Source organism: Rhodamnia argentea, chromosome 2 (genome assembly GCF_020921035.1).
Source record: "Rhodamnia argentea isolate NSW1041297 chromosome 2, ASM2092103v1, whole genome shotgun sequence".
Classification (NCBI taxonomy): Eukaryota; Viridiplantae; Streptophyta; class Magnoliopsida; order Myrtales; family Myrtaceae; genus Rhodamnia; species Rhodamnia argentea.
In genome coordinates, this window is record NC_063151.1 from 17,411,597 (window position 1) to 17,536,429 (window position 124,833).

At 40.2% G+C, this 124,833-nt stretch overlaps 3 protein-coding genes, 4 long non-coding RNA genes and 4 pseudogenes across 8 annotated transcripts; 4 read left to right on the forward strand and 7 right to left on the reverse strand.

The window, feature by feature from the left end:
• Nucleotides 1-379: 379 nt before the first annotated feature.
• LOC115727471 (lysine histidine transporter-like 8) lies at nucleotides 380-4,268 on the reverse strand. Its single transcript, XM_030657685.2, has 5 exons — nucleotides 3,724-4,268; nucleotides 2,444-2,577; nucleotides 1,647-2,074; nucleotides 1,394-1,525; nucleotides 380-1,124 (listed from the first exon to the last, which is right to left on the reverse strand). The coding sequence occupies exons 1-5, from the start codon at nucleotides 4,110-4,112 to the stop codon at nucleotides 639-641; spliced, it is 1,569 nt and encodes a 522-aa protein (XP_030513545.1). The 5' UTR covers nucleotides 4,113-4,268; the 3' UTR covers nucleotides 380-638.
• Nucleotides 4,269-23,482: 19,214 nt separating this feature from the next.
• On the forward strand, nucleotides 23,483-31,530 carry LOC125313806. The gene is made up of 3 exons (XR_007197442.1): nucleotides 23,483-23,526; nucleotides 29,085-29,088; nucleotides 31,412-31,530. It is a non-coding gene; the product is annotated as an uncharacterized LOC125313806 (long non-coding RNA).
• LOC115727475 lies at nucleotides 23,936-33,990 on the reverse strand. Its single transcript, XR_004013688.2, has 3 exons — nucleotides 33,827-33,990; nucleotides 32,737-32,961; nucleotides 23,936-24,917 (listed from the first exon to the last, which is right to left on the reverse strand). It is a non-coding gene; the product is annotated as an uncharacterized LOC115727475 (long non-coding RNA).
• Nucleotides 33,991-35,590: 1,600 nt separating this feature from the next.
• LOC115727468 lies at nucleotides 35,591-36,134 on the reverse strand (annotated as a pseudogene).
• A 17,311-nt stretch (nucleotides 36,135-53,445) lies between these two features.
• On the reverse strand, nucleotides 53,446-55,332 carry LOC115729924 (annotated as a pseudogene).
• A 3,469-nt stretch (nucleotides 55,333-58,801) lies between these two features.
• Nucleotides 58,802-59,435, reverse strand: LOC115727470 (annotated as a pseudogene).
• A 2,713-nt stretch (nucleotides 59,436-62,148) lies between these two features.
• On the forward strand, nucleotides 62,149-65,706 carry LOC115729925 (annotated as a pseudogene).
• Nucleotides 65,707-68,407: 2,701 nt separating this feature from the next.
• On the reverse strand, nucleotides 68,408-77,238 carry LOC125313717. 2 transcript variants are annotated; one of them, XR_007197308.1, is made up of 3 exons: nucleotides 77,225-77,238; nucleotides 74,323-74,481; nucleotides 68,408-68,419 (listed from the first exon to the last, which is right to left on the reverse strand). It is a non-coding gene; the product is annotated as an uncharacterized LOC125313717 (long non-coding RNA). The 2 variants fall into 2 exon arrangements; XR_007197309.1 differs by lacking the exon at nucleotides 68,408-68,419 and adding an exon at nucleotides 72,211-72,221.
• Nucleotides 74,541-77,160, forward strand: LOC115727474 (thylakoidal processing peptidase 1, chloroplastic-like). The gene is made up of 6 exons (XM_030657688.2): nucleotides 74,541-75,033; nucleotides 75,682-75,750; nucleotides 75,858-75,926; nucleotides 76,104-76,190; nucleotides 76,319-76,386; nucleotides 76,626-77,160. Exons 1-6 carry the CDS (start codon nucleotides 74,794-74,796, stop codon nucleotides 76,744-76,746), a joined length of 654 nt encoding a protein of 217 aa, XP_030513548.1. The 5' UTR covers nucleotides 74,541-74,793; the 3' UTR covers nucleotides 76,747-77,160.
• Nucleotides 77,239-79,651: 2,413 nt separating the features above from the next.
• Nucleotides 79,652-101,366, reverse strand: LOC125313716. The gene is made up of 3 exons (XR_007197307.1): nucleotides 101,356-101,366; nucleotides 88,245-88,253; nucleotides 79,652-79,946 (listed from the first exon to the last, which is right to left on the reverse strand). It is a non-coding gene; the product is annotated as an uncharacterized LOC125313716 (long non-coding RNA).
• Nucleotides 101,367-111,813: 10,447 nt separating this feature from the next.
• LOC115747855 lies at nucleotides 111,814-120,172 on the forward strand. Its single transcript, XM_048273459.1, has 9 exons — nucleotides 111,814-112,676; nucleotides 113,305-113,373; nucleotides 113,481-113,549; nucleotides 113,727-113,813; nucleotides 113,938-114,005; nucleotides 114,246-114,362; nucleotides 116,193-116,352; nucleotides 116,442-116,756; nucleotides 119,232-120,172. The coding sequence occupies exons 1-9, from the start codon at nucleotides 112,053-112,055 to the stop codon at nucleotides 119,967-119,969; spliced, it is 2,247 nt and encodes a 748-aa protein (XP_048129416.1). The 5' UTR covers nucleotides 111,814-112,052; the 3' UTR covers nucleotides 119,970-120,172.
• The last annotated feature ends 4,661 nt before the right edge of the window (nucleotides 120,173-124,833 follow it).

The following is a 124,833-nucleotide window of genomic DNA, read 5'->3' on the forward strand; positions in this document are numbered from 1 at the left end:
AGATAGCACATCCAAAGTATTTTTCAACAAAATTAGACGAATCTGACTCACATTGACGCCCCCTTACATAGAGATAAGAGCTGCTCAGAGATTGTACCCCAAAAATGAAAAAAAGCAGAGTTCTCACCATCCAAAAATGCCAGAACAAGCAGGCACACAATCATATATGTGCAGATTTAAGTCGTGTGCTGCTTCCCGACCAAAAAAAAGTCGCGTCCTGCCTAGGATGTTTGATCTTTTCCAACATCTGATGAACAAGGTTAGAAATACAATTGTCCATCCAAGATTTACCGCTCAAGAAAGAGTAGCATGTGGACATTATAAGTCATCTTGGGCTCATTCTAACGTGCTCTTCCATTTCCTGAATAAGCACTCTATGCTATAAAACTTGCATAGTTCACAAAAACAAAGATAACATCCTATTCATACACTTGTAATTTGAACATAGAGGAAAAAGGTCCAATGCGGCTGAAACCAGAGCAATCATGGTATTTGCATCACCGTACTCGATAAGACAGATACACACACATGCAGTACATCTCCCACAAAACACCAAAACCTGCCGTGGCATATGGATTCATACAGATTGTCTCGCAGTAGTTTAAGAGGCAGCATCAGTTAAAAACTCAATCTTGGTCTCAATTGGGCTTGAAGAACTTCAGCTTCAGCCCACTATTCACCATGCTCCAGATGCCACCAATCGAGAAAGCCAAGCTGAAAGCAATTCCCAACCAACCAAGAATCCAGTTGAAATACCAATTGAAGCTGTATTTGGTTGGTTTTTTTATCAGGACCCACATGAAGCACGGGTAAGCAAATGTAACCGGAAGAGTGAGCCCACCAAGCAATCCCGCAAGGCTTGAAAGGAATGGAAGGGCTACGCCTATAAAGAAGTTTACAAACCCATAGAAAACTCGGAAACCACAACGGACCCAGATTGAGCATGGACGGTTCGTACGGCTTGTGTAGCTGGCCTCAAAACTGTCGAATACGGGCATGGAGTAAATCTGGAAACTGCTGAGGCAGTTGAAGACAACTAGAAGGAAAGTCATCGCAAGAAGTCCTCTCGGAATATCGTGGCTGTGGAATCCATACAAGGCATTTAGGATTCCTCCTTGAGGCATCTGCAAAAGGGAACGAACAAATAATTTTTAGTAAGTAAATATCCTCAGTAAATTACTCTAGGCTGTTGTCAAAGCTGTAGTAATTCCCTAACCATTGTTAGTCATGATCTCCATGGGCACTCCTCATTGCCACAACCATGTTAATGGGAGATGTTGTCACAAATTTATATGACTATTATGTCCAGTTTGAAAGTTGTTGCCAGTGTGATCTTTTGATGTTCATGCTTTCTTCATAATCTTAGGGGAGAAAGTGAGAGAAAAATACTTACTTGATTTCCATATGCCCAAAAGCCTCCAATCGCAACAGGGAACAAACACATGGCAATGAAGATATAAGCAACTTTGGCTCCTTTCCACATTGGTACATGAGCCGGATGCTTGAAAGTCGAAGGCATTGTTGCCTAAACAAAGCCCAAAATTTTTTTTTTGGTAAAGAACAAAGCCCAAAATTTTCGTTAGCTAATAATCCAGAATTTTTATTAAAGCACCAATTTTCAGGCAACAAAGCATCATAACTCTTACCTGTATCTCCAGAACCAAATTGTGACCTCGGAATGCAAAGGCAACAATCCCAAGCGCATTCATGACCGAAAATACAGAAGCCTTAAAGGAAGAGAGTGAAAGAGGCTCGTACGAAATGGTGGGAGGTCTTTCTTGGCTCACTGAGAGCACCCACACCATGGTGCAGTAAGTGATTGCTGTTACGGCCCCCACGAGTGAGAGTCCAGCAATTGAATTAAGGTTTGGCAGTTGAGAGAGCACAATACATAGAGACGTGAAGACAAGATACCACTCTACGGTTGTCAGGGGATTCGAAGAACATAGGGGACCACAAACTATTTGAAAGAATAGTTTCATCGTCTCCCCTCCGATGAGAATCAAAGCCGTGGCAGTTCCCGCTGATAAATAAACTGTTGGGAAGACAGCAAGCCATAGTCCTAACTTTTCCCCTGTAGACAAATAGTTTGAAAGTATTCAATTAATGCACACTAATCATTTCGAGAAAGACTACTCATGATGAATGTATGCCGTGCTAATTTGGTAAAATTCTTAAACAGTTGGAGATTGGTCAATCCAAAAAAGAAGGAAATATATACCAGGATTGGCAAGATTTAAAGAAAGAAAAACCTACTGGAGAGTTACACTTGAGCGTACAAGCAAGCCAATACAATGAGAAAGGATGTATGTAACACTTTAGAAAGTGCCAATAGATCGAAGTGACATGTATCAATTCCATCCCGGCATGAAAGCAGATTACACGGCATGTCGCATATCGATGCGCATATCACTTGTGAAGTCCGCATTCCATGCTTGCTTACCAAATGCTGCTTGCGCGAGCTCAACATATCTGTTGTATCTCTTGCCTGGGACTGCTTCATGGAGCTGAACTAGGATCCACAGGGTGTAAAGTTGCCAACAATACGCAATTGTCAACGACAGTATTCCCCAACTCCTGCGCAGTTAATCATGAATACTTAAATTGACATAACTCGTAAAGAAGATGTAAAAGTATAAAAAATGCTGATTACCATGAAGTTTAATGATCAGCTTCTTTGTTCTTACTAGACAAACTGAATGTGTCAGCTCGGATTGCGACGACAGATGACTAAACAAGGCCTTTGTATCGTGGTACAAACATGCATTGTTGAATTAAGAAAAGAAAAACAGAAATGGGACTACTCTGCTGTTCAAGTACATGATTGCGAAGTTATGTAGATAGGGACTCAAAGACAGCCAAAGTGCACACTGTTAATATGTTGTTATATACTATTAAAAGCAGCATCCTTTCACATTTCCTTTTTCTTCTTTTCATGCATCCGATGAAAAGAAAAGGACAACATATGTAACAATCAAGCATATACAGTCTCAAAAGGCCAAGACAACAGAATCTTTAGTGGCCCGAGAAAGCGACATTTCTCTTGAATGTGAACGAAAGCATTCCAAACGAAAAGCAAAAGATTAAAACAGAAACGACGTGACTTGCGTCAAGGATGCTTCTAAATCCACCTAAATCAAATCTATCCACAAATCTCATAAAGGCTCAACAGATCACCCAGCCGCAAGACCCACAAGCCAAAAACTTTAGTCAAAGCTGGTAAAAATTTCGCATGTGGGAGCGAATTGAAGGAGGACAGCGACAGGTCTGGAGTGGTCAAAGATATGTAAGGACCTTAAGAGATTGAATTGGTACCCGAAACCTGTCGCGTAAAAGCAATGGAACAAGGATGCCGAAGAAGGAAAAAAAAAGAAAAATTCTATGAATTTAAAGTTTTCTCCTATGCGAGTTCCAATTGAATAGATCAAGAGAGCGAAATTGTGAAGAAAGAAGATCAAAAATCAAGAACAACAATGCATGCAATGCACGCCAGATTGGCCGCAAGAGTTCAAACTTGAAACGAATTAGAAAAACACTTCACAAAAGAGAAAAAAAAATCCCCATTAAATGCTGAAAGTGGAAAAAAAACTAGGTAGCAATGAATGCTTTTACTCTCTTCTCAGCTCATCAAGAAGCACTCAAAACAGAAAAACCCAAGAAACATTTCATCGGACACTGAAAAAAAACAAACGAACGAACGAACGAACATCGTCAAATTCTCACCAGCCCAGAAAAGCGAAGGCGACGGGCAAGAGCAGGGCCTGGAAGCCGACGCCGGCGTTGAGGTTGTGGAAGGCGGCGTAATGGGCGTTGCCGTTGCGGGACTCGGTGATGGGGAGCCAGGCGTCCTGCGGGTTGAGCTTCGTCAGGTGGCCCACCTCCTCCAGGTAGCTCTTCATGTTCACCAGCACCCTCTTCATCGGCGTCCCGATGGGGCTCAGGAACCTCGGGGATATGAACGACGTCGGCGTCCACGCCGCCGAGGGGGCCTTCCCCCCGGCAGACGCCGCGGGCCTCGGCGACCTCTGGCCCGAAGGAGTCAGGGCCTCCGGCGTGGAGGCGCGTGGGGTGGCGGGGATGGAGATGAGCTCCGTCTCTGGTCTCTCCTCCATGGGTGGGAGAAGTGGGAGGCCGAATGTGGTTTTTCTGGGCGAGTCTCCGTTCACCGTTCGTGCCGCGTCTCAGTGGAGTGAGTGGGAGTGGGAGTGGGAGTGGGAGTGTCGGTCTTCTTAAGGGAGTGAGGTGAGCGTGGAGAGGGAGAGAAATGATGGAGTGTTGGCTTTGTTTGTTTTTGTTTTGTCAACTTTTTTGGTTTTGCAAATCGAGTACAGTGCACGACTCCACGAGATTTTCGTCAAGGACAAGGAAAATGAAAGACTCGGCTAAAAGTACTAGCAAAAATTCCAATTGAAGACATCAAAAACACTCAATTTTTTTCTAAATAATTGACCATATCAATCTAAATAAGGATCTAAAGTAATCACGGCATTGATCTAACACACGATGGCTAAATATTTAGGCCAGATAAGGATATTTGTGTCCAAGATAATCTTAATTCCAATTATTTTCATTTTTTGTTTCTTTTATTTTTATTTTTTTAGTGCTTTTTTTCCTTTGGTGCAGCCATCGTGGGCCTAGCAACCGTCGCCCCCCGCCGGCCGGCTGGCAAGGGTCGTGGCCCTCACCCAAGGCTCAACTATGGACGGTGAGGGTGGCCTTTGTGAGATCAGGTGACGGCAACCCTCACCTAGCCCTCTCCTAATATCGTTAGACCTACCATCGGTGAAAACAAAAGAAAATGTAAAAAAATTAAAAAAATTAAAAAAAATATATAAGTCAAAAGTGCCTTGATCAGCTTGAAAGTTAGACTCTTCTTTAAGACCGACATAGCTACTTTGGTTCTTTATTTGAAATAACGTTCATTTCATATCCTCGTTTGAAAAAAATGAAAATACTTTAGGTCTCATCCGAAATTTTCTCAAGGTCTTATTTTCAATGGAAAAACAATTCCATTTGTATTTTCATGGCCATATTTCTTTTTCTTTTTTCATTTGGAGAAAATTTCCTGAAACATTTTCCTGCGTAGTATAAATAACTTAAATGTCTTTTTATGCTATCAAAATCTCAAACTTGAACCGATGTTTCAAAAATACATTGTAGCACAATTTCGCCCATATTGATTGACTGAAATCCTTTGAGATATGTTGTCCACCCACCCTGCCACGTCGGATTCTAACAACTATTATGGCTGCCTTTTGATTATTATCAACAGATAATAAATTTAATTAATGAGAATAGAGTTTGATCATTTATGAATAAAATATCGATAACTTAAAAAGAATTAACAGCTCGTTAGTGAAGTCATCAACGACACATGGCATGAAGTTATCGACGAGAACGCTGAAGTTAATCAACCATGTCATCAATATTGATAACAAGCAATTACAAAAGGCTAATCACTTGTTGGTTATTTTAGGATGGTTGTAACTTCTCAATTTCTCATAACCACTAGGAAGTGATCTTGTTCAATAAATGTTTTGAAACCTCTTTTGCTAATTGTCAGTTGTAAGCTTTAAATAGCCATATCATACTATTTGGAGGGCCCCCACACACGAACAAATGAATTTGTTATCTTTTAGTAATCTTTCTGTTTTTGCATATTTTTAAATTTCAGACTTGCATCATCGATTAAATTCTGCGTGTTTTTCAACTACAATTTTCAAGCCCGCGTTGTCGATTAAATTCTAGTATGTATCTTAGCTGTAGTTTTCGGATCCGCATCATCAATTAAATACATGCGGGGTGTTGCGTCATCCATTAAAATTCCAACATATTTTATGCATGTGCGCTTAAGTTAAAGTTGTTGTATTTCCCATGCTTTGTCGTAGATTAAATTTTGGCATGGTTTGTGTACATAAAATTTTGCTTGAAGTGAAGTTATCATCGTTTCTTATGTACTTGTGATATTTTCTGTCTAGAATCGCCACAAAATCTGTCCTCTAATAAAATTGAAGAATAACTTTTGATGAAAGGTATTTCGTCGCAAAAATCCATTTAACATAGAACAAGTTCAAATTTGGATATATATTAGGCAAAAAAAAATAATTAATAAGTGTCGTGTCCACGGGAAAAAAAGTTTAGAATTATTTATGCAAATTCGCCCCCATTCTCAATTGCCAACCCACTTTTTTTTTTTTCCCAGTCGAGGCAAAAGCCCATAAAATATGTTAAATTAAGCGAACCCAACAAAAAAAAAAAATACTTGATCTCCTATTAATAAACCTATCAAATGAGTGAGTCGAGTCATATTAGATTGGATCATAAATGATCCGATCTAAATTGACCCATTAACCCATTTATACGTAATGTAATTTTTTTGACTCATATCCATCGTGACTCATATCCAACACATATCCGACCCGTCCGATATTGCTAATACACTTTTATATTTATCCTAATTTAAGGAAACTTGTTTCGTATGATTTCACAAATATATATATATATATATGGTGCTAAATTTCCATGTAATACAAATATGGTGGACAACTTCTATAATTTTTCTTTTAAAAGATTGAATTTACCCTAGCCGGTCATGAAGCGAGGGCAGCCACCATCGTCGGTAGTAGGCGAGGCCATTTGGGTGAGGGTCAACCCACGACCCTTGCCAAACTTCGTCAAAAAAAAAGAGAAAAGAAAAAGCAAAGGAAGAAAAAAAATAAATGAAATTTTATGGAGAAATTCAAAAAATTAAAAAAAGAATAATTATAAAAATGTTGTTAATTGTTGGGCCTCTTAAATAAGCTGTCTTAACTTAAGTAGATTGTAAATAGCTTCATAATTAGCACATTTATAACCCACTCATATTGACATCTTTATCTAGACTCGTTTAAATGTTTACGGATTATTAAATCGACTTTAGACTTATTTTGATAGAGTACCCATCAACAAAGGAACCGGAACCGGAACCGAAGGGGTCATGGCATTAACACATGCATAACGTAAGGCAAATTCGCTAGGCAATCCTCATATGTGTTGCCTTCCTTACAAACGTGTTTTTGAATAAAGTACTCGCACTGCTCAATCAGCTGGTGAATGAGAGAAAGGACGACTTCAGAATCACCTTCCAATACTTTCTTGAAGAATTATGAGATTCAAACCCATGTAGACTAGGGTTTCGAGTTTTGGACCAATGACACATGCTCCTTCGCCACAAGGCCTGTGATGATAGTCCGCCGAGAATCCCGACAGACGCCCGCCACTAATCCTTCTCGCTCGCCTTCAATCCAGGAGCAATTGACATGAAAGCTGACCCTTTTTTCTTGCTGATGCTTCACCTGTGGGAGCCATTGATTGAAGTTGCTGCTTAACAGAATGGCTTCGTCGACAATTGGCTCCGGTCTGGGCCGGTGCTGCCGATATAGAAAGCCGTTCCGCTCTTTCCATATAAGCTACATGACATTCGCCATCAACTCTTGAGGGAGGGAGCTCGAACTATGAGAAATACTGAACACCCATTTGTTGATACTCTGAATGTTCACGGGAGATACTACTAAGTGAAGTCTCGCGTCTGCCCATATGTTTTTGGTCCAATCACAGAGTAGGAAGATGTGTTCCACTCTCTCTGGGGTTTTCCAGCACAATGCATAAAGTGGATCAGGTAACATCTTTCTTTTATATAAATTTTCTATCGAGGGTAGACTCGTAAAAAAGTTTAATACTAAATTGATATAATTGAAAAATTTATGATTAAATTGACACAAATTCAATAAATTTATAATTTTTTTAGACTCCCTACTATTTGCATTGCATCTAGGAATCTCCCCTCCCCCGCGGGAAATGGATGCAGGGAGGATAGGGTGAAGATTTGCAATTTTAAATAGAAATCCTCAACTTTTGTTATAAATAAGGTTAATATCACGAAAAATTCGAAATTGATACACCTATAATAAATTTAGCCCAAACTATTTTTTTTATCACCAAAAATCTCAAACTAGTACATTTATGATAAATTTATCCAAACTAATTTTTTTACCAACAACAATTCCGAGTTGGTACATTTAGGACAAATTTATCCCAAACTAACTTTTTCACAATAAAAAACCCCAAATTGACATATTTGTGACTAATTTACCCTCCGTTAGTTGTCGTTAAATTGGATTAATACCACGAAAAAAATTTCAAACCGATATATTTGTGATAAACAAAGGGCAAAAATCTTAAAGTGGTACACTCGTCAACCGCCACGTACCATATAACTCATTAATTTAACGGTAAAATTTAACGAAAACTACCATTCAGTAAATTTATCGCAAATGTACGGGTTTGGAGCTTTTGGTGATCAAAACATAATTTGGGATAAGTCATAGTCATAGATTTATCAATTTAGAGTTTTTGGATGTAAAAAAAAATGATTTATGGTAAACTTATAACAGATTTATTAATTTGAGATTTTTGTACTAGTTTGGATTTATTTTTTTTTTGTGTTAACTCTTATAAATACGTACGGTCCTACAAAATCTACTCATTTCCGTATGATAGCTTATCTCTAACTCAATTCATTTTTTTTTTTTTTTGGTGATAAATCTCTAACTCAACCGAGCAGATTGATTTGATTCGATAAGCAGAATTGCACGCTAAATACCATTTACAAATTGAAATTATTTTTCATGATACGTGTGAAAATAAATGTTCAACGTTCGTTTATTTCGCAAATAAATAATTATCAAATATATTTTTCTAAAATCAATTGCTTATATATCCTGCAAATAGGAATGAACAAAAAATTATTTTTGTCAATCCAAAAATATTTAAATATAAATTGAAACAACAAAAATATAGATTAGTTGTTTGAAGCGATTAATTTAAAAAGATATATTATAAATTATTTGTTTTTTTGTGAAATAATTGTACCCTAAATAATTGCATTTCGGTCCAGCGTTGATTTTCGACACTGTTGATTTCGGTGGGGGCCCGCGGACTGTCCAGTGAGTGACGCGAAAGCGAAGACTGGAGAGCTTCGCACGCAAATTTCATTTTCTCCGACGCCAAATGATGGTGCCAACTGTGCCTGTTCGTCTGCTGTTGTTGCTTTCGGTTGTCCGAAGGAGCAAAAGCGAGAAAGGCGACAAAAGCAACGCAAAAGCGTGGAGGTTTCCGCACCCGCGCGATCTCCACCGTCGGGTTGACCCCGTACGAGGAACGGACGGACACGATCTCGGGGTTGCCTTTTCCGGCACGTCGACTTCTTTCGGGGAGTCAGATCCGACGTGGCATTTCCTGATGGTGATTGATTGGTTGGTGGTGGGGCCACTGACTTTGCGTACAAGGTTTTGCATCGGACGGTGAAGAGGGGGTCAGCCGGAAGAGGGAATGGGTTAAATCAACGGGGTCACTACCAGTCCATCAATCGACGCGATGTGCAACAGTGCTTTGATTGAGTGTCGACGATACGGACACAGGAACGTCGCTTTGCCATGTTTGGGGAACGAGAGTTGCGACGGAGTGAAATCAAAGTCTTGCGTAAAAAGAATTGGAGAAAATATTATATCTTTATGCAAAAAAGAAAAAAAAGGGAAAAATATCATGAAGGGTTTTGATAATTTTCTCTTCAAATCAGTTTTCTTGCCCCGTACAAACATAGTGATAGGCTGATAGCGTACGTTTCTTTTCGTAAGGTTGCAAGTTTGACGAATTTCATTTGGGATTCTACTAAAAACAAATTGGCCAATTTTGACCATGGAATATTATGATTATCATTATTATTTAGGAGTGAACCGTTTCCGATCCCACCCAAGAACTGGAAATTGAAAATGGGCTAGAAGGGCTAGTTCTAAGTTTCTTAGATTGGGAACCGGATCGAATAGTTCTGTGACCGATCATAAATTTCATACGGTCCGATGAAACTGATGAATTCACAATAATTTATGTTCTTCAAATGTGTTAAACACGTTGAATTCCACAACAATTAGCCATCAGACCTTTGTGAAGCAAGAAAACCAGATCCTGGTACGGGCACCTGAAAAAAGCATCTCCCTAAGAACAACTTTCGCAATCCAACGTTAGGAGGGTAAAGAACTCATCTAGGCACGTGAGTTAGATGTCCAACAACTACATCAACGGCCGAACACACATAAGTAGAACAGAGATTGACGAACTCGATCAACAGCTTGGCCGAAGGGAAAAAAAGAACATAGAATGAAGAACCTCGAGCTCGTGAGAGAATCTTTTGCGGCAGCGAAAGTTTCATATTATGCGTTGGAGCTCCTTGAATCGGACCTTGTTGCCCCTTTTGAGTTGTCGGGCACAAGAGTGACGCTCCGCCCACAGTTTTCGAGAGGACTAACCTGAATCAAGCAAACAAAAAGCAGCGATAAATGTATTAACGTGTAATTATATGTATATTGGTGTATTTCTGTAATTGTATTTATTTATATCCTTATTGTAATTAGTTACTCGTGGGACAAATCTTTCCGAATAGAGGATGTCTAGATCGATTTATAGATAAATTTCTCTCTAAACATCAACATGGTATCGGAACAAGAAAACACATCACGTTTTTCAGCATCTTTGCACCAAATCAACACTTCCTTTGCTCCAATTAGTGCCGCAACAATGTTCATTTGCTAATTTTTCTTCTTCCCTACCATCTCTTTGGCCATCACCTTCTCTTTATGTTAATCCCGATTTCCCATCACCTCTAAATAATATATCGCCCACTTTCACCTCTTCTTCTCTTCTATCTACTGCTCCAATCTCTACTATTGCTCAAATTACTATTGTGCAATCGGTCTCGCCATCTCTTGTTCTTCCCAAAATCACTAATCTCTTCTTCATCAAACTTGATGCGGACAATTATCTTTTGTGGAAATATCGGTTTGAACCTATTTTAATCTATAACGATCCGTTGGAATATGTGGATGGATCTTTTTCGTGTCCCTTGTGGCTTATTAATGATCAAAATGGTACTGTAGTGGCCAATACCTCTTATTCTATCTAGGTCAAGATGGATCAATGTGTTCGCAGTTTAATTAACTCAACCCTCACGGTTGAGATTTTACGTGAAGTTCATGATCTTCGGACATCTCGGGAGATTTATCTCGCTCTAGAGCGACGCTTCACTAATTGATGGGCGCCCAAGGAAATTGGATTACGGCTTGATTTTCGAATCTTTGTTAAGAAACCCGATTAGTCAATGTCTGATTATCTTCAGCATTTAAAGTCAATTGCGGACTCTCTCACCGCAATCAATTGCTCCATCTTTGATAAGGACTTGGTGATTCAAGCCCTCGATAGGCTCATATCAGAATATGATCCATTTGTCACAATGATTACCAATTATCCTACTATTCTTTCCTTCGGTGATTTGCAGTCACACCTCCTTATACAAGAAAAACGATTTCTCTAAAAATCGAATGCCTCATCTTCGTATGACATTCATCATGCTTTAATTGGACATGTCATTTCATCCAATCCACTGCTTTCGAGGGAGTCGTGGTGGACGCAAGTTTAGGGGCCGAAAATCCGGTCAAGGACAAGGTGGACGATTCTCGCGTAATCAACTAATTTGGAAAGCCTCCAATGATCGATATAATTTACAATCATTCTTTGTCCCCTATGCTGATCAACCCCCTCTTTCTCTAGTCAATCTCGTTGTGGTTCGAGACCCTATATTCCTCCATTTACCCAGGGGAACACTCTTGGATCTAGGCCTCATCTTTCTTATTAGATCCGTAATGAAGCCGGGCACACTCCGCTACCATGTCGGCAAAGATTTAACCGTGCCTTCAATATCACCGATCTATCGAACTCTTTCTCAACTTTCTCAGTTGGTAAAACCTTTGATTCAATGTGGTATCTTAATAGCGGAGCATTGGCACACATGATAAGTGACACCGGTAAAATTCCAAATCCTAGACCCGTTTATTCATAAAAGTTTTAGTTGGTGATGGTTGTTTATTACCTATTAAGCAAGTCGATAAAGCCTTTTTACATACTAATTCTCAATCTTTCTTGTTATCATTTGTCTATCATATCCCTCATCTTACTCGTGATCTTCACTCGGTCACTCAATTTTGCTGTAAAAATTCTTATACTATTGATTTTAATGGTTCATCCTTTTCTTTGAAGGACCAACAAACGTGGAAAGTTCTCCTCCGAGCTTATTCTTTTCATGATCTTTATCCCATTGTCAATTCCTTTGTGTTGTCTCACTTGCATCCTACTGTGGCTCTTCTACTTCACTCATTCGCTAGCATGCTCATCTTGGTCATTCCAAATAAACAAGTTTTGAGTCGTGTTTGCAATTCTAGTTCTAGGTTTGTATCATGTGAATCATATCTTGTGGGCAAATCTCCTAGATTGCCTTTTGAGCCTGTTAGTCATTGTGCTTGTTTTCCTTTAGTTGTAATTCATTCTGATGTATGGATGAGTCTCATTCTATCCAATTCTGGTTTTAAGTATTTTGTGTTATTTGTTGATGACTACTCTCGGTTCATTTGGACTTTTCCGATGAAAAATAAAACTGAAGTGCCTATTCACTTTCACCGCTTCCGTTATTTTATCGAAATCCGTGCAATGCCAAAACTAAATTCCTACAAACTAATAGGGGAGGTGAATATATCAATAATTTGTTTCAAACGTATTTATGTGAAAATGGTATTATTCAACGCTTTTTTTGTTCAAACATCCCATCTCAAAATGATCTATTAGAACGTAAAATCATATAATTAGTCGAAATGGCTTGAACCTTATTAATCCATGCTCATATGCCTCCTTCATATTGGGTCGATGCTCTTCTCGTTGCTATTTACATTATTAATCGGCTTCCCACTCCTGTCTTATCCGATATTTTTCCTTTTCATTGTTTATTTGGGTTTCAATTTGATTATTCGTTCTTTCGAATTTTTGGCTGTGCTTGTTATCCTTTTCTTCCGTCTCGTGTCTCCCATAAACTTGTACCTCATTCTATGCCATGTGCATTTCTTGGGTATGCATCGAGTCACAAATGTTATCGTTGCCTTGATCCGTCAAGTAGTCGTGTTTTTATCGGTCGTCATGTTCGGTTTGATGAGGAGAATTTTCCATTTTCACAAAGTTCAACTCTTAAGTCCATAAATATTTCTTCCAATTAATCTATTCTTCCTTCTACCTCCTTTGAGCATCAAGCTCCTCCTCCACCTCTCTCGACTTCTCTAGCCCAACCTTTTAATATACCTCTCTCCTTCTCTCGACCTGCCCAATCTGGTTCCAATTCTTTTTCACCTCCACTGCCCCTCTTTTCAAACCCACTCGCTGTGTCCCAACCTAACTCTCATTCTGATCAAATTTCTCCTACATTAGATTCACAAATCATCTCTAAATCTCTACCTAGCTCTTCCACTTTTGCATTTTCTCTTCCCACTCATCCTATGCAAACTCGTGCGAAATCTGGAATTTCTAAACTCAATTTTTTTTTTTAATCTCTCTAATTCTTTTCATGAAGAGACACCGACTTGCTATTCTAAGGCCATTCTTGACCCACGTTGGAAAGCGACTATGGCATATGAATTTAATGCCTTGGTCACTAATTACACGTGGGATCTTGTACCACTTGACCCTTCTAAGAATTTAGTCGGTTCTAAATAGGTTTTTAAAATTAAAGAAAAATCCGATGGAACTATCGAGCGCTTCAAAACTTGTCTAGTTATACAAGGATTTAAGCAACATGCGGGATTGGATTATGATGAGACTTTTAGCCCAATTGTTAAACGTGCTACAATTCAAGTTGTTCCCTCTATTGCTATTTCATCGGGATGGGCCATACGTCGACTTGATATTAAGAATGCATTCTTGCATGACATCCTTTGTGAGGAAGTTTACATGCGCTAACCTCCTAGTTTTTCTAATACTGAATACCCAAATCACGTGCACCGTCTCCGGAAAGTTATTTAGGGTTTAAAGCAAGCTTCACGTGCATGGTTTCTTCGCTTCAGCAATTTTTTATTATCATTGGGTTTCGTGGCAAGTAAGGTTGATCTCTCATTATTTGTCTATGCTTCTTCTCAAGGTCGTTTATATCTTCTGCTCTATGTTGATGATATCCTTATCACCGGTGATACTCCTCATTTATTACGGTATTTGATTACTCGACTCTCGCAAGAATTTGCTATGAAGGATCTTGGACCACTTCACTATTTTCTTGGCATTGAGGCTCATCACCCATATGACAAGACGATTTTATCTCAAGCTAAGTATATAGATATCCTTTTGCGAAAGTTTGACCTCGATAAGATAAAGCATGTATCTACTCCCTTGGCATTAAAGACTCTGTCGTCTGTTGATGATGGTGAGCTTCTCGCTTCTCCAATGCTATCTCGATAGATGGTTGGTGCTTTACGGTATGCGTCCATGATTAGATCTGATAGTAGTTTTGCTATGAACTTGGTTAGCCAATTCATGCATCAACCCAAATTACCTCATCTGCAAGCCATCAAGCGTATATATAGGTATTTAGCTGGCACATCCACCCATGGATTACTCATTGAGCGGTGTTCTCCCACTTCATTGACAGCTTATGTGGATGCGAGATGGGCTAGATGCTCCGATACTCGACACTTTACATAAGGTTTTGCGTATTTCTAAGCACCAATCTTTTTTCATGGAGTGCCAAGAAGCAACCTCTTGTGGCTCGTTCTAGTACAGAGGATGAGCATCGTCTTGTCGCTCATTGTGTTGTTGAGATCATTTGGATTCGACATTTATTTCGTGAGCTTGAAGTCCCACTTTCTACTCCTCTCACTATTTATCGTGACAACATCTATGCCACATATCTTGCTCTTAATCTCGTTTTTCATGCTCGCACCAAACACATTGAGTTGGACTTTCACTTTGCTCGAGAGCGGATTGCTTCCAATGATCTACTTGTTCGCTACGTGTCTACTGTAGAGCTGTTAGCGGACATATTCACAAAGGGGTTACCTAGTTTGCGTCATGCGCTATTGCGATTCAATCTCTAAGTTATTACACCTACTTCGGATTGAGGGGGAGTATTAATATGTAATTATATGTATATTGGGGTATTTCTGTAATTGTGTTTATTTATACCCTTATTATAATTAGTCACTTATATAAATAATATACGACCCTAGTTAGGGTTGAGCCACCATAAATACTCTGTCGTTATTTCTATCCGACTCTAAACATCAACAAAATGAACCCAAGTCGAACATTCAAGCTCGCTGTAAACACGAAAAAAACCAATTAGCCAAGGTTACATATACGCCTTCAAAGCGAGAGTGATGCATCGAGCTCCAGCGAGAGGGAAGAGTGAGGCATGAGAGCCTAGAGGGAAAGAGTGTCGAGCGAGGCTTGAGAGACGATTAGGGTTTGCCAATTAGAGAAGACGGGAGAGGGAAAAAGGAGGCGAGCTCATGAGGAGGCAAATAGGGAAAGAGCAGGCATGAGACTTGAGCGATCTACTATTACATTTACATTTGAGAAATAATAAAAAATTGATCCGGATAGGTTCTCCCCGGAACCGAGAATCAGAGCGAAAATCACTAGTTTCACTTTTAAGGAATTGGGAACCGGACCGGTGCTCCTGGGAATCGCTTGGAATCCGCCGGTTCGGTATGGTCTTGGCGGTTCCCAATTTGAGTGGACTGTATTGCTCACCCCTATTATTATTGGTGGTGATGTTCATATGTACTTAATACATTCCATAAACGGAGTGCGTAAAATTTCATGTGATGTGTATAGGATATGTATGTGCGTGAAAAAATATTTATATTAGAGTTATATTAGCCATAAATATCGAATAAAATACATAATTATCGTTGAGTTGTTTTTATTAGCAAAAGAGCATACGAATATATGTGTGATCATAGTAAAGCTGTTAAATGAGCAAAGGGAGGGAGTGCTTGAAGACATAACTTACATTAGCAAATGAATTAGAATTTTGCGTCGATAGGGCAAATAAAGGAAAGATGAAATTTCTCCAACGCAAGAAAGTCAATATCCGCGATCCTGAGATCCAATAATTGCCGGATCTTTAAAAAAATAATGGGATGTTGATGTTTTGGCTTTTAATCAATGCGATTTCATCTCATTCCCTCACATATCACTAAGTTAGAGCAGTTATAGTTACAAAGCCAATGTTGAATTGCCTTAGCGAAAAGAACGTTCTCCTGTGCTTACCTTTTTGGCGTGTCTGAATGCATTCAATAATTCAAATATAGACAAGAACCCAAAATATCGTTTAAACTAGGGTGGTTATGTACAATAATGGTGTTGGAAGATGTAGAGAAGAATGATTGGCGACAAATGGAATCAAATTATGAGGCGTAATAACGCTATTTTTAAAGAATTATTTGCCCAACAATGATGCTAATGGTTCTTGGCAAATATCCTCTAAGATACAATAGAGTTTTGGAATAAGAATATCGGGTAGCAATTCTGATATTTCTCCAAAAATTCTCTGGAGAAACAATCGAAAACAGTAGCTATATATCTTATTTAGGAACGAAAATGGAAGTTAAAGTAAATATATTGAACAGAATCGCTCAATGTATAATAGCACAAAAGAAGACAACTTTCATGTTATTCGGAACGAAGAACAACTTTTCGTGTCTAATAAAACGTAACTTTCCATGTATTAAAAAATTGTAATTCAGACACAATTCTTCATGTTCAAAAATCATTAATTCGGACACAACTATTCATGTCCAAAATTGTCATATCTGAAAAGTTGCAAACATTAGACATGAATTAATTAAATTTATTAAAAATAACCGTAACTTCTAAGTGAACAGTCACATTATTTCGTTACAACTCAATAGTTTATTTATTATTATAATTTCAAAAAATAAAAATAAAATGATTGTTGATTAGTGCCAATTATTATCCACGATCGTGCAAGCGTTCTAAGTGCGCCAAATAATCGCGCACTCGTACAGCCCGCTTGTTCATTTTTTTTTTTTTAAATTTTAAAGAGCTCTTTCTTACATGGGACAAGAAAAATGCACTTTTATTTGTTTTACAGATAAACATCAACTAATCTAAATTCAATGTCCATTCGATTTACAAACTATAATAACGCTAAAACCAAATTGTATGAATACAATCATAGTTCTCAATTACAATTTTTTTTTTATTTTTCGGGTTAGGGCAATTAACAATTCCAGTGACTTTGTAAGATGGACTTTCTGTCATTACTCGAGCTTGATGTCGAATTCTTATCGGGTCAAATTCAATGTTAATCAAATCTTCAAGACACTGTGTATAAAAAATACTTCCCCAAGAGCGGGGCCCAATCTAGGCTCCGGTTTTTGCGGTCCATCCCGCCGCAGCGAACGCGTGGTGGTGACGCGCGTCGTGGGTTTTGCTGCATCGGCATCGTACAACCGCCACCACGTTCGACGAGCAGCTTTTTGTAATCGTGGTTTTGCTCTTTTTCTTCTCCGCTTTGACCGTTTGACCGCCACTTATTTTTTCAAGATTATCGATATCACGAGTCTCATATGGTTATATACGAAAGGCCTTGATACCTTAAAAAAAAAAAACTCTAATTTTAACATATATTTCAATTATATTCAATTTTTTTATCTCATAAAAAATCTCAAATTCTTATTTTTGTCCCAATTCTACCTTCTGATACAAAAAAAAAAAAATCTTAAATTTAGCACATATCTCAATTATACCCAAATTTTTTTGTGTAATAAAAAATCATCAACTTTTATTTTTATCCCAATCATATAATTATCAGTCTTTCGTCCATAATCATTGTTAATTAAACCTATGTGGCTCAAATTTTCTCCCAGGGCTTACTAATGAATTTTTAAAAATTCATCAAAATAATCAGATCTCCACGTCTATCCATTCTTTGGACTGCTGAGTGCTGATGACAATCCAAAAAGCGTTGTCTTGGGTGGTTCTATATCTCTATGCAATGTATAGGGGAAGTAGATAATAAAAGAGAAATTAGGGGTTTTTTTTCATTTAACTTGGCTAAGGTGTAATTTATTAACGATATGAAAATGCCACGTATAATTAATTAATGGTGATTATAAACGGAAGGCTAAGCGTGGTAGAATCTGATGGAGCTTTTTTTACTAGAAAAAGAAATAATTTTGGATATAATTAGGACATATGCTAAAGTTGAATTTTTTTGGGTATTAGGCCGGTAGAATCGAGACAAAAGTAAAAGTTGTAATTTTTTTTGTATTAAGCCGATAAAATTGGGACAAAAGTAAAGACAAAAACTATACGAAAGTTAGAATATTGATGAACACGCGTGTGCTGATAATGAACCTCTAATTGACCCCGACATCGATAATTTTGGAGAAAATAGTGAAAAATTTTTGCGCCTCACAAATTTGAAACTAAAATAAAAATTGGGGATTTTTTGCAATTCGAGATGGAATTAAAATTACATTTAAAGTGAGATTTTTTAGGGAATTAAGTAAGTTTCATTGGTAAAATTCTTAATTATTGCTAGTTGAAGATGGATTTTTTTTTTTTTTTTTGATGAACTCATTTGGCTTCTCAATGGGCAGCGCGTTTGAGGGAAACTGATCCCACACTATCGATCGTCGCGTGGCGGTAACATTGTCTGAGACGAGCGAGAGAGTACGATGTCAGATTTCTTCCGACACCACCACGTGCCACTCACCACCACCACCGCGTGAGCTCCCGCTGCCACCTTGTCATATTCTCACTCTCTCTCTCTCTGACAAGTAACAAGACATTTTTCACATCATCCCATATAAACCCACGACACAAAACCTGTTGTTAAGACTAATAATACGATTCGGCCCTCCACCCCCCTAAAAAAAAAAAAAAAAACTTAACACTTCCAAATTTAACGGTGCTGAATAGCACGGATGAGTGTAATCCCTACATTTACGGGACGTTCTTATATATCATGTAGGGAAAAGAGAATGTGGGTTCGTTTGTTTGAAACTAAGCTACTTTTTGTTGCATTTAAATCTTGCCGTATTTTGATTTTATTTAATCCCGACTTAAATCATTGAAAACTACCGTGAAATACAAAGACGAACACGTAGATTTACATTTATTTTTTTTCTTCTTATTTTTGGACGATGTTTTAAATTTTGACAATAAAAAGTGAAAAGATGCTTTTTACTTGCATCTGATGTTGACAAAAAAAATTTAAATAATGGCCCGAAGTACCCTTATTATTTCATAAAAGAGCTTCACCAATGTCATTTTCATAATTTATATTTTTAAATTTTTTTCCTTTTTTGTGCCCTTCCTTTTAGCCGGTGGCCGAGGGTTGGGCGAGGCCATCCTCGTGGGCCGTAGGTGAGGGTTGCGGCGAGCCAAGGGTTGCCTAAGCCAGCCTCGCGTGTGTCCCGCCATAGCTTGAGACTAGCCACCGGAGAGAAAGAAGGGGAAAAAAGGAAAACAAGAAAGGAAAAAAGGAAAAAAAAAGGAAAAAAATACCCTTGGTCGGGCCATTCTTTAAAAAAATGATGGCACTTGAGTCATTTATTTAAAATAAGATTCACTTCATACCCTTATTTGAGAAAATGAGGACACTTCACACCTTTATATGAGAAAATGAGGACCATCACCTAAGACCAAGCAAGGGGGAAAAAAGAAAAGAAAAAGTAAAAGAAGAAAGAAAAACGAAAAAAGCAAATGATGAAAATACCCTTAGTCGGGTCATTTATAAAATAAAAATGGCATTTCACACTCTTATTTGAAGTAAGGCCGGATTCTTATTTAGAATTTTCCACCTCACTTTGCATGGCTAAGTTTTGACTTTTAGCAATAAGAAATAAATTTGGTTGAATTCTTTAAGCGGATGATCAATCAAGGCGAGTAAATGTTGTGGGATGTAAAGTTAGATTCGTCTCCAATGTTGATTAATTAAGGTAAGCAAATTATTTGATAAATGATTTTCAATAAATAATCGTTTGAATAATGTGAAATAATTAGTCAATGAAAAATGTTTCCATTTTTTACAATTATTTATGTCTAAACATCTTCATGAGCGACGAAAATATTTTTCGTTCACACATTTTTACAAATGAGAAAAGTAATCATTCTTAAAAAAAAAATATTTGCCAAATAATCAATTTTTCGCGAAACAAACGCATGATTAGATTCCTTCCACAAGTCCAACCGATTGCTATGGACTTGTGAAAGGAATTTGTGGTCGACAAGTGTCCGTTATTCCAATAGATAACGGAGACCGTTCGCACAACAAATTATTAATTGCTTCACTCCTGCAATCGGGCCGGTCCCTTGTGCCGTAAATCGTCATCTTTGATTCGAGAACGGGGCGTGCTTCGGACCGCTCCATGTCTTTTCGCGTGAGGCATGCGATTTGGTAATGGAGGAGGAGGTCATGATGATGTTCGAGCGATCCGCAAATGATTCCTGCGATTGTTTGTTTATTCTCCTAGCAAGCAGAGAAAGGGGAGAGGGTGGACCGGAAAACGCTCGGGTCTTTTTTGTGTGGAGGGTTTTCTTTCTCCCTTGACGCCGAAAGTGGGGAGCCAATTTGCACTCCCGCCGTTGGCCCCTTTCGTTTCACCTCCATTGCGTTATTCCCGCGAGATCGAATCGGGTTGGTAGGTCGAGTTTTCAAATGCATTGGCCGTCGGGACCCCATGGAGCGAAAGAGTGGAGTGGTGACCCATGAGGGACCGACCCCGATACAGAAAGAGGGTCGATATGGGATGGTGGTTTATGGCGCTTTTGTGGTTTATTCGGTGAAGAACATGAATCGGATTTTCCTACATGGTCGATGACAAAGCTTTGGATAGAAGCAGCCTGTTTTACAAACAAATTATGATGTTTAAACAAGAATGGAATGGTCTCTTGAATTGAAAGCAAAGTTGCGCCAACAAGGTATCAGTATCGGTATCGGTTTAAATGGCTAGAAAATTTGCCCGTCTCCTTGTGATTGTCGATGGAAGCACTTTGGGAGGAAAGTCCTAAATGCACCAAGCCGAGGAGCATGAGAGAGAGAGAGAGATTGAATTAAAAATTAGGGTTTTGAAAACATAAAATTTAATATAGGAATTGGGAACAGGGAACCATCCCGGTGCTCATCGATTCCAATTTATTGAAATAGGGAAACGCCCAGAACCGGCCGGTTCGGGCTGTTTTCAGTCTGGTCATCAGGTTGTTTTGCACATCCCTTCCCCTTATCCCGGTCAGTTTCATGCTACTAAAAGCTTGGGATTTGAAGCATAGCACTTTGTAAACAGGAATGGCATGCAAAAATTTGCAGACACAGGGAATCAAAATATAGTGCAAATTACGAGGATGCCACGAGGACAATCATATGATGGAGCTTCGGATACCGAAAGAAGCGTCCTTGGATTCTTTGGATGTCTCTTTCACCGGACGAATGCGGACTCTTATGTTATCTGATTTAAGGGCAATTTGACTGAAGACCAAAAGGGCTGTGGAGCAGAAAAGGAGATACAGTTTGTGATATGATTACGAGAGGAGTGTTCTTTGGTCCCCTGCTTTGATAAAGCAAAGGCAAGTTGATTCATTGTGCTTCCACCGAGTGCTTGTTTAATGACAGCAAGATTCTCCTCAAGCAACAGTTCCTCCTTAATTTAACTTATTTTTCTCAGTCGGGGAGTGGCAGCCGGCGAACGATGGCAGAGACGAGAGAGAAAGAGAGAAAGACCAGACACGAGAGAGAGATAGACGAGCGGTAAAATGGAATTTTTAATTTGGATTCTGTTTGAGAAAAAGAAAAGTAGAAAATTTCTACTTTTTATTTTTGTTTCAAATCTATTATGGGCCAAAAATTTGCCCCAAAAATAGAAAAAATAAAAGTACAACACCAAATAGATTTGCGTTCCAAATATATTCTCCGAAACAGAAAAATAGAAAAACAGGAAAATAGAACTGCCTATGGACATGCTGAGTCCAACACAACAATTCCAGAAAAGAGTCGAAAGTATTTTGATAACCTAATTGGCGATGAGACATGATCATCGCATCCGTAAGTACAAACATCTTGCCCTGGATAAATTCCAGCATCGAGAACTCGTGATGTAAGTGTTATGATGTGGATGAGCCAATTTTGTGCTGCTGGTGAGGGGCTTAAATGTAAGCATTAGACATGCCAACCAAGCCACAACAAGAGAACTACTTTATTGCATAAGTTGATACATCCTAAACTTTTCAATGACAGAGTCGATCGAACCTAAAGATGACCGATGCAATGAGATTTAAAAGATTGTAAGTGTCCAATGTATGTCCAAATTTGAATGGAAAGCCTTCATCGTTCCTTTCTCCTACAGGGAATCGCTTTACATTGGACACTTACAATCTTTTCCAGCACATTGTAAGGCATGGGCCATTTCTGAGCCTGGATTGTCTTCAAGCACGAGTTCCGGATCCGATTTAGCAGTGTTATGGGCCTAGCAAGGACATATGTTTCCGTTCTTCAGAACACATCTTGGGCCCATGATAATCCCTCTTCTTGCGCTGATCTATGGAGTCATAATCCCACGAACTGGCCAGCCAGATGAAAATTCTTTGGCACAACAATGTACAGTGCAACCTCTTTTCCCACAACCCTTTTGCACTTTGTTTATGACAGACCATCGCGAAGTCGGAAAAAAATCGTAACGTTTTGTTCTTTTTTTTTGTCAGAATATCGTAACGTTTTACAATGTGACAGACGCAGTACTTTTGCAAAGAAGGCATTAGTCTCTGGTGCCTTGTCTTGTGCTCTGGACGAGTTGACCAACAAACATTGTTGACTTTTTGCTGTAGAAGAGAGAGCCAACAGAATGCCAAGCATGGTATAAGAGACAGAGATTGCTGCCTTCGACCCTTTTCATTGCTTGTTTCCATCACAAAAATTAAGCGATATCAGCTGATCTTCTTGCCAGCCGCAGCTGAGAAAGAGAGAGAGAGAGACGTGACAGTCAAGATCAATTATACTCTTATGACAAAAAATGAGGGTCAATTATACTCGTAAGCATATTGCACTATAGTGTATTTTGCAATCAAAGCCCCGGAACTTTACTTTAATAACCGGATGTGTTAAACTTCCATAATTTTTTGGTAACTGATGCACTTTGACAGGAATTTGACTAATAATCTGGCAATACGCTGAAGTGACGGATGCCAGACTTGACCAATCGTCCAGATGGCACACCATTGTCACGCGTCCACAACATTTGCATTTCCTCGTGATATTGGCCAGATTGCATTCAAAATGAATGAAGTATCAATAAATAAATACTTATTAGTACTGCACAATTAAATTGAAGTTCAGCAATGCCATCACAAAAATCGATTATGGGGGTACATTCCATGGTCTCAAGATGCACTATGCCTTCACAATCTTTTAACGTTGGATTAAAATGCAATAGATCCCAATGTTCTCAGGGACCTTGAGGGCCATAGACTCACCCTTATGTTGAACAAAATCAATTACAACACATAAATTGTGGGAATTTTTTTTTTTTCCTAGTGGGAGCCAATGTGAATCTCACTGTTTAGTTTAAATGTGATAGACATAATCTACTAGATCAAAACTACGTAGTGCCTTGTCATCACTGGATTAGCATACAGACCCCATGTAGACTAGACATCGCGTGAACAGACGAAACCTAAGTTGACGTAATACCAAATCTATAATGCTCGAATATCAGGTTGCGTTTTACTTGATTAATGAGGTTGATGAGTTTTTTCACGAGTTTGTGATTCACCTACTTAGGCCAACTTTCTTGCTTAAAAGAGGCGCATAACTTTGACTTTCAAGGGTGCTCATTCATGTTTAAATTTGCAGACTATGAAATTAATTGATGCTGGTCTCCTAGAAAAGGTGGAAGCGATACAAAAGGGTACACTACTAGAAAACAAGAAGAAACATCATACTTTTCTGTACTCGGGTCCAAAGGGATGGTCATCGCATCTATTTCCTCCTTTTATGGACACGGGTCCAAAGGGATGTTCATCGCATCTGTTTCCTCCTTTTAAGAACCAGAATCACAACTGAGTATTAACTAAATCTAAGAAACAGAGTATAAAATCAACCTGAGGTTGTAATGTAGATAGTAGCATACCTCAAAAAGCAAACTTACTGAAAAGAGGAGGAAGAGGTGAGGGTTGATGGACTGTGAATGATTTGTTCCAACTTCAAGGCGTTTATATTTGGGAAGCCCTGTTTGAAATTGCAATACCTTTCATCACCAGGGAAGCAAACTTCTTCTGCCCAACATACATCTAAATAGAGAGAATGGGGAAGCTGAAATCATTGTTGAATATGGAGTATCAGGATGAAAGTTCAGAACGAAGGTCTCACCAATGGATTATGGGCGATGGGAGGTATAGGGAAGACAACTTTAGCTAAAACCCTTTACACCTCTATTTTAAGAAATTTTAAAGGTTCCGCTTTTCGTGGTGGCATCAAAGGAAACTTCGAGAGATTCCTGAAACTTCATTTGTTTGCAAGGACAACACAGATACTTTGCTGAAGCTTTGGTAAGAGAAATTGATCACATCGAGGGATTTGACGCTCATGAACTCTTTAAGAGTATGCTTCTGGAACAGAAACATAGAAATAAGGAGAGATCTTGCTGATAGAGCTCAGAAATACACTCAACACCTTTCTTTAGCACTGGGTTCTAACTTATGTGTTAGTGAGCTGAAAAAATTCAACATAAGCTCTTGCCAAACCATAAAATAATCTATGATGGTTGGATGACGAGAAAATTTTTATCCACATTGCTTGTTTTTTCGGCGGGTGGAGTAGAAAGTAAGTACTGCTGACGGTTGTGATCTATGTGCAGCTAGTGGAGTATATGATCTAAGGATGAGAATGGGACTCGCAAAGTGCATGACTTGAGTTGATGGGAAAGTACATGGTTGAGTGGATAGCAATTTTTCTTGCAAACGAGCCAAATTCCAGTTTTCGGAATATCTCAAACCTTTGATGCCATCGAGAGAAGCAGAAAAGGATCTTAGCCATAGTTGTTTTCCCATACCTCCAATCGCCTATAATCTAGTCGTGAGACCTTCTTCCCGAACTTCATTCTTGAGACTTCGTATTCAACAAGAATTGCTAGCCCTTGCATCATATTGTTGGCTGTCCTCCACAATAATTTTCCACAGGTACCATCTCAATCTGCATAAGCATGGATAAGGGGGTTAATGCTTCTATCCTTCTGGGTAAGCAAGACTGCATATCCAATAGATGAGCATTATTTAACTTTGAGTTTACAAATGGATAATCACAGATAGTCCAAAAAGTTTAACTTTTAATATGGGGATGCTTGTCTTAGGGATGGATAAGAATTGGATCCTACAAAAACACATTTACTGTTCAAATGCACCATTTTCATTAGGTCACCCTAAATGTAATTAAGCACGCGAAGTACCTTCATATGCTTTGTTCTCTCGTTTGTTTGAGTCCAATCAGATAACATTGTCACCGGATCATTAGAGCATTAACAAAAAGAAAAATAAAATAAACTAAAGTAAGCAAACAAAGCCAGAACAGAACAACCACTACCATATCGTAATAGCAATTACTTGTCAGATTACAGCATCAGGGAAAAGAAATATCTCATCAAAATTCCTAGCATGTCCAATATTGGGCAAGTACAGAAATAGAGCATTGAAATCCTAAATGTTAAAGGGACTTCAGTTTAACACAATTAGGAGAACGTCACAAACGGATACTTATAACAGCGATTCGAATCCTCTCAATTTAGGACGATGAAAGCTTGCCCAAACAAGATCCAATACCGAGACCAGGCTGAACCTAAAAGGACATCCATAAACATGAATAACCCATGAAACTCTAAGTTAAAGACCTAAGAAAACTCCAAACAGCACAATAACTATTGAAAAACTACATAGGACGGCTACAGAAAAATCGAACTGCAAAGCGCATTCGAGCCAGGGATTTCTAGAAATAGAAGCTAGCAGAACAGATCAGAACCTCACCAACCATCCAAAAACTTCTTAGATTATGCTCACCTGTCGAGAGGAAGATGAAGACTGAATACCCAGGTGGAATGGATTTGAGAGCAGACGGCGGCTGCGTATGAGCTTTGCCGACATTTGTGTTTACATAGAAGAGGGAGGCGGCTGGGGTTTCTTCCTACTGGGGTGGTTGCTATCACAGGCGGGCTGTCTTACCGTAGACTCGCTTTTCTCATATGGGCGAACGCCACGTCTACCCAGCTTTTTCCTTTTCTTTGTTTCTCAAATAGTTCAGGTATTTCACAACTAACGGAAAATACTTTCTAGGAAATTAAATTTCAGAAAAATTGGTAGTTTTCCTTTATTTGGTAATATTCGAGAAAAAATATTTTTCGATGTTTGTAAAAATGATTTCAATCTCATGAATTTATCTCAATTTGAAGTTTTAAAAAAATTATTTCTTTTCTTTTCTTTTTCCTTCTTGCTCCATCAATCGCTAAGGTTACGTTTGGCGGTGATTCTGTTCCCAAAAAATGATTATGATCAAAATCATTTTTTTTTATTCTGTTCTCTGAATGATTTTTTGAGAATCAAAACGCTTTTGGTAACTGTTTAAAATTTTTGTTCCTGGAACAGAAACGCATTTGGTAACTATACAAAATTTCCGTTCCCAATTTGTCATTTAAATCAAATAATTATATAATCACATTTGATGACAAAGAATAGAGAAAATAATCAAATAGTGATTATGGAGCAAAAAAAAAAAAAGCAACAAAATTTCCGTTCTCAATTCGTTTGTCGATTTGTCATGAATATGCAATCGTTTATATTGTTTGAAAAGTAATTCATATTACATTTACAGAATTTGTCTAAATCAGTTGTTTGTTATTATTTTTTGTGACTTTTAGATTGATTACCAAAAAAAAAAAAAATAACTCCTCATTGTGCAACCGCCAATAGTTTTGTACTCTTGTAATTACACATCATACAGGCTTACAAGACCCGCAACTCAATTACATTAATTTTTTTTTTCACCCGACTCAACAAATTTTTTGTGCGGCTCAAAAAATGGAGAAAAAATGGAGATTTAGTTCGCAACGTGGAGGGTTGGGTCCAACCTTTAATAAAAAAAAAAAGATAAAAGTTGAAAAACATAATAGGAAATAAAAAATACAAACTTAATTAGAATAAAAAATAAAATAGCTAAAAATTCGAAAAAAAAGACATGCGTATTAGAGGTCCCTTAATATAAAAAAATAAATTAGATTTAAAAAAATTTTGAAAAATAATTTTTTAAATATAAATATAAATTTAAATTTAAATTGAATTTAAAAATAGGCTTAAAATTTTACAAAAAAAAAACTAATTTTTTAAAAAAAAAGGGGAGGGGAAGAATCTAGTGACAAGAATTTTTTTTCAAAATTTTAGCTTTTTCAATCTTAATTTTTTTTAAATTATTAAATTAAAAATATAAATATTTTTTATTTCCCATATTTCTTAAATTTTTAAATTTTTTATTAAATTTACCTTAAATAAAAATTTTAACTTAAGAAAATTAGTTTTTAGCAATTTTTAAAATTGAATTTTAATTTATTTTAATTTATCTAAAGTTGAAAATCCATGTGAATTTTTTTTTAAATAATACCATTTTATATTAAAATTTTAATTATAAGTATGAGGGATAAGTCATAAGTACATCGTGCAAAAAAATGATCCCCAAAAGTGTTCCAAAACACTAGAATCATTTTTTTTTTTTTTTTCTGAAAAGTGGTCCAAAAGTGTTCCCGAGACGAGAATCAAAATCATTTTTTTTTATTACCAAACATGTTTCTGATCCTTTTTTATTTACGGGAATAGAAACAGAGAATCAGAATCATCGCCAAACAGAGTCTAAGCCTCCGTGATGGCTAGCGAACGGCCACACGAGGTCGAGCCTCATCAAGATCCGGCAATGCTCAATCTCGTGTTGCTGGTCACCGACCATCGTCAAGGCCAAGCGGTGCAAATTTTTTTTTTTTAAAATTCGAGATGAAAAATTTCAAAAAGTATTTTTACCTCTTTAGATTTAGGAATTTTCTTAACTTTATGGATGACTTTTTTGTTGATCGAAAAATATTTTCTATTGACTAAGTCATTTTCGATGGACGAATGTGTGAAAGTCCAGAAAAATAATTCCTAGAAAACACTTTCACTCAAACGAATACACTCTAAAAAGTAAAGTTTGCCAAAATCGAGGCTCCTTTTATTTTGCAAAAAATAAAATCTGAAAAAAAATTCCTAATGATCCCATGCATCGCTCAAACTAAAGATGAAAGTACCCTTCGTTTGTTTATTTTACAAGCAATGCAAGCAACTATTTTCAAGAAAAAATATTTTTCAAATAACTCATTTTTTGTGAAATAAATAAAGCCTGAAGTTATGATGAACCATACACTTGATGAATTGACTATAGGTCAAGCATATGCTTGCGTATGGAAAAGAAAGAGAACCACTTCTATTTTTGAGAGATACTCGATTCCATAATAAAATTACATAATCTCTCACTTTTTTTCTGCTAAAACATTAAGATTAATACCTCGAGAAATCCCAAGCTAGTAAATTTACCTTGAACTAATTATTTGACTACAAAAAACTCCAAAACGATACACTTGTGATAAATTTATTCCAAATTAGTTTTTTGACCACGACAAATTTCAAACAAGTATAATTGTGACAATTTTATCCCAAACTAATTTTTTGACCACCAAAAACTCTAAATTGGTACAGTTGTAACAAATTTACTCTCCGTTAATGTCCATTAAATTAGATTAATACTACAAATACCCCAAGATTGGTACACTCGTAACCAATAGAGGGTAAAAACTTCAGACCGATGTACCCCGTCAAGCGTCACGTGTCATCCAATTCGATAATTTAATTATAAAATTTAACAAAAACTAACGTAGGGTAAATTTGTCACATGTGTACCAGTTTGAAATTTTTTTAGGTCAAAAAATTAGTTCGGGCCAAATTGATCATAAAGGTATTAATTTAGGTTTTTTTTTTTGTTGATATTAACCCAAAACATTGTCTCCCACTTAAAAGTGAATATTAGGGGTGCAAGTGGGTCTGAGTATGGAGGGATTCCATCAGCCAGGCTCGAACAGACTGGGCTTGGCTTTTCTTAGCCTGGTTCGAAGCCGAGCCCAAAAGAAGAAAGAGGCAATAGAGCAATTCGGTTTGAGCTAGTTGGGACTTTTTTTTTTTTTTTGGGGGTCAAAACTGGTTGGGACTTGGGCTCGAACCTTTTTTTGAAAATGTGAACCATTATCAGATTCCAAAATTCTAACGTACAATTCTCTAACGGCTAAAATAAATCTATCTAAAATTCCTTAATTTCACCAAAAGAAACGAAAGTTCCACGTCTCGACTTTGACTAGACTTGATCTTGTGGCCCATTTCAAGTTTTGTCGTTAATTTCGTTATTTGTATGGCTTCATTGAGGTTTATCATAATAGATGACTTATCTTTGAATGTTCAATGTTGTTTATATTTTCTAATTGTAGATATATTCCTTATTTTTTAAAACATTTCAAACTTGAAAGCTTGGACCGATCTAAATGAAAATATTAAAATCCGTCCGAAGAATAGCCTGGGCTTACTCAGGCCCATTCGATCCAAGTTTCGGGCCTTTCGGGATATATACATAGTTTTTTGAAAAAGGGATATGATAGTTTCGCTGGAGAATGAATACTCTGGACTCAATAGCGAATTTTGAAACCAAAATTTGGGCTTTAAGAAATAAGCAAGCTCAACTGAATGCTTGACATTGACAACAATAAATCCCACCTAACCTGAATTGAGCACTCCTGTGTAAGGAATTTTCTTGTTGCAAAAATTACTTCGGGAACCGAAGAAAAAAAACGGTAAAAATGGGAGTATATCAATACATCCTCGAACATGCAGACGGCAACCAACATATGACGAACGGGAGCCAAAGACCTATAACAAGAGACTAGCAACCGGCGAAAGACGGTAAGGACGAGAGAGAGAGAGAGAGAGAGTGGCAAGCAATAAAAGGAATTTTTATTTCTGATTCTATTCCAAAAAAAGAAAAATAAAAATGTCTACTTATTTCTGTTCCAAAACTATTTATGGGCCAAAAATTTATCCCAAAAATAAAAATGAAAGTGAGATCATGCAGATCTATGTTCCAAAAATGTTCTTCGAAATAGAAAAATAGAAAAACAGGGAAATAGAACTGATCATGCGCGCCCTAACTAGAGGTGTCAAACGGGTGGAACGAGTTAGATATGGGTCTGATTGAATATAATCCGATCTCTATTGATCTATTTAACTCGTTTGACCCTTTTTCATGTTATACAAATTTAGTACCGCAAACCCAACCTGACCAATATCCAACTTGACTTATATGGCCAATGTCTGGGCATGGATTGAACAAATATCTCGCCCCAGAGAAATTCCGGCATCGAGAACTGATGATGAAGTGTTGATATCGATGCACAAGGCTTTCCATGCACATTGCTAGGTATGGCCAATGTCTGGGCATGGATTGTTCTCAAATACGAGTTCCGGATCCAATTTAGTGGTGTTATGGGCCTATTCTTCTTCAAAACACATCTTGGGCCCATTAAAACCATCCTATGAACTGGCCAACCACATCAAAACCATGTGGCGCAACAATGTACAGATGCCACACCATTGCACGACATATTCTCTCTTTCACTCTCATATGCACAACTTTAATAAAAGAGTTGGTGTAATCTTTTTGTCTATTCTTAGTCGGGTGGATACACCAAACGGTCCCTCTCATACAAGAGAACAAATTCAGAGAGAGAGAGAGAGAGAGAGGACAATCTTGGCAATTCTATTCTTATGGCCAACAAAAAAATTAAAAAAAGGGTCAATTCTACTCACAAGCATATTGAATTTAAGTGGATTTTGCAATCAAGTCCCTGAACTGTGCTTTTAATAACCAAGCGCATTAAACTTTTCATAATTTCTTGGCAAGTGAGGCACTTTGACAGGGATTTGACTAATAATCCGCCAAAACGCTGAAGGGATGGATGCTAGGAACTTGACCAATCGTCCAGATGCCACACCATTGCCATGCGTCTGCAATATTTACATTTCCTCGTATGCTGGATAGGTTGAATTCAGATTGAATGAAGTATCGAGAAATATATACTTATTCGTACTGCGCAATGAAATTGAAATTCAGTAATGCGATCACAAAAATCCATTATGGAGGTAATTCTATGGTCACAAGATGCACTATGTCTTCACAATCTTTTAACATTGGACTAAAATGCAATGGATCTCAACGTTCTCCAACACCTCGAGGGCCATAGGCTCACCCTTGTATTGAACAAAACCAATTACAACACAAATTGTGGGAAATTTTGTTTTTCCTAGTGGGTGCGATTGTCAAATTCACTGTTTAGTTTAAATGGGATGGACAAACTCTACTAGATCGAAAGTACCTAGTGGCTAGTGCCTTGTCATCACTGGTTTAGCATACTGACCACATGTAGACTAGAGATTGTGTGCATATGAATCTTCACGTAGGAAGTGAGAACCCAAGAGCAAACACATGGGAAACTTCAGGTGCCGCGTTTTACTTGATTAATAAGGTTGATGAGCTTTTTCATGAGTTTGTGATTCACCTAATTAGACCGACTTTCTCGTTTAAAAGACGCACAGAACTTTGACTTTCAAGGGCGCTCATTCATTTCGACATTTGCAGACTATGAAGTTAATTTATGCTAGTCACCTAGAAAAGGTGGAAGCCATACAAAAGGGTAAACTACTAGAAAACAGGAAGAATCATCAGACTTGCCTGGACTCGGGTCCAAAGGGATGGTCATCGCATCTATTTCCTCCTTTTAAGAACCAAAATCACAACTGAGTATTAACTAAATGTAACCAACAGAGTATAAAATCAACCTGAGATTGTAATGTAGATAGTAGCATACCCCAAAAAGCAAACTTACTGAAAAGAGGAGGAAAAGGTGAGGGTAGATCGACTGTGAATGATTTGTTCCAACGTCAAGGCATTTACATTTGGGAACCCTGTTTGAAATTGCAATACCTTTCATCACCAGGGAAGCAAGCTTCTTCTGCCCAATATATATCTAAATAGAGCGAATGGGGAAGCTGAAATCATTGTTGAATATGGAGTATCAGGATGAAAGTTCAGGACGAAGGTCTCACCAATGGATTATGGGCGATGGGAGGTATGGGGAAAACAACTTTAGCTAAAACCCTTTATAACTCTATTTTAAGAAATTTTAAAAGTTCCTCTCTTCTTGATGGCATCAAAGGAAACTTCGAGAGATTCCTAAAACTTTGTTCGTTTGCAAGGATAACATAGACGCTTTAGCTTTAGCCTTGGTAAGAGAAGTTGATCACGGATTTGAGGCTTGTGAACTCTCTGAGAGTATGCTTCTAGAACAGAAACGTAGAAATAAGGAGAGACCTTGTCGATAGAGGTCTGCAATACACTCAACGCCTTTCTTCAGCACTGGGTTCTACCTTGCTGAACAAATTCTACATAAGCTCTGACCAAACCATAAAATAATCCATGATGATTGAATTATAATGACGAGATTTTTATCCACATTGCTTGTTTGTTCGGCGGGTGGAGTGGAAAGTAAGTGTTGTAGACAGTTGTAATCTTGGAGCAGCTATTGGAGTATATGATGATGAGAATGGGACTCTAAAAGTGTATGACTTAAGTTGACGGGTAAGTACATGGTTGAGTGGATAGCAATTTTTCTTGCAAACGAACCAAATTCCAGTTTTCGAAATCTCTCAAACCTTTGATGCAATCGAGAGAAATAGAACTTCGAAATTTCCAAAAATAGAATTGTAAAGGATTTTAGCTAAAATTGTTTTCCCATACCTCCAATCGCCTATAATCCACTCATGACACCTTCCTCCCGAACTTCATTCTTGAGACTTCCTATTCAACAAAAATTGCTAGCCCTTGCATCATACTGTTGGCTGTCCTCCACCACAATTTTCCACAGGTACCATCTCAATCTGCATAAGCATGGATAAGGGGGTTAATGCGTCTTTCCTTGCTAAACGAGACTGCATATCCAATATTTAGTTTTGAGTTTACAAACGGATAATCACTGACAGTCCAAAAAGTTAAGTTTTAAGATGGGGATGCTTGTCTTAGGGATGGATAATGCTGCAGGACACAATCGATTGAGAATTGGATCCTACAAAAACACATCTACTGTTCAAAAGCACCATTTTCATTCGGTCACCCTAAATGTAATTAAGCTCGCGAAGTACCTTCACATGCTTCGTTTTCTCTTTTGTTTGAGTCCAATCAGATAACATTGTCATGGGATCATTAGAGCATTAACAAAAAGAAAAAAAAAATAAAATAAAATAAGCAAACAAAGTGAGAATAGAACAGCCACTACCATATCTTAGTAGCAATTACTTGTCAGATTACAGCATTAGGGAAAAGAAATATCTCATCAAAATTCCTAGTATGTCCAATATTGGCCGAGTACAGAAATCGAGCATTGAAATCCTAAATGCTAAAGGGACTCCAGTTTAACACAATTAGGAAAACGTCACCAGCGGATACTTATAACAGCGATTCGAATCCTCTCAATATAGGACGATGAAAGCTTGTCCAAACAAGATCCAATACCGAGACCAGGCTGAACCTAAAAGGACATCCATAAACATGAATAACCCATGAAAATCTAAGTTACAGACCTAATAAAACTCCAAACCGCACAATAACTACTAAAAAACTACATGGGACGGCTACAGACAAATCGAACTTCAAAGCGGAATCGAGCCAGTGATTTCTAGAAACAGAAGCTAGCAGAACAGATCAGAACCTCACCAACCATCCCAAAATTGCTAAGATTATGCTCACCTGTTGAGAGGAAGATGAAGACTGAAGACCCAGGTGGAATGGATCTGAGAGCAGACGGCGACTGCGTATGAGCTTTGGTGACAAACGATGTGTTTATATAGAAGAGGGAGGCAGCTAGGGTTTCTTTCTACTGGGGTGGCTGCTATCGCAGGCGGGGCGGTCTTGTCGTAGACTCGCTTTTCTCAGATGGCCGAACGCCAGGTCTACCCGGCTTTCTCCTTTTCTTCGTTTCTCAAATTAATCGGTACTTCACGACCGGAAAAAGTGCCCTTGACAACACATTTGAAACAGAATTTCATCTGGTAATGTAATTTATAGAGTAAAAGTTTATTTAGTAATGTAATTTTTAAATAAAAATTTATTTAGTTACGTAATTTTGCTTTTTTATTTTTGAAGTATTTTTTTTTTTTTTACTTCAGAAGTAGTTTTGAAGACATATGAAAAAGTAAAAAAAAATTACTTTTCATCGTCTACTCAAAAGAAGAAGTAGAAAAATCAAATTCCAATTAAAAGTTGATTTGTAGAGCAAAAGTGTTGCTATGCGCGTCCTAATTTACCTCCGTTTGTTTCGCCGAATATATAATGTAAAAATGATTTTCCTAAAAAAGTGATCTCGTATATCGCTCAAAATAACTAATCAATAAAAAATATTATATTACATACAATAATTTATGTCTAAATATTTTCATGAACGATAATTATACTTTTTGTTTGCCTATTTTTATAAATGATATAAGCAATCATTTTCAAAAAAATATCTTCCAAATCGATCAATTTTTATGAAACAAATAAAGACTGAAATTTTGACCAATCATGCACTCGGATGAGTCGCTCCGAGGTTAAGCCAATGCCTGCGCATGGAAAAGAAAACGAGCCACTTCTATTTCGGGCGATAAGGATTTTATAATAAAATTACTTTACCTACCACTTCTTTTTCTTTTTTGCTAAAACATTATTTCCCACTTAATAGTGATCATTAATGGTGCAAACGTGTCGAACGTGCCAAGTATAGAGGAATTCTTTGGGCCAGGCTTGAACAGATTGGCTTGGCTTTTCGTAGTCCAATCTGCAGGCCGAGCCCATAAGAAGAAAATGGCGATAGAGATTGCCAATTCGGTTTGACCTGGTTGGGACTTTAGCTCTAACTTTTTTTTTTATTATATTATATTCTTTTTTTCAAAATGTCAACCATTATTGAATTTCAAAATTCTAATATACCATTCTCTAAGGACTAAAATAATTCTACCTAAAATTCATTGATTTCACCAAAAGAAATGAAAGCCGCATCTCTTGACTTTAACGAGACAAAACTTTGGTGGCCCATTTGAAGTTTGGTGTTGAATTTCGTAATTTGTACGGCTTTATTGAGGTTTATCATAACAAATGACTTATCTTTGAATATTCAATTTCATTTTGTTTTCTAATTTTAAAGTTATTCTTAACTTTTTAAAAACATTTCAAAACCGGACCAATCCTGATGAAAACATTAAAATCGGGATAAAGACTAGCCTGGGCTTACTTGGGCCCAAAAATCGGGCCGTTCGTCCAAGTTTCGGGCCTTTGGAGATTTTTTTTTTTTGGAAAGGCAATTGACTTTGAATATTCCATTTGTGTTCATACATTTTTGTCGGCAAAGTCAATCACATACAAGTTAAACGGGAGTAGGACCGTATTTCATCAAACTTGTTTTAGTAGAAGTTCACCTCTCTCTCTCTCTCTCTCTCTCTCTCTCTCTCTCTCTCTCTCTCTCTCTCTCTCTCTCTCTCATGCTTTGGGGGCTGCAAAGCCAACCTTTAGTGCTTGAATGATGGTAACACTAGTCTTGAAAGATTTAGCTAGGATCTCGTCGTCGATGCTAGTCGTAAACACACTCTTAGGGATTGACACGATTCCCACGTTTGCGCTCCTGAATGTGGAAATAGCTAAGGTGAAGTTGGTCTAATTAGCATTGTACTAATAGTGGACAAGCCCCTTGGGGAATATGAACATGTCACCAATTTGGAGGGTTTGAGTGAAGAGCTTGTTGGTTGTGTCGACGAGCCGGTCGGGTATTCGAGGACAGTGAACAAGACACTCTGCCCTATGATAGCCGAGAATTCCGCCGCGCTTGCTTTCATCACATTAAATGTGGTCGGGGGATTGGACCCCGATAGAGACCTCATGCAGGTATATGTGAAGAAATTGCCATCAACATTGGTGATGTTGGGGGGAGCACAAAGTCGATGGTGATGTCATGATTGCTGGTGCTCGTGAAGCTAAAAAGGCACAAACTAAGAAGTAATGCCATGACAAGCTCAAACTTGGCCATGATGGACACTTTGAGGCTCATAAAAATGTCTTCCTTTTGCATTACTTTTGAGTGAAGACAAGCTTGAGTTCTAGCTTTCTAACTGGCCTTGTTTTTATAGGAAGAGTTTGAGCGAGAAGAGTGCTAAACACCGCTTCCCGACGTTTACAATGCTGTCGATGTTTTCTAGAAATTGTCAAATATTAAGAGTAGTGACAGTAACTTGGCTTCATATTGTTAGAGTATGGATCTTATGGTATGCCGCCCATACAGGCAACCACACTCAACCCATTGTAGATAGCTGCCAAGGCGGTTATCGGCAGCTACTTTTTGAATGTGGGCAAATCACATCTTTTGGAATAGATGTAACTTCTCCTCTCTTGTCTTCGGTTGTCGTATTCTATAAAACACTAAAAAGCGAGAAAGGACGACACACTCTCCCCTCTCTTGTTGAACCACATTCAAAGCGAACGGAACTCTCAAAATTGCAAAGGCGACATCTAATCTGTGGTAATTACGGTATGTCCTCGTGATGTATTCGTTTCCCGATCAATGATGCAAATTATGTTTAGGGCATGTTTCCACATAGTTGATGTTTCTAACAAAGGATTTAGTATCCTCCGTTGGTATCAGAGCATGTATGCTTGTTTTCCCGATCACAATGCCATGTTTTAGAACCATTTTTGCCAAGTTTATGCACTGTTCTAATTTTTTTTCATACTTTGCCTGTTTTATGTTCATGGAAGTATGTTTTATAGCGTTTTACAAAATATTGATTTGGTAAAAATGAGATGTAAATGTATGTTTAGAATCTACTTGTCGATACGAGTCTAGAGAGTGGTCACCCATCGTTGAAGCATACCGGAGAACGCCGCACGCGTCACACACCCCGTGACGGGGCGAGGCTCCTCCATGATTGCAACGAAAAGTCACAATTTCTTGAACTTTGGTTCAACAAAAATGCATTTTGACCATACCATCGGGACGGCCTCGACCGTACGAGTATTTTGAGAGGCAAAACGTCGCTCTTGGGTGACGGAATGTGCCGACACGAGTCAGCAGAGTGCTCTGCGCGTGGGCCTTCCGTCCACGTGCATCGCGCGTGGGCCTTCCGCCCACGTGCATCGCGCGTGCATGAAACCGTCGGCAACCGCTTGTTGACGTGGTGCTTGCGTAGCTACCTACGAGGCAAGCCTCATGGATGATGATGTGGCATTCGACCCGACGCAAGATCCGACCCGGTTTGTGACTTGACTCCGTTGACCGTTGACCCACTCCAAAAAAAAAAAAAAAGAATCATGTCGGGGCTCATGCGGGGCCGTATGATGTCCAATTGGGGTGATTTTGGTACCGATGTGTTCATATCAAAATTTCCTACAATGTGGTATATTTATTTTACCATATTATGCATCAAGAATTATGATTAATCTCATTTTTTCCACATTTGTTGTAGGAAAAATGCCATGGATGATGCAAACTCCTATAAGAATAGGCAGTGTTGAAAAAGAAGAAAGAATCTTGAGGCTTAGGAATGCCTTAGTGCTTTACCATTGGAATGCTCAAGATGACATGATGACTCATATAAAGAAGATCAATGAAAATATCCAAGAGATCATTTGGAGTGGTCGGACAATGCGCGATGACATGAGGGTCATAGCGCTAAGGACCACTCTTTCTATGGAGTGGCATGGGATCATCGATCGTTTATGGGATGCCAACCCCAATTCTTACAAGAGTCTTGGGATTAGATTCCTGAATGAGTATATGATCATGGGGATGCAAAGGACGTTGACCCTGGCTATGAATGAGTCTTGGTGGAGGCAAAATGCGTCCTAGCTAGAGCGAGTTATGCCCCGAGAGCTTTTATAAGGGTGACCTATAGACTCAATGATTTTCCTAGCTTTGATGAGTTTGTGAACTCATTTCCTGCTATTAGGAAACGTTATTGGAGAGGAAATTGATGCTTTGTTTCAATTCCTTTAGTTTCTAGGTTTGTGAATATCTCAATCATGTTGTTGTTGAAGTTAGTTTGTCAATCTGTGAATACTTCCTATTGTTGTTGGTTGTGAATATTTTATGAAATATTTGCTTGTGAGTGAAATATGAAGTTCTGTTTTATAATACTTTAGTAGTATTATATGTATGAGTGGAGAGTTCTAGAGAGTTTTAGTGATCTTTAAAGAACTCAATTTTACTAAATAATTATATTAATGATAATTTCAAACGAGGAACTTTAGACGATGATTGGAAACTTAGTGAACTTTCGAATCTAAATCCTTAAGTGAAATCGTACATTAGTATAATTTTTAGTGTAAAACATGTCCATAAATGTTATGCAATAATAATTCGTGTGAAATGTCTAAATTATCTCGGGAAAAGTACACTAGAAGTGCCATAACTTGTGTACAGCGTTCACTTGAGTGCCATAACTTTCAAAACGTTTACTTAAGTGCCATAACTTTCAAAAATCGTTCACTTGAGTGCTACATCGGAGCAAAATCGTTCACTTAAGTGCTACAGTAACTTTTTCGGCGTACCACGTCGGCTTTCCGGCGAGCTACGGTAACTTTTTCGGGGTGCTATGTCGGCTTTCCGGCTGCCACGTCAACATGGTACTCAAGTGAACGATTTTTGAAAGTTATGGTACTTAAGTGAACGATTTGAAAATTATGGCACTCAAGTGAACGCCGTACACAAGTTATGCCACTTCTAGTGTACTTTTCCCAAATTATCTCATATTTAGATACAATGGCAACGGCTTCAAAGAACAATGTGGTTGAGCTCAATAAGGGCGAGAAGTTAAACGGTGAAAATTATGAGATCCGGAATATGAAAATTCAGTATATGCTGGAAGAGCTAGAGGCACTAGAAGCTCTTAACCTAGTCATGACTGAGCTAGAGGGTGGAACCACTGGATAACACAAAAGAGATAAGGATGCCTTCGTTGCTTGGAAGAAAAAGAACTCAACTACTCGCATTACGTTATTGAGCGGTATGGATAACGATATCATGCATGAATTTAGGCAGCATGAGAATGCAAAAGTTATGTGGGATACATTAAAGATTAGGTTTGGGTAGACTTCGGTCACGAAGCCGAGGCAGCTTACAATCAAATTCTACACATATAATATGCCACATGGGCATAATATGAAGCTGCATTTAAGATGCATGTCGAATATGATCGGTGAGTTGAAAGATGCGGGTCACACATTATCATATGAGCAACAAAAGTGGGCAGTGATTCACTTTTTGCCCCATAGCTAGGAGCACATGAGAGTTAATCCGATCCATAACGAGAATGTCAAGACCTTCGAGAATGCTATGCTCCACCTAAAGCTAGAAGAGGACTGTCTTTCGGCGGTTAAGCCACAAACCGATGTGTATTTGGTTGGCTTTAGCTCACATGGAGCTTCGGGCTCCATGCGCAAACATCCTGGCGGGTTCAAGAAGTAGAAAGGTAAAGGAGCGGAATAATCTAACAAGAAACCAATGTTTGACAAAAATGGAAAATGGAAGTGTCCCTTTAAAAGAAACATTTCAAGGGTGAAATGTTATAATTGAGGCAAGAAATGTCGTTTCGCTCTTGACTATGGTGAGCTGAAGAAGGTAGAAACCCTTTGTATACTTAAAAGTGTTAGTTATGTATCAAGTTCTTTATTTCTAACTAAATCTCATCCTTTGTGAATTGTAGACTTAGGGACCCCGGACCATATAGCTAGAGATAGAAATACTTTTATGGAATTTCAACGAATTCCACGTGGAACAAAGTGGATCTACATGGGGAATAACTCAAGAGTGGAAGTTAAAGGAATTGACACTCGCCAACGTATCATGCGTGGTGGTCACACTTTGTTCTTGCACGATATCCTGTATGCTCCAAAGATTTGTTGGAATCTTGTTCCTGTGTTGGTTTTAGTCAAGCTTGATTTTAGCATGAATTTTCATGATGATGGCATGGATTTGTTGTTAGATACAACTTTCTATGGTTCAGGTTATTTTGTAGACGGCTTTATTGTGACATTCTGAATTCCGACCCCATTTCGAAGTTTATGAATGAATAAAATGAGCATAGATGTATTTCAGTAATTTCGCTCGGAATTGATCTCTATAGAGTTGAGTGACCAAAAGCGAATAACTAAATAAGATCTAAGTACGTGGACTAAAGAACTCGGCCGTGGATTAGTACCACGACCATAAGGATTGTCGAGGGTATATTTTGGACCATCGCGGGTCGATCCAAGATCGGTGTTAGAACGATTTGCTAGCGTTGTGCAATCGGCTCGCGGGTGATTTCGCTTGACCATAGTATAATTTGCGAATCAACTTGAATTGACTTCTGACGATCACGTCCTTTTGGAACCGGTAATTACCCTCACAATTACATGACAATCAAGGTCACCGTGGTTCGGATAATTCTTAAACGTGACACAAATCACGGGTCGATACGCGTGACTCCTAAGAGCCGCCCGTTAGTCCGAAATGTACTGAATTCTCAATCGGTCGATTTTGAGCGCGAAATAGACTTCGAGATTAGAGGCCGGACATTTGAGGATTCCAATATTAATAAATTGGACGACATCTCGTCGAGGACAATAAAGATTGTTTAGCACTCCACATGAATTAGAAAAGTGAAATTTAGATTGCAGTGCGAAAATTACCATTTTGCCCCCGAGTGTTTGTTACGCCCTTTGGATTTGAGTGAGGGCATTTCGGTCTTTTAATCCCCCACCCTCTTGGCGCAAAATATCTAGGAGTATATTGGTCAAAAGTGTTCTTACAAGATCAATTAAACCATGTGTTAATTATTTCCCCAAAAATCCCAAATTCCCCACCACCAACTTCTACTATTCCTAATGTCACATCCCCTACCCCTTGAACCTCTCCACTCACATTTTCCTCCCTTTCTTTTTCTTCCATTTGAACTCATCTCTCTCTCCCCCACTCTCTCCTCTTCTTCAGCCGAATTCCCTCTCCCATTCCCTCACTCCCTCATTTTTTCTCATTTTCACTCTCTCGGTTCCCTCTCCCTTTCTAGCTCACGGGGGAAGCTCGACCGATTACCACCACCTCACCCTCCTCTCCTTCCTGCTCGGCTGTGAAGCCTCCACGCCACCGGACTGCCACCACTTCTTCTTTCTCTCGAAAATCGCTGGCTGGACCGTGGACGTTGGGGGTCCTTAACTCGGATTGCTTGGCATCTTTGAGAGCCCCTTGTGCATAGAATCTGGTCGCGCAAAGTGAGGGCTCATTCTTCGATTTTTCTTCACCAAATCAAGTTGTAAGTGGCTCCTAATCTTACTTTAGGACTATAGGATACTAAGGAGCATGATTGGATGTTGATTTGGTGAGAATATGGGCTGTTTGGGCGTGATTTATGGGAGACCGGTTCTGAGTTACTATGGCCGGTTTATGTTTGTGCCGTGTGGGGGAGAAATAGGTATGTATCATGGTGGAATAGGTGTAATATGATGGATCTATTGTGATGGTTTAGGGCCGAGTAGGTTGTCTTCGAAAATGGGCGCCTTTGAATGTCAATTTGGTGCATGTTGCTACGATTGGAATTTGTGCTTGAATGAGCTGTGAAATAAATGAAATTGCTGAGTGGACCTCTAGTATATTTGGCCATGTGTGGGAAATGTGGAATTGAATTGGGAAATTTATGCGGAGAGCCTTAAAATTTCGATTTGGACTAATTGGGAATGTTATGTGGAATTATTGTATGGGCTGGATTTTTAGTGCAATTCGGACTTGATATGTTGGCTAAAAATGGATAAGGAAGCTTTTGAAATGCTATGATGATTTTCGACTATGGGTGAATAACGCGAACCAATTATTGAGAATTTGGCTTAATTTCCCTTATACTCGATCATGAAGTATTAAAATGTGGGCCGACTGTATTGTGGGCATGGAATGAAATGTGTATGCTCTGGTTGTGAAAGTGTGCATATGAATGTCCCGATCGTATTAACGCGAGGTTTATAGTCGATCGAAATATATGATGAGTATTTATGCACATCGTACCATGATGCGATAATCGCGGGGTTTGTGCCCGTCCCGATGCGTATTAACGCAAGACCGACCTGATGCGTATTAACGCTTATCTATGAATTGAGATGGTAACCTGATGCGCACTAACGCGGGTACTATATAGATGTTATTAAGCTCGATGCGATAATTGCGGGCCTGACTATTGAGCGTTTTGAGCCACATGGAGTTTATTGCCATGCGTTGTGATTTAATTGTTGACAAGTGCCTAAGTCGAAGTTCGATCTTAGTGATGATTTGACCGGCGATTGAAAGCATGTGTCGTGTCGGTTTAATTCAATCTTAAGTATAGTATGAATAGTCCTATGATTATTCTGGTTGATTTACGTGTTTTATAAATTGCTCGGAGGTCTTGTAGACCTAGGGTAGGCTTATGATCAACTTACTGGGACTCAATCTCACCCCGTCGTGGGACCTACTTTTCGGACCACCGACCTTGAGTATGCCGCCGAAACGTTTTGGGGTGCCGATGGACATCATGCCCTCGGTTACCGAGTATCCCGTAGATGAGGATAAGGTTTACATTAGGAAAGGGAGCATAGTGTGGGTCAACGTGGGAGATGATGAGTGGAAGTCCCATTATTTTGAGGCATGGTTTTACCGGGATGGAGATACGACCTTTGGACCTACGAGGAGCTTTGACATACCTCGGAGCATGATACCGGGCTGGTGCAATCCCACTCCTCCGGATGGCGAAGTCTTCCACCACGAAGTCAAGCCCGAAGATAGACAATCGAAACCCCCGGAGGCGATGGAAGGAGAGCAAGTGGTGGAGCCCTCGGATGCTGATGCGGAGTCCGAAGAGCCTACTGAGTCCGAGCGGGAGCTAATGAATGAGTTTAATGCACCACTGGATTCCGAGTTCGAGTCGGAGATGGAGGACGAGTTCGATGCACCTATGGACTTGGATTCTGACTCGGAGGAGGTAGATACTCCTGGAGACGTGGAGTCGGATACTTCAGCAGAGTACGACCCGATGGCCGACGAGGACTTCTCCGATGGCAGTGTACCCGACCTTTAGGTTTAGCTATGCCATTAGACTTTTTGGACACCTCTAAGGTAGGTATAGGCCTTAGTTAGGTCATTCTCTTTTGTGAAGTTGACCACCTCTCTCGAACCTTTACTTGTCTTGTCATTTTTAATATGTTGTAAGAATGATTGTATTTTCTTTTATGTTTAATGTTATTCTCGTCTTCTGAAGTCATCATGTTGAGATTAACGTCTGAAGTTGTCGTCGCTTCCACATACGCATTACATTTTGCATACACGTATTTGCCGTTCGATCCTCGGAAGGTAATTAAGTAACGGTAGTCAAGGGATGTTGGTGCATTCGAAGGACACGGGGCGTGACATTTATTGTGTTGGATGTTGAAAACTGTTGAAACGTCTGAGATTTTATTCTCAAAACCAGCTAGCTATCTAATTAGTCCTTAATTGATTTCTTGTATCAATAATTGATTTCTTATATTTGATAGTTGTCCAATTAGTCATATTAGTTAGTTGTTATATTCACAACGATTGTGAGGATATTAGATTAGCATAATTAGGAGGAATAATTATCTATTTTCTTTTGCGTTGTATACTTCCGTTTTGACCTTGTATATAACTCCTATAAAGGGTAGTTTGTAACCTTCTGGAAAAATAAGGAAAAATATATTTCCTCACTTACATCTTCATGGTATTAGAGCTTGAAACTCTGGCAAACCTTCGTTAGTCTTGCGCTCTTTATTTCTACCTTATATTCAGCATGTCCGATAAAACCCCCGAGAGTATTCCTACTCCTAGCAAAATGCAACCTTCAAAAAAAAAAACTCCGATACATATTGAATCTCACCCATTTCAAATCACTACGATCAAGCGAAATGGTGATAATTTTCTTCGGTGGTCACGATGCATTCGGATGTATATTCGAGGGATAGGGAAGATGGGATATTTGACCGGGGATAAAATCGAACCAACAAAAACAGACCTGACTTGGGCTGTTTGGGATGCTAAGAATTCAACGGTGATGACGTGGCTAGTGAATTCTATGGAGGAAGAAATTGGAGCCAATTATATGTGCTGTCCTATTGTCAAGAAATTGTGGGATAGTGTAAATCAAATGTATTCGATTTGGGGAACCGGGTCCCAAATCTATGAGCTAAAGTTGCAGCTCGGTGAGATTCAATAAGGAGACGATATGGTCACAAAGTATTTCAATATCTTAAGAAGGTTGTGGCGGGATCTAGGTCTCTTCAACAACTATGAGTGGAGGTCCGTTGAAGTTTTCCAGCCTTGTAAGGAGGTAACCGAGGCTGATCGTATTTTTAAGTTTCTTGCGGGCCTTCGTAATGAATTTGATGAAGTTAGAGGAAGGATACTTGGTAGACAGCCCTTCCCATCTATTGGTGAAGCCTTTTCTGAAGTTAGAAGAGAAGAAAGACGAAGGAGTATCATGCTTGGTAAACCCAATACCGAGTAAAAGCCTATGCTGGAGGGCATTCTGATGCTTCGGCTTTGGTTGCTTCTGAAGCAAATGTTGGCAAGTTGAGTTACACAACACGCGGGATGGATAAGAAGCCTCGTATATGGTGTGATCATTGTAATAGGCCCCGACATACTCGGGAAACATGCTGGAAAATCCATGGGAAGCTAGCATCGTCTACGAGAGGCAGCAAGATGGGAAGCAGAACCTATCTTTCGGCCAATGAAGGTAAAACTAATCCATTCAACAAGGAGCAGATTGATCATCTCTTGCAACTACTGAAGTCTAACTTAGTCTAGGGTAAACCAACAACATCTATTGCCCATAAAGGTAGTAACGCAAGTGCTCTTTTCGGTGTCTCTACTACTGCCACTTGGATTATTGATTCGGGTGCCTCTAACCACATGATAAGTCTTCACTATTTATTCAAATCCTATTCTCCTTGTTCGGGAAATCGAAAAATCCAAATAGCCGATGGTAGTTTCTCACCCATTGCGGGAAAAGGCTTTATAAAAATTTCAGATTATATAGACCTTTTGAATGTCCTACATGTTCCTAAACTTGCTTGTAACCTTTTTCCTGTTAGCAAATTGTCTAAAGATTCTAGCTGTCGTGTCATTTTCTTTGATTCCCATTGTGAATTTCAAGAGCAGATTTCGGGGAAGACGATTGGCGGTGCTAGAATGGTCGATGGTCTCTACTACTTTGATGAGTCCGTCTTTGATAAAAAAGCTCGGGCATGCAATACTTCTTGTTCATCTCCTGCCCAATAATAGATTTTACTATGGCATCATAGACTAGGACGTCCTAGTTTTGAATATTTAAGACATTTGTTTTTGTCTTTGTTTAAGGGTGTAGTTTTTTTTTTTTTTTTTGGTAAGGTTAAGGGTGTAGTTTTGTCATCAATTCATTGTGAAAGTTGTCTTCTTCCTAAAAGTACTCGAGTCTCTTATACTACAAAACCCTATCGTGCATCCAAACCTTTTTACTTAATTCATAATGATATTTTGGGGTCCCTCGCCTATTACTACAATAACCGAAAAAAGATGGTTTGTGACTTTCATTGATGATCACATACGCTTGAGTTGGGTCTATATGATGAGTGCTAAGTCCGAGGTTGAAAAATTATTCAAGGATTTTTATCACATGGTCACAAATCTCTTTTAAACTCAAATCAGCATTTTGCGTGCTGACCATGGCACAGAGTTTTTCAATCGGTGTTAGGGGACTTTTTTGAGGGAAAAAGGTGTACAACACCAATCCTCTTGTCGTGATACACCCCAACAAAATGGTATTGCTGAAAGAAAGAACATGCATCTTCTTGAAGTAGCTCATACTCTAATGTTTTCTTTGAATGTTCCTAAGTACTTGTGAGGCGAGGCTATATTGACTATATCATATTTAATTAATCGGATGCATACCCGAGTTCTTCGATATATCATACCTTTAGAGTGCTTCAAAAAGGAATTTCCAACGGCCCGTATTCATTCAAATTTGCCTTTAAAGGTCTTTGGTTGTACTGTTTTTGTTCATTTACTTGCTCCCTTCCGGTTAAGCTTGATCCTAGAGCTGTAAAATGTATTTTTATTGGATACTCTCCAACTCAAAAGGGCTACAAGTACTATGAACCTCAAACCAAAAAAAAATCTACCCTAGCCTTGATGTCTCGTTTCTTGAACTACAACCTTTTTTTTCGAAAAAATTTCTTAAGGGGGAGCGAGATAGTGAAGATAATTTTTTGGGTGTATCTCTTCCTAATCCACTCCCGATTTTGACTCCAACCGAATCTATTCTATCTCCTGTGTCAGCCCAAACTCAATCTTTGCCATGTGACGGTGGACCACCCCATGGGTCTTGAGAGCTTTAAGAGTCCATGTCCATTGAGAAGTTAAGATTATGCTTCCTTTTTGGTATCAGAGCCATAATCGTCGGTCTAAGCTAAGATTATGACTCTAAACTAGGACCTGCGAAGAAGAGAAGAATTCATACCCTCATGGAATCCTATGATGTTTCTTCATCGATACAACTTACATCTCAAGTTTTGTTAGCTCCTCCGCCAGAACTTCGAAAATCTACCGTTTTTAAGATTGACTATCTATATGAGGTAGCATATTTTGAAGACAGTAAGATTTCTAAAATGCAGCTTCCTCTTATAATTCCATATTCTGCCTTCTCCAAACCTTTTTCTTTCTCCCCCATCAAATCTATAAAACACCTTATCGGGTATACTCCTCCCTCTGTAAAGGAATATGTCCGATCCTCTAAATTTGACCAGCATTACATCTTGGCTACCTAGCAAGAACAATTCGTAACGCTATAGATTCCTCGGGAGTTCCCACTCCAATGAATCCAACAAGGTTTCACTCACCTTCATTTTGGAGCTATTCATCTTGCTTTATCCTTCCATAGTCGAAAAGGCTTACTTGTGGTAGTAAGGATTGCTCTTCCGGATACTCGCTTCTTGGACTACCAACATGCTTGAATTGGTATAGTCCAAACTACTTTGAACGCCGACACAATATTTGTTACCTTGTTCCCAAATTTCAACATGGCTCTTGCTAATCCAAGCCTACTCTCAACCCTTAAAGTTCGGTTGCAAATTACATGAGCCCCTCAAACTCATAATTCTTTGGCTGCTATCCTTAATTACTAGATGGTCTACAGAGTTTAGAATCATGCTATTGATTTAAACCTTCCCACTTGAGATGAAGCTTTGATCATCTTGATAGATCATGACCAAACTTCTTGTGTCTATGTTCTCGGACGGATCCCCGGAGACCAACTTGTCAAGCTTCTCCTAGACAATGCATTTGAAAGAATTATGTTAGGTGGTAGATGACCCATACGACAATGCATTTGAAAGAAGTCGGAGGCGGTGCTCTTTTGAATAGCAACAGCAATAAGATTTTTGTTCGGGTATTACAGCCCATTGGACTCATGCCCCCACCAATCATCAGTCCGATCCTCGGATGCTAAAAGACACAACGGATAGAGGTAAACGTCACAGAACAATTGAAATCTATGGTAAGGGAACTAACGGAAAGTAAGTTATATGGGAAAGCTAGTAAATGGTAAATAGATGAGAGAGAAAGAGAGGGACCCAAGGTTACATCCCCTTATCTAGTGATATGGGATTGTGAACTGAACCGTCGGCAAGTGTAATAGAACTAGGAGACATAGAAGTGATATCGGACAATAAGTCAGAGTCACTGGTCATATGATTGGTGGCACCCAAGTCTACGACCCGGGAAGTGGATGCGCGAGAGAGTAAACACGAGAAATTACCTAAAGAAGTTTGCGCCAAAGTAGCACTATGAGCTGAGGAATCCGCCACCTGGTTGGGATGCACTAAGGACTCATACTCGGCTTAAGACAACATAATAGTGCTAGGTAGCTCCCGGGGCTGATCAATACTCTTACGTGCTGTAGATTCCATAACATCCGTATAAGCGGCTTGTAGACGAAGCTTGGGATGTAGGGTATATCAATAAGCCTCGGTATGGCCGGTTCGTCGACGGTGGTCACAATAATGAGAACTTTCACCACCCCTACCTCTATCATGACCACAACCAGGAGAGACACCAAATCTTCCACGACCACGGTAACCCCGAGCCTCCACGGCCACTAGATGAGCGAGAAACCATGGCACTAGCTATAGGTATAGAAAAAGAGAGTGCAGATGGTGAGTCGGGCATGTACCGAAGGACATGAGAGAAGACCTCATCAATTGATGGAAGAGTATTCGGAGAAGTAATATATTTTCGGAGATAAGAGTGAGTAGGATCAAGCCCTCGGAGAAATAACATAACTCTCATATCATCTTGGCACTTAGCCAACTCTCTATTGTTATTAATAGCGAGGCAAATAAGTGTCCGGTTCTCGCAAAGAGTGGTGAACCTATAATAGTAATCGGATATAGATATGTCTCCCGCATGTGGATCAAATAGCTCCTCCCAAACATCACAAATACGGTTCATGTTATCTCCACCCGTAAATATAAGATTGCACTTGTTCCAAATGGCTTTGGCTGTTGTACACCACATAAAGCGAGGACTAATCTTGGAATCCATGGTATTCCACAACAATGTCCGAATGGCAGCATCACGAGAATGGCAATCATCAACCTTCGTTTTATTTAAAGGTGGAAGTGACGTCAAATAACTTTTCTGGTGGTGGCTAAAAGATGTGTCTCGATTGCTATAGACCGGGAAGGATGATTTGTCCCATCTAGTTTGACAAAACTCAACTTCAGATTGGTAATACTAGTATCAATGCTCACAATAGATTCAGTAGCCGAGTTTCTTGCCACAACTCAATAATAAATGGTGAACTTTAACCTCAACAATTCAATAATCCAACACCGTCGAAAATATATCACCACTACTTAGAGTTCCGTCAAAAGTGACTACCAAAATCAAATACTTCACTCCAATATAAAAAATCAGCCACAATAATTACTAACATCAAACGGAAGTGGGTCTCAATGATTTGTTGCCAATAACAGAGAATAGTTCACCCTCTTTCACATCCACATACAATTCCTCTAATTTCTTGAACCCAACATGACAAGCATCAACATATTCAACCCCACACTAGTCAAGAAACAACACAATTACGGTCCCAAAAGCACAACTTTTGTCATTGAAGCTGTGGTCCTTCTATAGTCCGAGTATATCACAATTTTAGACAAACGAGAACAAATCAAACTCAGTACCTAAAGAAATCGAGCACTTCGACATCCGGGCACAAGAAGAGACCTTACAGACTAGTTTTGTCATCGAAGTTGTGGTCCTTCTTGCAGACTAGGTTGTTGTTTCTCTTCTGTTGCATGACTTTTGAATTTACTACATCGATACTCCTACGGACCAGTTAGGTGTATCTTTGATGATACAAGGCAAAGAATTCATGTGAAGCGCTCGATTCCGCGAGGTACGGATGAGTGGAGCATCGAGTCGCCTTAGATGGTCATTCCTCGACTATTATGTTGGATGGTCGTGCGGGAGAAAGCTTTGAGGGCGATGAGTGAAGAAAGCTTCTTTAGTTGATGGGCGAAGCGGGGGCAATGGAAAAAACGTTTGATTTTGGGGGGGCGCGATTGGTGAAACAGGGACGATAGGTGAAAGAGTGAGGAATTAGATATGGACGATGGGTGATGAATAATTAGATGTTTGGCAGTGAGTTGTGAGCAATCGGGGACAAGTGAAAGGCCGACAGTGAAGGAGCAAGGGGCTACCGTGGTTATTTCGATAACCACGAGGGATTAGGATTTTAACCTTGCTCTAATACCATGTTAGAGAAAAGGAAAGAAAATTGTTATTTGATAACTACATATTGCATCCTTATATATAGTGAGCAAACCCGTATTAATAGCCCAATAATTAAAGTTTCAACAACTCCTTTGGCGGCCTGAATCTAGAAACTTGGAGGCTTCAAGAGTTGAAGACTATTTAGCAAGTTTGAGATTTCATGAACGAGGGGAATCGACGACAAAGTGTGAACTTAGATGGGCAGCTCTTTGGGGAAAAAAGGTTTGCAGCTTGTGAGTTCATTTCCAGCATTATAGGGAGGCCTCATCTCAAATTATATATAGTGCAAGGACATGGAACTAAAGCCAATGTAGACACCGCTGATTGGTGGCCTTGTGTGACGTCCTGGAATTTCAATGTTCTTAGGAAAAATTATAAATTCCAGCATGGAAAGTGAAATTTGATCTTGAGGATTTAGTAGTCAATGATTGGCTATTACGGGACGTTTGTAAGAAAAAGTCAAGTTTGAATCGTCAAACTTTGAGTCGTTTTACCGAGAATCTTCGTGCGCAAATTTAGCTTTGATCCAACTCTAAATACGAAAATATCATTTTTGCCCTCAATCGATTGAACCAAATGACCATCCGATGTCCATTTGTTAAATTACTATTTTGCCTTTAGGATTTAAGCTCATAAAACAAAATTTGTTATGAGGAGTTGGTTTTATTTTGTGGGCTTCATTTTTCCTTTTATTCGTTTGAATCCCCTCCCCCACATTTTCTTTTGTGGCCGCCCAACATCACAACCTCCCATGCTGACCTCACTTCTGCCCATGTCAGCATCTAACCCCTTCCCCAAGTTGTTTTTCTTTGACTTTTCCATCCTCTTTTTCTTACCTTGGCTGATGACCCCATTTGCTCCCCAAGTCTCACGTGCTCTCTCTTGTCTCTCTTCCGCTGCATCTTCTCCCTCACTTTTCTTCTTCCTTCTTCTTCTTATTTCATTTGTGCGCGAGCAGACCACCCCCCCCCCCCCAAATCTACACACCATCGATAACACACCACCACGCTCGGCCGCCACCACCTCCAATCACCGGCCTTCGTCCCTTCGGCCGCCATCAGCCCCACCCATCGCATGTGCGGCCGCGCCCCCGACCCATAGTCGTGTCGTCGGTCGAGTCGGATTCGCGAGCCGGCACCGGAGCCTCCTCTTTTCACCCATGAATCTCGGCCCTCCTTCGCTCGAGCCTAGTTACAAGCCGCAAGCTAGCCACCCGCCGGTCACCGAACTTCACCCATCGCTTGCGTCGACGTGAGCTCGAACCGCCGGCCCCGCGGACCAGCTAGACTCGCGACCTTACCCTCTCGGGCCATCGCCTCCAGCCGTTTCGTGCCCCCACCCAACACCCACAGCCACCGGTCGTCGCCAAGCTGCTGTTGCCCTTGTTTGTAGAGAACCCGTGCCACCCGAGCCACCACCGAGCTCACCTCTCTCGGCCGTGCCCTCGTTCGACCCTAGGAAGTGTACCCGTGAGCTCGGCCCGTGTGCCTGTGAGCCTGGATCGTGGCCGAGAAATTAGGCAGAGTGGCCGAGAACCCGTGCCCTTGTGGCCGAGCCCGTGTGCCGAGACCGTGGGCCAAGCGGTTGAGAATGTGGGCCACGTGACCGAGTTTCTAAGCCGCGATGCGGCTATGCCCAAGGTCACGCCCGTGCCGGTGACGAGACACGAACGGAAGCTCTCTTGCTCGAAAATCTGAGCCGAGGCCGTGACGTCCACAAACTAAGCCGAATCGAGGTGGAACCGAAGTTGAACCGCAAGACCTCGAGCCCAAGTCATCGCTGTGGTACCCAACTCGACATCGACCATCGGAGTTGGTGAGTTATCCCCTAAACTACGAATAGGGCGTTAACTACGTTTAAGGATATATTTAATATTATTAGTTGTTAATTAGATTGTTTAGCTGGGGCTAAATAATTTAATTGTCTGTGATCGAATTATTATCCGAAACCGAGCTCATTGTATATTTTGACATTATTAACTGGAATATGGATTAATTAATCAAGTCAGATTAATTAAATATAGTCGGGTTAATTAATTGTTGTTAATTAATCATTCTTGCACGATTATTATTATTATTGAGTGATTGTATATTGGCTATTGCTTGTCTGGATTGATGTTATTGATCACCTCGTTTATAGATGTAAAATCTTGTGGATGACAAGTGTATTTGTGTGACCACGTGAGGACTAGATTTTAAGCATTAAATGGGCCTTGAGCCAAGTTTTGAGCACGATTGTTTGTGTATGTGCATTGGATTAAATGCGAAGATATAAATTGGTTTGATTGTTTGGCGTGCTTGTGTGGTCACATGGGGGTTAACCCGATAAGCTCGTGCCGTGACGATCGGAATCACACGACTTATTAGATGCATGATAGTTCGTGACGTTGGAGTGATCGGATGCCGGTCGCAGCTTGTGACGGATCGACGCTCCTTACGGGAATGCCTGTTAGCCGTGCCGTGATGACCGGAATCACACGGCTTAACGATCGCCGTCGGCGAAGGAATGGGACGATGCCCGATTATGCCGGTAGAGCACCAACCGACTAGTGTGCCAGGCACCAACTTACTAGTGTGCCAGGCACCAACCGACTAGTGTGCCGGGCCTAATGGCCTCTAATAATTAGAACACGTGTGGTGCATTGCGTATGCGAGTTGTGATGAATGTTCTAATTAATTGCCTTGATTGTATGCAAATGATTGCATGTATACATATGAACTGTTCGTCGTGTGGACCAAGGCGGAGTAAGTTTGCATATGATTATGGATTCATCGTGATATTGTACTTGGCCATGTGGTAGTTATAGCGTGGCGTGTGTTGCACACTATTGATCCGTTATCGATATTATCCCGCTTGTTTATGATGTCTTGATCGAGTCGGTGTCCTACTCGGACTTAGGCGTTGACTCACGGAGATTTTATATTTCACCCGTTGTTGTTAACCATTTTTCGGGCCTTAGTTGTGGAAAGCTAGAAGTGAACGTGGCTTCTTTTTGAGTAGCATGGAGTAGTGTTAACCCCAACCCCGAGCTGGTATTTTTGAGGATTGTAGAAAGTGGCCCCGAGGTAGGGCTTGTATGTACGTACTTCCCAGGATTAACAAGATAATTAGACAAAAATGATCGTCGTGTTGTTATTTGATGTGGCCGTTTGTTTGACATCCTACTTTTCTATTCCTGTAAATGTTATATTTGTTTGGGGAAATTACATGTTCCGCATGCGTTAATAAAAGATAAAAAAATAATGGGTCAATGACGTGCTTGGGACGTCGTCCATTTTGACTCGAGGCATTTTGGTAGGGTTGTTGCAGGGCCGGGGATCGGTGCATGACACCTTGTAATCTCAAAATCCCATGTTTAGTAGAGTAATGACATAAAAAATTCTACATTAAGAAACACAATGAGAACAAAGAATGACAGTTGGGACTGATCAAATGAAACGACTTTAGCTATATTAGTCCATCCAATGAAAAATTTCAATACCAAGACAATGAATTCGTCTTTTTTAGCCTTCCTCTCTTAGGCCTTGGGTGTCATGAGCCCAACTTTGAGAGTTTGAATGGTGGAAATGCTCGTCTTGAATGACTTGGCCAAGATCCCGCTATCGATTCCAGCGGTGAACACGGTTGTAGGAAGTAAGACGGTTCCGGCGTTTGCGCTGCCCAATGTGGAAACAGCTACTGCAAAATCTATTGTATTAGCATTATACAAGAAAAGTACACTAGAAGTGCCACAACTTTTGTACGGTGTTCACTTGAGTGCCATATGCCATAACTTTCAAAACGTTCACTTGAGTGCTATATCGGAGCAAAAACATTTACTTGAGTGCCGTATCGGAGCAAAAACGTTCACTTGAGTGCTACTTTTGCCGGAAAAGTTGACGTGGACATTTCACTATTATTTTATTAATTTATCGGTGCCACATGGATTTTCTTTACATTTTTTAATATTTTTTGAAACTTTCTTTAATTTTTTATTCATTTTAATGTTTTTATTTTAATTTTACTTATTTAATATTTAAAAAAAAAAAAGAAAACCCTTAGGTTTCTCGGTGGTGGCTGGTGAGGGTTGCCGCCGGCCACCACCGGTTGGCCCAAGGGCCAGGGTCGGCTCGTCTTGGGCCGATGAGGCCACAACGGCCTTGGACAATGGCTGTCGCGGCCTCCGTTGCCGCGAGTGAGGGCGCGAAGCCCTCACCGGATCTAGGCGAGGGTCTCGTGTCCCCGTCGGCCAAAGGCCCCCAAGGCGGCCGATCATCGTGGCCTCGCCGGCCTAGGGCGAGCCAACCCTAGCCCCGAGCAACGGCTCTTACGGCCTCGGTTGCCACGGGGGGCCTTTGGCGGGGGGGGGGGCGGTGAGGCCCTTGCCCGGATTTGGTGAGGGCTTCGCACCCTAGCCCGCTGCGGCCAAGGTCCCGATGGCCGTCGTGGCCACATTGGCCCGGGGTGAGCCAACCTTAGCCCCTGGGCCAGCCGGCGACAACCACCGAGAAACCTAAGGGTTTTCTCTCTTTTTTTTTTTTTGAAATATTAAATAAGTAAAAAAAAACCAGAAAAATAAAATTTGTAAAAAAAATAAAAACTAATGAAAATTTCCACATGTACCTTAAAATATTCAAAAAATTGGTTTGCCGGTGCCACGTCAACTTTTCCGGCGTCCACATAAGCGGCGGCGCTTAAGTGAACGATTTTTAAAAATTATGACACTTAAGTGAACGTTTTGAAAGTTATGGCATTCAAGTGAACGTTGTACAAAAGTTATGATACTTCTAATGTACTTTTCCCGCATTATACTTGTAGTGAACCAGTCCTTTGGGAAATACGAACATGTCACCAGCCTAAAGTGTTTGAGTGAAGAGCTGTATCGACAAATCCGACCTCAAGTGATCCGTAAACAAGGAATAGGAGCTCGGATGCACGAGGATGTTGGTGGGGTGGGTTAACCGCACCGGCCGAGTACTCAAGAATTGCCATCGAGACACTCTGCTCGATAACAGCAGAGAACTCTGCTGTGCTTGCTTTCGTCACTTTGAAAGCTGTGGGAGTATCCATCGACATGAGAGCTCTTGTGCCGGTGAATGTGAAGAAATTTCCATCAACTGCGATAACGTTACGTGGGACTATGAAATCGGTTGTGATGTCCAGATCGCCGGCGCTCGCCATTTGGTAGATGGACAAAGCGAGGACTAATGCGACTAAGAATCCGTGCCCGAAGACCGGAGTAGCCAACGTAAGAAAGCGGTGGCGGCGGATAGAGCTTTCGTGCTATTTGCTGTGGTGACCGAGCTTGAACGATGAGCATTTTTTATAGGGTTAGGCGAGAGAGGATCGAGAAACCGTGAACTACATCAAGCCGGAGAGGCGGCAATCGTTTTTGGAAACTACAATGTCCTTGTAAACTTCGCATTGTTTGTTTCAAGCAATATCTGCTCGAGCAACGATAAATTTGCATTTTAAGAACATTGGTATGAAAATGAAATCTTGTGCCTTGCAACTCTTCCAGAGATTTACCCTTATGCCGATTTAACTCAATCCGAAGCAGGAGAACCCAATACGAATGGTTAAAATTGGAAAAAGTACCAAAAAAGCCATAAATCTATTGTATCGGTATCAATTCAGTCTTGAACCTTTTAATGAAACCAATTTAGTCCTAAATCTTTTCACAGTAGTACTAAGCGAGTCCATCTGATCAATTTAGGCCGGAAATTGCTAAAATGAATGCCGCTATGGTGATCTAAAATCGGAATTTTCCTAGGTTAATGGATGACTAGGTTAATTAAATTAACTAACTTAGCTCGAGCCCTCTTGAACTCTACCAACTAGCAACTTATGGTTCAAATAATTAACAAGCAAAAAGATTTTCAAATTGGAGTTGCCACTAATCATTTTATGGTAGGCTGATTAGACATCTAAATAAAGTATTGAGAGAAATACTTTATTCCTACGAACTAGAGATTACGAGTTCGGGGACTTGGTTACGCTAGACTATTCTAACGTCCTTTCGGAACCTTTTTTTAAAAAAAAAAATGTTTGGCTGACAGTTTGGATTCATTTTAGAACCTATCTCCCAACATGTGAAAATGTCTACAAATAGGAAAGATAAATTGCAAGAACAAAAAAATCAAGCAAAGCGAATGATTTTTTTTCCTTTTTGTTTAGTCCTAATAGGCAATTTAAGCTGTACATGCAAGAATGCGATCTTAGTTAATTTTTTTTCGCTTTTTTTAAAGTGATAACTAGGCTAAAATGCAATGCATGAGATGCAATTTCAAAATTAAATGCAGCTATTCTAATATATGTCACGTGGCATGAAAGAAAAGAAAAAGAACTAATTACAATGATCCTTAATTAACATGCGATTCTTTTTTATGCCCTTTTAAAAAAAAATGCTTAGTATAGGATAAGAATATAACTCAATCCATTGCATGACATTTCGGAATTTTAGGCAAAAGATTACGATATCCAAAAAAAATAATCCGTGTCTCACGTCATAAATTAATGGATCTCATAATCTTGACAAAGTATTGACTGCGGTAAATTCAAGCTTGCTTAGAGAAATGACCCATGTCTCGCGGCTCAAATTAATAATCAAATTTGATTATTATGCGGTAACCCTTGATGGTATGATGCCTAAAATCACGTAAAACCATATCAGTAAAAAAAAAATGAAATTTAAAATCAGATCAAGTAATCACCTAGTTGAACAATTTAGTTGCCAACGCAAATGACTCGGACTGTGAATAATGATTCTCGCAAGTCACTGTGGAGGACAATGGGAGAAATTCCCAGCAGGTCTTTTAGCGTGATGGCTCAACAAAAGGGAATCTGGAACGTCGAGGAAATCTGCAAAAGCAAAGAATTCTCCAAACGCAAGTAAATGTCAACTGCTGTTGTCAAGTCGGAGAACGAAAATTTCGTCACCGAGGCGTAGTAGAACAGGGGTCAAGGAGTCGCAGTGAGTCCGCAAAGCATGCTAGTCGTCGACCGTCGAGGGGAAGGATGCAATAGTGGACGACCCTTTTCCTCTCTGTCTTTTCTGTTTTCCTCTTTTTTTTTCTCACTATTCATGGTTGGAAATCATCAATTCCCCCCACTATATCTCACTTTTCTTGGCCGTAAAAAAAAAGAATGGCAATGAACCTTCTCTCCTCTTTTTCTCCTCAACGATGCGTCTCCGTTTTTTTTTTAATAGGCCAAGAGTTCTCAATGAATCCTCACCTCCTCCCGACAGTGAATGGCCCTTGTATACGCGTTAGTTTTGACCTTAAAAGGCAAGAGAATATCACGGAACAGTCAATGAATCATTGATCCCCTTCATGATCTCACTGATTTGCAATATAATGCTTGATAGTCTCGCTAATTTGCTCACAAGATGATGCCAATAATGATTTCATGGGCTTCCTTCCTTTCGATTTTTCTTTCTTTCCATAAGCCCTCCCCATCAGTGGCCGATCCCCATTTTTCGACGTGAAAGACGTAAGACATAATCAACTCAAGGAAAGGACAGAACCTCTCCTCCCCTTTCACGTGATTTGGGTGATGAAACGATCCGGCATTTCTCTCAGCCCTCTTCATTTTCCGAATTCGCTCCCCTTTTAATGCTTGCTTCCCAAATTAATGGATTATGCACAAATATCGTGGGATTGTGCCGATTGCTTCATATAACGTGACCACCATTCTAGTGTTATAAATGCTCATCAATGAAGTTTCATTGTTCGTGCAAATTTCAGCAATTTGAAGTTTCCAATGGAAGTATCCCAATGTGAGTTTAATTCAGTATGTTCATCTAAGCTCATCCACCGCCGTCCAATTAATATCCAATTGTATGATCCTAATGCAAATGCTCCTAATATCTATATGCGATTAACTAATAATATATATTTTAGGAATTGAAGTTGGTTCCTAATTTTTCTATGCAATGTGCACCTAATGGGACGTCAAAATTTAGGTGTCAACAGCCACGCTCCTACGGGACACGGTTAACACTGGCATGAACATATTTAATAAAAAAAATTTTAAAAAAATTCCAAATTTTTTATTTTTTTATTTTTCTTTTCGTTGTTTATTATTTTACTAGTGATCAGTCATGGTGCCCATAGCCTTGCTATATTTTTTTTCCGTCTCTTTTATGTTTTCCTTTCACTTTGGTCGGCCATTGAGTCAGGTTTGCCTTGCGCCAGCCGCTGGGCAAGGGTTCATTCATGAATCTTGCGAGATCTGTATTTAACAACACTTCATCTAACCAACACAATGAGCAAAACAAGTCCAGTTATATTATCACATGACTGGCATTCGGCATTGGAAGTGATCAGTCTGACGCAAAAGTCCATTTTTGGTCGCACTCAAAGAACATCTCCATGATATTCATGATTCCGATGAGTAATTCGCGCTGATGAAGTTATTAAGACGCATGTTTTGGCCACTGTCTACTTTCTCGGGTCAACAAATGTAATGTTTCATCAATCTCCACGAGAAACGGACCAGATTTGAGAACCCCAGCAAGGGCACTGTCGATCTATAGACGAAACACAGACAATGTGGTCCGTCGCATAAAGATCGCTCGTTAACCGACTCAAATCACAGCAGCTGTAAGCTTCTAGAGTTGAAAACTGCTCGACAAATATGCGGATTCCTGAACAAGGAAATTTGACCCAAAAGCCATTTGGGAGTTAAAGGTCTATAGATTTCAAGTTGAAGAGCAATAGAACGCCAGCACAATTGTGCAGAACTGTTGGGGGCCTCATCCTTATTCTACGTTAAGCAATCTGAGATGAAGAACAGAAAAAGCAGTCAGACTAATCCAACGCAAAATCAAATGAAAAAATTTCAATCAGAAGACAATGAGTCCTCAATATTATTAATTTTGCCCTCCTCTCTTAGGCCTTGGGTGGTGTAAGCCCATTTTTGAGAGCTTCAATGGTGGAGACAGTCGTCTTGAATGACTTGGCCAAGATCCCGCTGCCGATGCCGGTGGTGAACACACTTGCAGGAAGGGAGACGGTTCCAGCGCTCGTGCTACCGAATGTAGAAAAGGCTAGAGCGAAATCCGTTGCGTTTGCATTATACTGGTAGTGAACCAGTCCTTTCGGAAATATGAACATGTTGCCTGCTTGGAGCGTCTGTGTGAAGAGCTTGTTGGTCGTGTTGACGACTCCAACCTCGAGAGACCTGTAGATGAGGAACAGGAGCTTGGAAGCACGGGGATGCATGTGTGGCGGGTTGACTGAGCTGGCCGAGTACTCGAGAACCGCCATCGAGACACTCTGCCCATCAAGAGCAGGGAATTCAGCCGCACTCGCTTTTGTCACTTTGAAAGCTGGAGGAGGATCCACCGGCAAAAGAGCTCTCATTCCGGTGAAGGTGAAGAAGTTCCCCGTTGATGGACGTGATGTTCGGTGGGACCACGAAATCGATCAGGTTGTCCGGATCGGCCATGCTTGTCATCTGGAAAGAGGACAGAGCGGGGGCTAACGCGACGAAGAGGACATGCTTGAAGGTAGGAGAGGCCATGGTGAAAATATGAATTGCAGTGGTAGCTGTTGTATTATGAACGTCAAATGAGAGAAGAGAGCGGTCTTATAGAGGCTTAATGCTGATGGGGGATGCTACTGTAAAACTTCTACAAAGCCGGAGAGACGGCTCCATTGAAGTTTATGGGTAAACTTCAATGTCCTTGTGAACTTCCCAATATATGAATAATTGGACAACCATGCCAACTTTGTTTCACATAAGTTTTGGGAGATCCACGGTTCGTCCACCGTGCAAGAAATCTTCTAGGCAGTGAGAATGAACATCATCTTTGTCTCTCCAACGAGTAAAGTTGTTGCCATTGAAACGGTCCAATTTCACCATGTCTTGGATTCATGACTTTGATTGGCTCTAACTCTATTATTGCAGAAACAATTCCTGAAAATTGTTGAAAAAAATAATTGAAAAGAATGGAATCAGATTTTGAGGCGTGAATATACTATCTTTCAGGAATTGTTTGCCCTACAAGATTGCTATTGGTTAGTGGCAAAAATCCTTCCTTACAATAAAGTCTCAAATGAGAATATTATACAATAATTCTATTATTTCTTTGAGAACTCTCAAAATGAAACAATTGAATAATAATGGCCGTAATGGAATTAACCGCTCCCGCACGCAAGTATTGTAGGATCTAGCTCACTTAGCTCATGGTCTACAATTGTAAAGCTAAAAGCCTTCCACTTATATATCTGGCGTTTGAAGTTATTCTAATGTCTTTTAGGAATGGGATTCCACAGTTCATATAGAGACGATACTCATTTCACTTCAGTGCGGGATAAGGCACCTCTTGTTTGTTTTAGGAGCAAACTATCAGCAAACGGATGTGTAACAACTTCTGAGCTTCAGGCATTACACCCGCACGACATGCAGTTTGAAAGTCCCGGGCAATACATCTTGGGATGAAGACGATGAAATAAGTCTCACATGAAACCAAAAAGTAAGAACTTGAATCAAAGAGTTTGGCAGATCCCTTGTTGCTATAGCTAATCAAAGCTACAACAGCTTACCACGACTCATGGGCAACTGTCTCATCCATCTTTTATGGGGAATAAGTACACTATGAGTGCCATAACTTATGTACGGTATTCACTTGAGTATCATAACTTTCAAAACGTTCACTTAAGTGCTATAACTTTCAAAAATCGTTCACTTGAGTGCCACGTAGGAGCAAAATCATTCATTTGAGTGTTACAACAACTTTTTCAGCGTGCCACGTCAGCTTTCAGGCTGCCACGTCGGCCTTTTCAGCGTCCACGTCAACATGGCACTTAAGTGAACGATTTTTGAAAGTTATGGCACTTAAGTGAACATTTTGAAAGTTATGGCATTCAAGTGAATGCCGTGCAAAAGTTATGACACTTCTAGTGTACTTTTCCCTCTTTTATGGTAATGCAACTTTAAAAGTTATACAATACCAAACATAAACGTTACACTGCTTAGATGCAGCGCAGCATATCCGTAAGTCAAGTCCATCCAAACCAATTTGGTACAGAAAATTTATTGATAATATACACGGATTAATTTTTGTGGAGTAATTTCTTCTTATCGTTACAAGTTACTGATTTCAAGAGGCCCCCGTAGGTGAAGTCGTTAACACCATTAATAAATCGTGAACACTTACGACGAAGGATTCCACTACGGCCCTAACTTCATGAGGTGAGTAATAGGAGCCAACTTTCGCGAAACAAACAAAGCCTAAATCGTAGATTTTCTATACCGAATCAACCGATTTGCAAGCATATACATCAATTTTATATATTCATGATTTTAATCTATCATATAAGTAGGGTTTATCCTATAGCATGATGCATGTTATGTTATTATGATTTCGTAATTGTAAAAATGAAATTCTGTAAAGAACAAACCAATAATACAGATCCAACACAAAAACACTCCAGTTATGTTTGAATGTCGCAGTTTTTATGAAGAGGAATGCGCTGCAGTAACTTATGTTATGCTAATTTGTTAAACATGTACTCAAGATTAAGGTAATCGTGAATTTTACTAAAAACTTGTTAGTTTGCATTTTATTTCTACTTATTGATCTGAAGAATTTTTTTTAATTATTTTTCCATATCTTATGATTTGATCAATTCGATTTTTGATTCAGGATACAAAAATTTTATCTTTCAATATACCATTCATTCGATAATTCGGGGCATGCATGACAACACTTCTAGAGTAAAATTTTCGCTTCGTAATGCTTACGGAGTAAAAATCCATTTGGTTACATAACTTCAATTTTTCTACTTCTAGCTTTTTTTTTTTTTTTTGCTTTGGAAGTAATTTTGGATCCACCTGAAAAAGTAAAAATTAATTTATTTCTCTTCATAAGTAGAAAAATCAACTTTTCCTCATAAACGGAAGTAGAAAAATCGGCCAGAAGTTGATATCCGGAGCAGAAATCTTGCCACGCGCGCCGTTTGGGCCTTTTCTAGCGTGGATTAAGCTCATTAATGCCTTGATGATTCACATTCCCCGTTCGGCCCATTCCAAAAGGTTTCTCCATCTTCTGACCCATTTCACTTTCTTGCTAAAGTCAGAACCAACCCAGGACACGACAGCAGCGAAAGGGTGTAACTTTGGTTCGATTTTTGCGCTCTTCTCTGAGACATCATCAGCTCGTTTCTGGCGGGAAGAAGGGAGCGAGACAACTCGAGAGTGGGAACATGGGATCCGAAGCTCCGCTCCCGAAATGGGCATCGGCGAAGCTCGTCGTGGCCCTGTTCTTGGTTCGCGCTCTCGTTGTCATCTTTTCTTGGCAAATTTCTGTGCTTTTGGTTCGATGCCATGCTCAATTGTCTGGTTTTTTTCTGTGCTCACGCGTTGTCGTCGACAGGTCCGATGGTGTACGGGTGCTTGTACCGCACTCGATCGTAGCAGAAGACTCTCTCCACTCTGAACTTCGCAGGTTCTTGCTCGCTTGAAATGCTTGGGTTTTTCCCTTTTTCATTATGCTTTTCCTTTCCTCGTGAACATATCGTGCGGTGATTTGAATCCGTGAGAAAGATTGAGTTTCTTTTTTCCACCGATTGTTTTGATTTTTCTGGGAATATTCTGGGTAAAAATAGTGAGTTTGGGGAGAGTAAAAATCCCCATCTTTATGCTCTTTGTTGTCGGATTTGTAGTCTATTATTTGGAGCAAGATCGTTTATACCGGCAAAGTGGACGCCGTGATTCGGATTTTGTAATTGAGATGGTCAGCTTCAAACTTTGTAATGCGATGTCTCATCCATTTTAGTAAAGCCCAAACAGGTCAATGCCGTTGCTTCATTTTCTGTTTTTCGATCTTTCTTGTCCTGACATGCAAGAGTTCTCTTGTTGGTAGGTTATCAGATTGGATTTTGGCTGAGATTTTCGAAAAAAAAAATGAATCAAGAAGAATTCCGTAACATCGTTGACACCTCGAATTTTTTAGAGTAAAAAACATGAATACCGGGTTACTCCTTACCATAAAAAGGCATATGGATGTTTTGAATTGTCTATGAATCGCATGAGTTTGAATTCTCACAGAATATAAAGGACGTGAATTATATGTTTTATCCCTCAATTTAGTTGAAGGTGGTTCATGATTTGCTTTCTGAATGCATAAATCTGAGTATATACTGACTTAACTATGATTGTTAAAATTTTTATGTTTTTCCGTGTTCGTTGATCTTCTAAACTTTTTTTTTTCTAGTTTTTTGTTTCATTGCCTTAGAAACTTGATTGTTGAGTACTAGTTGAATGAACTTTTGGATACCGGTTATTGAACTTTGAGCAAAAAATATATATTTCAACATTTGGTTGGGAGATTTTAGCTCTATAATATTTTTATTCTATCCGGACTATTGTATAAAACTCGCAAAGACAGTTTTCTCATGAATACTTAATTGTCTGGTTAAGAATGCACTTGCTCGATCCTGTGATGCATTTCTGAAATCACTTGGCTGCAAGTGGAAAGATTTGTACAGATTAGACCTTTTGTTGCTACTTTGTGGAAAATTGTCAGGTATGACTATGTTAAATACCTGCGACTCGATTGTTTTCATATGTGGCGTGGTGATTCCGCCAATATCTATTCGTTAGTTAGGGAAGGAACTGCCTGGATTGGATTCTTTCAGGAATATAGCAAGACTCTTTTCTAATCTAATTTCTGATTCCCTTGATGATAAGAGATGTTTCTAGTCTATATCTCTATTTCTATATATGGAAAGTTAAAAAGTCATCGGATAGTAATCCAAAAATGGAAATTGAAAAGAAGAAAGAGAGGTTCGTGATGATTTTTGAAATCTTTTCAACTAGTTAATGTAGTATCCTTACGCATGAAAGTAATGAATTTGGTGGAAAATCCTCTTTAGCACGATAGTTTGCTAATTTCGCTGGTTTGCATTTCTTTTTGGTGTACCCACAGATTTGAAGACATTAAAAGAAGAAAAGCAGGAGGAATTATTTGAAAATCTAAATGCTGATGAATCAATTGGCTGGGCTGTTGATGTCATAGACACACGGGAGCTTTCATCTAAAATGCTAAGGAAGTGAGCAGTGTGATATTGTTTTATTTATCTCCCTTTCATAGCAACCTGCTACCTGCGAGGGACCTGAACGCTCTGATCTGTGGCAGAAATAAAATCAATCTCAATGGAATGTCACATGATTCTGCAATAGGACTAGTCTCCAGGAGGCTCAACATGGGAGTTCTTCTAACTGAGGTAAATTATTGAGAAGCTTTTTGCTTCCAGTGTTACCTTGCTAACAGCAGTCAGTCCTCATTATTTAGAAGATTGGTAAGTGTTTAATTATCTGGATAGCAGAATCCAACAAAAAAAAAAAAAAAAAAAGGAAGCATCTTGAAAGATGCGGCAATTCATGATTCTATTGGAAAGGAAATATCTTAATATCGCGGGAAAAAACAAGCGTCTGGTCAGATCGATGAAGAAAGGAATAGGAGTTTGGCTTTGTGAGATTAGTTTGTGAATTGGTACAAGGAGTTAGTTGTGTGGGTTTTTATGTTTTGAGGAGCATCACCATATTCCGTTTAACTTGGATAATAGCAGAAGGAACGCCTCTTGCTTTGATTTCCTCCTTATACCATGTGTTCACGAAAATGAATGAGAGATGTTCCACCATCGGCCTTTAAGAATGAGCCATCATCATGCAACAATTGTCCAGGAAGAAAATCTCAGTAGAAAAAATATGGCAGCTGTTCTACTGGATGATTTTGCTAAAACATAATACAAGTTGCAACTGAACATGAAACTCATTGACAGGTACCAATTAGGTTGTAATTTGCGAAACTTCACTCAGATGGTTCTCCAGGATTATTCAGAATCACCTGACTGGCTCTGGATCACCGGATGTTAAGCTTATACTTGACCTTTACTTCAACAACTTGCTTGAGGGAACATGGCACAGAGAGTTGTAGAGTCTAGAGGTGTTGTTCTTTTTAGTGATTTTTGCTTTGAACACTCCTATGAAAACGTTCGTGATTCTCCTTTAAGAAGTAGAAGGCCGTGCGACCAATAGACCTCACTTCATTAGTGGGAAATAAAATCAAGCATGATAGTGTAAAACTGGTTCAGAGCAACTAAATGTGACATTTTCATGAAGCTTATAACTGCATGCTTCCAGGTTTATGTGGATACCGTCGGAGATGCTGAAAAGTATAGATGGAAACTTTCTGAAAGATTTCCAGTGGTCAAATTTGTGGTTGCAAAGAAGGCCGATAGTCTTTATCCAGTTGTTAGTGGAGCAAGCATAGCCGCAAAAGTAAGTAACTTGATTTATATTAGAGTTGGTTCAATCAAAACTCATCTCAAGTTGCTTCACGCGTCATTGATCCTTTTTTCTTTTAATAAATGAAGGTCACAAGAGACAGAGCCTTGCGTGAGTGGGTGCTTGAGGAAACAGCTGATAACATGCATAGGGACTTCAGTTCCGGGTATCCTGGAGGTAAGCTGTCTAAAAATGCATAGGGACTTCAGTACCTGCATTGATGAAAAAACCTTTGAGCAGCTGCTTATCTGTCTTTCCTATTAAAATCAAAGAGTATAGGAAACGTACAGTTGCAATGTTCAAACTGTCATATTTCCCCCGTTGTAGGGAATCTGATCAAGTGGATGAAGATTTTGATGGAAGTAGTGGCAAGATACCGGTGAAGCTGAGCAGTCTTGGATTTACATCGAAGAGGAAGACCGAAGAGACAGAATCGAGTGGCAGAGGTCTCTGCAAATTCTTTTAAAGCTGGAAACTCCAGCAGGTCACTCGCTTCTGAGAAAGGCTGATTCTAGTTCTTTGGACTTTCGCGAGGACATCGGAATTCCTTTGGTTTGATATGCTTATTTTTCAGCGGCGAGTCAACTTAAAGAGTAAGAAAGCATTGTCTCCTAAGTAATGCGGTTTTTCTTCCTCTGTAGCAGCATGGTGTTGTTCCTCCTCGGCAAGATTCAGAATCCTGGAACTTGAGTCGTTGCGCCAAAAATGAACTTGTGGTTGGCTATGTTCGTATATATAACAAAAGTACAATACAGAATGAAGATAGAAAATCGAAATTACTAACCAGATTGAAAAAACAAACGCAACAATCAGAATATTGATCCGAGCCCAACGAATTTCGATGTGTCCTTAAGACAAATTTGTCCACTCAATTTGGTAGCCGAGGACGTTGGACAATTGTCTCCCGGAATAGAACGGATCGCGTTCCTTCGAATCGTCACTTATTCAAAGGACTCCGGCGAACTTAACCTTGCGGAACAGGATCGCACAGAATAAAAATGAGGGTGCAGATTTCGGAAAAATGAAGTTACTGAAAAAATGAAACTGCTTCGAAGACTATTTATATTGAAACTTTGAGAAAAAATGAAGTGGCACGAAGCTTGAGTCCGGATGATGTTTAACGGAACCGAATATAACTTCTTCTTGAACAGACATAACTCTTCAAAAGAATTTCCGAACAAACACATCTGTTCGTTTAAGGACGAATGTCCAACGGTTGTGTTAAGTGTCTATTCGGTAAAATAAACAAATGGGCAAATAAAAAAAAATTAAACGGAATAAGAGAACCCAGGCCCGGGCTCGAACCGAACCGAGCCGAGTCGGCCGGACGGACGGCGGTGGCGGCGCGCGCGCGTGAGCCGAAATCCATTTGTGTAGATCCTCCCTCCTCCACAAAAGTGGGGTGCCCCTTGGGGCCCAAACCCATTTGTGAGGTTCCACTTAATAAACCCATCTCCCATCTACCTCTCATCCTATGTGGGACTCCCACATTTCCTTCTCATTCACCCTTAGAGGGATAAAATCCCCAACAATCCCCCACATGAATGAGATATTCAGACATCACGACTCTTCGTATATGCATGAAATGCAATGTGTGATTATTCCTTGAGAAATAGTTACATCGGGATAAGTAGTCCGAAACTAGTGTCTTTGAACTGTCGGACTTACTCGGTCAATCAGTAGACTTGATGTCTTTGAACTGTCGACCTTTGGTGTAAGCCTAGACAATAAAAATCACATAACTTTCTCTCGAACAAAGTTAGTTCTCACTATTGTGTTCGTTTTGGCCATGAACACCGTCCGGTCTCATGAGTGTTTTAGAGAATTCGGCCTTTTTCAATTCTCACTGAAGCGACCCTCACTTCACACTCACATAGGTGATTTTTGAACATATAGTATATCATATACTCAATTCAGAATTATTAAAAGCTTTTCGCTTAACCTTCATATATTAGTACTGTCTTCATCTAGGAATGAGTAATAAATTACAGTACTCTACACAGTCTTCATAACTTGGTTGTCCCTTTGAACCTAGATCTTGGGATCTCCAATCAACAAGGTAGGGTATCCACTATGAGGACTTATTTATAGGCTTTAAACCCATTCCTTTCGATGTTTTCACAACTATCTCTCTAGTTAGGCCTTTTGTTAATGGATCCGCAACATTATCTTTTGACTTCACATAGTCAATGGTGATAATTCCACTAGAAAGAAGTTGTCTTACAGTGTCATGTCTTCGACGTATGTGTCGAGACTTACAGTTATACATGACATTCCTTGCCCTTCCTATTGCCGCTTGATTGTCACAATGTATGCATACAGCAGACACTGGTTTAGGCCAATTAGGAATATCTTCCAAGAAGTTTCGAAGCCACTCTGCTTCTTCACCGGCTTTATCCAAAGCTATAAATTCTGATTCCATAGTTGAATCCATCTTGTCAAACCATATTTGGGAATTGGTTGACCTTCCTCCTAGCAATAAGCCACTACAATGTAAGTGGATATTTAAGAGGAAAATGAAAATAGATGGTACTATTGATAAGTATAAGGCTAGGCTTGTCATAAAAGGTTACGGACAACGTGAATGTCTAGATTATTTTGACATTTATTCACCTGTCACGAGAATTACATCACGAAAATTAAATGGAATAAGAGAACCCGGGCCCGGGCCCGAACCGAGCCGAGCCGGACGACGGCGGCGGCGCGCGCGTGTGAGCCGAAATCCATTTGTGTAGGTCCTCCCTCCTCCACAAAAGTGGGGTGCCCCTTGGGGCCCAAACCCATTTGTGAGGTTCCACTTAATAAACCCATCTCCCATCTACCTCTCATCTTATGTGAGACTCCTATATTTCCTTCTTATTCACCCTTAGAGGGATAAAATCCCCAACAGAACTCTCGGGGAAACTCTCGGATCTTTATTCGATCGTAGCTTAAAAGCTCAGCTCTTTTCTCGGAAGATCAGAAGATCGGCGTTCTAAGCGAAAACCCACTTGTCTCGGATCCTTATCGATCTATAGGTGTATGTAGTATGTATCTCATTGTGATTTTAGTTGATAATGTTGCTTCCTTTAATAGTTACATCTACTAGATTTACTGATTACGCTGTATACATCGGTGTCCATATAGTTAGCTCTTGATTTTTTTATTTTTTATTTTTATATTGAGATTATTGAGTCATTGCCAAGCTTTGGCTTTTCTTCCTCTTTCCTCGTCTTTTTAACCGATCCCTTCTCTGTTCTGCTATCCCATTTTTTAGGAGAATTCTGAATAGCAGCTGAAGTGTATTTTTTTGTTTCAAAGGACCTGACGAAGGCATTTTCGTCATTTTCTTTTTTTGATTTCTTTTTCCGTTTTCTGTTTTTTCTTTTCCTTTTTGGAGATTTTTTTGTTCTTTGCTCGCCAGACTCAACTGTGGCCGGCGAGGGCAGCCCTCGCCAGATCGGGCGAGGTGGCCCTCGCAGCCATCGAGGGCGGCCTTGCCTCGACCGCCATAGGTGAGGCGACCTTTGCCTTGCCCAAGTGAGGCCGCCCTCATGGAGGTGAAAAAAAAAAAATACTACCTCCTCTGTATAAGGAAAGATAAAATAAATTTGTCATTCTCTGCTACAAATCACAAGGCTCCGAAATTTAGGTGGTCACCAAAAATGGTATAGTTGACAGACTTTTAGGGCTTGTTATATTAAAAAATGAAAACAAATTTGTGCATATCCTCAGCATCTAAATACCTGAATAAATTCACTGCGGATCAATTAAAAAATGCCTTTTAAGAAAACAAGAAGTTCATGACAATTAGGGTGCACATGACAACATTCGCCAACCACTGGTCGCCCGGTCGGTCACCATTCACCATTTGCCATCCACAAGTAGCCCAGTCTTAGAAGTTTTATATTGTTATCAAACAAATTTCTATTCGGAAAACAGAAATTTTGTGTCTTTATCAAACGCGTGTCTCTATACAGAAACTCGTCCATGTAATAGAAATATCTATTTCTAACCAGAAATAAAGCTTGAGAAGAAAATGATTGTCATTTGCACTCTTAATATAATGATTTATTGATGGTACGATCACAATAATGCTTTTGGAGCACCTAAATATCTCTTGATGAGTTCATTGTGCTAAACTAGATCTTTTATCACGAACAAACTTATATTATCTTATAAATTCACATTCTATTCTTGCGGGAGAAATACCTCAACTAATATGATCGCATAGATGAACCATCCAAAGGAACCTGAAAGAAAGTGTTTACATAAAGTTAGACCTGTCAACTTATATGACCGTATAAACTCATTTATTAACACCCACGTATGATGGATTGAGATGTTAGATAATTTAGTTGTACTTAATAAATAGATCATAATGTGTTTAAACATAATATAAGTGTTGAATGGGTCATAAATAGGTTTATAACTTACTTAGACCCAATTTATCTCCATGACTCTCTTTTCATTCTCTTTCATCCTCACTCGATCTCGTGTTTATTACTTTGTACTCTCTCCCGAGTTTGGATATGAGTTTTTTAAATTGGATTAAATATGAAAGTATTTAGGGAATATGTGATTAGGTCGGGTATAGGTTAGATATGGGTCGAGTTTGGTATGAGTCACTAAATTTGCGTTATGATAAATGAGTCATAAAAAGGTTAATGTCTCTCTTTGGGTTGGACCGAACTCGTCCCGACACAATAATTTGACTTGTCTACGTATGGTCTTGAGATAGGTAGTGCTAGAATAATAAACAATTTGAGAATTATGTCATGACATGAAAAAGTATAGAACACAACAATACTCCCTAAGTTAAGGGTTTGAAACATTTAGATACACGTAAACTTACAAGCAGTCAAATTACAACTTCAATAACATTATCCCAATAAAATTATTGAATTTCTTTTTTCTCTCTCTCTCTCTCCTTTGCCCCCCTCAAATGATCCACAATGTTCTCTTTTGACTGGCCCTTCTCTTCCTTTGACAGTCAAATCCGGCTGCTGATTTAGCAAATCACACGTGATTTTACTAGTTATATCAGCCATTAATAATGACAAAAACAAATTGGTTTAATTTAGAGTTTGGCATTTGAAAATTAATTAAGAAAGTCCATTGATGATGTGTGCTCCGAGATTGATTATAACTATTTCCACGTAAGGGACCACTCAAAGCTTACTACATCTTACTTCTAGATATAATTTTTTTATTCTAAATATCTTTATTTAAGGTTTCGTTTGTTTCACGAAAAATAACTTTCCGGAAAACCTTTATCAGATTTTCCGGCGTTTGGTTCGCGAAAAATAAGCTAGTCTAGAAAAATAATTTCCATCCATGGAAAAAACCTCTTCAAAAGTAGAGAAAATTAAAACAAAATATAAAAAAAATTATTAAAAGGAGTCCATTGAGGATAATCAAATCCGACTTTTCATACCAAACAACAAAAATATTTTCTGGTTCTTTTTCATAGTTTAGCCAAATATCAGAAAATATTGTCATTTTTTTAGAAAATAATTTTCTGAAAAATAATTTTCGAAAACCTCGCATTTTCTGCAAAACAAACGGAAGAAAGTTCATGGGCATCAAGTTAATTAGAGAAACTTTTTTACACATTTAACTTTGACGTATAAAAATTTGAATTTCCCTTATCGATTACCTACTAAATTTCCCATCGAACGTGTGGAAATTGTCTTTTCCACTATTCAACGGAGTTAAGTTCGCACCTCGTTAGAGTACGAGGAGAAAATCCATCATTCTCATGTTGAAATTAGAAGGATATCTTTAAACTCTGTATATTTCTCGAAAATTAATAATTTAAAAAAAATTATCTTTAATTTTGATCATTCTCATATTGGAATTCCTGGGAGACAAAATTTCTGAAGCATGGAAGGATGGAGGAACATTACAAACTGCCGCTATCTCCATTTGTAACAAATTTTAAGGATGTTTATAGAATTTCGAATTTTGATAATTTATTTGGAAAAAATATCAAAAAAGTCATAAACCTATTGTATTTATATCAATTCAATACAAAACTTTCTCATTTCGACCAATCTAGTCCTAAGCATTTTAACCATTTGTCAATATAGTCATTCAAGTCAATTTTAACTGGAAATCGCTGATATAAATGTCGGTTGTCCTACGCAGCATGATTAGTTGATGACATGGACAAATTTTACAATTTATTTTATATTTCTTCCAAATCATTAAATATTCTTTTGAATTTCTTCAATTTATTTTTACGACTTTGTGTGGCGAGCGCGACCGCGGTGCCCTCGCTAGCCATAGGCTAGGGGCTTACAGCCCTTGCCCAAACCAGGAGAGGGATAGCCCACAATTGGCAAAAAAACAAGAAAATAAAGAAAATAAAAAGGAAAAAAATTAAAAAAAACCAATAAAATTTAAAAAAAAAATTAAAAAAAATTGTCCATGTCAATATCGGTTATGCCACGTAAAATGACATGTGTCCATGCCAAGGACTTCTGGTCAAAATTGTTCGGATGGACTACATTGATAAATCGTCAAAAGATTTAGGGCTAAATTGATCTAATTCGAAGGCTTATGACTGAATTGATATTCAACGCAACAACATTAGAACTTTTGGGGAAAAAATCGAAGATCGAAGAAGGAATTTCATGAACAGAGGTAAACTATGAGTAACTTAAAACTGAAACGTATTATTCTTGATCTGGGAAATAGCACCCATTGCTATTTCGTCCTTAATCTTTAGGAATCACTGGTTATCACAAACTTTCATGAGCAAGCAAGCAGTCTTTAAATCCTTCTTTCAAAGGTGTTTGAGTTCATTTTCTTGCAGGAGATGAGAAAAAGTAGAGGTGATCAACTGAGCCACTTGAGCATGGAAATCGAACCGAACCGAACTTATCTCAGGCTTATTCATGTGAGGAGTCGAGAACAGCTTGGTTCCACATAAAAAAGAGTTTGAGAACCGATCTTGACCGGCTTGGTTCTCAGGTAGAGCATAGAATCTCTCAAGTCCCGCGGACACCGTCTCGTCTCGTCTCGTCTCGTCTCATTCTCCATCATTCGGGTCGCCACCTTGCCTTTGTCGCTCTCTCTCTCTCTCTCTCTCTCTCTCGGTACGTCCTCGTCTCGTCTCTACTCTTGGTACTCTCACGGTTTTTTGGCGACCGAGCAACTCGGCTCAACCCTGATGTCTTGCTTTGACGAGGTAATCGTCCAGTGTGGATTTTGGTTTCATGGGTAAAATGGCGGGGAGGCTTGTGGACATCATCATTGTCAAGGTGTTTGACGTACCTCTTCAAAATACTCGATGTGGGTTGTAACTACTTAATTCACTTGTAGGTGTACGAACTCGTCATCGTATGCTATGGTGTGCCACAGACCCACAAATATCTTCACATGAGGCATCAAACGCCCATATTATAAGTTCATCAGAATTTTGCTCACGATTTGATTCGAATTTATGACATCATGAAAAACGGCGCGGGCCCCTTTGCCACACCGAGCCGCCACGCTCGACAGTGAGCATGAGCAATCCAATTTTCCTAAAAGTAAGTCAATCATAAGCTCATAGAAAAATATAATTTGATCTTAATAATCTTAGTCGCAATAGTTCTAAGAAATCATACTAGCCAAATGCGCGAGGGGCGTGTTACTTGATGCTCGCGGATGAGGTGATCAATTTTGCTAACGGATGCTTCAAACTATACTTGTTAATATTATTACGCTCCGTTTGTTTTACGAAAAATATATTTCTAGAAAAAAATTTCCTTATTTTTCCTGCATCTAGGACATGGAAAATGAGCGGTTAAAGAAAACATTTTCCAGTCAACGGAAAATATCCTTCTAAAATTGAGGAAAATGATTTCCGATTCTTAATAAAGAAAATCAATTTTCACATCTTTCTCACTCCTTCCCCTCTCTCCGGAGTTAAAACTGAAGCTCAATCTTCTCGAACCTCATCTCTCTCCAACGTGGAATCTGCTGGTAGAAAGAGGAATCAATGTTGCTCTCGAGTGAAGATTGATGCGGCTCGCGCGAGGCTCTTCGACGATTCGCCTCCTTCCGCGCCTGGGTGAATGGACGCAGAGGTGTGGCGGCAGCAATGGTGACTCAAGGTTGAAGGTGAACTGGGGATTGATTGCACGGCGTTTGATTGGGAGATGCTCTACCTGAAGCAGCCGAGCATGGTGCTGTGAATGGGGACTGCCGGACTGGGGAGTAGTGATAGTGGTTGTTTATATTTATTGTTCTTCATTGTGTGGATTGCTTGTAGGTTGAAGTTGAGGTCCTTGATTCCGCACATGGTGCAAGCTTTTCTGCTAATTTCCCTGAACCTGTGGCTCAGCAAGGACCTGAACGGAGGTCGGCGAGAGATGCCGAGATTGAAAGCTCTGTTTCGCTCTCACAATCTGCATACAGAAATTCAGGCTCTAAGAGACTCGATCAATAATTTATCTTCTCTTGTATGAAGGTGGGGATCTGGGAATCGGTTCTAACCCAATTCCAGCTCAATTCCAGGGAAAGGGGATCGGGGAGGGAGGAATTTTTTTTTTTTTTTAATCCAAGGGTCGGGAGGATTTGATTGGCGAGGAAATCTAGGATTTGGGATTGTGGATGGAATTTGCGACTTTGAGGGAGGAGATTTCGAAAAATATATTTTCATTTTTGAACGGCGGAAAATATTTTTCTTATTTTTAAATTTTAGCTGAACGAAGAAAAATATAGATCGATCTCGTGCATTCTTTCAATCCTCAAAATATTTTGAGGAAAATTTCAATTAAGTGCTTAAAGTGCTTTCATTTTCTCAAACAAAAATCCAAAGTGGACATTACTTTAAATAAAGCACGAAATACTCTTATTATTTCAAATAATGGTTTGAAATAGCCATATCAGTCTCAAAAAAAAAGCCTCTCACCAATTAATTAGGAATATTTTCGTCAGTTACTTTTTAAAAAAAATCAAATTTTTTCTTTGTTTATTCCTTCTATCTTTTTCTTAAAAAAAAAAAGCACACAGGCGAGGGGCAACCACTCTCGCTTGTGGACGCCACCGTACCACCGATGGGGCGGCGAATGTTGTCATCGAGGTTGCCGGCGCCATGACAGGGCCCGACAGGCCCTTGCCAGAGCATGGAAAGGGCCGCGACCCTTTGCCCTTCTTCTCCCTTCCTCTCCTTCATCTTCACGTAAACGAAAACCAGATCGACTCTTTCTCTCTCTCTCTGTGTCTAAACCCTAAGCCCTCGACTTCCAGTCGTCTGCACCTTCTAAAGGATGTGAATCATCGCTTCCTACATTGCCCAGACCTTCGCCTAACTTCCGATTGCTCAAGGAGTGCTGGGCCCGATCTCGCCTCCTCTGCCCGAGCAAGAGGTCAGAACCCTTGCTCAGGCCTCACGCCTCGACTCCTTCGGCTTCCGCGCCCTCTACCCTCGAAGGAGGAGAGGTTCGCGGCCCTGATTGCAGGAGCTCGGTGATCGTCGGCTTTATCTCGCTGGCTAATTCGATTGCCGGCGGTTCGTGTTGTTCTCCGTTCTCGAGCGAGGGCGTTTTTGGGATTTCGCCTGACAGGGCTCTACCGTCGGCGGCTGCTTCTGGTGGTGGCGTGGACTGAAGAAATGGCGATGGGGCGTGTTGCGAGAGAGAGGAGGAGGGGTGGTGGTGCGGAGAGATTGAGGAATGGTGCGAGGAATGGGTGGTTTTCGCGGCTTTTAGCGGTTGGTGCGGAAGCGAGGCCGGCTTTCACTGCTTTGACGGTCGGTTTGCTCTTTGGATCGCCATTGGCCGAGGCAAGGTCAATACCCTCTTCGTCTATGTATCCCACTCTCGAAGTTGGCGACCGCGTTTTGGCTGAAAAAGTGAGTGCACCGATCATCCCGTTTTTCCGTGGCAAAATAATTACTGTTTGCTTAACTGTTTGGAAAATCAGTGAGTACTGAGTTTAAAGGGTCCTTGGGGTTCTTGTGAACATGGTGGAGGCAGGTCTTATCGTTTTCCAGTCATGATTGATTTCTTGTAGTTTTCACGAGCAATCAATTGATTGGAAGACACCGTGGTTCTTCGGAATCATCGATGCAGCATCTGTGGTCAAGTTCGTCGATGCTTGTTCAGAGATTGATATTGCTGCCTAGGACTGGGGAATAACAGTGATTTTTCTTCCACAACGAATATTGTACTGGCTTAAGCATGTAGTGGGACCAACTAGCTGTTGTTGGAATGAATTAAGATGAACAATCCAGGGTTTGATTCTTTCTCCTCCTTATAGGAGATGATTTTTAGCTGAATCAAGAAGCAAAGAAAAACAGATTTGTCTGTTCCCATTTGCAAAAGAGCGAGCCAGGCTAAGTAGTTCAAGGGATGAAATGACTTTGCTTTTGCTAATTGACTTATTCAGGTGCTTATTGTTTGGATTTTATCTTCTCTTTTTGGGTTCTGAGCTAGGGTTGGATGATTTTGAGTTGGCTAATATTTGCTCACTTTCCCTACTGGCTTTTATTTTCTTGCAGGTGTCTTACATCTTTCGACAACCTGAGGTTTCAGACATTGTAATATTCAAGGCGCCTCCAGTTTTGCAGGTCTTACTTAATTAACTTTTGAGGGGCAATTACTGATAGAGAATGGTTCCCAGTTTATGCTTTATCAGATCACAAAGAAATTCTTGTGTTGGTTTTAAATTTGTAAGGAAGTTGGCTTTGGCTCGAGTGACGTGTTCATAAAAAGGATTGTGGCAAAGGCTGGAGATTATGTTGAAGTAAGTACTTAAGCAGTGCCAGTCCTACTTACCCTCAATATCATGGTTTATTTTGAAGTAATTTGATATGTTCTGTTAAGTAAATCTATAAACCTGTTATGCCGGGACTTCTGAATCTCCATCTATGAATGAATTATATTTGGTGGTCAAATATCGACTCTGGCTTTGATTTTGTAGGTTACCAATGGTAAACTTTTGGTGAACGGTGTTGCTCGTGATGAAGATTTCATCTTAGAGGCACTTGGTTATGAGATGGAGCCAGTGGTAATGTAGTTTATTCAACTGTTCTTCTTGTTGAATTGCAACTGCCCACTCATTGTTCTATGATTACAACGTGACCCAAGGTTGATCAGGTAGCACTGACAGACTTGTTTTTATGGATCTAACTGCAGCTTGTGCCCAAAGGATATGTTTTCGTGATGGGAGACAACCGTAACAACAGTTTTGATTCCCATAACTGGTATTTTTCGAGCCTTTTAGTTTCTCACAATTGTTGCACATGATAACGTGATTCATTGAGTTGGAAGATTGTTGTTTATCCCATTAAGAATCGGGTGCTGTTTAGCACTTATAGTTTACCAGAATAATAATTTGCAAGTGCATTATTTTGGGGACGTGCAGAGTAGAAAAAACCGACCACCATTCTCGCTATCTTGGAGAATGTTTCTAAGTCATCGTATCTCGAAACATTATTTGCAGGGGTCCACTTCCTATCAGGAACATAGTTGGTAGATCATGGTTCCGCTATTGGCCTCTGTCCTGGGTATCCTATACTCTGCACAAAGCACGCAGCATCAAGAATGCCATTTCTTTCTCGTGACACAAACTGTTCTGCCATCCCAGCAAGAATTCATCTACCTTAGTTTTATTTTTCACATTCGCAGTGCATTCACAAGAGATGATGAAACCGCTTAGCAGAGACATGAAAAAAGAAAGCCAGTACGACTGTGTTTATTCTTTTTGGAGCGTTATGATTTGTTACATTGAGCGTTTCAGCCGTCAATCTTTGGATGGATACAGCTTAGAACCAATTTTGTTGACCTCCGTAGCGACTGTTCAAATGCAAAGAGAGAGGAAAAGCTTGTCAGCGTTGGTTGTTTCCAATTAAGTTGGTGATGTTGCAATCTGTGGATGACGTTATTATCTTCCGTTGTCTCTTTGTTCTAATGAATCTAAACCGTAACAAATGAATGTAGATCATTATCAACTATTTTAAAAGTTTAAGTTGTTAGATAAAAGCAATTTTCACTCAAGCTTAGTATGATTAATCGGGTCTTGAAAAGCTTTGAATTCAGGACCTCTTTTTGAATCTTTGATACATGTGAAATTTTGTGGGAACATAGTCAACTGTCGTAAAAGTTTAAGCTGTTAGATGACGGTATGGTTTTCGTGAAAATGAAGAAGAAGATGAAGACATGGTTTAATATTTATTTATTTTATCAAATTCGAATTGAAAAAATGTTTTATGCATGCTTGCTTCCCCATACATGTTTACAGAATTTGCATTCATGCTGGAGTTATTATTGTTACAAGCCAAATAAGTTTTGATATCATACCAAAAGAAAGGAAAAAAATTCTAAGACAACAAAATGTTTGATAAAGACCTATCCTAATTGAAAATAAGGTTTTCGTTGTTTTGCATAAAATGAATGATTTATAAAATATTTCATGAAAATTGACTGCTTATGTTGCTTGCATAAACAAATAAACAAGAAATGATTTCATCAAACACAAAAATATTTAGATATAAATTATTGTAGATAATAACAATATTTTTAATTGACTAATCATTTCAAGCAATATAAGCAGTCACTTTTAGAAAAATGTTTTCTAGATAATTTTTTTTTTTTTTTTGCAAAACAAATGGAGCCTAACACTAGTAAACATTTTCACCGGACAGCCAAGAAAAATTCTTCGTTCATCATCTCCATCGGATTTACAAGTCAAGCGTCCTACAAATGAGATAGCGGCAATTTTGCCCGCACTTTTTCTAGTGATGCTTTTACCACCAACAAATTTCTATGTTCTCTCTCTCTCTCAACACATTGCTTTGCAAGAGGTGTCAATGGGCTGGGTCTCCTATAAGCCCGACCCGACCCGAAATCAAAAAACACCAAACTCGGCTTGGCTTGGCTCAAGCCGACTCGATACCCAAATCATATACTTTCAAGATATTCGGATCGGGTTGGGTCTTCCCTTTTTTTTTTTTTTTATGGTTATCATAGCCTCTTTGAAAGAAAATATGTAAGTTTGCATATCAGCAGTATTAGTATATTTTGAAGACTTCGAATCACCATTAGATGAAATTTCCATTGTAGATGCAAGATTAAATGAAATTCCCATTATAGGTGCAAGAAGTACAAGTCACAAATAGGCCCCATGTGGCTCCATTCCATAACCATGTGGGTGTGGTGGTTTAGCAGTTTTTCCTGACACCCGGTTCGGCTTTCCACAGTTGAACATCTTACATGATTCTGACCCATGACCTCATCTGAAAATGGAGAATTTTGCAAAACATCTCAATCAAAATGAATACAAGTAGTATCTTTCTCAGAGGAGATCACAAATTTTGGCTTACACAGCTATTGGTTTACTCATTGAGACATTTGAGGCGAATTCCATCACAAGTTCTGGTTTACACATAAGATTAATTGTGGAATTAACGCCCAAGTAAATCCCCTTTCAGCAGGATGAACAGAAAGCCGACATTTGATCAAGCAATCTTAACTTTAAACACGAATTCATTTCGGGGAGAGAAATGCCAATAATCCAGAGTCATCGCCTGAGAGGGAGAGCACCATGTGCACATTGTCGAAGACCAATTCCAGAAGCAATGGCTCGACAAGTTTCTATGAATTGGACTACGAATAGAAAATACGTAGGCATCAGATCAATCCAAGTAAGCAATGCAATGCAAGCCAACTCAGAGCGTCCCACAACCAATCTCAACAACACCGAGTCAGGCTTAAGGTGCAGAGCCTCGGCGAGAAAGTCAACCACGTCTCGACCCCCTGCCCAAGGCTCACCGTAGTAGCTGCGATGCTCTTCGACGAGAAGCTCTCCACGACAAGGAAGGGCAGTATGGTTGCTTGAATCTCGCTCTTCGTAATGTGATATGCCCTCGAATCTGGAAATTGGAAGACAATGTTCATATCTTTGAGAGCATGATGCATATGTTACAAATGAAAGACAATGTACGGTAAAATATCCACCAGGTGCAAGAGATTCCTTATGGAAAAATGCGTATTTACGCTAAAATCAGCATAGTGATTATACGTGTGACATACTCCGCGAAGATGACACAGTTAACACAAAAGTGAGTAATCCACTTTGAAGTTTCAGATAAAAACTCCATCTTATCTTTCATCGAGTTAATTACACATCAACGAGAATAGAAAATACATAGGCATCAGATCAGTGCACAAAAGAACCTGCATTGCAAAAATGACAAGTTAATGAAGCATGACGAAGAACCTTCAGGGCAATTGAATTTGGGTTAAAATGAATGCCTCCTTAGATGCTCACCTTGCGGCAGACGACGAAAAAGTTTGTTACAGTTCCTTCAAGTATATATGATCACCATCATCTGAGAGCATTAGCTCAGTCACAGAAGGAGGCCTCAATTTCTCCAGTGGCTTCCTGCGCCTGCCGACGAAATGAAACTGGCCTAAGATCCACATGAACAAGAAAGGTTGTCGGAAACCAATACCCAAGAACCGTCGCATTTTGCAGTCGAATCAACATTAGCAACTAAGAAACTATCCACCATCCCAACAAGCCAAACAAACATAAACAAAACATTGAAAACAAGCACCAGAATCAGAAAACAAACAATATACCAGATAAGAGAACTAAGATGAAGGGAAAAAAGGATGGCTCTGAAAATGAAAGGACTCACTACCCAACTCTAGCTAAAACATAAATAAACCAAATGGGCATAACCAGATCTGCATTTTGAACATGCTCGGTAAAGGGGAAGGACAAACGCGTTAGAAGCAGCCATAACTCAGCAAAAAGAAACTTCGAAATGCAACGACTCGCTGCCAATATAGTCCAGACCTCAAAACCTCACGACCCAGATTCACCATTAGTTCTTATTACCCAAACCCAGATTGCGTATGCACGAGAAAACAGGAATCTGAATGCACACAGCATCGAATCAGGAAAAACACAGATCTCCAACACGCCAGGCACTCGCGCGAGGGAGGAAGAAGAAGGAACGATGGAACTTGAAGAGATCCAGAAGCTAAGAAGCACGGACACGTGCAGGAGGTTGCCGCGTCGGTGTCGAACATGTGTCCGTGTGGGACACCGACACGCGTTCGACACAGCCCGACACGTGTCCGGCGTGCAGTCAATGCACCGGACGTGCCTTTGACATGCGTGTCAGCCGTGTCGGACACGCAGGGTTCATTTAAAAAAAAAAAAGGAAGAAGAAGAAAAAAGATCATATCGGAGGAGCAGTAAGCATTGGGGATGGCGAGGATGGTGACAGCGGAATGCTGGGCCACATCTGAGGCGATCCTAGTGGAGAAGAACGATGAAGGCAGAGAGCTCCGGCAAGCCGTGGGGTTGCAGGGAGGGTTATTAGAAAACCATAAAGAGGACGCAGATCGGAGAAGCACGTCGAAGAAAGCAACCGACCGACCTAACACGATCGAGGATGAGGTCAAGCAACTTTGAAGCCTCTTTCGGTAAAATAATGGTCAAATGGGATGAACAAAGGAATCAGACTCTGAGGCGTGATAGCACTTTCTTTAAGGAATTATTTGCCCCATAACGTTGCTAATGGTTTCCAGCAAAAATCCTCCACGATACAACAGAGTCTTAAGCGAGAATATTAGATAGCAATTCTAATATTTCTCCGAGAACTCTCTAGGAAACAATTAGAAATGAAGGCTGTATTTCTCTTGTTTGAAAGGACGAAAATTGAAATTAGAAGTTGTGAATAATGAGCAGAATAATTGAATATATAAAGAGCAAAGAACACACATTTTCGCGTCCGAAAATGTGTTAATTCTCACATACCTTTTCATTGTTCGAAACAGTTTTTTGTTTAAAAATTGCAACTCTTCGTGTCTAATAACCGATAGTTCAAACATATCTATTCATGTTCGAAACTATACGTTCAATCACACCTTTTCATGTTTGAATCGGTAGTTATTTTCGAACAGACACAAATACTCCAAAAGTTGTAAGAGTGTTTTAGAAAATAACCACTAATTGAATAGACACGCATTTTCAAAGGTTTTAAGAGTGTTTTAGAAAATAACCTCCAATTGAATAGACACGAGCTTTGTGTCCTTTCATCAATTGAACAAATAAAATAACTGTCAAGTGGGACAAGACACATCTTCGTTTGTTTTACAAACAAACCACCAATAATCCCCCACTTTGTTTGTAAAACAAAATAAAAACAATAAATTTTTTTTAAAATACAGCCAACATTTCCAAGAGATTAATATACCTACATAAAAGTCTCTTTCGAGTTAAATCTTTATTTAGTGTAAGTATCTCAAAACTCTATCAAAGTTACAAGTAGCTTGGCTTTAAACTTGTTGCTCTAAATAATAGAATCGGACATAACGCACATATACTGACCTCTTGTTTCAACAAGAAGTTCATAATTACTTAGCACTATTATGGCCTTATGCTTGTTCCTGTTTCATAAGCTCTCTAGAAAGTAACCCCAACTTTCATAAGAAGCGGCACCATTTCTAAGCCCATATAAGTGAAGTATTATCACGTGTTTCTGTTACTAATAAACACCCTACTAAATCGTATTATACTTCATTAAGAGTATAACTCAGCCTCTAAAACGTAACAGGCGATACCGACTTCTCATAGCTGGGCTAATGTCGGTATCAAACAATCACTTTCAGTAACTTGTTTTTACCTATTAAACCTTATAACTAGTGATGTGCTAGTATTAGGTCGGATTACCATTACTGGTAATTTTAATCAAAGGGTTTCGGGCACATTTCTTTTGAGGTTACCTTTACCACATTTCTTGGAAGAGCCTTCGGAAAGGGATCCGCTAGATTCTTGCTTAACCTCACGTAAACAATTGTTATGGTACCATCATGAATCAATTGTTTCACGTATTTATATCTTAGAATGATATGTCTAGACTTGCCATTATAAATGCTACTATAAGCCTTTGTTAAAGTAGCTTGACTGTCACAATGAATAGAAATAGGAGGCATAGGATTAGGCCATAATTTGATGTCCATCAACAAATTTCTTATTCATTCACTCTCTTTCCCACTTGCTGCTAAAGTAATAAATTCGGATTCCATAGTTGATTGAGCTATGCATGTTTGTTTCTTGCTCGCCCAAGAAACAACACATCCACCTAACGTGAAGATCCATCCAGAAGTAGAATGTTTATCTCCCACACTAGAAATCCAACTAGCATCGGTGTATTCTTCTAACACCGCCGGATAATTGTTATAGAACAATCCCAAATTTTTAGTTTTCTTAAGATAACAAAAAATTCTAGTAATCGCATTCCAATGTTCTATATTTGGATTGCTAGTGTATCTACTCAACTTACACATGGAAAAAACAATATCAGGTCTAGTACAATGCATCGCATACATTAAAGACCCTATAACACTCGTATATTCAAGTTGTGCTACTGCTCTACCAGTATTATAATTTAATTTGACGCTAGTACATACGGAGTACTTGTTTCTTTGAAACCAAGATGTTTAAATTTATTTAACATTTTCTCAACATAATCACATTGGCTCAAGGAATAACCTCCACTATGTTTTTTAACTTTAATACCTAAGATAGTATCTACTTCGCCCAAGTCTTTCATTTTGAAATTTGAAGTTAGATACTTCTTAGTCTCAATGACTCCAGCCATATTAGTTCCAAAGATAAGCATATCATCAACATATAAGCAAACTAGAACACCATAGTCTTTAGTGAATTTAGAATAAATACATTTATCAACACTATTATGCTTAAAACCATTAGATAATATGACTGAATCAAATTTCTCATGCCACTGCTTCGGTGCTTGCTTAAGCCTATAAAGAGATTTGACCAATTTACATATTTTCCTCTCATTTCCAAGAAGAACAAAACTCTCTGGTTGTTCCATGTAAATTTTCTCATTTAAATCTCCATTCAAGAAAGCAGTTTTAACATCCATTTGATTAACACAGAGATCATAAATGGATGCTAGAGCAAAAAGAATTCGAATAGATGTTATACGTGCTATAGGAGCATAAGTGTCAAAAGAATCTATTCTTTCTTTTTGTCTATACCATTTAGCTACTAACCTAGCCTTAAAAGCTTGGACAAGACCGTCAGAATTGTATTTTCTTCTGAAAACCCATTTGCACCCAATAGGTGTAGATCCTTTGGTAAATCTGCCAATACCCAAGTATTGTTGGACATGATTGAGTCCATTTCATCATCTATAGCTTTTTTCCAAAAAGAAGCATCTCTAGAAGACATAGCATCACCAAAACTTTTAGGATCATCTTCTAAATTTAATATTATGGGGTATTTATTTACCACATTATTATTTCTGTCTCCTTCTACGAGGAAAACATGAGTGATAAAATCTGGACCAAAATCCTTTGATTTTCTTGCTCTTTGATTTTCTTGCTCTAGTGCTTCTCCTAGGTTCAATTATGATTTCAGAATCATTTGTTATTTTCTCATGAGAATTTACGTGTGTTTCTATGGGTTCTGAATTATTTGTATCTTGTATTTGAGCATTATTCTCAATAACTTCAAAATCCGTAGAATACTTATTCTCGAAGAATTCAACATCTCTTGATTCTATAATGACATTTGAATCTAAATCAAGAAGCCTATAATCTTTACTGTTCTCAGCATATCCAAGAAATACATTTTTCATAGCTCTAGGACCAAGTTTTGTTCTCTAAGGATCCGGTATTCGGTAATATGCCAAACACCCCCACACTTTAAGATGTGACAAGTTTGGTTTTCTGCCTTTCTAAACTTCATATGGACTGATGTTACTTTTCTTGGATGGTATCCTATTATGAATATAACATGCAGTAAACAATGCCTCTCCCCAAAGATTAATTGGTAGTTTTGAATTCGAAAGCATACAATTAACCATTTCTCCTAAAGACCTATTCTTTCTTTCAGCCAAACCGTTTTGTTGTAGAGTGTACGGTGTCGAAACTTGATGAATAATACCATGTTCTTCACAAAAGGCTGAAAAATCATTTATGAAATATTCTCCGCCTCTATCCGAACGTAGAACTTTAATTTTCCTTTCTAATTGATTTTCCACTTCAGCCTTATATTTTTTAAACATAGTAAACGCCTCATCCTTTGATCTTAGGAGATAGACATATAAGTATCTACAGTAGTCATCTACAAAGGTAATGAAATACCTTTTACCACCACGAGTTATCATGCCATTGAATTCACATATGTCATTATGCACTAAATCTAATAAATTTGAATTTCTCTTAACACTAGGAAATGATTTCTTTGTTAACTTGGACTTAGCACATATTTCACATTTATCAAATTCTCCATTAAAATTTATCAAGTTTAACTTTTTCATATTCTGTAAATAGCGAAAATTTAAATGTGCCAATCGACTATGCCATAAATGAGGAGAATCAATAATGTAAGCAAAAGACGCAATATTATTATTGATACTCAGTTGATACATGCCATCATTGGCGTAACCCTTTCCCACAAACAGCCCATTCTTTGATAGGATAACCTTATCGGACTTAAACAAAACCCGAAATCCCCTTTTACAAAGCAGATCAACAGAAACCAGATTTCTCCCGATTTCGGGTACAAATAGTACATTAAGAAGAGAAATTTTCTTTCCAGTAGTAAAATCTAAAATGATCGTGCCTTTTCCAGCAACCTTTGCAAGAGTTTTATTTGCCATCTCAACCTCTTGAAGATGCACTTCAACAATCTCTTCAAAGTGCTTGAACATTGATCGATCCTTGGTAGATTCAATAGTGGCAGAATTGACTTCGGAAATCATGGCTATAGAATCCTTAATCTTTTCGGAAATATTCAAGTTCGAAAACTTGGTTGAAACCATGGTCACGTAGTTCTCTTCAACCATATTTGCATCTACCTTAACTGTTGAATCTTGTCCTTGAATGTGTTATTACGGTGTCTGCACTCCTTTGCATAGTGACCCTCCTTGCCACAAACAAAGCAATAACTCTTTTTCTTCTTCCGTAGCTTCTTAAAATTCTGCCCTTTCTTGCGTTTCAAGTTTCGGTAGGTTTTGGACTAAAATCCATTTCCCTCCACAGAATTCACTTTGGTATCATACAAAACAGATTTATCACATAAACGTGACTCTTCCTCAATGCAAAGATGTTTTTGAATTTGATCCAAAGTGATGTCCTCAAATTTATGCAGCATCCTTTTTCCATAATCTTTCCAACTATGAGGCAATTTTACAATAATTGCTCCAACTTGAAAAGATTCTGGAATATTTATCTTGAGAGCACGAATTTTATTGACCAGTACTTGCAATTCGTGGACTTGTTCCAATAAGGGTTTAGTATCAACGAACTTGAAGTCAAAATACTTAGCGATCATATATTTGTTCGTACCTTGCTCCTCTGCTTTATACTTGAAGTCGAGCGCATTTCATATTTCTCTAGCAGACTTCATCTCAGTGAACAAGTCATAGAGACGATCGGATAACGTGTTCAGTATATAGCCTCGACAAAGCAATTCGTCTTCTTCACGTTTCTTCCTCTCCTTGTTGACCCTCTCAACATCTTATGTACTAGGTTCTCCTCTTTCAGTGGTAGGCACCGGATCCTCTATATGCATTTAATTGGGGTCGAGGATATAGGAAATCTTCAGGATAGTGAGGAGAAACATCATCTTATCTCTCCAATGAGCGAAATTGTTGCCATTGAACCGATCCAGTTTCACCATATCCTGGTTCATAACCTTTATTGATTCTGACTCCATTGTTGAACGAATAATTCCTTAAAATTTTTGGTAAAATAATGATCAAATGGCATGAACAAAGGAATCGGACTACGAGGCGTGATAGCACTTTCTTTAAGGAATTATTTTCCCTACAACGTTGCTAATGGTTTCCGGCAAAAATCCTCCAGGATACAACATAGTCTCAAGCGAGAATATTAGATAGCAATTCTAATATTTCTCCGAGAACTCTCTAGGAAACAATTGAAAATGAAGGTTGTATTTCTCTTGTTTGAAAGGACGAAAATTGAAATTAGAAGTTGTGAACAATGAGCAGAATAGTTGAATATATAAAGAGAAAAGAACACGCATTTTCGCATCCGAAAATGTGTTAATTCTCACATACCTTTTCATTGTTCGAAACAGTTTTTTGTTTAAAAAATGCAATTTTTCGTGTCTAATAACCGATAGTTCAAACATATCTCTTCATGTTCGAAACTATACGTTCAATCACACCTTTTCATGTTTGAATCGGTAGTTATTTTCGAACATACACAAATACTCCAAAGGTTGTAAGAGTGCTTTAGAAAATAACCACCAATTGAATAAACACGACCTTTCAAAGGTTGTAAAAGTGTTTTAGAAAATAACCGCTAATTGAATAGACACGAGCTTTGTGTTCTTTCATCAATTAAACAAATAAAATAACTGTCCATTGGGACAAGACATCTCTTCGTTTGTTTTACAAAGAAACCACCAATAGCCTCTTGGCGAGAGAGAGAATGGAAGATGAAGTGATGAGAGAGAGAAAGTAAAGAGAAGTCTAGGGTGTGGTGCTTGGGGGGGGGATGGGTGGTCGTGATGGAGCTCGTAAAGGGAGATACTTTGTCAAAACGAACCAACTTATACCCCGATCGCTTAGGCATTCTTCTATCTTCGTAAGTCTCTTTTCCCCTGCTTCGGTTTTAATTCCAAGCCTTTCCTTCCTTTCCTTTTCTAGGTTAATAACCACAGGTGTTGTTTTAGGCTAAGCATCAACGCTCGGTAGCCGAGTGACGTCCGGAATCGATGGGCATCTTCAAGGTTGCACCTTATCAATAGTATTAGACGACGATGGATGAATAGAATTATTCGGATCCGGTATCACTGGTTATTTTCCTTGAGAAGTTCATCTCCGTCAGCATGGAGACCAACAATGTCATTTGCATTTCCAAGTTGCCAACCCTCGGGCTCGGTTCTTCTTGTTCCATTCTTATTCTCAAACGAGTCCTAACACGAGTTCGTATCGGTTATGTGAATAAAGAGTAACTGTTTATCGCATCAACAATATTAGGAGAAATAATGGGAAAAGAAAGCATAAATTCTTTCAACCTTATGCCTTCTCGTGATTAATAAAGATAAGAATCTTTACACGAGCCCTAACCTTGCGTGAAAAGTACTTACCAATATTTTTCATAAGAAACTATACTATTGAAAGAAATGTAATCCGTAATAATTACTTTTGGCCAATTCCAAAGAAACCAATGGAATGTACAAAAGAAGTAAAGTGCAATCGCAATGTGTCCTAAATTCAAGGAAAAATAGGATATCCAAATTGAAGTCGTTTACAAAGAACAAAAATAATTCGAACATCTAATCTTCTCTTGAATTTAGAAAACATGAAAGACTTTGTCCAATTACCATAGATTACAAAAGAATGCTGATGACGCAAAAATGTGATACACAATTATGAACCAATTCAATTTCAAATTTCCTTTTGGTGAAATAAGGGTCGAATTTCCTTATATGGCCAAAAGGTCAAATAAGGGTTCCAATCCAAATTTCTTCCAAAGGAAAAATGGAATTGATTGGAAGACATGATCAATTCAAAGTATGAGATGCATGAAAATGAATTACAACAAGTTAAGGGATAGAAATATCTTACCAACCAAACTTGTTGATTTTTTTTTTTAAATTTTTTGTGTTGTGATTTAGGTTTACTAACCGTCCACAAATATGCACATGAGACAAGTGATGGTAAGACCCTAAAAAAAAAAAAGGTATGAAACCTAAGGCCAAGGTTCCTATGATTTGGATATGGCAGATTCGTCCCCAATAGCACTCACCCAAGAGGGATAGAGATCACCAACCGGAATCATGACCGGAAATGAATACGAGAGTCTCAAGTGCAATCAAATACAAGATCTTTTTGTACCTTTTCCCTATCTAACATAAACTTACGGGTGATCGCAATCAGCGTTTGACCATAGGTGTGTACGAATTATCATGATCGTCACAAATAATGCAATAGCAAGCACAACAATTTATATCAAAACACCGCTTCAATAAATGCATATAAATAAACATACATTCCCAACTCCAACTTACAGAAAATAAAGTCAACACGGACTCCACCCCTTATTTCTCCCATCTGCAAAAACATCTAACATAGTGGTTAGCGAACTTACCTTACCGAATATAGCATCCGCAAGAAAATCAAGTCAGAAAAATCATTCAACTTTTTAGTCGGCTCAAATCCACCAAAGGTTTAAAACTAGTCCCCAGCAGAGTCACCAAGTCTGTCGCAACCCTTGTCCGGAGCAGAGCGGGAGGAGGAGTTTAGGGGTGATTACCGATTTCTAAGGATCTGTGATGATCCATAGGTTGGTTTAGACTCTCCCAAGTTCTCACATTGCGCAACAACAGGATTTAAAGCGGTTTCAACCTTTGGTGTGATCATGTGATATCTGCGTAGGTGTACATACTTTGGAGTCTCCACCAATCTTTGGGAAAGGTAGATCGAAAATCTCGTCGGGCGGTGGGAGAAGTCACACAACTTAAACAGAATTAGAGATTTGCGAATGGGGACTTCGTTACGCCAATGTTTCTATTGACACCCTTTCAATACCTAAGTTGAATGATTTTCTTAACTATAGATTTCATGCAAATGATTTGCATGAGGAAAGCTCTAAAACTTAAGAGTTCATGTAGACGAGAGTATGTAGCATATCAATCATAATCAATGAAAATAAATGTGCAAATAAAAAATTTAGGTATCATGCAAATAAAACACATGCAGTCAATATATGGCATCCCTAGTAAAGCCATAATGGCTTAGAGAATGGGTGTTTGGAATTTGGAGTTTGGAAGGAGTTTGGATAGATTTGGAGGCAATTTGCTCATAAGGGGCAAATTGTCATTTTGAAAAAGATTTGGGAGGATTTGGAGACAATTTTTTCATGAGGGGAAAAATTGTAATTTTTCAAAAGATTTGAAATCAGAATTGTCAAAAATAGGATTGGCTAGTTGAATATGCCCATTTCTCAATTTCTGAGATTTTTCGGGATTTTTTTGGATTTTTTGGAATGATTTGTTCATGAGCGGCAAAATCATCATTTTAGGAAGAATCGGAATGCAAAATCATAAAAAATAGGATTTGCCAATTAAAATGGCGCATTTCCTAATTTGTGATATTTTTTGGGAATTTTTAGTATTTTTTAAAAAAAAATTACCCATAAATGGAAATTTTGTGATTTTGGAAAGAACGAGAGGGAAAAACCGTCAAAAATAGGATTGACCAGTCAAAATGACCCATTTTCTGATTTTTGAGGTTTTTCTGAATTTTTAGGAATGATTATTTATTTTTTTATTTTATATTTTTTTTATTGAAAACATGGCACCCGGCCCAAACCATATGGGTCTCGGGTCTACGATCAAAACTATGTAGTTTTTATGTTTTTTATTTAAATTTTTAAATTTTATTTTATTTTTAAATCATTTTTATGATTGACAAAAAAAATCATTTTATGAATTGTTATTAAAATTTAATCCTACGCTCCATAATTGACAACACATCAAGATATCAACCGTTGGATCATAAAGAAAAATTTTAATTTTCAAAAAATGGATTAAACGGGTGCAATCAAAATGCGTGATTAAACTTGGAACACACGATCATCAAAAGATTTTCATTTTCAAAAAATTGAATTTTTGAAAAATGATTTTTTTATTCCCAAAAAATCTCAACACGTGGCTGTTTCTCCACCGTCCGATTGAATATATTTTTTTATTCAAAAAAATCCATTTTATATATATATATTTTTTTTTGTCGGACATTTTTTATATTCAAAAAATCAGTTTTTTATTTTTATTTAACCCCGGCTAATCCATGTGTGTGCCACGTGTGCGCCATGTGGCACGTTGCTTGTCTTTTGACCAGTCAACCGGTCAAACTGTCGCCGATGGGGACTGCCAGTAAAGTGTGATTCCCGGCGATTCCGCCGGCAAATCTGCTGGAAAACCCCAAAAATGACCGAACGGTGCCCTTTTTCACCTAAATTGATCTAGGTCACCCAAAATATCATCCTAAACCTAAGTGTGACCAAGCCGATGTCGCCCGACTCGAGCTCTCTAACAGCCCGCCATAGTTTGGTAAAATTCTCCGGATTCCGGCGACGCCCATATCTCCGTTTCAGCCACTCGTTTCGCATTTACTAGCCTTAACTAACATCACAAAGGAGTTTTAGGACTTACCTGAACAAATTCAGCCAGCAACGATCGTCTCTTGGCGTTCACGAATCGTGACTCCGGTGAAGTCCATACGGAGGTTTAGTTGAAAGATTTTGACGTGAATCAATGCACAAAAAGAGGAAGGCTAGGCTTAGTAAAGTCTCTAGATTCAAATCTAATCGTGAATGGCACATATAGAGTGATCAAAACCCCGCACTGAAATCAAACATAGCAAAAACGCTTCCAGAGATTTTTCATCCATAGTGGGGAGCGGCTTAAAAAAAATCACTAAATCACAAAAGAAATGGATTTTCGATCGAAAATGAACCAAAAGATCACTAAAAAATGACTAATGAATACTCCGCGAGGTCTTGATGCATCCGGATTAGCTCCATTTGGTCAAGAACCAAATCGAGCTCATAGCCATAGTAGCCTCGAGTGAAAACAGAGAACATATGCGGGGAGGTGATGGAGCGGCTCTGTGGCCGTGCGGCGGCGGCGCGGTGGCTCGATGGTGGCTCCGCTCAATCCCGATTTCTCTCTCTCTAACTCCCTTTAGCTCTCCGTCGAAGTCCCTCCGGTAGAACTCCAACCGAACCTCCTCTGGTGTGCACTAACAGATTGTTTTTTTTTTATTTTTTATAACCGAGGTATTCGAGCCGGCTTGCGCGCATCTCGACTACTCCTCGGGAGAGACTAACATAGCAATTCACCGCTATGGCCCTTCACTTAAATTACAGGTACTCAATGCGCCCTAACCAACCGAACCAGCTATGAGTGGGTCAAATTGTTCTTTTAACATCCTGTAACGGAAAAGTTTTCGTTCCGAGTTTGTCACGCCAGCTGGAACCGTCCGTTGGCCGTCGGGAGTATGTGGGTTGTCCATCGGTAGTCACTCACGAGTTGGGTCTTGCAAATCGAACGCCAATTTTGCTCAATTGCTACCTGGATTTTCCCGCACGTAAAAACCGGACGAAAACCGGTTCCGCAAGCTTGCTCAAGTCAACGGGCTAAGTGGGTCGGGCTGATCCCACCCGGTTGACCCATTTTCACAAAATTCGCTCAATTTAGTGTCTTATCGTCCAAATTTCGAAAAGTTAAAGTCATAGTCGGATTCTATAGCATGTATTTCATCTAGGACTGAAGATTTAGGGTTTAATTGATTCAAATTGATGAAAATCCCCTCATTCAAAGTTTAACCCGAAAATGATTTTTGAACAATTCAAACCTTAAACGACTAAATCAAACCGATTCAGCTCCACCAATAGATTGGGAATGATTGAAAACTTAGGGTCCTGGTCTTATATTTGAATGAAATTCTTTGCAAAATGATTAATTGCACTTAGAATGAAAATCAAGGATTAAATTGAAAATAAAAAGTGCAATTAAGTCCTTTTCGCCAAAATTGTTCAATTTCTAAAACAATTGGACTGAAATGTAGCCCGAGGTATTAGATAAAAACGTCATGTTTGGAAAATGTGAAAAGAAAATAAAAGGGCTCCAAATGTAATTTTTTTGGCTCGATTTGGGTTTATAAACATAAAGACTTTTGTGACCCCAAATTGAATTTTCTAATTATTAAATGGCCAAAATGAAAATGGATTTAAAATAAAAATATTGGCTATTATTCCATATTTTTGTGGCCACAAATGCTTTTTTTTTTTTGGTAACTTTTCTGTATTTTTCTAATATAAAAAATACTAAAAAATAATTTTGTTCAAAATTGGTTCCTTAGGCTTGGCCAAGGCTTCCAAAGTTGATTTTCAAATTTTATCAAATTTTATCGTATTTTTAATGATTTTTCTAAAGAAATCCCGATTAAAAATCGGGTATCAACAATACATCAACTAATATGATTGTAAAGATGAAACATACAAAGGAACTTGAAAGAAAGTGCTTACATATAGTTAGACCTATCAATTTATATGGTTGTATAAATTCATTTCTTAACACCCATGTATGATAGATAGAGTTGTTACATAATTTAGTTGTGCTCAATCAATAGATAGTTTAAACGTAATATAAATGTTGAATAGGTCATAAACAGGTTTATAATTTACTTAACCTCAATCCATCTCCATGACTTCTTTTATTCTCTCTCATCCTCACTCGATCTTGCGCTCACTACTCCGTATTCTTTCTTGAGTTTAGGTATGAATTTTCCTAAATTGGATTAAATATGAAAGTATTTAGGGAATATGGGATCGAGGCCGGTATAGGTTGGATATGAGTCAAGTCTGATATGAGTCACTAAATTTGCATTATGATAAACGAATCATAAACAGGTTAATGTCCCTTACGTTGGACCATTTATGACTCAACCCGAACTCAACCTAACGCAATAGTTTGATAGGTTTACATATGGTCTTGAGATGGGTAGTGTTAGAATAATAAAAAAAAAAATTGAGAATTATTAAAAGTACAGAACACAACGCTACTCCCTAAGTTAAGGGTTTGAAATATTTAGATACATGTAAACTTACATACAACAAAATTACCATTTCAATAACATTATCCTAATAAAATTAGGGCGGTGCTATTTCCACTCATTGCATGGCTTAAGCACTCCCTTTCACATATACCGACTATAGTACTCCTCGATGTGGGCCCCATTTTATTTTTATTTTTTTGTTTCTTCTTTTTCTTTGACCTTCCTTCTTCTTGATCTCACTTGTGTGGAAGTGTATCACAGACTTCTTCATCTTCCTCCTTCGAGACCTCTATGCACACCAGTGGACATGTTCCAAGCGAAACCTAGATCGGTCCTAGAACCACTTACCCATAATTTTTGTCCGTCATGCTTTCTTCTTCTTGTTTTTTTTTTTTTTTTTTTCTATAGTGTACTTGTTATGATCGAAATGGGAAATTGTCAAAGTCATCCGGTTTCCAAAGACAGCGGAGGAAGCTTTCGGGAGTGCATAGATTAAGTATAGGTATAGTCAAGTCCATGGAGGAGAATCTATGGAGTAGTTGTTGAAGCAGTTATACTCATTTCATGTAGAACAATCAAGAATTGGATGAATGGTTGAACCCATTTGAAATTAGAATACCTCGATGATTTTCATCATTACTAGATTGGAGTGATATGAGAAATCCATTCACGATCTTTGGACTGCTGTTGACACTTAAAATAATCCAAGGGAGACTCGTGACAAACACGTGAGGAAGCGATAATCAGCTACGGGAAGGGACACCGAAGCAGGGAACGTATCAATCAGAAAGGTGTCACGTGTCGGGATAAATTCTGGCGCCACTTCCTTCTAAAACAAGAAAAGCGCGCGGAGGGAGGCCACGATCGAGGCGGTTGGCGATAATCCCCACGAGGTAAAAAGAAAAGGCGCGAAGACCGGGAAACCGTCATCCACGTGGCTTATGGAAAAGAACAAAGCGTGGGGCCAAAGGAAGAAACCGCTCAGCGGTTACCAAAGAGCTTGCCTATAAATACCTCGCAATAGCAAGATACAAACACACACAACAAATCCAAAACACTTGCATTTTCAAAACTAGTCGTTAGCTCTTAACCTTTAGCCTTTAGCCTAGCCTAGCTGTAGTTTTCAGATCCCCGTCGTCGATTCAATTCCGACGAGTATCATATCCAGAGTTAGGTGTCGTCGATTAGATTCCGACGTCTACTCATTAGGTTCGATGCCGTCGATTAAATTCCGGTGTTGCACCCTTCACCCATCTTGTCCAAGGCCGTCGATTCAATTCCGGTATTGTGTCCTACAATTCCCCGTCCAGGTCTGTTGATTAAATTCCAGCATTGTGTCCTATATCATCTCCCGATCCTGTCGATTCAATTCCGGGGTCACGTCGACAGTTGTCACATACATTTACTAGTGCATATTGGGCCGTCGAAGTTATCAAAGGCCCGTTTGTAACGCGCCCTTTTGTGTAAATCTAATGCATTTGACACTCTCTGTCCAAAACCGACCCCGAACTCCTTTTCGGAAAACGAACGGATTAAGTTCGATAAAAGATTCCCGCGTAAGTAACCTTCTTTGGACCAAAGTCAATTTGGGCCTAAAACCCACAACCAGCAAAGCCCCGTCGAAGGATTTCAACGCGCAACAATCTTTTTTGGCACGCCCGGTGGGACCATTGGTGTCGGTTCGAGAGAAGTGCTATGCCACGCACGCGAGGACGTAACAACTTAGACGGTGGTGGAGACGAACCCCGGGAAGAAATACAACGAATGGAGTCATCCACGGCCCATCAAGGGGACGTCGAGGTCTCTCGACGTAACGTTGAGGAGCCAAGGAGAAATCTAGAAATGACGCCTGTCATGCTAACATCGATAAGGCGGACCATCGAAGAAGTCCAGAACGAGTTTGCTGATCACATGGTCCAGCGGATGACCGAGGTTGTCGGGCCATTAATCATCAACACGTATCACGAGTGTGCTGCAGGACAACATGGGATTACAATTAACCCACCTCATGCTCAAGAAGGGAATGGTTTCATACCAGCAGCAAGTGGCGGTTTACCAAGAACAACACCGCCAAATATAGGCCTTGCGGGACAGAATACTCGGCCTTTAGCACCTCCGCGGATTCTGCAACGAGGAGAGGAGTTACCGGCCAACGAACCTAGACCCCCGGTAAATGCAGAGACAGGTATGTTCCCTAGACATCCTATTCGACAAGATATACCCGCCGATATTGTTATGTTTCCGGGACACCCTGTTCGACAAGACGAGAATATTGCTCGTCAGGAGGTAGCTGCCCAACATAATCTTGTCCCTATCAATGAACAACCGGTACCCATGATTATCGAAAATCAGGGGGCAGCGCCCTTTAGGGGGCAATGGTAGGCTAGGGGGCAAGATTAATTACCCCAAGTCAGGGGACAAGGACAGTAGGGACATCGGGTCATACGACCTGGATATCAGCAGATGAATCGGGCCCTACAACCACCAGGTCATGAGCCAATGTTTCAACTTGTTGTGCAACCCATTTATCATCCGCCACAACCTGGATATCAAATGCCATATCAATCGCAGTACCATCAGCCCGTGTTCGACCAGGCACCCGTATACATTGACCCAATGGTAGGATACCGGGCTAATGTTTACCGTAAACCGTACCCAGATTGGATGGATACGATCCCGTATCCAAGAGGGTTTAAAATACCCGAGTTCACACTTTTTTCTGGCGAGGATGATCAGTCCACGTATGAACATATCAACCGTTTTCTAGCACTATGTGGGGATGCTACACATGCGGATCACTGGAAATTAAGGCTCTTTCCATTATCCTTGTCAAAAACAGCCTTTACGTGGTATACCGCATTACCACCTAATTCGGTGTTGACATGGGAGCAGATGGAACGTTTGTTTCATGGCCAATTTCAAAGGGCGGTGTCGAACTTGTCATGAGCGGATTTGTCGACAATGAAGCAAATGACAAACGAGGCGGTCGACCGGTTTATTGCAAGGTTTAAACGGGCTAGGAATAAATGCTTAGTCCCTTTACCGGAAAAGACATTCGGCGAGTTCGCTTTCAACGGATTGAAATTCGAAATACGAGATAGGATGGTGGGGCATCCATGTGCAGATCTATTCGAATTATCCACGATGGCAACGAAGCACGAAAGCCTGCTCAAGGAAAGAGACAAAAGGCATACTCGAAGAGGAGATGTAAGTTTTGTCGAGCCACCCGATTTCGACGAAGAGTCAACGGAGCATGTCGAAGTAGCCATCGCCCAATTAACCATCGACAAGCCATACACTTGCCAAGCATCGAAGCTAGCAAGGATGAAAGAAAAGTCAACTATAATGGCTAAAGCAAAAGAGGCAGTGTACTATTCATTCAATGCGAATAGGGCGGAAGAAATTTTCGACATACTGTTGGCCGACGGACAAATCAGGACGACGGAAGGGCGGAAGATACCATCCAAAGAAGAATTATCGGGGAAGAAGTATTGCAAATGGCACCACTCATGGAGCCATAACACATCGGATTGTTTAGTCCTCAAAAAGAACATTCGGGAAGCGATTCGACAAGGAAAGATCAAATTCGGCGAAGATAAAGGGAAACCCCCGATGGATATGGACGCGGATCCTTTTCCAGTGATGACTAGAATGGTATCTTTAAAGCGATCGAGTAAATGCCATACGTCAACAAATTTATGCGCTCATTGCGGGCGAAAATTGGGAAACATGAGTACACCCGAGGAAGGGTACCAAAAGAGCGGTCGAACTAGTCGGATGGATAAGACGCCTTTTCACATTGAAAGTGCCGGACCTCGAAGAAGTTCCAATCATCGGAGAGTTTATAAGTCATTTAAGCAGAGATACCATGAAGGGGACCCTACAATTGGTACTTTAGGTGAGCCAAGTGGCAAATTTGATTATTACGTAAGCTATGGTTCACCAACCCCACATCCTCAAGAAAGAATCCACTATGGATGGGGAAAGGAGTTCGACAGAAATTTTCGACAAGGCCTTCATGAGCCACATCGTCGACGCACTCTTAAGATACCAAGCAACCCCGTAGAGGGGTCATGGTATGAGGTGACGGAAGATCAAGAAAATGAGAAAATCTTGACCCGAACTCGGAAGAGAAGGGTGCAAAGAAAGAACAGGGTCCGCATACTACGGCAACAGGAGATTCCAACCGGTCATGACTCGATGGCAGCAGCTCCTAACCACGCCAAACTGCGGAGGCCGAGAAATCTGGTTTGGCGACGACGACCGGAAGAGACACACCCAGCTCAAGAAAAAGAAGACAGGGGTACAAAGACACGTAAAACATCTGCGTCCAAATCTCGATTTAAAACCCCCGATAGCGAGGTCAATTTCCCCCTAAGCTCTTGTATGGTACGAGTTAAGTTACCACACGAGTTTCAACTCGAGTCGACCTCGGCTAACGGCGGCGACAAAGAAACGACGCAAGAGAAGGAAGGGGCTCGGTTTTGCTTCAGCGATGAAGAAACCATGGAATTCGGGAAACCCATGGAAGATCTCTCAAATCATTTGAGGTCGCTCAATATAAATGCCAAAATCAACGGACGGCCGATAATGAAAGTACTTGTGGATGGGGGTTCAACGTTAAATCTCATTCCATACCGCTTCTTCAAGAAAATAGGAAGAAATGATGACGAAATAATCCCATCGAATATACAACTGCCTGATTTCACCGGCGAAATTACTCAAGTAAAGGGAGTATATGTCGCTGACCCGACCGTCGGATCTAAAACGTCGAGGACGTCTTTACGTGTCGTCGACGCCGACGCATCTTATAACTTGTTGTTGGGACGAGATTGGATACACGAAAACCAATATGTCCCATCGACGCTTCACCATATGCTGGCATTTTGGAACGGGGACAAAGTCGAATATGTAAAAGCAAATCCCCAGACTTGTATTACCTGGACCCGTATATCCGGCCGGGACAAAGTGATGCCGGATGATTGCCTTCGCATATCCAAGCCGCCTGAAGTGGACCCAAGAAATATTGCATTCTGCCGTTTCGACAAAGGGAGTACCGAATGGATCCCAAGAAAGGAACCGGTGGAACCAATCGACCAGTTTTCCGATGAAAAGTCGGTTATTTGCGCAAAACCTCGCTAAGAGGTACGCGGCCTACGGGGCCGAGCAAAGTGATCAAGCTAGACAGCTTGCAGACGGCATTTTAGATTTTGAAGAATCCCCAATTAAGGAGGACGACAAGGTAATTCAAGCTCAAGACCCACTGGAAGAGGTCAATCTCGGAGATGAGGCCTGTCCTCAACCTACTTATATGAGCCAATTACTCGATCAGCGGTACAAGGTTCAAATGGTAAACCTATTGAGAAAATATAAGGATTGTTTTGCTTGGAATTACCATGAGATGTCGGGTCTTTCGAGGAGCATAGTTGAGCATCGATTGCCAATTAAGAGGGGATTTCGACCACACCAACAGTCTGCTAGAAGGTTCGCTCCCGAAGTAATTCTTAAAGTTAAGGAGGAAATCGAGCGTCTCCTTTCAGCCGGATTCATAAGATCAGCAAGGTATGTCGAATGGTTGTCGAATATTGTGCCTGTCAAGAAGAAGAACGGCAAACTCCGAGTGTGTGTTGATTTCCGAGACATTAATGCGGCTACCCCGAAAGACGAGTACCGGATGCCCATCGCCGATATGTTGATCGATTCGGCATCCAATAATGAAATGATGTCCCTCATGGACGGACATTCTGGGTACAATTAGATATTTATAGCGGCGGAGGATGTTCACAAGACAGCATTTAGATGCCCCGGGGCTATTGGTACGTTCGAATGGGTCGTCATGCCTTTCGGTTTGAAGAATGCTGGTGCTACGTATCAAAGGGCAATGAATTACATTTTCCATGATATGATTGGGGAATTCATGGAGGTCTATATCGACGACGTCATCGTCAAGACGCACCGGGTAAGTCATCTGGACCACCTAGAGCAAGCTTTTGAGAGAATGCGCAAATTTAAATTAAAAATGAATCCTTTAAAATGCGCTTTCGGGATAAAAGCTGGCAATTTCCTTGGTTTTTTGGTTCATCAAAGAGGTATAGAGGTAGACATGAATAAAGCTAAGGCTATTTCAGAATTGCCATATCCTAATAATAAAAAACAGCTGCAAATGTTAATCGGGAAATTAAATTTCTTGCGGCGTTTTATAGCTAACCTCTCGGGAAAAATCGAAGTTTTCTCCCTGTTGCTCAAATTGAAGAATGAGCGAGAGTTTGTGTGGGAAGAGAAACATCAGGTGGCTTTCGACGGGTTAAAAGAGTATCTCATCAAGCCACCGGTGTTAACGCCACCAAAGGCGAGACGGCCATTGAAGTTGTATTTATCGGCCGCCGATACAACGATCGGGAGTATGCTGGCTCAAGAAAACGACGAAGGGAAAGAGCAGGCCGTGTACTACCTAAGTAGGATGCTCAACGATGCCGAGACGAGATACACGTCCATCGAAAAACTATGTTTATCATCGTACTACGCCCGTACAAAATTACGACATTATATGTTGCCGACTACGGTACATGTAATTTGTAAAACAGACGTGATTAAGTACATGTTGTCCAAGCCAATCATTAGGGGCCGGATTGCAAAATGGGCGTTCACTCTAATAGAAATCGATCTGATTTATGTGCCGCTCAAAGCGGTGAAAGGGCGGGCAATATCCGATTTCATTACCGAATACCCTTCGGGTTTAAAAGTCGAGGATGATGAAAATTATCCGGGTATTGCGCCTTGGATATTATATTTCGATGGGTCGGTGGCATCCGGTTCAGCAAGTGCGGGAATCATGGTTATATCACCTTTTCGACGTAAAACAAAACTCATATTCAGGCTCGACTTTGAATGCTCAAATAACCAAGCCGAGTATGAAGCCCCGATCGTGGGACTGAATGTTTTAATTGACATGGGGATCAGGTCAATTAAAGTGAAGGGCGACTCTCAGTTGGTGATCAAACGGCTAAATGGTGAGTATCAATGTTTGAATGAAAACATTATTAGGCATCACCACCTGGCAAAAGAATTGTTATCGAAGTTCGTCGAATACGAGCTAATCCATGTCAAGAGGAGTGAAAATTCGGAAGCTAATGAATTGGCTCGGATGGCGTAGGGATATCGTATATCGAAGGAACTAGCGGACCACATCATTACTCGGGTAAGGACCTTACCATCAATAGATGCTCGGGTAATGATGATTGAGCGATCTGAAAGCTCAAGAGAAACCAGCGGCCAACAAGATTGGAGAACCCCTTTGGTAAACTACTTGAAAAACCCGGGTTCCGGCAGTAGGGACTTCAAAAGAAAAGCCTTAAAATATCTGCTGATCGACAATGAGTTATATCGAAAGACCATCGACGGACTGCTTCTCAAATGCTTGGGGCAAGAGGAAGCAATGCTAGTCTTGACGGAAGTCCATGAAGGGATCTGTGGTGCGCATCGAGCTGGATTGAAAACAAAGTGGTTGTTAAGGCGACATGGGTATTTTTGGCCAACAATCACCCAAGACTGCATTGATTACGCGAATGGGTGTCAATCGTGCCAAAGGCATGGACCAATCCAGCAAGTATCAGCCGCACCGATGAACCCAATTATCAAGCCGTGGCCTTTTCGGGGTTGGGCAATGGACATAAGGGAAAATTTATCCTCCCTCGTCGAAGAAGCACGGTTTCATTTTAGTGGCCACGGATTACTTCACAAAATGGGTTGAAGCGGCGTCATACAAAAGCGTGACACAAAAAACGGTTAGGGAGTTCATCGAAGGGCGAATTATTCATCGATTTGGAATTCCGGAGACTATCACTGCCGACCAAGGGACAATCTTCACAGGCCAAGAAATACGAGATTTTGCTAAGTCGAGGGGTATCAAGATGATTCATTCGACGCCCTATTACGCTCAAGCTAATGGCCAAGCAGAAGCTTCCAACAAAATAATCATCGGATTGATTAAAAAGCATTTGGAGGACAACCCAAGGGAATGGGACTCATTGTTGTCGACGGTGTTATGGGCTTATCGAACTTCCAAAAGATCAAGCACTGGAGTCGCTCCTTACATGCTAACATATGGACAAGAGGCCGTGTTACCCCTGGAGATTACGGTGCAATCATTAAGAGTAAAACTCCAGGATGGTATGGCTAAAGAGCAGTACGATGAAATGATGTACACCAATATTGATGAATTGGGAGAGAACCGAGCCACAGCATTGGAAAAATTGATGGCTCGGAAGCGAAGGGTTGCCAAGGCTTACAACAAACACGTGAAAGCTAAGCGTTTCGACGTAGGAGACTTGGTATGGAAGATTATTTTGCCTATGAACCTCGACAGCGAAAAGTTTGGCAAATGGTCGTCGAAGTGGGAAGGACCATACTTGGTAATAGACGTCCTCCCAAGGAATGCATATCGAGTAATGGAGATCGATGGAAGAGAACTACAACGCTCGATCAACGGGAAGTATTTGAAAAAATTCTATCCATCGATGTGGGAAATGCAAAGAGAATCAGAAAGCGAAGAGTAAGAAAGATCAATTCCATTCATTCAGTAAAAACTTTTTACAATCTTCCTCCCTTTCCCTCTCTTTCTCTCTTTCTCTTTCCTTCTTTTCCTTTCTCTCTCTCTTCCTCTTGCTCGCTCGCCCCAGTAGGCCCTTACTGGAAGTGCTCCCTAAAACGGACCACGAAGCCTCGCAGCCGGCACTCCAACTTGGCATTCTCTTCTCTCGCGCGGTGATGAGCTTCACCCAACTCTTCCACCGCCGCCTCCGGCTTGTCCTTCTCACTCTCCGGCCGCTGAAGGTGCTCCTTCTGACCATGCAGAAGACCAATGGTAGAGTCCAACATGGCCTTCGGACCCTCCAAAGGGGCCCCAATGGAAGCCAAGGAACGGGTCTCGCGAGCCTCGGCCCGGTTCATGTTCCTCGCTGCTCGGTTTCCTTGGGAGGCCTTCGCAGTGTGTCGGCGCGATCGGGCGGTCGAAAACAATGTTCCGAAGTTGGAAGACGCGGGCGTGAGAGGCATGGAGGGCTTCTTGGACGTTGCAGAGTTCCTTGTGCACCACTTCTCCGTTCTCAATCTCTTCGATCTTACACCAAACTTCATGTTCGGTGAGATCATGCTGAGACATGGTCGCCAGATTCCGGCGAAACTTATCCAGCCCGTAGTCGAAGAGCGTGACAAACTCTTCGTAGTCCGACCGGAACGGGTGGTCGGAGGGAAGATTTTGAGGCGCGAAACGGTTGAGCAGGTTGTGAAGTTTATCAAGGGCTCGCGGTTTCACCACCAGCATGGTGTAGGTGTAACTCAGAAGGGAGATAATCTCCCTCCGGATAGCCGAGAACTCACGGCTGAAGTATGTAGGGGGAGACGAAGCCGTAGAAGAAGAAGCACGCTCCATTAAGGCTTTGAGGAAGTTTTCTCTAAGAATCAAAGGCGGAAGGGTTTGGATGAAGACGCACTCCAGGCAAGTGACCCTATTTATAGATAAAGGCCAATGAACGGTTCGTCCCACGATGCTGAGTATCCGCCCACGACCTTCCGACGATCGAGGCAGTAAAAGTCGGTGGACGGTTATCGAGGCGAGAAGGTATATCGCGATTGGTGAGACACATAAGTAACCATAATGACGTGAGTGGCGGGTTTCCCGCTGGCTATTAACCACGATTAACTGTCATGACGATTTGAATTCGGAAGGAGAATCGGAAACGACGTCTTTCATTAAATGCCGCATGGAAAAAGGATGATCCTGAGAAGATCATGTCATGATGAACTTTGGAGAATTGACACTAAGACCGGCAGTTCAATGATAGACTAAGACGATAAGGACAGGTGGTATTAATATGGAACTAGCAACAGCGGACTACAATACGTGCTGTTCAAGACTTAAGACGAAACTATGAAGTTGCATTTCACTATTGCGGTTGGCGTCAACAATTGCCTCCTTTCGATGACCGGCCCGCATCATATCAAGGTGCGGTGATTCGCAAATTGCCTCTTCTTGTTTGATTGCCTTCAATTGTGCGGATAGTACTTGCAGGGTGGTACAGCCGTCACTTTTCAAGGTTTCAAGAACACTACGTTGATAAGCCAGCTCATTGTCGGCAAGAAGGGAATCTGTTTCCAACTTGTCGATAATCGCTAGTTCACGCTGCCTTGTCCCGAAGGACCTCAAAGTCGAGCCAAACGTGAGGAAAAGTTCATTAATGGCAAATCCGAGGGCACGACATTGGATCGGATAGGGCAAATGGACCAGAAAAGCAAGGAGAGCTTTGATCTTGTCCTCGACTGACGCTTGGTTACATATGTAGGCATATCCTCCTCCTAGTAAGTCATGCAAGCGTGACCACTTGCTGCGAAAGTATGAATAGTCGCAGCGAAGGGTATTCGATGGGCCAGCCGAGGCACTCGCCATGTTCATATGAACAACCCACGATTTGTTGGGTAAGTCATCCGTGCGGCCATCGGAAGCCGTTGAATCATCTGGGAAGAAAGTCGGATCAATAATTACATCAAGCAAGAATGCAGAGAAGTACCCACTTTCATTATCAGAATGTTTATATCTACAAAGGGTTTACCTTCATCGACTGGTTGCTCAAGTGTAACGCTCGGTATAACGAAAGAAGCGGGTCTTCTTAGAGGATGCAGCAAGCCCAATGAGTGTCGACGGACTTTCGAAAGAACGTCCATTGCACCGGTTGGGAACAAAGAAGAGCGGTAGGAGAGCCACCACTTGTCGAAAAATGAGGTACTACAAGAATGGCCAGAGAAACCGATAAATACAAAGCGTCCGAGAATAGCATGTACAACTTCGATATGGCCCATCATGTCGATCACCTCCTCCCTGCGACCACAGGAAAGGAAATTCATGGAGTACACCACCGGCATTGGAATCCCCCGAGTAAGCCCGAATTGGCGAGCACAATAATGACGATTATAAATCTCAAATCCCGATGAGAATTTACCGCCACCGGACAAATTCATGGCTAAGTTAATTTGGGATTAACACGCTCATCCGGAAAAGGCGAGAATTGGGATTTGCGCTGGAGGAGCTATAGATATCATTATCGACGGGCAGCCTGGAGAAATCAAAACTGGTGAGAGACAACAGTTCAATAAGGAAGTCGTCGAAAGCGGTAAGATTGTCAGGGGCACAGCGAAGGAGCCGATTGAACGCCATGGGTACATCATCCCTTTTCGATGATTCGGTTGTCGAAGTGAGCGCTTGATCAAAAAACATATGAGGAAAGTACACTCGGACCCAATGGTGCAGAATCCATAAAGGACCCGAAAAGGGGGCGGGATGATTGTCCACCAGCGAGGATTGAGCATCCGACAACCCCTGATATAATGCAGCCGAGAACAGCCGGCCTAGGCCAACATCAACACCACATGCCGGTTCATAGGCCATATCAAGAAATTCTGAGGAAATTCGACATGTGGGGAGACAAAAGACATATTTGCAAAGCCAACATAAAATGAAGGCTGTATGTTCCTCGAGAAGGATGGGTCCTGAAGGTTTAGCATGGCGATCCATGAATTCGCCATATGGCGAGTCAAGGCAAAGGGACATATCGGGGAAAAATTGGTCGTCCGGAGGTCGAGGGTCACCGTCGATAAATGGAGAAAGACCGGTCAGAAACCAAATATCAAGAAGGGTAGGGGTCATTGGACCAATAGGCGAAAAGAAATAGTTCGATGACGGTGACCAAAAACAACACAAACTACCGACGAGGCCATACTCCGAGGGATCAATAGATGTACCGCAAAAGGACAATAGGACATCTATCATGGCCCGTGCCCGGATGGTAGCCGCTTCTCCTTCTAGTCGTTTGTACCGGTTGTAAAACCGATGGTCGAAGGTTGGGTATGAAGAAAATCTATAGTTACTCGACAACCAAGCAAAGGTACAAATAATAGATTGCTCAAAGGGTAAGACTTCTTCAGAGCAAATGGGAAAGCAGTTAATCGGTGAAGAGGGGGGTGGCAAACTCGTGAGATGCGGACCCAAAATTATGTGACCGTTGCTGGGTTGGTGATCCATGAAGGATAAGGAAAGTTCCCTTCTGGTCTCATTGTGAGAGAAAGCGTCGAAGCGCGACAAGCAAGGAGCTGCGCGAGTACTCATGTGAACTTGATAGCAAAGTTCGTATGAATTGGCGTTTGGAGGCAATCATTATTTATAAGAGATTTTGAAGTAACCGACTCGGGATTATGATGGCAGTTACTCGGACGTGGGCAATTACATGGATCGTGGCGGAATGCAATACGGAAAATAAGGAGAAAGAAGGGGAGATTTTATTGACGAAAATCGGGATACAAAGCCGTCTTGATCCCCTCAAGCGGCTCGCAGAGTAAACGTTCAAACTTCTTATTTTTATCTATATACACATTCCTAGTATGACGTCGGTCTACTTCGCCTCGCATAACCCGAGCGCAATTGGCTCGTTTCTTCTCTTCTAAGGAAGCCGCGAACGCTTTCGGTTGATCTTCTATAGAGGATCGACGGGAAAGTACTGTCGATCGCCGACTTCGAGTCTCCTCTAGTTCTTTCTCTATCACCAGCCTTTGTTGCTCCAGGGTAACCTCCTTCTTATCTAAAGCAGCAAGCTCGTCGACACGAGATTGAAGGGACTGTTCTCCTTGAGTTACAAGTTGCCTCGCCTCTTGGGTCTCGTAGCTAGGAGAAAAGAGCCGATCGGGAAAATTCGACGGAGCGAGCACCTTGTCCCGACACCGTCGAAAATGCATAAAGGGAGTAGGGAAGTGCTCCAAGAATGTTTTCAGCCGGCGGACTAGGCCTTGAGGAAGTTTCGCACCGACTTCCTCTTTGACCGACCACTCCATCACAGATTGGATGTTTTGAATATTCGACGGGTTGTCGACAAAGGAGGCTACCCCCGAATGAACAAGGTCCAGGGAGCAAGATAGCATGATTCCCAGCTTGCTGAAAATCTCCGAGTCGGGCGAGCCGCTTGATTCGTGCATACTCGGGTAATCCGAAGAGCGAGAAGATCCAGCGGGATGAGTTTGAACATCTTCGATGGGCGACGGAAGAAGAGAAGCAGCAGGAAGATCCCGGATAACGTCCGCAGATGAAGGATCTTCAAGTACCGAGGGATCTTCATTTATTAAAGGAGCTTCGACTATCGGGGCCGGGACAATGGCAAGGGTCGGCGAAGAAGGTTCCCCTTAAAGCTCAGTAGGCGAAGGAGCCGCGAGTCCGCACAAACCTCCAGCAATGGTAATGTTGCTGGACCCCCCAGCAGTTGGATCAAGATCCGCCAAAGGATCTTCAAGATGAGCGGTTGGAGACGCTTCAACGTGCTGAGGAATTATCGGAGATTCCACCAGAGATTTGCTCTTCTTCGCTACCATCTTTCGCCATTTGAGAGAGGTGAGCGTCTCCTCATTAGCTTCGTCGTCAGAATTATCACCTAACAGCGAAAGTAAAGCAAAAATCACTCCGGGCCAGTAATACCGAGAAAGTTAGGAAGAACGAAACTCACCGTAAACGGTCGTCGGACGCTTGCGACCACCAATCGAGAGAGCTTTGGTTGCACCCTTTTTCCCGGTTTTCTTCAAGACAGGCCCAAAGGGTCGTATCCGGCTACTCCGGAGGATGGATGAGATAGCATCTTCGAAAGGGCTTTCGAAGGCGAAGGACGTCCACCAGGTCGTAAACTCAGAAGTCACGCCGGGACCGTAACGAAGCGCCGATGGGATATCCCCCGAAAACCGCCGATGCATCATGGTGGTAATTTCGGCACAGCAGGTGAACGGCCCATCAATCTTGATATTATAGATTTTCTTATCCATCGATGGAAAATCCATGAGATAAGGGATGGGCATAGGCACCGCTTGTCGAAGGCCAAACCGCCTAGCGCAGTATTGGGGGGAATATGGTTCAAAGCCAGGATAGAACCTTCCCTTAAGACAGAGCCCGATTGGAAGGTCTCGAGGGAAAAGGATAAAGGTCCAAAAGTCACGATGGTTGAACCGTTTTAAGGTTCGAGAGTTGAAACAAAAATCGAATTCACCTGAGCGGTAAGGAAAGAAATCTATTCGATTAGCCTCGTGAGACAGAAGTTGTCGAAGAAAGAACCGAAAGGGTCGAACATCACCGGGGACCTTCCAGGGGGCAGCTTGGAGTAGTCGTATGCCAAGCTTCAAGGGAACCATGTTAGGATTGGAAGAAGGGACGCTCTCAAACATGAAAGGGAAGTAGAATGCGATCCAGGCTTGGAGAATCCGGAGCGGACTTGATAGTACACCATCCTCTTCGGAATTCGACATTAATCGAGCAGCGTAAGAAACACTCTTGTACAGAGAAGCCAGAGCAAGAGGGCCAAGGGCAACAAGATTCCCTTTTGCCGGGAGTAAGGCAAGATCGTAATAATCCTTGGACACTTTGAGCGTTGGGCTTAAGAATAGATATTTCGACAGCCAAAAAAGAAGGAAGGCTGTTCGTTCTTCGAGGGAGACATCCCCGGACGTTTTACTATGGGCATCGATGAACTTCCCATAAGCAAGAGTATCGTCAGAAATGGGGCAATCCTTGGTTTTTCCTATATTCTTGATCGAGGCCCCATAAGGAGAGAGACCAGCTATGGCGAAGGTATCTAAAAGGGTTACAGACATGGGACCCCACGGGAAGAAAAAGCAATTGATGGAGGAGGACCGGAAGCTTGTAACGGACCCCAAAAGACCTTTATTCAAATCATGGGACAACATGCTGACCTCAATGGCCGTCCCGATTTGCGCTATTTCCCAGAGACCAACTGTTGGAATATCCTCTTGAAGCCTTTGAAACCAGGCATAAGCCCTGTCATCAAATGACGGAAAACTCCTAAATCGCTGAGCCGGCATGGACCAAATGTCCTTTAGTGGAGAGGCTTGAATTGGAAGTTGCTCATCGGCCCGCATTGGAAAGCAAGACCGAAGAGATAATGGAATATGGTGGTGATCATGGAGATCGGGCCCAAGAATAAGACCGGCGTACTCTCGGTGATTGTTCAACAACTTGAGAAAACGGTGATCAGCATCATCACTATTGATGATCCCATCGAAGCGAGCGATGAACCGGTGAGGAAGGAACTCGGGGGTTTCGGTCGCCATGAGAGCTTGGAATACTCGGAAAAAAGGGGTTTAGGGTTCAAGGAAAACCGCTGATGAGGAAAGACGACAATTGGGAGCTTTTTCAAGATCCTTAAAATCAAGACGAAGAAAAGGCCAGTGTACGGTACGAAGTCGAAAGGTTGCGTTTTGGGAAAAGAGATCAAAGGGAAAGCGTAATCATCATTTGTACATTTGGAGATCACCAAACTAGAGGAAGATATTTTAAAAGAGGTAAATCTTCGATTTACATCTTTTAAAGGGACATATGTTGACACTTAAAATAATCCAAGGGAGACTCGTGACAAGCACGTGAGGAAGCGATAATCGGCTACGGGAAGGGACACCGAAGCGGGGAACATATCAATCAGAAAGGTGCCACGTGTCGGGATAAATTCTGGCGCCACTTCCTTCTAGAACAAGAAAAGCGCGCGGAGGGAGGCCACGATCGAAGCGGTTAGCGGTAATCCCCACGAGGTAAAAAGAAAAGGCGCAAAGACTGGGAAACCGTCATCCACGTGGCTTATGGAAAAGAACAAAGCGTGGGGCCAAAGGAAGAAACCGCTCGGCGGTTACCAAAGAGCTTGCCTATAAATACCTCGCAATAGCAAGATACAAACACACACAACAAATCCAAAACACTTGCATTTTCAAAACTAGCTGTTAGCTCTTAACCTTTAGCCTTTAGCCTAGCCTAGCTGTAGTTTTCGGATCCCCGTCGTCGATTCAATTCCGACGAGTATCATATCCAGAGTTAGGTGTCGTCGATTAGATTCCGACGTCTACTCATTAGGTTCGATGCCGTCGATTAAATTCCGATGTTGCACCCTTCACCCATCTTGTCCAGTGCCGTCGATTCAATTCCGGTATTGTGTCCTACAATTCCCCGTCCAGTCTTGTTGATTAAATTCCAGCATTGTGTCCTATATCATCTCCCGATCCTGTCGATTCAATTCCGGGGTCACGTCGACAGTTGTCACATACTGTTACTAGTGCATATTGGGCCGTCGAAGTTGTCAAAGGCCCGTTTGTAACGCGCCCTTTTGTGTAAATCTATCGCATTTGACACTCTCTCGTCCAAAATCGACGTAACTCCTTTTCGGAAAACGAACGGATTAAGTTCGATAAAAGGTTCCCGCGTAAGTAACCTTCTTTGGGCCAAAGTCAATTTGGGCCTAAAACCCACAACCAGCAAAGCCCCGTCGAAGGATTTCAACGCGCAACAAGCGCCAATAAGAAACCACTTTTGCTACGAAATGTTTATGCATTTAGTCGAATATCTTGTTGCTCGAATTTACGAGAAATTAACAGTTGTAGTAGATGGTACAATCAAAGAGAGAATTTGATTATGTTGATCGGCTCTTTGCGATTACTCATATAGATAAAAGAACAACCATATCACGAAAGCATCATGAATAAATCAACGGAATCATTCTAGGAATAGTCCCATTCACATCAAGAACACGACTTCTCATCTCCATTAATCATTGAATAATTCAAGAGCAATATGTTCTCGGGCTGATACAATTCTTTTACCATATTGGTTAATTTTTTCTCGTCGTTGATCCTCATATATCACAAGAGGCGTCGTCATCCTCAAATTCAGGAGTCCCTAATCAACAAAACCACCAAGAAAAAAAAAAAGAGAAGTGGAAGAAAAAGGAGAAACAAATAAAATAAATCCTAAATGGGCCCTGCATTGAAGTCTTTGCGGATATATAACTCTAAAGGAGGAAAAAACGAGGGGTAATATGGTCAGTACATTATGAAAATGAGTGTCTAAGCAAAATTGGGAGTGGAAAAAGCGCGACCTTAAAATTATTGAATGTCTTTTTCTCTCTTTCCTTTGCGCCCCTCAAATATCCACATTGTTCTCTTTTGACTGGCCCTTCTCTTTCTTTGACCGTCAAATCCGGCTGCTGATTTAACAAATCACACGTGATTTACTTGTTAAACCAGCCATTAATAATGACAAAAACAAATTGGTTTAATTTAGAATTTGGCATTTGAAAATTAATTAAGAAAGTCCATTGATGATGTGTGCTCCGAGATTGACTATAACTATTCCCACGTAAGCGACCACTCAAAGCTTTCTATATCTCACATCTGTATGTTCAAAAAAATTATCTTTAATTTTGATCATTTTCAATTGGAATTCCTGGGACACAAAATTTCTGAAGTACGGAACGATGGAGCAACATTACAAACTGCCGCTGTCTCCATTTGTAACAAATTTTAAGGATGTTTAATTTATTTGGAAAAAGTACCAAAGAAATCAGAAATTTATTGTATTTGTATCAATTCAATCTTAAACATTTTTCATTTCGACCAATCTAGTCCTAAGCATTTTAACAATTTGCTAATGTAGTCCTTCAAATCAATTTTAAATGAAAATTGCTGACATGGACGTTGGTTATCCTACGTGGCACGACTAGCTGATGACATGAACAAATCTTACAATTTATTTTATATTTCTTTTGAACCATTAAATATTCTTTTGAATTTATGCAATTTTTTTTTACAACTTCGGGCGGCGAGGGCGGCCGCAATGCCCTCTCTAACTAAGGCCGGGGACTCACGGCTCTTGCCCGGATCGGGTGAGGGACGGCCCACGATTGGGAAAAAAAATCCAGAAAAGAAAGAAAAAAAAAGGAAAAAAAAAAGAACAATAAAATCTCTTAAATTTTTTTTAAAAAACTATCCATATCGGGATCAATCATGCCACGTAGAATAACATGTGTCCAGGTTAGCGACTTCTAGCCAAAATTGTCCGGATGGATTACGTTGACAAATCGTCAAAAGATTTAGAATTAAATTGATTCAATTCGAAGGCTTATGATTGATTTGATATTCAATGCAATAACTTTAGAATCTTCTGGGAAAAAATTCGAGGATCGAACAAGGAATTTCATGATCAGAGGTAAACCATGAGTAACTTAAAACTGAAACGTATTATTCTTGGCCTGGGAAATAGCACCCGTTGCTATTTCATCCTTAAATCTTTAGAACTCAATAGTCTATCACATAAACTTTCATGAGCAAGCAAACAGTCTCTAAATCCTTCTTTCAAAGGTGCCTGAGTTCATTTTCCTGCAGGAGGTGGGAAAAAGTATAGATGATCAACCGAGCCACTTAGAGCATGGAAATTGAACCGAACCGATCTTGACCGGCTTGGTTCTCGGGTAGAATATAGAATCCATTTCAATTTATGTTTCTCTCTCAAGTCCGCCGACGCCGACGCCAACGCCGTCTCGTCTCGGTCTCATCTCATTCTCAATCATTTGGGTCACCACCTTGCCTCTGTCGGTTGAAAGCTCGTTTCGCTCATCCCGTTTGCTGTGACAAAATAATTATAGTGGTAAGGTTGAAAGCTCGTTTCGCTCTCACAGCCTATATGTAGAAATTCAAGCTCTACGAGACTCAATCGATAATTTATCTTCCCTTGTATGGAGGCAGGGATCTGGGAATCGGTTCTGACCCAATTCCAGCTCAATTCGAAGGGGAAATGCGATTGGGGTAGGGGGGATTTGATCGGTGAGGAAATTTAGGGTTTGGGATGGAGGAGGGAAGTTGCGATTTTGGGGGAGGGGATCTCGAAAAATATATTTTCCTTTTTAGACGGCAGAAAATGTTTTTCTTTTCATTTTTAGGATTTAGGCAAATACCGAAAAATATGATCATTTTTCAGAAAAATTACTTTGGGTAAAATTTTTTTTCACAAATGTTATGTCTTAGTAAATAGCTCGTAAGAATTTATCTTGAAGATTCACCCGGAAAAAAAAAAAAAGGGCAGAAGGAGAAGAAGAAGGACGATCTCTTTAGAAAAGATTTATCTTCAAAATATTTTGGCAGGACTTTCCCCCATATAAAGCACTTGCTCGACTCGGCGTCCCCCTCCCCTTCTTCTCTCTTCCTTTCCTTCATCTCCACGCAAACGAAAACCAGATCGACTCTTTCTCTCTCCCTCTCTCTCTCTGTGTAAACCCTAAGCTCTCGACTTCCAGTCGTCTGCACTTTCTGAAGGATGTGAATCATCGGTTCCGACATTTCGTAGGACCAGCACTCTTTTTTTGAATCTCGCTCGCCGGAACGACCCCTACACAGCACAGCGATCGAGCTGAGCAGCTACGTCGCCCGTCATGGCCATTCGCGTCACCTTCACCTACTCGACCTACATTGCCCAGACCTTCGCCTCCAACGCGGGCCTTCGCGTCGGCAACTGCCGTTTGCTCGAGGAGTGCTGGGCCCGGTCTCGCCTCCTCTGCCCGAGCAAGAGGTCGGAGCCCGATCTCAGGCCTCACGCCTCGACTCCTTCGGCTTCCGCGTCCTCTACCCTCGCAGGAGGAGAGGTTCGCGGCCCTGATTGCGGGAGCTCGGTGATCGTCGGCTTAATCTCGCTGGCTAATTCGATTGCTGGCGGTTCGTTTTGTTCTCCGTTCTCGAGCGAGGGCCTTTTTGGGGTTTCGCCTGTGAGGGCTTTACCCGCGGCGGCTGCTTCCGGTGGTGGCGTGGACAGGGCAAATGACGATTCGACGTGCTGCGAGAGAGAAGAGGAGGGTGGTGGTGCGGAGAGATTGAGGAATGGTGCGAGGAATGGGTGGTTTTCGCGCCTTCTAGGGGTTCGTGCGGAAGAGGCGAGGGCGGCTTTCACTGCTTTGACGGTGGGTTTGCTCTTTAGATCGCCGTTGGCCGAGGCAAGGTCGATACCCTCTTCGTCTATGTATCCCACTCTCGAAGTTGGCGACCGCATTTTGGCTGAAAAAGTGAGTGCACCGATCATCCCGTTTGCTGTGGCAAAATAATTACTGTTTACTTTACTGTTTGGGAAATCAGTGAGTACTGAGTTTAAAGGGTCCTTGGGGTTCTTGTGAACATGGTGGAGGCAGGTCTTATCGTTTTCCAGTCATGATTGATTTCTTCTAGTTTTCACGAGCAATCAATTGATTCGAAGACACGGCGATGCAGAATCTGTGGTCAAGTTCGTCGATGCTTGTTCAGAGATTGATATTGCTGCCTAGGACTGGGGAATAACAGTGATTTTTCTTCCACAACGAATAATGTACTGGTTTAATCATGTAGTAGGACCAACTAGCTGTTGGAATGAATTAAGATGAACAATCCAGGGTTTGATTCTTTCTCCTCCTTATAGGGGATGATTTTTAGCTGAAACAAGAAACAAAGAAAAGCATATTTGTCTGTTCCCATTTGCAAAAGAGCGAGCGAGGCTAAGTAGTTGAAGGGATGAAATGACTTTGCTTTTGCTAATTGACTTATTCAGGTGCTTATTGTTTGGATTTTATCTTCTCTTTTTGGGTTCTGAGCTAGGGTTGGATGATTTTGAGTTGGCTAATATTTTGCTCATTTTCCCTACTGGCTTTTGTTTTCTGGCAGGTGTCTTACATCTTTCGACAACCTGAGGTTTCAGATGTTGTAATATTCAAGGCGCCTCCAGTTTTGCAGGTCTTACTTAGTTAACTTTTGATGGGCAATTGCTGATAGAGAATGGTTCTCGGTTTATGCTTTATCAGATCACAAAGAAATTCTTGTGTTGGTTTTAACTTGGTCAGGAAGTTGGCTATGGCTCGAGTGACGTGTTCATAAAAAGGATTGTGGCAAAGGCTGGAGATTATGTTGAAGTAAGTACTTAAGCAGTGCCAGTCCTACTTACCCTCAATATCATGGTTTGTTTTGAAGTAATTTGATATGTTCTGTTAAGTAAATCTATAAACCTGTTATGCCGGGACTTCTGAATCTCCATCTATGAATGAATTATATTTGGTGGTCAAATATCGACTCTGGCTTTGATTTTGTAGGTTACCAATGGTAAACTTTTGGTGAACGGTGTTGCTCGTGATGAATATTTCGTCTTAGAGGCACTTGCTTATGAGATGGAGCCAGTGGTAATGTAGTTTATTCAACTGTTCTTGTTGAATTGCAACTGCCCACTCATGTGTTATGATTACAACGTGACCCAAGGTTGATCAGTTAGCACTGACAGACTTGTTTTTATGGATCTAACTGCAGCTTGTGCCCCAAGGATATGTTTTCGTGATGGGAGACAACCGTAACAACAGTTTTGATTCCCATAACTGGTATTTTTCGAGTTTTTCAGTTTCTCACAATTGTTACACATGATAACATGATTCATCGAGTTGAAAGATCGTTGTTTATCCCATTAAGAATCGGGTGCTGTTTTAGCACTTATAGTGGACCAGAATGATAATCTGCAAGTATTTTACTTTGGTGATGTGCAGAGTAGACAAAACCGACTACCATTCTCGCTATCTTGGAGAATGTTTCTAAGTCATCATATCTCGAATCATTATTTGCAGGGGTCCGCTTCCTATCAGGAACATAGTTGGTAGATCATGGTTCCGCTATTGGCCTCCGTCTCGGGTACCTGATACTCTGCACAAACCACGCTGCATCAAGAATGCTATTTCTTTCTCGTGACACAAACTGCTGTGCCATCCGAGGGAGAATTCATCTACCTTAGTTTTATTTTTCACATTCGCAGTGCATTCACAAGAGATGATGAAACCGTTTAGCGGAAACATGAAAAAAGAAAGCCAGTACGATTGTGTTTATTCTTTTTGGATCACCATGATTTGTTACATTGAGCGTTTCAGCCTTCATTCTATGAATGGATACAGCTTAAATCTAGTCGACCTCCGTAGCGACTGCTGAAATGCAAAGAGAGAGAGGAAAAGCTTGTCAGCGAGTTGGTGATGTTGCAATCTGTAGATGACATTATTATCTTCCGTTGTCTCTTTGTCCTATTGAATCTAAACCATGGATGAAGGTCGCTTCCCTCACGCTTGGTCTCATATTTTTTATCCTATTGAGACGAATTTTTTTTTTGATTTCACGTAATTTTTTGAGACGAATCCACTGCGGCGGTTTGGCCCAACTTTTTCCTCAAAAAACGCCATTTTCCTTGTCAATTTTGCATTTTCTCCCTCCGGTGCCACTTCTTTATATCGAATGAACCCTCTTTTTCCTCTTTCCTCTTTAATTTGGACATCAAAAACTACCTAGACTCCTTTCCCACTACAAAAGACGTGATTTAATGAGTCTGGCATGGAAAGATTGAAAGAGGAGAGAGGGAAAGGAGGGTTCATTCGATATAGAGAAGTGGCACCGGAGGGAAAAAATGCAAAATTGACAAGGAAAACGGCGTTTTTTGGGGAAAAAGTTGGGCCAAACCGCCGCAGTGGATTCGTCTCAAAAAATTACGTGAAATCAAAAAAAAAATTCGTCTCAAATGGACGCCCGAGCGATGAGATATGCTCTTCCAAAGTTTTGCCCTTTCTTTACTTGTTTCCACTCTTTCGCTGCGATTTTTAATCTTTCCATGCGATTTTTAACACTTTTACTATGGTTTCTTGAAAATCCTTTTATCGTAGTTTCCAACATATTCTTGCGGTTATATTATATTATATCACAACATTATTTATTAATTATATATCTTAATAAATATTTACATTAATTATTACTAATAATGTTATAAATATAAGCTTCACAAGAAAAAAAATTATAAATAAAATAAATATTCTAAGTATCAATAATTAAAAAAATATGAAATTAAAAAAAAAAGAATCGGGCCGGATTTCGGCCTTGCTCGGCAATTCAACCTCTGAGCGAGGCCCAAATCGATAAATATTTATTTTTAAAAAATTATTTTGAAAAAAAACCCGCGAAATCACCACCCTTTTCACTGGAACCACCAACAATTGGGCTTTGCATCAACATTTTTTCACATTTTTGTTTTGGCGATCGGGGATACTAGGTGGACACATCGGCTATTAGATACTGTGCGAAGCGCAGATCCATCTAGCAAGAAATCAAAGTTTTCTTTTTGTGATTTTAGATGCGGAATGCTATTATATCTGCCGATCTACCAATCGCTAGCCGAAGCTAATCGATTTATCTTCACCTATCGAAAGCCCCTACGTTCCCTTCATACCCTGTCTCCCTTTCAGTCTTTTAGAAACTTGCTCGGATCCAATTAAGTGAAAGATAGACCCCTGGTCTGTTTTCTTCCTCTCTCTCGTTTTTTAAACACATTGCTTTGCAATACATTTGTGGACCAACCGGAGTCTGGCTTCAATTCGCTTATTTCTCTCCTTGGATTGCCAAAAAGTGATACCTCTTGTGGGCAAAACGGTCATTCTCCGTGGTCCCAGTATTCTAGTTACTACCAACTAGATTATCTCTCGCCTCCCGGGCCGGCGGTCGCCGATGCTGTCGACGAGAACCGCTCGACCTTGACCAAGCAGCAGAAAGAGAGAGATGAGCGCAGGCGCAAGCTCCACCATTGCCACTTTCTGGCTCCTCTTCTCTCTCCTCCAGTTCGTATCACTGTCGTTCCAAGCCCTAACTCCAGCTCTCGCATTCAATGTCTCGTCCCTTCCCTCCAAGACCGCGCTCTTCCTTCAGGTACGTGACCACCCCACTCCGGTTCCATTTCCCTCCACAATCACATCGAATCGGCCGCTCTTTCTCATCGTCCGATTCGATCGATCCAGGACGCTGTGGAGAAGATTTGCGTGAGCCAGAGGTGGGACTCGGACGCTGTGAGCCTTTCCAGGTTGGATGTGGGTAGAGCCAGATTGGGGACTGCCCAGAGGTATGAGTTCAGGATCCGGTTCGGCAAGACCGATCTGTTCTTCAGGTTCCCCGACGAGGTGGCGTCGTGGAGGAAGCTGAACGCCACACGAGGAGTGGATTTCGTGGATTTAGTGAGGGCGGCCAGTTCGTCGCCGGTGATTGCCTCTTTCAAGGTGGATGGCCCATTCGAGTTGCGGGCTGATGGAGATCACCAGTTCTCACTCTCACTGCCGGTAAGTTCTTTTTTGGGTTCCGATCTGCTATTGACTTTGTGTTGTGTCCATTCATTTAATCTATGGAAGTCTGTTTTGTTTCTATTGTATGAGTTTATTTGAGCTTTCGGTATCAGAATTAGTCATTCCTCAGTGAGGTGTTTCAATGTGGAAGTTCTGTCCTCTGCTTGATGGTTATCGCTTTGCGCCTAATCAAGATTTTGTGAAATTTGCATGCTGCTAGTAAAGGATCAACCGTGATTAGGATTTGCATGTTCAATATAAGATGGAGTATTATTAAACCTCGCATCAGCCAGTGCTGCTTGTGTAGTGAGTCTTTTGCACAGATGTATAGCTCTTTATAGGTGGAATGCAGTTAGCTGTGGTTGGTTAGCTCCATTTCAAGGACACGAAGCTTACTTTGGAGTTCAGCTCGTCCTGTTGGTTTTGTTGGCAATAGCTCTTTCGCTTGGCAAACTGGGCGAGGTTCATATTTAACTAGCAAATGTTAATTTAAATTAATGGGCTCTGGCAATTTTGTGGATTTAAAACTCACTGCTCTCCAGGGAAGTAAAAGAAATTGTTTCCATACACTAGCTCTGCTTGTTAGATTGGGTCAAGATGGTCATGATATATGCTCATTATCTCGCTCCAATATAATTCCTGCATTTCGTGGTTGGGATGCTGTTAAGCACTGAGATTGGACAGATGGTGTTGACACCTAGACTACATCAAGAAAAAGCAACCGCGAGCAAAATGCCACACAATTGATGCTGGATCTGGGCCAAAGGAAAGTTGAGCAATGATGCCTCTCTAATGTTAGCAATGGCCAATGTATAGCAAGTTTACATGTTGTTTAACTGGCCAGGATAAAGAAGAACTGATTGATGCTAAATAGTTATGTCAACTTTAACTTCAGCTTTTACACTGACCAAGATTATTGATAAATGCCAAGAAGTCTTGAGACAGGCATCCTATAAGCCAATTGAGGAAAATGTGGCGGCAGGTATTTCTCATTTAATTCTTGATTCAACAATAAGGGAACAATTACAATGAAGAAATCCAGCCAACTAGAGAGCCCAGTTAGTTACCCGGACAGTGAGTACATTTGAATATATTAGAATCGGAGCGAAAGTTCAATCTTTGTATGCAAGAACAGTTACGAACTGTGCAGAGCTGGTTCAAGAAGCCTCAATATATAAAAGGAAGTGGAAAAACAGAGGATGACACACATGATAATACAAGCAACCAAAGATGAGCTTTAACTCTTCTGCAATTGACTATTGACAATTTTTTTGTATGTTTCTTCTTGCACTTCAATCCTTAGTCTTTTGCTTTGTGATTTTGTGTTGTCAACTCAGCTGTGATACCGCCTTGTATCAGACCATAGGCTTAGTTCATGGTTCTTTCACGTTGTTGTCGAATGATCATCAGTAGAAGGATTATTGTGTTTTTTGAAAATCGTAGACTGTGGTTTGAAGTCAATGCTATTCAAGTCAACTTGGCTGTTGCTGCTTTTTTTAGTGAAGAGATAGAAATAGATTATCAATTAGTATTCATAATGACCTGAAAATGAAGTGTTCTTATTGATGAAGCTTTTCGCAATAGAACAAGAAATGCTCCTACGATGTTTGAGAGCTTTGGCTCACTGGCAGAGTGGTTAACATATGATGTAGATGGTCCATTTGGAGATGTGTCACTGTTGTGTGTGAGGTGCGTATGTAAGCATGGTTGACTCTGGGAATATCATAGGAATTGCTGTGGTAGGATATCTGGTGTAACAGTCATTGTTAGCTAATTTTTCTACTTGTGTTACACGTTCTATCTAAAGTTTCCATTTTTTTTTCTGCTCAAAGGAACTCCTTACAAACACGATGTGCTGAGTGCTCTGTTTTGAGTGATCTTGATAACTTTGGGTGATGTAACAGATGAATAGGAGCTACCTTGTGTTAAATGAAATAACTTTAGTTATGGTTGTCACAACCATGCAAGCTTGAATAATTTGATCATGGAGTTATGTCAACAAGACATGGCACATAAGATGCTGATCATGCAGGGCGCTACTTATTTCTATTGGCATGTGGATTGCACGTGCTGTCATTTATGTATTGCGTATATTGAATGGAACAATCTATTGGCTCAGGATCATTCTTTTCAAAGTAATACTTGAGATCATTGTGGAATCTTGGAAGGTCTTCATATGAAATGATTGATATGTTTGGTGTTTTCTGCTGCTTCAGCTATATGTCCCATTGAATAGAACATGACATACTTCAAAGAAATGGGATGTTCATCCCATCGACTTGTTTATTGATAGCCCAATCACTTTTGTCTTTTTTATTGGCCATCAATCGCTTTGCCTAATTTCATCGAGAGATTTTATAAAGAAAGCTGTCAATCTTGTTGCATCTGAATCCTATTAAGTCGACGATATTAGTAATTACAGTGTTTTGCTTGAATGCTGATGATCTCATTATCCTTACTTTTGGCTGCCAGCTGAACACCACACACATTGGATTGAGACATGTCTTGGTGGGTGAAGGCATAACTGTGGAAGTGAATGGAGCTCAAGAAGTTTCTCTGCTTTATGGACCACAGTTTAATACTTCAGGCAATGTCACAGATACGAAAAGTAGATTTTGGCCCTATTGGCAATCACTGTGCACTCCTTTGTTGCCCATTCGTGTCTCAGGATCTGCGTCACTTATTGCCTACAGAACTCGAAATCCAACTACTTATTTGGAGACTAATTTTCCATCCATGGGTACCATTGAGTTGCTGCCAGAGAAATGTTATGGCAATTTTCTGTATAAGAGACCTTCATGCCCCATTGATTCCTTGAGTTCGAGGATAGCCACTCTTGAAAGAGTTCTGGGTGGTTTAATGGGTGATCGGATGCGTCAAAATGGGTTTTTAGGATTTGTAAAAGCTAAAATTAAAGCAGTGACGGTTATCCGTCTCCAGATACAACTGGAACGGAATGTTACCGGTAAGGAGACTCACCCAGTAAAGTTGGAGCAATGGAGAACAAGGCCTACCGTTGAACGAGTCTGGTTCGAGGTGGTGGCCAGAGTAGATGCGGAGAGGCTGACGCCCCTCATGATAAATAAGGTGAGGCCTTTTACTGGAGTAGATACCGTTGCATGGAGTAGCTTATTGTCAAACGTCTCATTCACTAAGTTCCCATCCATTTTAGTCCCTCCAGATGCTCTCACTTTGGATGTGAAATGGTAAATTACACCACTTGACTCTCTTGTAACACTAGTGTTTGTTCTGGAAAATTTTGGTGTACAAAATTGAGGCACAATGCTCCATTTTCTCTCTTTTGAAAGGATTAGGTATACATCTGAATTGTATAAGTGCACTCTCATTTGCTCGTGTAAATAATATTTATAACGCAAATGAAGAGCCACAATGAGGTTTTTGTTTTCTGGTAACCACAATGTTATTGCGATCGAGCCTTTAGTGTAACCGTATGGTTAGTCCAGTGTAACCCGGAGGTGATAGGTTGGCGTCACGGAAACAGCTTCTCAAGAAAAGCTGGGATGTGGCTGCACCTGAATGCACCTTTCTATATCACCATGGGATTGACACACGCTATGCCTCACGATTGCTACCTGGTGAAAGCTTGATGATTGATGCATGTCTATTAAAAGGTGTCGAGCAGAATCGAGCAGATTTTCACACGAAGACCCTCAGTTGAAACGACTCGGCATTATTACTTGAGTTGTGGAGAAACGGTGGGTATCCTGTATTGTCATTGCTTCTTTTAGTTCCCTTGCAACCCCATTATTCAGTATACACCATCATGGCAATTGCCGGTTCCGTTCAGCTTCTCCCTGTTCAAATTGTTTCTAGTCAACTGCCAATTGTAGCTGAGAACCTCTTACGGTCTTTAGCCACTCTTGGAGTTCGGCTTCTTCATCCAAGTAAACCAGTCATCACATTCTTAGTGTCGTGAAAAAGATGGAACTTAACGTTCGTTCGGTTAGTTTAGGTGGAGAAGGATGTCGTACTTCTTGTACGTCGAAAACCCTCTCATTTGTCATTATTACTCCATTCTGGTTTCCAACACCACGAAGTTCACGAAGCACCCGAATAGCGGGGAATACCGAGATATGCGAGGAAACTTGTGCCGGCCGAACAGCGAACAACACGAACTGTTGCTCACTTTCGAGTTTTGACCTGGTTAAAACATGCTCATTGGCATGGTCGAGCCATCAATGTCGTGCTCAAAAGCCACAGCTGGTCGAGCTCTGGTGACTGCAGTTGCCGTGATTGATGTGGTTAAGAGATCTAGTCAACTCCGATACGCCGAAGTATCCAACGCTAGCAGATTTTGGGGGCGTAGAGTGGGATGTAGGTGAACCTGATCATAACGTGGGCGTGGGAAGAAAACACCCAAGGAACTTCAATTTTAGTTATGAAGATATCCACGGTTGAACTCTGGGAGATGAAGAAAGCCGAGACTCGAGCCAGACAAGTACGCCTGAAGACTGATGAAAATTTTTCCTAAGAATTCGGAGTAGATTCTAAGTTTCTTTGACTTGTGTCACGACGTAAATCTTCCAGGATTTGGAGGCAGGCATTTTCACTGAGAGTTTCTCGGGGTCTCCAGGATCGCCACTTGATCTCAGAATCTCCAAGTTGGTCGTGTTGGTTCGACGAGCTTGCTTGATGCTATATGAACAGATTAAGGAATAATGTTATAAATGATTCATGAGCTTTGACCCAATGTGCAATGTGGTTCCCAAACTTTAACTTAATATTCAGTATTGGCCTTAAACATTTAATTTGTTCAATATAGTCTATGGATTATTTGCGCATGTTCAATGTATTCTCTCAATTATACGAAAATGTTCACTGCAGTCCTTTCATTAATTTAACATCACTGACAACATTGAATATTTTCACATAGTCCAAAGACTAAATTGAACATGTGCCAAAAATTTAAAAACTACATTGAGCAAATTAAAAATTTATGGACCATATTGTAGAAATAAGCTAGCTATTGGCTGAGCACTTTAAATCAACATTATAATAGCGGGTAAAGTAGTTTCTAATCCCATCCAAACCATTTTTCTGACGAGCAAAAAAGTAAATCGGTCTGGATGCTCTCGGTTCAATTAAAGAAAAAAGAAAAGCGGATTACTATAGCTGTTTTTATGGTTTTCATACACAAAAGACCCATTGTGATTAATTGCGCTCTTGCCTACTATTTACAATTTCTTAAAGGGACTTATAAATTTAATCTGTCTCCAAACTTTTAACTATTACACAATGCCCTCTAATTTTTTTTACCACATCTATTAATCCTCCGTTATTTTTGTTGTTAATATGTGCAATGCAAGTGACTTTCGAGGGGTAAAAGGTGCATTTTCATCTTATTTCTTGAAGATGATTTCCCTTTCACCTTTAATTGCTGTAAAAACATGAAAACAGTTATAAAAATGGGAGAAAACTAAATCAACTAAAACCTAATGATAAATATATATATATATATATATATATATATATATATATATATATATCATTAATAACGTTTTGATAGAACTAAATATGACACATGTTAAGAAAAAGAATGGACACAAAATAAATAAAAAAATTCTAAAAAATAAAAAAAGGAAATTATGTCCTCAAAGCATAAAATACAATGGTTGACCAAAATCTAAGGTGATTTTTAGATTTTTTTTCTGTTGATTAATCATGTCTATGCATTAATTAGCCATTTATAAACAAACGACGAGCGTCCAACTTTTGTTAATTGGCCTCTTTGTCTTCGAGGCATTTTCCCTTTTCGCTTAATTGAGTTTACTATTCTTAAAATATCTTACTGTTTCTATTGGTATATTCGTCATTTTTTTTTGTTGAAGTTTTTTATTTCTCGAGTTGTGATTGATTGATTTTTTTTTTTTAAGGATAAACACACGTTTTAATTTATTTTTCTTCCATTTCCATTTTTTGTTCATTTTCGAGATTTCCTTAAACTAAATGAGATGAAAATACACATTTACCCCGGGGAAAGTTACGTGCATTGCACATGCTAAAGGAGAAATTAATGATGGTTTAAGGAACGTAACAAAATGAAAGTTGAGGGGTTAATGTATGACGGGTGAAAGTCTTGACATTGAAGAAACGGTTGGGACCTTATGCAGAACGGAAGTGGAGTGGTGTTACCCTTTATGGGGTCTATATTTTGGCCAAGTACTTACAAGGACTTACAACACCTTCGGGTTAATGAAGCTATCATAGTTCTGAATTTTTCAGGGAAATGACATAGTGGATCTTTGAAATTTGATCCAATATATAATGTGATTCCTGAATTTTCAATTTGTTCGATGTGATTATTCAAGTCATTGGTAAATGTTTAATTTTGTTCCTAAACTATGTTGAAATGCTCGGTGTCATCTTTCCGTTAATTCCAGATTGTATAATATGTTGATATGATTTCCAATCGGTTAAGTTTGAACGTTGGACTGTAAAAAGTTTCACGTGGATTATCCTAGTAAAATGTGGAGACAAGAACAACAAGAGTGTTATAATTTTTGTACGACGCTCACTTGAATGCTATAACTTTTCTTTTCTCCCTTATGTACCACATCGGAGTAAAATTAATCATTTAAGTGTCATTTTTGGAAAATCATCCTACGTGGATTTTTTTATTTAAATTTTCATCTGCTGTGAATTTTTTTTTTAAAATAAACAAAAGTGCCATGTGGATTTTCATTGTTACTTTATTATTATTTTTATTATTATTTTCATTTTTATTTTTATTTTTATTTTTTTCCCAAGTATCAAGAGGGTCATGGACGGCCCCGATCGGCCACAATGGCCTCTCCCATAGCCAATAGGGCCATGAAGGCCCCGGCAACGGCTTCATGGCCCCATCGGCCGCTAGCGAAGGCCTTCATGGTCCCGCCGACCACGGGCGAGGTGAGGGCCTTCTAGTCCGGGACCATGAAGGACTTCAACAGAGGCCACAAAGCCCTCGCCTAGATCCGGCGAGGGCCAAGGGTGAGGTGGCTCTCGTCCAAACTTCTGCAGACGACAAGAGTCGTCGGTGACCCTCGCCAGACTTGAAAAAAGGAAAAGAAAAATAAAAAAATTTAAAAAATGTCCACGTCATCAATGATGGTGTCACAGTTAGGCTTTCCTGTTGGATTTTCGACATGACAAGCCACGGATGGCACTTAAGAAAAAAAAATGTTATGATATTCTTGCTGTTCTTGTCCCTAAAATATCCATATGAAATCAGGATATAGCAATTTACGTCATCAAATAATAATGGACATTTTAACACCCTATTTTTTTTCCTTTTCTAAACTAGATTAGTAAATAGATGGACACATTGACTCATCAAATATAATTCAACATGTAGTCATCCATGTATCGTTTGATTTATCATCTAAGCAAACAAAAGGATTATGTTGAATATTTACTAATAGTTTAGAGACCACATTGAACAAATTAAAAGTCTGGAGATAACGTTATACGTTGGGTCAAAGATCATGAACCATTTATCTCATTTTCCCATTTTTCAGCTTGTTCTTGTCAACTATGGAGCCCATGATTACTGAATCGTTTGAAATGTTTAGCATTGGTTTCCACATGCTTGAGATTTGGAAATTGACTACCCCATACTTTGAACTACTCATTGAAAGTCTGAAACTGTGATTTTGATCATTGTTTGACATTTCGATCTTAAATGTTGTCGATCTTTGAGGTATTGGATTTCTTGGTTCGTTAACATTGAGCTATCCCTCGAATGTTTGCTTACATCTACGTTGAGGATTAGATGTCGTAATATTGGATTCTTGTTGGAGATACTCCCTATGAGATTTTGATAAAGACAAAATGATCAAGAATTAATAATACGTGCATTATCGATAAATGTAAAGGCAATATACACATCGTATTCCATATTCGTCGTAAGATGGAGCAGTCTGCTACTACCATGGACGAACAAGGTGAATAAGTTGCGCTCAGCCAAGTGGACTCGGCCCGGGCAACTTTTCCGAAAACGACGATGATCATGATGATAGATAGCAACAATAGCAATCTTACCAGCCTTCTTCTGAAAGCAACTACTGTTAATTTG

Bases quoted from the DNA above. Each gene is read 5' to 3' on its own strand.
- LOC115727471 (XM_030657685.2), bottom strand. From the start codon at position 4,112: ATGGAGGAGAGACCAGAGACGGAGCTCATCTCCATCCCCGCCACCCCA. The intron at 2,075-2,443 runs GTAAGCAAGCAT...ATTTGTCTACAG, and splicing joins GCTCGCGCAAGCAGCATTTG to GGGAAAAGTTAGGACTATGG. The intron at 1,526-1,646 runs GTAAGAGTTATG...GGCTTTGTTTAG, and splicing joins ATTTGGTTCTGGAGATACAG to GCAACAATGCCTTCGACTTT.
- LOC115727474 (XM_030657688.2), top strand. From the start codon at position 74,794: ATGGCGATGGGGCGTGTTGCGAGAGAGAGGAGGAGGGGTGGTGGTGCG. The intron at 75,751-75,857 runs GTCTTACTTAAT...TAAATTTGTAAG, and splicing joins AGGCGCCTCCAGTTTTGCAG to GAAGTTGGCTTTGGCTCGAG. The intron at 75,927-76,103 runs GTAAGTACTTAA...TTGATTTTGTAG, and splicing joins AGGCTGGAGATTATGTTGAA to GTTACCAATGGTAAACTTTT.
- LOC115747855 (XM_048273459.1), top strand. From the start codon at position 112,053: ATGGCCATTCGCGTCACCTTCACCTACTCGACCTACATTGCCCAGACC. The intron at 113,374-113,480 runs GTCTTACTTAGT...TAACTTGGTCAG, and splicing joins AGGCGCCTCCAGTTTTGCAG to GAAGTTGGCTATGGCTCGAG. The intron at 114,006-114,245 runs GTATTTTTCGAG...CATTATTTGCAG, and splicing joins AGTTTTGATTCCCATAACTG to GGGTCCGCTTCCTATCAGGA.